The sequence below is a fragment of the Balaenoptera physalus genome (genome assembly GCF_965194825.1).
Source record: "Balaenoptera physalus genome assembly, contig: HAP1_SCAFFOLD_1864, whole genome shotgun sequence".
Lineage (NCBI taxonomy): Eukaryota > Metazoa > Chordata > Mammalia > Artiodactyla > Balaenopteridae > Balaenoptera > Balaenoptera physalus.
The window spans coordinates 1-115,000 of NW_028124939.1; the positions used below are offsets into that span (position 1 = coordinate 1).

The window sequence follows — 115,000 nt, forward strand, 5'->3', positions numbered from 1 at the left end:
GTTTTACATTTTTTTTTTTTTGGTACTATTCCTTGTAGTATTTTATACAAGCAGCAAATCTTAATTCATACCAGCTACACTTCAGGTGCTCAATATCCACATGTGACTAGTGACTATTGTATTGGGCAACACAGCCCTTGAGAGACACACTGTAGTAAGATTTGGGATGGATAAGAGAGCAGTCTTTTGTTTTTGTAAAGTAAGAACATGGTGAACATAAGCGAAGTGGTCAGAAAGGAAAATAGTCCTATCCATGCCCTCGTACAGCTGTGAAAGGTATCTTTCACCCCAGGGCCTATGCTGCACAGCTGTATGAAGTGGCCCTGGTGTACCTCAAGAGATAGAGGTACCCCACTTTGAAGATCATTATTTTAAGGTGAATTCTAGCTGCCAGGGTCTTTGGAAAATGATGCAATGATAATGAAATTATGCCGCCTTATCTTCTGGAGAAGACCTAGTCAACTATCCTCTAAAATTCTGGAGCAAGTAAAAAGAAAAAATTCATGAGACAATGATTAGCAAAAGATCTAGAAAGCCCTTGTTACTTTGTCAGCAATATCCTGGTATGACTTTTTTAAGTCATACCAAGTATGGTTGACAACCTACCTTATTGCAAGTGGAGAGTTTTTGGTAATAGTAGGGTGATGTTTTCTCCTCTGACTTTGATGGAGACAAGATGAGGTTATATGAAAATCATCAACCTAACATCAGATTACTCTAGGAGGTGAAGATTTCCTATGTTAGGGCACAGAAATGACTAAGAATCTCTTCCTTACCTCTATTTTCTTAGGAAACTTCTACAATTTGTCCCTCTAGCTCTTTCTAAATTCCAGTGTACAGTATGAATGTTGGGCTTCCTTTCCAAAGGAACCCAGATGCTTGTCCTAAAAGGTAAGTATAAAGAAGTACTCTATGATACTGTCTTAGTTGGCTTGGGCTGCCATGACAAAATACCATAGACTGGGTGGCTTAAACAACAGAAATTTATTTTCTCACAGTTCCGGAGATTGGGAAGTACAAGATCAAGGTGCTACCTGATTTGGTTTCTGCTGAGAGCTTTCTTCCTGGCTCTCAGATGGCTGCCTTCTGTGTCCTCCATGGTAGAGAGAGAAGTCTGGTGTCTCTTCCTTTTCTTATAAGGACACCAACCCTGTCAGATTAGGGCCCCACCTTTATGACCTCATTTAACCTTCATCACCTCCTCACAGGTCCTATCTCTAAATGTCTTAGTGAATTCAAGCTGCTGTAACAAACTACCATACACTGGATGGCTTAAACAACAGAAATTTATTTCTTACAGTTCTGGAGACTGGAAGTTCAAGAGCAGGGTGCCAGTACGGTTGAGTTCTGGTAAGGAAAGTTTTCTGATTTGTAGACTGCTGACTTCTCCTTATATCTGCACCTGGCAGAGAGCAGAGAGGAAGAGCAAACTTTCTTGTGACTCTTTTTTAAAAAATTAATAAATGTAATTTATTTTTGGTATTTATAATTTTTTACTGAAATATAATCAACTTACAATGTTTCAGGTGTACAGCAGTGATTCAGTTATATATATATATGTGTATATATATATATATTCTTTTTCAGATTATTTTCCATTATAGGTTACTACAAGATATTGAATATAGTTCCCTGTGCTATACAGTAGTCCTTGTTGTTTATGTATTCTATATATAGTAGTGTGTATCTTTTAATCCCAAATTCCTAATTTATCCATCCCCTCTCCTTTCCCCTTTGGTAAGTGTAAGTCTGTTCTCTGTGTCTGTGAATCCATTTCTGTTTTGTAAATAAGTTCAGTTGTATCATTTTTTAGATTCCATATATAAATGATATCATAGGATATTTGTCTTTCTCTCTCTGACTTACTTCACCTAGTATGATAATCTCTAGGTCCGTGTTGCTACAAACCATATTATTTCATTCTTTTTTATGGCTGAGTAGTATTCCATTGTATAAATATACTACCTCTTCTTCATCCATTCATCTGTCATTGGACATTTAGGTTGCTTCCATGTCTTGGCTATTGTAAATAGTGCTGCTATGAACATTGGGGTGAATGCATTTTTTTGATTTAGAGTTTTCATCTCTTCCAGATATATGCCCAGGAGTGGGATTGCTGGATCACATGGTAACTCTATTTTTAGTTTTTAAGGAACTTCCATACTGTTCTCCACAGTGGCTGCAGTAGTTTATTCCTACCAACAGTGCACAAGGGTTCCCTTTTGTCCACACCCTCTCCAGCATTTATTATTTGTAGACTTTTTGATGATGGCCATTCTGACTGGTGTGAGGTAATACCTCACTGCAGTTTTGATTTGCATTCCTCTAATTATTAGCGATGTTGAGCATCTTTTCATGTGCCTGCTGGCCATCTGTATGTCTTCTTTGGATAAATGTCTGTTTAGGTCTTCTGCCCATTTTTTAAAATAGATTTATTTATTTTTATTTATTTAGTTTTGGCTGTGTTGGGTCTTCGTTGCCGTGTGTGGGCTTTCTCTAGTTGAGGCGAGTGGGGGCTACTCTTCATTGCAGTGCATGTGCTCCTCATTGTGGTGGCTTCTCTTGTTGCAGAGCACGGCTCTAGGTGTGCAGGCTTCAGTATTTGTGGCACTCGGGTTCAGTAGTTGTGGCTCACAGGCTCTAGAGTACAGGTTCAGTAGTTGTGGTACATGGTCTTAGTTGCTCCGCGGCATGTGGGATCTTCCTGGACCAGGGCTTGAACCCATGTCCCCTGCACTGGCAGGCAGATTCTTAACCACTGCATCACTAGGGAAGTCCCTTCTGCCCATTTTTTGATTGGGTTGTTTGTTTTTTGATATTGAGCTGTATGAGCTGTTTGTATATTTTGGAGCTCAATCGCTTGTTGGTTGCATCATTTCCAAATATTTTCTCCCAGTCTGTAGGTTGTCTTTTCATTTTGTTTATGATTTCCTTTGCTGTGAAAAAGCTTTTAAGTTTAATTAGGTCCCATTTGTTTATTTTTGGTTTTGTTTCCATTACTCTAGGAGACAGACCCAAAAATATATTGCTGCGATTTATGTCAAAGAGTGTTATGCTTATATTTTCCTCTAGCAGTTCCTGTACTCCAAAAACTATACGATGAAGATGACACAAACAGATGGAAAGATATACCGTGTTCTTGGATTGGAAGAATCAATATTGTTGAAATGACCATACTACCCAAAGTAATCTAAAGGTTCAATGCAAACCCTATCAATTTACCAATGGCGTTCTTCACATAACTGGAACAAAAAAATTTTAACTGTGTGTGGAAACAGAAAAGAAACTAAAGAGCCAAAACAATCTTGAGAAAGAAGAACAGAGCTGGAGGAATCACGTGCCCTGACTTCAGACTATACTCTAAAGCTACAGTAATCAAAACAGTATGGTACAAAAAAACAGACACATAGATCAATGGAATAGGATAGAAAGCCCAGAAATAAACCCATGCACTTATGGTCAATTAATCTATGACAACGGAGGCAAGAATATACAATGGAGGAAAGACAGTCTCTTCAATAAATGGTGCTGGGAAAACTGGACAGCTACATGTAAAAGAATGAAATCAGAACATTCTCTAACACCATACACAAAAATAACTCAAAATGGATTAAAGACCTAAATGCAAGACCAGATACTCTTGTGACTCTTATAAGGTACTAATCTCATTCATGAGGACTCCACCCTCCTGACTCATTTGATCCTAATTACCTCCCAATGGCCCCACCTCCTAATACCACCGCATTTGAGTATAGGGTTTCAACACATGAATTTTGGGAGGACACAAATATTCAACTCATATCACCAAATATAGTTACATTGGGGGTTAGGGTCTCAACATATAAATTTGGAGGGGCCATGATTCAGTCCATAGCAGATATTAAGGCACTAAGGGTATGGAATTCCATTTTAGAAGCTCTTCAAATAATTTAAGATAATCAGCTGCCTGAATTATTTGTTTAGGATGAAATTCTGTTTAGCTGGAGGCAAAAGACTCATTTAATATTTTCCAGAATTCCAAGTCTTTTTATAACATCATCCTCTGTCGTCTCCTTATGTATGAAATGGTTTGAATTTCATGATAAAATTTCATGATGACACACTTCTCCCAAGAAAAACTCTTGTGGACAATTTTGGGGGTTTTTAGGTAAACTATTACTAGTGCAAGATATTTTTTAATGAACTATTTCTAATTTTTTCCCTGTAAAGTTATTTCTTCTAGTCTCAGAACTGCAAAGACATAGTAGCTCCCACCCCCAAAGTCCTATTTAAAAATAATGAGCATTCTACAATCAAGAGACATGCTGAAAAGGGGGGGGGGTGTCTTTCAAATAAATACACAGGTATTCCTAGAGTAGTTAATTTTTAAGTGAAACAAGTGATACTTCCTGCCAAGCATGAGTATAGTACATGAACCTGTGAAACTAGAATAAACTAAAAAGTACCTGTGACTACTTTCGAAACTGATGTACGGAATACACTTGTAGTCTATTTTTTATAGCTGTGACATTGGGAAATTCCATAGAGTAAAAATATAGGGTGTTTTAACTTTGCTGTAAAATACGAGTTTTTGGTATTGAAGAGGGAGATATGCATCCAACTTGTACTAAGTTCCTTATAGAGAATTTAAAAAATCAATCATTCCAACAAATAAAAACTGTAATGGCTCAGTAGTATTCTTCATGAACAGTTACTGTAAATAAGGGCTGAAGTATTCAAAGAAAAGGAGCTCAGAATCTTTCATGCATTAACTATTCTAGGCAAGACCATTGAAGAAGTAATATCAGTTTGAGATGGTTCAAAATATGTTACCAAGTCTAAGGACTTACACATTATTATATCACAATTTTACTTTTAGTTATCTAATTTAGGAATGTTTGATTCTAAGAAGAAGCTGGAAACTAACTGGAATTGTCTCTAGCAATGTTATTATATAGGCTTTTACTTAGGCTTATAGATTTTTCTGCTATTTTTTATTCATCTTGACATAACAATAGGCTAACTGTAATTATATCACAGTCCATGGGCTTATGTTTCACAACTCCCTCTTAGAAACTCTGATTTAGTTTGTGACTTATTTAGTTTACACACTTGTTCTCTAATAATTTAGTTCTGTAATGCTGGTTAAAAAATTTTTGGACATTCCCAATATGCACATATACATTAAAAATACACACACATACCTCTGTGTTTATGTACTATGTATACAATAAAACACATACACAATAGCAATTTTAAAGGATTAAAGATGAAATAATTAAATTTAAATCTTTCTATTGAAGTACAAAATAAGACCATAATTTGACATTCTTCCTTATTTTGGAAAGTCTTGGTTTATCATTTTGTGACATGGTGATTTGAGTTTGATTTCTTTCTAATATAATAGACTTTGGGGGGGAATAGTTTTAGATTTATAGAAAAATGGATATGATAGTACAGAGCTCCTATATACCCTGTACCCAATTTCTCCTATTACTAATATCTTACATTAGTATGGTATATTTATTACTTAATGAGCCAATTTTGATCCATTATTGTTAACTAAAGTCCATAGTTTATTCATACTTCTTTTGTTTAACCTAATGTCTTTTTCTGTTCCAGGACCCCATCCAGAATACCACATTACATTTAGCTGTCATGTCTCCTTAGGCTCCTCTTGAGTGATAGTTTCTCAGACTTTTCTTGTTTTTGGTGGCCTTGACAGTTTTGAAGAGAACTGGTGAAGTAATTTTTAGGATGCCCCTCTAATGGAGTTTGCAATTTGTCTGGTGTTCCTCTCATTAGACTGGGGTTATGGGTGTTTGGAAGATCACAGAGGTGCGGTGCCCTTTGCATCCGATCACATCAAGGTTACATACCATCAGTATGATTGATCACTGAGCTCAGGTCGCATTGTAACCTGGCCCATGGGTAAGTATTCATTTCTGCTAAGGTCCGTCAGCAAGCCAAAACTTGTTTCTCACAAGGAGAGTAGTTATCTTCACAGGATGGCAGGGCTTTGCTACAAAATCCTAAAGGTTTGCATTGTGATTCACTTATATGTACTTGCCAAAGACTCCAAATATCTCTATCTGCCACTTCAAGCATCACTGGGTCAACTGAATCATATGACCCAAGTGGAAAAGTAACTTGCACAGCAGCCTGGACCGTTGCAGAGACTTCTCTTCGCTCACTTGGTGTTATGCCTCTTTTTTTTTAACAGTAGGAGGGGCCAGATGTAACAACTTATCCTTCACTTAGAAGTGATATCTTGATATACTCAACTCCAAGGGACCCCTAGAAATTTCACTGAGGTAGAAGGCCTCTGAATTGGGGGGGGATTTACTTCCCATCCTCTGACATGCAAATATCTTACCAATATGTGTACAGTAATTGGTACTTCCTGTCTACCAGGACTAATCAGCATATCATCATCAACGTAATAGACCAGTGTGATGTTCTGTGGAAGGGGAAGGGGATTTAGTCTCTGCAGACTAAATCATGACATAGGGCTGGAGGGTTGATATAACCTGTGGTGGGACAGTGAAGGTGTGCTGCTGACCTTGCCAGTTGACTCCTTCCGGTGGTCTTTTTCAACACATATAAAGGAAAAAGCATTTGCCAGATCAATAGCTGCACACCAGGTACTGGGAAATGTGTTGATTTGCTCAAGCAATGAAACCACATCTGGTTTAGCAGTGCAACAGGGATCATTACATAACCGGATTTACAAAAATCCAGTCATGCTCCAAGATCCATCTGTCTTCTGCACATGCCAAATAGGTGAGTTGAAAAGGGATGTGATGCATATCACAACCTTTGCAACTTTCAAGTTCTTGATAGTGGTACTAATCTTTGCAATCCCTCCAAAAATGTGGTATTGTTTTGGTTTACATTTTTATAGGTAGCAACAGTTCTAGTGGCTTCTATTTGTCCTTTCCTACAGTAACAGCCTTCACTCTACAGGTCAGGGGACCATTGTGGGGATCCTGCCAGCTGCTGAGCATGTCCATTTTTTATGCATTCTGGAACTGGGGAAATAACCACAGGATGTGTTCAGAGACCCACTGGGCCTAACATAAGATGAACCTGAGCTAAAATTCCACTGATAATTTGACCTTCACAAGCCCCTACTCTGATAGGTAGATACAGTGATATTTTGGGTTTCCATGAATTAGGTCAAACCCACTGTCTACTAAGCCCCAAAAGTCTGGTTATTTCCTTTCCCCCAATGCACAGTCACTCTTGTTGATGGCTATAGGACCCTGTGGGGTAGGCTGGGGAAAAAATTAACACTATACATTTTTGGCACTGAAGTAGGGTCCTTCCTCAAGAAGACCTGGCCTCCCCTTCATTCAGAGTTCTGGGTATGTAAATTGGCTCAAGCCTGGGAACTGATTGAGGGGCTGTGACTTTCTGTTTTGGTGACACAAGTTAGGGTTTCTGTTCATAGACCTGGAACTCTTCTGCTTATATATTTTTTGGCTGCGCTGGGATTTTAGTTCCCTGACTAGGGATTAAACCAGGGCCCTCGGCAGTGAGAGCACTGAGTACCACCAGGGAGTTCCCAGAACTCTTCTGCTTATAAAGACCAAGTAAGAATTTAGTAATTATCCATCTATTTCTTTTCTAGGGACACCATGAGCAACTAGCCGATACCATAGGTCTTTGCGAGTCAGATAATTCTGATAACTGCTTTGGCTCAGCTGTCCGTTACAGCAACCACACTGGTCCCTACCTGCCACCCTGAGATCCCATCATCACCACTGCATTTAAGAATCTGTTTGATGATAACAGATTCCATTGTAAGATACATCTGAATACAGAGAGGAGCAATTGCAGATCTCTTCAAGGTGCTGGGACTCACTTCACAAATTACTTCTCATAGTCATGTTGAAGGGGAATGTCCTCTGGACCCTCCTGAGGTGGGTGAGAAAGTCTTACATGATAAATCAACTCTAAGATTCCCATCTTCCCAAGACTTTGGAGATCTTCCTCTACAGTATCCTAGGCAGTTCTGGCACTTCAACTTCATTTAGTGTAGACACTTTTGGGTGGAAGGAAGTCAGTGATCAATGGTGTTTTTGCCAGTTTCTTCTCACAGTGAGTCCACTGGGCTCTGAAAGCCATCTTGTGGTTATTTTCTTAGTTCCACAGGTACAACTGGAAGAGACATACTCAGCAAACAATCAAACAAACTTAATCTTTTTCTAACCCTTTGAGGTAAAATGTATCTGCTTTGTAGGCTCTTATCAATAAATTCAGCCTGATAGTATTTTACAAGCCTTCATCTTTATCCCTGTATTAGTTTCCTAGGGTGGTTACTGCAAAGTACTACAAACCGAGAGGCTTAAAACAACAGCAATTTATTCTCACAGTTCTTGAGAGGAGATATCTGAACTCAAGTTGTCAGCAGGGCCATGCTTCTCCTGAAGGCTCTTTGGAATAACCTTTGTCTTTTCCTAGCTACCAGCAGCTCCTGGCATTTCTTGGCTTCTAGCTACATCACCCCAATCTCTGCCTCCATCTTCACATATCCTAATTCCTTCTGTGTTTATATATGTCTGCATCCTCTCTTCTTAAATAAGGATACCAGACATTGGATTTAGGACCCACTCTAATCCAGCAGGACCTCATTTTACCTGATTACATCTTCAAAGATTATTTCCAAATAAGGTCACATTGCATTTCCAGTTGGAGAATGAATTTTAGGGGACACTAGTCATCCCACTATAATCCCACACCCTTAACATCCATACAAAATTCGACTGCATATTCTTTTGTATGCTCTGAATTTTTTTAGCATGTGTATTTTACTTTTTCAAATAAAATTAAAGTGGAAAACCCGCCACAGTTCTTTGCCATAAAATGCAAGTATTCTTTCCAGCCAGTTTCTCCCTTTGATGCCCATTACTACATAGTCTCCCTATATTGGTTTCCCTGTCCCTTTTCCAACCTTTTCTCTAACTGCAGACAAAATGACCTTTTAAAATAATCTCCTTCCGATCTTTCAAGGAGGATCAAACACAAGGTTTCCCGTTAGCTGAAGGAGGCTTTTCAAGATCTGGTCTCCAGTACCCTTCTTCCAGGTTCATCTTTCAATAAAACCCCATTATGAACCCATTTTACCCCAGAACCCCTTGTAGGTTTCCGAACTGCCCAAGCCATTCCCTTCCTCCATACTTTGGCCCTGTGCTCTTTGCCCCCTGCACCCATGACTGCTGCTCATCTTTAGCAGCTACTCTGCTATTCCCTCCCTGGACAGGAAACATTTTTGTCTTCTCATCTTTGAAGTCTGTTAATATTTTCCCTTTGCTCTTGCTCCTTCTCAATCAAATTTCCTATTTGGTTTTTTTTTAATAGATTTATTTAATTAATTAATTTATTTATTTTTGCTGCGTTGGGTCTTCGTCGCTGCAGACTTTCCCTAGCTGCGGTGAGCGGGGGCCACTCTTTGTTGTGGTGCATGGACTTCTCACTGCAGCAGCCTCTGTCGTTGCAGAGCATGGGCTCCGGACTTTGGTAGTTATGGCACGAGGGCTCAATAGTTGTGGCTCGCAGGCTCTAGGGCACAGCCTCAGCAGTTGTGGCACGCGGGCTCAGTAGTTGTGGCACACGGGCTCAGTAGTTGTGGCTTGCGGGCTCTAGAGCGCAGCCTCAGCAGTTGTGGCATGCGGGCTCAGTAGCTGTGGCTCGCGGGCTCTAGAGTGCAGGCTCAGCAGTTGTGGCACGTGGGCTCAGTAGTTGTGGCCTGCAGGCTCTAGAGTGCAGGCTCAGTAGTTGTGGCATGTGGGCTCAGTAGTTGTGGCTTGCAGGCTCTTGAGCACAGGCTCAGTAGTTGTGGCTCGCGGGCTCTAGAGCGCAGGCTCAGTAGTTGTGGCTCGTGGGCTCTAGAGTGCAGGCTCAGCAGTTGTGGCAGGTGGCTCAGTAGTTGTGGAGCACGGGCTTAGTTCCTCAGCAGCATGTGGGATCTTCCCAGACCAGGGCTCTAACCCATGTCCCCCGCATTGGCAGACAGATTCCTAACCACTGCGCCACCAGGGAAGCCCCCCAAATTTCCTATTTGAAAGAATGTAGTCCAACAACACACACACACAAGCAGCTACGCTGGCCCACCGGCTGGGTAGGACCGTGTCCCCCTTCTCACGGAGGGGATGGTTGTTAACTCAGCTCTGGAGCGACAAGCGCGGCACCACGCCGAAGGCCAGAGCCCGCCGGGCTCCAGGCTCAGGGCAGGTGGTGACGGCATCGCCCCTGGGAGGCCGGGGAAGCCGCACATCACCCACTCGGACCACATCCCTCGCTCTACAGCCGAGGAAACTCCTCCGGCGGAGGGCGAGGCTCCGAAGCCCAGAGCGACACTGTAAGGCGCCCAAACATGTTAGTGCCCTTCACGCCCCAGGCCGGCCCTCTTCCTCCTCACCGAGGCCGAGTCCCGCCACTTGTCCAGCGCTTTCTCTCTCTCACGCCCGGGTACGCGAGGACGAACAGCTACCGCGAGCCTGAGGTCAATGACCGCGCGCGGGGAACTCTGGGGCGGGCCGGCGGCGCGCGGGGGTGGAGCACTCGCCATAGCGCTTCGCGTGGGCGGTCCTCTCGGGCTGCTCGGCCCGCGCAGGCGCATGCGCGTGCGCATGCGCGTGCGCAGGCGCTGCGCAGGCGCTGCGCAGGCGCGTGCGCAGGCGCAGGCGCAGGCGCAGGCGCAGGCGCAGGCGCAGGCGCAGGCGCAGGCGCAGGCGCAGGCTCCGCGTCGCAGGACTCCCGGCCGTCGCGGGCCGCGCCCACTCGTCGCGGGTCAGAGGCCGCGGGGCGGGCGGTGGTGACGCGCGCGGAAGCGTCCTGTGCGCCGTCGGTAGCCGGCAGGCAGCAGCGCTGCAGTGGCGGCCACTGCCGGGTGCCCCGACGGGAGGGGCTCCGGATCGCTGGGAGGCGGCCGAACCCCTGCGGCCCCGCCGCCGGCGGAGGCCCCATGAGTCGGGGGACGATGCTTCAGCCCGGAGCGTGGCCGGGGGAGAGCTGTGCTGAGAAGCCGGCGGGGGAGGCGGGGGCCGCGGCGCTGGAGGGCGAGAAAGCGGTGGCCGGGGGGCAGCCGCGAGCCGTGGTGCGGTGCCCGGCTGAGCAGTGAGTGCGGGTCGCGGGGCGGGGACGGCGGGGCGGCGTGGGGCCCCAGGCTCGGCACCCACGGGCGGGCGTGGAGTGGGGTGGGGTGGGCGGAGCAGGAGCCGGCGGAGGGCCCTTCGCCCCCTTGCTTTTAAGTAAGGTCGTCGGTGAAGGCACTTTTGTATCCAATGTGTCCGATGACAAAAGTTTTTCCGGAAGGCGCGTTTTAAAATTCTGGTTATCCAGTACCCTCCCCCGCTTTTATGACATTTCCATAGCTCTAAAGCTAAAGAAATCTCCAGCAACTTGGGAAACAGACTCCAGAAGCATATTATCTTATAACTCACTCCATTAGCGCTTCCCCCCAACCTGTCGCGGGAAGGGACTAAGGTTGTCGCTGTCACAACCCCAGGAAAGCTGAGCCACGCGACCTGTTTGTTCTTGGAAGGCAAGTCTGCGCTTGATGAGCGTCCCACCTGTTGGACAGACTTTGGACGGAGTCTGCCCCAATTCTTTTGCCCGTTAGCTGCTTAACTCGATGTCCCCAACCGCCTTGATTTTCAAATGCGAAAGGCAGTGCTGCTTAGATCAATTCCTTATTGAACTGTAAAGGCGGCTGCGTACATCGGAAGAGTTTATAGTTTCTGCAAGGATTTGGGGGCAGGGGTGGAAGCAGAATATAAACTTGAAGGCTGAAACTTTTCTGCACTTTCAAGTTTTAGTCACATGTAAATGCCTTTGGAATTCCAAAATTGACGAAAGTACTCAGGTAACCAGTTTGACAGAGATCTTAATTGGCCGGAAAGTGTGCTTTTTCCCCCCCCCCATTTCCTAAAAAGGGGTCCTGGGGGAGCTGTTATTGCAGATAATGTATTATAATAATTCTCGCTTGCATGGCTCTTTATCGTGGGCTTTGACCTTCTCATTGAGCACCCAAGCCCCTTGGGATAGTGTTATCCACACTTAATGGGTTAAGATTTAGAGCAGGAGGTCTCAAACTCCTGCCCCCAGGAGCTAGGCAGGTGTCCCATGGGTTCCTGGAGAGCTGAGTCCTATGGGGACAGGGTCCACTAGGTTCCAGCCTATAGAAGATTCCAGATATCCTGACTTTTGTTTGAAATGTCCTGATTTTTATTTTATTTTCAAATTACATCCAGGTGTTTCACTTTTATTTTTTAAAATTTTTTGTCCGTGCCACACGGCTTGCGGGATCTTAGTTCCCCCGCCAGAGATCGTAACCACTGGACTTCCAGGGAATTCCCCTGATTTTTAAATAGTAACCTTTTATTTTATTTTTTAATTGAAACCACTGTGCACGCCCGTGTGTGTGCAGATGTGAGCCCATGTGAGCAGATGTGGCTGCAGTTTTGCTCCCTGGGTTTGAGCCCTACCTGAGACGCTGCAGCGGGTAAAGTTGGGGTGGGCATGGGGGTGGTCTTTGCCTCTGCCCCTTCCCAGCCCGTGCTGGTTCCTGCCTGCAGCTTCCAGGCTGACTGCTGCTACCTCACTTAGGCCCCGGTGGTCTGAGCTGTGCTCCCACCTAGCGGCCCTGGCCCTCAGATGCTGCTTCTCAGCCTCAGCTGTGTCGTGCCCTCCTGGGAGATGCAGAAACTTTGAAGTCCGAACCACGGTCCCCCAAATACACAGAGTTATTTGGCAAGCTTTTCTACTGGAGGTGGTTCCTGGAGTCTGAGCACCTGAGGAAATGGGTCATGGTGCAAAAGGAACACTCTTCCCTGGCGAAAAGGTTTTGTGGCACAGGTGCCTCTTCTCTCTACTGTCAGTAGAATTATGGGCGTGGAGCTGAAGGGAATGTAAACAACCCAGCCTAGGTTTGTCATTTTATCCATTAGGAAACTGAGTTGCAGATTTGATAGGTGCAGCTTGGCCAGGGAGGCACAGGGAGTAGGTTTCAGGGCCAGGTTCCCTGATGCCTGGGTGGGGACCTCCCCCCATGTCTTTCTGGCTTCCTCAGCAAAACTAGGTAGAGGAACATGACATATAATCATGCAGACTTCACTTTTTTTTTTTTCTGGAGTAGATATTCCAATTTGCTGTTTATTTACTAGCTTAATTTCTTTTTCTTCCTATTTTTGTTGTCTCTGATGAGCTCATTCTCTTTTAACTCTCATAAGAGAACAAGGGGGAGCCAGGGAAAGGAGGTGAAGATAACTTCAAATATCAGCTTCTGAACATCATATCGTACGTTCTGGGCTTTCCTGTTTATTATATGGGCAGTGGGGCTACTTCTCATTGCACTCTGATATTTTCTTAAGGGCTAGAGAAACTGTACTGCAGCATATAAACATTGCCATTATATAGTTTGCAGTATAATGTGTGCACATCAGTTCTTACATGATGATATATGCAGCCTAATAGTTGAGTGTAGATATAAATAAATAGTGTAATGCCTGAACTAGGTCCTAAAATAGTTTTTGAATCTTGTGCTGTTCTGTCATTGGAGCCAAATCCCTTCTTCCCACCCAGAGAGTTAGGTTTGACGTGCACAGGAATTGAGTAAAATATTTGCATCTGGAAATATGAAACACCATAAAATGCAGATGTTTTGAGATACCCCGCAGAGTCATTTTAATTCATTCAGTGGATAGAAATTACGAATACAAATCACAGCCCAACTTTTGTAGCCATTATATTGTACATTCGGGCTGTGACTCTGAGAGGTGCAGTGAAGGGTAGGGGAAGGGATGGCTCATTTCCTACAGGCTGTACTGTAGGACACCAATTCCTTGTGACTAAGCTCACTGTGTTTTGCAAGGGAGAGAAATAGTGGGGAAGAAAGATGTAAAAATCATATGGATAAGCTACTTCCTAAATCTCTTTCCTTCCTTTCCTTTCTTTCCTTTTTTTCTTAGTTCACTTGAGAGCTGTGGTTGGCTGACATCCCTTGGACAAGCCCTAAGGATGGCTCACAAGATGATTCAGGGTCCCTTTTGAGGAAGTATTAGGTCAGACCAGATTCAGTTGACTTTTTTGGAAATTTCCTCACTCCTCCTATCAGCAGGTCTCCTATACTCCATCCCCTGCTCACCTGACCCACACGGTTGAAACTTATGCTGTGTCACTTCTTCCTCTTAGCTAAGCTAATACTACAGTCCTTGAGGACCAGGATGGTTCTGGGACATGGTTGGTGCAGGCTAGACATGCTTAGGGAATTGAGAAGTGAGACTACTCCATGGTCCTTCTCTGTCTGCCTGACGGTGGGACAGGGTTTGAACCTGGGGTCCACAGGCTGGCTGCGTGTAGAGGGGAGCATGGTGTGTCTGTGTACCCCTCTGAAGTGGAAGGCAAAATTATGCGTGTATGTTTTTCTGGACTTAGGTTCTGAGGAGAGCTGTGGATTCTCAGAAGGGCTGTGAACAACAAGCTGTGAAGCCATTGTCCTCGGGTGTTGCTAAATGTGCTATTGTGCGAATGTGTTTTCCCACCCACCTTAGCAGCCCCAGGGAGCGGGGGGGGCTGTCTTTGATGGGGTAACAGCGACTCCCTCCTGCCCCTTCCCCCTCCTGGGTGTAGAACCTGCTTCAGAGCTGGGATGCCTGAGAAACCTCCTTGTTGAGGGTGTCTGGGTTGTCCCCAGACACCTCTGGGAGTCACGTGGAGTAGCCCGAGCCAGTCATGGAAAGTCCACTTGCAGATCGGAGGTGGAATTTCAGCCTGGGTGCCGGTACTTTCCTGCATTTGATGTGTTGTTCTGTCATCTCTACAACCGCTCAGAGGTGGAGAAAGGCTGGGTTGAGTGGTCTTTGCTTTTCCTGTGCCTGTGTGTTATGGCGCGTGGTGTCACAGTGGTTGACACTTTCAGCAACGCTGCCTGGGCCATTCGTCTTCTAGGACAGGCCAGGTTAAGCATGAACTGCCGCGTTCAAGTCCAGAGAGCTGAGCAGAGTCATACTCAGTTTAGCTTTTTTAGATAACTAAGGGAGGCTTGCTGCAAATGATCCGTACGGGGAGTGGTTAAAGTGCTGTCTGTTAGCTTTGCATCTATGTTAGAGTTCACTTTTTCGTATCATGTGTTTACTTGTATCAGAAATTGAAAAATTGGCTTCACAGAAATGTCTTCTGCTTCACTGAGCCCTGTGTTTTTAGCTTATAGCTTTTGTTTTGGGGAGTAGTGTAATTTTGTCTACATGTAGTAAGCATTTTAAAATTAAGTTTTCAAACATTTATTGTTATCCAGGTCTTTGAAAAGAGCAAGAGGAAGGTTATAATTTAGTAGACAATGTCATGTAACCTACTCAATGGTATATATTGCCTTAATATTGAGAGTAAAATAATTCATCTCTGAGAGAAAATGGGAGCTTGAAAATACTTTAAAGTAACATTATGCTACTAAACTAATAATTTTCTAAGTAGGAATTATTAGCATTTTGGTTTTAAAATTTAACCTCCATATTGTTCTCCATAGTGGCTGTATCAATTTACATTCCCACCAACAGTGCAAGAGGGTTCCCTTTTCTCCACACCCTCTCCAGCATTTGTTGTTTGTAGATTTTCTGATGATGCCCATTCTAACAGGAGTGAGGTGATACCTCATTGTAGTTTTGATTTGCATTTCTCTAATAATTAGTGACGTTGAGCATCTTTTCATGTGCTTCGTGGCCGTCTGTATGTCTTCTTTGGAGAAATGTCTATTTAGGTCTTCTGCCCATTTTTGGATTGGGGTGTTTGTTTCTTTGATATTGAGCTGAATGAGCTGTTTATATATTTTGGAGATTAATCCTTTGTCCGTTGATGCATTTGCAAATATTTTCTCCCATTCTGAGGGTTGTCTTTTCGTCTTGTTTATGGTTTCCTTTGCTGTGCAAAAGCTTTGAAGTTTCATTAGGTCCCACTTGTTTATTTTTGTTTTTATTTCCATTACTCTAGGAGGCGGATCAAAAAAGATCTTGCTGTGATTTATGTCAAAGAGTGTTCTTCCTATGTTTTCCTCTAAGAGTTTTATAGTGTCCAGTCTTACATTTAGGTCTCGAATCCATTTTGAGTTTATTTTTGTGTATGGTGTTAGGGAGTATTCTAATTTCATTCTTTTACATGTGGCTGTCCAGTTTTCCCAGCACCGCTTATTGAAGAGACTGTCTTTTCTCCATTGTATATCTTTGCCTCCTTTGTCATAGATTAGTTGACCATAGGTGCGTGGGTTAATCTCTGGGCTTTCTATCTTGTTCCATTGATCTATGTTTCTGTTTTTGTGGCAGTACCATATTGTCTTGATTACTGTAGCTTTGTAGTATAGTCTGAAGTCAGGGAGTCTGATTCCTCCAGCTCCATTTTTTTGCCTCAAGACTGCTTTGGCTATTCGGGGTCTTTTGTGTCTCCATACAAATTTTAAGATGATTTGTTCTAGCTCCGTAAAAAATGCCATTGGTAATTTGATAGGGATTGCATTGAATCTGTAGATTGCTTTGGGTAGTATACTCATTTTCACAATGTTGATTCTTCCAATCCAAGAACATGGTATATCTCTCCATCTGTTGGTATCATCTTTAATTTCTTTCATCAGTGTCTTATAGTTTTCTGCATACAGGTCTTTTGTCTCCCTAGGTAGGTTTATTCCTAGGTATTTTATTCTTTTTGTTGCAATGGTAAATGGGAGTGTTTCCATAATTTCTCTTTCAGATTTGTCATCATTAGTGTATAGGAATGCAAGAGATTTCTGTGCATTAATTTTGTATCCTGCAACTTTACCATATTCATTAATTAGCTCTAGCAGTTTTCTGGTGGCAGTTTTAGGATTCTCTATGTATAGTATCATGTCATCCGCAAACAGTGACAGTTTTACTTCTTCTTTTCCAATTTGTATTCCTTTTATTTCTTTTTCTTCTCTGATTGCCGTGGCTAGGACTTCCAGAACTATGTTGAATAATAGTGGTGAGAGTGGACATCCTTGTCTCGTTCCTGATCTTAGAGGAAATGCTTTCAGTTTTTCACCATTGAGAATGATGTTTGCTGTGGGTTTGTCATATATGGCCTTTATTATGTTGAGGTAGGTTCCCTCTATGCCCACTTTCTGGAGAGTTTTTATCAGAAATGGGTGTTGAATTTTGTCAAAAGCTTTTTCTGCATCTATTGAGATGATCATATGGTTTTTATTCTTCAATTTGTTAATATGGTGTATCACATTGATTGATTTGCGTATATTGAAGAATCCTTGCATCCCTGGGATAAATCCCACTTGATCGTGGTGTATGATCCTTTTAATGTGTTGTTGGATTCTGGTTGCTAGTATTTTGTTGAGGATTTTTGCATCTATATTCATCAGTGATACTGGTCTGTAATTTTCTTTTTTTGTAGTGTCTTTGTCTGGTTTTGGTATCAGGGTGATGGTGGCCTCATAGAATGAGTTTGGGAGTGTTCCTTCCTCTGCAATTTTTTGGAAGAGTTTGAGAAGGATGGGTGTTAGCTCTTCTCTAAATGTTTGATAGAATTCACCTGTGAAGCCATCTGGTCCTGGACTTTTGTTTGTTGGAAGATTTTTAATCACAGTTTCAATTTCATTACTTGTGATTGGTCTGTTCATATTTTCTGTTTCTTCCTGATTCAGTCTTGGAAGGTTATACCTTTCTAAGAATTTGTCCATTTCTTCCAGGTTGTCCACTTTATTGGCATAAAGTTGCTTGTAGTAGTCTCTTAGGATGCTTTGTATTTCTGCAGTGTCTGTTGTAACTTCTCCTTTTTCATTTCTGATTTGATTGATTTGAGTCCTCTCCCTCTTTTTCTTGATGAGTCTGGCTAATGGCTTATCAATTTTGTTTATCTTCTCAAAGAACCAACTTTTAGTTTTATTGATCTTTGCTATTGTTTTCTTTGTTTCTATTTCATTTATTTCTGCTCTGATCTTTATGATTTCTTTCCTTCTGCTAACTTTGGGTTTTGTTTGTTCTTCTTTCTCTAGTTTCTTTAGGTGTAAGGTTAGATTGTTTACTTGAGATTTTTCTTGTTTCTTTAGGTAGGCTTGTATAGCTATAAACTTCCCTCTTAGAACCGCTTTTGCTGCATCCCATAGGTTTTGGGTGGTCGTGTTTTTTTTTGTTTGTTTGTTTTTTTTTTTTTTTTTAGCCAGAGAAATTTAGCCCCTTTTTATTTCTTAAAAACAAAAAAGAATGAAGAAAAAAGAGGAGGAGGAGAAATAAGAGGAGACAAGACTAGGAGACAAAGCAATAATGAGGCAGGTCCAAAGAATTTGAAAAAGCTTGGGCCTCTGAGGGGAATTTATTTCCAGTTCAGTAAACTCAGAAGCAGAACTTTTGCATTTTTAATGCCCTTAATAATAATAAAAATGATCTTGTTAGGTTAGTGCAGAGCCAAAATTAGGAGGTCAAGTACCAACTTGTTTATGTTGGTGTTTCTGTGGAGCCAGGTCTGTCTAGTTTCCTTGCCCTTAATAGCAATTGACTCAGATTCAGCAGCGATAGATCAGGAGCAGGCAGAGCCTGGGTGGTCGTGTTTTCATTGTCATTTGTCTCTAGGTATTTTTTTGATTTCCTCTTTGATTTCTTCAGTGATCTCTTGGTTATTTAGTAACGTATTGTTTAGCCTCCATGTGTTTGTCTTTTTTACGTTTTTTTCCCTGTAATTCATTTCTAATCTCATAGCGTTGTGGTCAGAAAAGATGCTTGGTATGATTTCAATTTTCTTAAATTTACTGAGGCTTGATTTGTGACCCAAGATGTGATCTATCCTGGAGAATGTTCCGTGCGCACTTGAGAAGAACGTGTAATCTGCTGATTTTGGATGGAATGTCCTATATATATATCAATTAAATCTATCTGGTCTATTGTGTCATTTAAAGCTTCTGTTTCCTTATTTATTTTCATTTTGGATGATCTGTCCATTGGTGTAAGTGAAGTGTTAAAGTCCCCCACTATTATTGTGTTACTGTCGATTTCCTCTTTTATAGCTGTTAGCAGTTGCCTTATGTATTGAGGTGCTCCTATGTTGGGTGCATATATGTTTATAATTGTTATATCTTCTTCTTGGATTGATCCCTGGATCATTATGTAGTGTCCTTCCTTGTCTCTTGTAACATTCTTTATTTTAAAGTCTATTTTATCTGATATGAGTATAGCTACTCCAGCTTTCTTTTGATTTCCATTTGCATGGAATATCTTTTTCCATCCCCTCACTTTCAGTCTGTATGTGTCCCTAGGTCTAAAGTGGGTCTCTTGTAGACAGCATATATATGGGTCTTGTTTTTGTATCCATTCAGCCAGTCTATGTCTTTTGGTTGGGGTGTTTAATCCATTCACGTTTAAGGTAATTATCGATATGTATGTTCCTATGACCATTTTCTTAATTGTTTTGGGTTTGTTTTTGTAGGTCCTTTTCTTCTCTTGTGTTTCCCACTCAGAGAAGTTCCTTTAGCATTTGTTGTAGAGCTGGTTTGGTGGTGCTGAATTCTCTTAGCTTTTGCTTGTCTGTAAAGCTTTTGATTTCTCCATCAAATCTAAATGAGATCCTTGCCGGATAGAGTAATCTTGGTTGTAGGTTCTTCCCTTTCATCACTTTAAGTATATCATGCCACTCCCTTCTGGCTTGCAGAGTTTCTGCTGAGAAATCAGCTGTTAACCTTATGGGAGTTCCCTTGTATGTTATTTGTCGTTTTTCCCTTGCTGCTTTCAATAATTTTTCTTTGTCTTTAATTTTTGCCACTTTGATTACTATGTGTCTCGGCGTGTTTCTCCTTGGGTTTATTCTGTATGGGACTCTCTGCGCTTCTTGGACTTGGGTGGCTATCTCCTTTCCCATGTTAGGGAAGTTTTCGACTATAATCTCTTCAAATATTTTCTCTGGTCCTTTCTCTCTCTCTTCTCCTTCTGGGACCCCTATAATGCGAATGTTGTTGTGTTTAATGTTGTCCCAGAGGTCTCTTAGGCTGTCTTCATTTCTTTTCATTCTTTTTTCTTTAGTCTGTTCCGCAGCAGTGAATTCCACCATTCTGTCTTCCAGGTCACTTATCCGTTCTTCTGCCTCAGTTATTCTGCTATGGATTCCTTCTAGTGTAGTTTTCATTTCAGTTATTGTATTGGTCATCTCTGTTTGTTTGTTCTTTAATTCTTCTAGGTCTTTGTTAATCATTTCTTGCATCTTCTCAATCTTTGCCTCCATTCTTATTCCGAGGTCCTGGATCATCTTCACTATCATTATTCTGAATTCTTTCTCTGGAAGGTTGCCTATCTCTACTTCATTTAGTTGTTTTTCTGGGGTTTTTTCTTGTTCCTTCATCTGGTACATAGCCCTCTGCCTTTTCATCTTCTCTCTCTTTCTGTAACTGTGGTTTTTGGTCCACAGGCTGCAGGATTGTAGTTTTTCTTGCTTCTGTTGCCTGCCCTCTGGTGGTTGAGGCTATCTAAGAGGCTTGATGGGAGGCTCTGGTGGTGGGATAAGTCTTAAGACTTATTGATATTCACTCTATCTCTGATTCCCAAACAACAATAGGAGGATTTCAAGATTTCATTTTGCAGCATGATTTTTGTATTTAGTTTCTGTAAACTCCAAAAATCTTATGCTTGAAGAAAAAATATTTTTTCTCCAGGGTCTGGTGGAGACTTGTGCAACTGGATAATGTCATGACAAATGACTGTTAAGTGGACTAGTTTCTGCAACCCTTTTTCATCTTCAAAGCACTCAGCAAAATCTGCTTTATTTTAGTGTTATTAAAGGACTTCAGAAAACATTTCAGAAGAGCTGAAAATAACACCTGTCAAGCTGAATTGGGGGATGGGGATATCTGGATAGATTCTCTAGACAGATGATCCTGAAGAAGTTGTCTGTGCTGGAGCCCTGGAATCCTCAGAGTTCACAGAGGTGACTCACCAGTCCTTCCTAGTGAAAGCTAACAGTTTATGCCTGACAGAGAACACTGTAGTAGCCTCTCTCACAAGGGCAACAGGTGACCACCTTTCCTCGAGAGATTCATTTCTTCTCCCGTGGGTCACAGGCTGGGAATTAACATTAAATTGCAACCTAATCCAACTGGAATGTGTTGATAAGAAAGAGCATACACACTTATAGAGGAGATATAAGAATTAGCTTATATTAGCAGGAGTTGAAGGAATGACCCAGGGATTGCACTTTGGGGGTACTTGCTGAGTAGGCCAGAATATAAGACTGCATAAGCAAGAATTCTCAGGACATGAGGATTTAACACTCAGGCAAGGGCCCCAGAAAATAGAGCTATCTCAACACTCTAGAAGAATGAAGAAAGAAATGTCCCATGTTGAGCAACAGACATAGCTGAGTTGCCATGACAGAATAAAGAGGCTACAGGAAGAGAGAAAGCTGGATAGAATAAATTACGTGAGTCCAGAAAACCTACCAGAGGAGAGGTTTTCAGGAGGAGCCAGAATACATACCATTCGCCAGGGCCATCCAAACTGCATTGATGAGCGGCATCGGCAACACAACAGGTTAAGTGGTAGCGCTCTTGCGTAAGGCTGAGTTGATGACAAGGGAGGCAGTAACAAACTTGGAATTGTTAATCTATGGATCTCAAAATAACAGGAGTGACCTCCAATGTCAGAAAAGCAGCTAAGGTTCATGTGACCTAAAGGTGGTGGTAAAGATAGTGAGCATAGTGTTCCAAAGGGCAAAAGAGACAGGCAGCCAGCTTGGGTGCTGTTAACGTCTTACAGCAAGAAAATGGCACGCATGGCGGAGCAGAAAGAGAACAGTAGTCACTCCAGTAAAAAGTCATAATTCTCTACTCAGTTTCTGGAACTGTGTCTATTTGAAGATCCATAGCTCATTTATTGGTGAAGAGCCAGATAGCTAGAACAAAGGGTTTTTTGCAACAATGCAGTCAGTACATATGACAAGGATTTCTTCAGTTCTTCCGCAGAGAGACATATGGCCTTTTCCTTAGGTGACAGTAAATTAAGGAGAGAGCTACAGTTTGATTCTGAAGGCTGTCTGCTGGCAGAATTCCCTTAAGAGGCTAATTAGCTATGGCCCACCCATATTATAGAGGGTAATCCGTTTTACTCAAAGTTTACCGATTTAAAGGTTAATCTCATCTAAAAAATACCCTCACAGAAACATCTAGAATAATATTTGACCAAATATCTGGTTGCCGTGGCCTAACTAAATTGATACAGAAAAGTAACTATTCCTTTATGTAATATTTTTTCTGTCTTCATTTTCTCCTTCCTCTTCTCTCTGTTCTCTTCTTTCTCCTTCTCCTTCTTCTTAATATCCTTATGCCTTTGTTTGTGTAGAAAGGAGATTAAGAGGTAATAACCAAGAAAGATACATGCAAACACTAATCAACTGCATTCTTATGGTAACCTATAAAGATCAAACTGTGAGAAATCATGATTATTATAAAATAGTGTTATTAATCATGACACAGAGGTTTTGTGTGAAATGAATATTTTGATTTTATATTTTTCACATGCTGATTCTTAATTTACTTCCCAATTAACTTACAAAGTTTTTCAGTTTTTGACGGCAACGATGATTTTTTTTTAAAAAAGTGTTACTCATAGTTTTCCTGACAGCAATATGCAAGAAAAATGCTATGTTTGATAAGTCTGAAACTTACTTAAAAGATTGCGATCTTTACTTCTGTGTTCTCTGTTAAATGTCAGCTATGTTTGGCCATTTACTTAGAGCTAAAATGAGTAGTCAGTTAACCTGATAAGATATAATTCACAGTGCATTTTTCAAGATGATCTGAGGGAGAGTCAGGTGAGGTCCCCAAAGCAAGTTGTGCATTCCATCCTGTTGTTTCATATACTGAGAACTGTTGTTTCGTGAAGAAAAATTCAATCTACGCTTTTTATTATTTAGTTTTCTTGTTATGTAAAGACATGCAATAATATTTAGAAAGGGCTAATTTCTACTTCATGCACTTCTTTGGAAAAGAAGAAGTATGGAATGACAAAACCCTAAACTTTTAGCTAGTTGGCATAACTTACTGATGGGAAAATCTTGATACATTCATTTAACTAAGAAGTATTTTTTGTGTATACTAACTATATCAGGTCAGGCACTGTGCTATACAATGAAATTATTATGGTAAATATAAGGTACATTGTGTGCTTCCTCTTAAAGCTTGTAGACTATGGAAAAGAGATAGAAATAAAAATGTCAAAACCATTATTATAGAATGGGAAGTACGGGGTGTTATTCCCTGGGCCCCTAATTAAGAGTCAGGGAGCTTGATTTATTCAAGTATAGTGGAATATTTAGAAGACAGGAAGAAGTATTCCTGTATCAATTGGTAGAGCAGTCACTAGTATTTTTGTGTCTAGGAGAAAATGCAAACTATCTTTTGGATTACCATTCTTTTTCAGACTTTTCCATGGCCTGGCCCCTTCTCAGTGATGCTGACTGAAAGGGATTAGGGATCTTTTTGCCCCAGAAAAAGTTACAACAGTGGTGGCAATAGCCAGAACAGATAGTGTTGCATCCTGTTGCAGATACTCCTTGAGAGGAGGGGATGATGTTATCACAGATTATGAACCTGGTATCTTCTCTTTGGACGAAAAACATGATTAGAACCTCTTTCTAGATTGTCCAGAATGAAGTCCACTCACATTAAAGGCTCCAAAGACCTCAGAGGGGAACTCACGAGGAAGCAAGAGGGCATCTTTATTTGAGATCCAGAAATATCTCCAGGACCTGTTGGTTTGTCTAGATTATTCCTCTGTGGCTATGTTTTGAGTCTTTGCAGCACCAGCCACCCAGGCACAGTGGCAGACCCCCAAAACAGAGACTGGATGTGACTGTGCATAAGAGTTCTAGCCTTGGACAATAAGCGTGAGCCTTTGTGGGACCCTAGAGAATCTTTCCAGGAATATGACTCACTGGATGAATCATCAAAATAGAGACCAAGATTCACTAGAGTGTGCTAGACATTTTTTTTCCAGTTAAGGTTTATTGGAACTCTGTGGTCTAATTTACAATGCTCCAATCTTCCAGCAGTCAAGGAAAATTTTTGCAACTGATATTTTTGTAATTTGGAGCTTCCGGCAAAGGGAGGCAGCTTCCATCCAGACGTGCCCCTTGGGGTTTTGGACTCCCTGGGGTTTTAATGACCCTGACATAACTAGTAGGTACGTTGCTTTTATTTTTTGTTTTGTCCCTGTTGTTTTGGTTGTTGTTTTGTTTTGAAGACAAGGTGTTAGAAACCACAAACACTTTTTTGTTTAATTTTTGTTGAAAGAGGGTAAGATTTAACTGGGTTGGAGATATACACTATCCATTGGGGTGGGAAAAATTACTTTAAAGTTTTTTAATATAATATATATAGATATATATATGTATAGATATATAGACACATACATACTACTGTATTTGAGGGAGATCTGATTATTGTTATAGTAACCTCTAAATACCTGATCAAGTATTTCAAAATGATTTGCTCAGTGGTCTGTTTAAAATTGTAATTTGAGTTTTTCTTTATAATGAAAATTCCCTGTAAATATTTCCCCTATGTCTGTATTTAGAAAGTGTTATTTTTGAAAATTAATTATACACGAGTAGACCTGTATGTTTATGTTACCTGAAAGATTGATTATAGTAGGTCTATCTATACATTAGACTAAGCATTGAGGGGATGAATATCCTTGTCTGAAGTTTCCAAATCACATCAAAGAAATAGAGCAAAAAATATATATGTAATTAACAATGATACAAAAATATTGGTCACTTTTTACATTTCATAAAGAATCATGGCTACAGATGATTTTAAAGTATTATTACTATTTTTAATTTCAGGCAGTTTTTTTTTTATTGGAGTATAGTTAATTTACAATGTTGTGTGAGTTACAAGTGTAGCAAAGTAACATTTTTTTTGTAATACAGTTTATTACAAAATATTGAGTATCGTTCTTTGTACTATACATAGGTCCTTGTTGTTTATCTATCTTATATATAGTAGTATGTATATGTTACTCCCAACTTCATAATTTATTCCTCCCCCCCACATTTCCCCTTTGGTAACCATAAGTTTGTTTTCCCCTTTGGTAACCATAAGTTTGTTTTCTTTATCTGTGAGTTGGTTTCTGTTTGGTAAATAAGTTCATGTGTATCATTTTTTCTTTTTTAGTTCCACACTCTAGTAATATCATATGGTATTTGTCTTTCTCTGTCTGACTTAACTTCACTTAGTATGATTAACTCTAGTTCCATCCATGTTGCTGAAAATGGCATTATTTCATCTTTTTTATGTCTGAGTAGTGTTCCGTTTTATATATATATATATATATACATATATACATATATATATATATATATATATATATATAAATATATATATACACATATATATATATACCACATCTTCTTTGTCCATTCATCTGTCGATAGATATTCAGGCTGCTTCCATGTCCTGGCTATTGTAAATAGTGCTGCAGTGAACACTGGGGTGCATGCATCTTTTTGAATTATGGTTTTCTCTAGATATGTGTTCAGAAGTGGGATTGCTGGATCATATGGTAGTTCTATTTTTAGTTGTTTAAGGAACCTCCATACTGTTCTGCATAGTGGCTGTACCATTTTACATTCCCACCAACCGTGTAAGAGGGTTCCCTTTTCTCCACGCCCTCTCCAGCATTTATTGTTTGTAGACCTTTTGATTATGGCCATTCTCACTGGTGCGAGGTGGTTCCTCATTGTAGTTTTGATTTACCTTTCTCTAATAATGAGCGATTTGAGCATCCTTTCATGTGCCTGTTGGCCATCTCTATGTCTTCTTGGGAGAAATGTCTATTTAGATCTCCTGCAATTTTTTTCATTGAGTTTTTCTTTTTATATTGAGCTGTGTGAGCTGTTTGTATATTTTAGAGTTTAATCCCTCATGGGTTACATCGTTTGCAAATATTTTCTCCCATTCTGTAGGCTCTTTTCGTTTTGTTTATGGTTTCCTTTGCTGCGCAAAAGATTTTCAGTTTAACTAAGTCCCATTTGTTAATTTTTGTTTCCATTTTCATTGCTCTAGGAGGTGGTTCCAAAAAGATTTTGCTACAATTTATGTCAAAGTGTCTTCTGCCTATGTTTTCCTCTAGGAGTTTTATAGTATCCACTCTTACATTTAGGTCTTTAACTCATTTTAAGATTATTTTTGCGTATGATGTTAAAGAATGTTCAATTTCATTCTTTTACATGTAGCTGTCCAGTTTTCCCAGCACCAGTTATTGAAGAGGCTGTCTTTTCTCTACTGCGTATTCTTGCCTTTGTTGTCATAGATTAATTGACCATAGGTGGTTGGGTCTACTTCGGGGCTCTCTTTCCTGTTCCATTGATCTATATTTCTGTTTTGTGCCAGTACCATGTTGTTTTCATGACTGTAACTTTGTAGTATGGTCTGAAGTCAGGAAGTCTGTTACCTCCAGCTCCGTTTTTCTTTCTTAAAGTTGGTGTGGCTAATAGGGGTCTTTGTGTTTTCATACAAATTAAAAAATTTTTTGTTCTAGTTGTGTGAAAAATGCCATTGGTCATTTGATAGGGATTGCGTCGAATCTGTGGATTGTCTTGGGTTATATGATCATTTTAACAATATTGATTCTTCCAGTCCAAGAACATGGTATATCATCCAACTGTTTGTGTCATGTTTAATTTCTTTAATCAGCATCTTATGGTGTTCAGAGTACAGTTCTTTTGTCTCCTTAGGTAAGTTTGTTCTTAGGTATTTTATTTCTTTTGATGTGATGGTAAATAGGATTGTTTCCTTAATTTTTCTTTCTGATCTTTTGTTGGCTTTAAGTGGGCTTTAAGGCTTCAGTTCCCCCCTATACTCCTGGTCCAACCACACACCTGGGGGGGCCTTCAGGCAGATTTTTTTAAAGCTATTTGAATGTATATTCAAGGGCAGCAACAAATCTCTCATCCTTGGATTTAATACATCTTTTTATTGCATTATAGATGAATTTACTTTACAAGATAGTTACTTACCTTTGCTCTGATAGATTCACCAGTTCTTTTATAATAAGTTTGGTTCAGCTCAGCATCTAAATTCTACAAAATTAGTCTTGCTCATTTCCATTTAGATGAGCGCCTGATTAAAGTACAATGGCACTCTGACTTCTTAATATAAACCTTTACATTTTTTTATAGGAAAGTTTTACACAGTTTAACACAATAAAATTTGATGCCATTCAAGCACTATATATTTGTCTTAGTTCATGTTTTCATTATGATGTGCTTGAGTTCTAAGGTTTGTGTAAGTGTATAAAGATTTCTAGTAACATTTTCCCCAGAATAGTATTTTAATTTTTATAAGGAACTTGAAAATTAATAGTTAGTATATGAGGAGAAACGTGTGAAGAATAAAGAGGTGAATAAAGATGAAAAATTAAAAATTGAGGATAATAATGAGGATGTGAACTAAAACACTGGCTGCATTGTCTTCTATGAATAATTTTCCAGACTTTACTGAGTATATCCATGTTTTCTCATTCTTCTCAAACATTGGAAGGGCTTTCTTTCTTTTAAATCTCTCAGTAATTATTCTTGTTATCCTCTACTAGTGACTTATGAAAGAAATTTCTCCTGCCGTTACTTGATTTTCTCTGTTTCCTTAATCTCTTCCTGTGTATTGGATCATCACATCAACATTCAAATATGCTCTAGAATCTCTTACCTCAAATAGAAAAAAAAAAAAAAAAGACAGTAAAAATATTAGTTAGATCTCTGAAATAAATGTCTGGTCCAGAAAATAACTTAATGATATGAATTCTGGCACAGACATCACCTTCTTAAGTCCAGAGAAATGTCTTTCTTTTATTTTTTCCTCCTCTAACACATTACTGTGCATTGTCTTATTGGAACAAGCTACTAAATCTCTCCAACCCTTCAACGTGTCATTGAATTCATATTCTGCAACTTCCTGTCCCAATAATGTTAATCTCACCATTTCTTTTATCCCTTGTTTGATTATCTAGAAAGTAAAGATAATATCTGTAGCAGACATAAGTGGTTGCCTACCTCACTTTCAATCTCCCTACTTGGTTATTTTGTTCATGTTTTTAATTCTCTCCCATAGGACTCACTGTTAAATCCTGCGTACTCTAAGCTGATCATTAAAATCTTATTCTCTTTGCCAGTGATAGATCTAGGGATGATTACGAAACTTTGATCCTACCCTAAAGATAAAAAATATATTTTAATCATGGTTAAATTTGTATTCATCTTCATTTACATTTGGAGAAGTCTGCTGGAAAGAGTCTGGGGAAAGTTTCCCCTTTAAAAAAGAAAACTCACACAAGAAGAGTTACCCACATTTTCTACTACACGTTCTCATGCTTACACACAGAGTCATAACCATTTTACTCTCATGAAGGGAGGAAGGCTGAGAACAAAGGTGCTGAGGAGGGCAGGTCAGAAAATAACGAAAAGAGCTGGTTTCTTGATGACATCATTCAGCCACTGAATTAAACAACCCTGGGGGTGCCTGACCTTTAGAGTCTTTGCTATATGAGGTAATAAATTTTTCTTACTGAATTGGGATTTTCTATTTTTTTCAGGCAAAAGAATCTTATATAGTGTAGTACTTACCCACAAGTCTGGTGAGATGATTTAATAAGTTAATTCACATATACCACATAGCAGAGAGCTTGGGACATAAAATACTTAAAAATGGAAATTATTACAATTGAATTTTCCCCTCTTCCTCTCCTTCTTCTCCTTCTTCTTCTCATAGTATTAGTATTAGTAATAATTAGTACTGTTTTATTTTACGATTTCATGCGGTCTAAGTAAATTTAATTTCCCCAATAGCAGTACCATGCATCTTTATGAAAGAAAACAAGAAACACTATCAAGCAATTAGATAAACACATAACATTTTCTGTAGTTTAAGAATCATCTTTTGGCTTACAAGATTTTCAAATGTAGGGGATTTTAAATGCCTCCTCCGTTCTTCATTACCTGCTGAGTTATCCATGACCTAAATATATGCCTCATCCTTATATTTTTACCATTAGACTCATATGCCTCCTTCAGGGGTGATGCATTCTACTCAATAATGACAGATAATGATATAAAATTTAAGCAAATAGTAATGTTATAAATGGACCTTAATCATTTCAAATCTTATGTTTCTCACTCAGAAAGGACCAAGCTTTCCAAAATAGTAGTGGACCAGATGGAAGAAATGTAATATTCAAAGGCAAATCTATATACGTTACTTCAGATATATCAAGTAAAGGTAAAAATGGATATTTGTTTCTGAAGAGAGATGAAACACCTTGCTAATTTTCATTAAGTACTTAGTCTTAATGAATTTCACTTAAATCATACGTAATTTTTAAATAGATCTTTATTGGAGTATAGTTGCTTCACAATGCTGTGTTAGTTTCTGCTGTACAACAAAGTGAATCAGCCATATGCATACACATGTCCCCATATCCCTCTTGAGCCTCCCTCCCATCCTCCCTATCCCACCCCTCTAGGTCATCGCAAAGCACCGAGCTGATCTCCCTGTGCTGTGCTGCTTCTTCCCACTAGCAAACTGTTTTACATTTGGTAGTGTATGTATGTCAATGCTACTCTCAGTTCGCCCCAGCTTTCCCTTCCACCCCAATATCCTCAAGTCCATTCTCTATGTCTACATCTTTATTCCTGCCCTGCCACTAGGTTCATCAGTACCATTTTTTTTTTTTTTAGATTGCATATATGGAATCTATTCCATATATGCGTTAGCATACGTATTTGTTTTTCTTTTTCTGACTTACTTCACTCTGTATGACAGACTCTAGGTCCATCCACCTCACTACAAATAACTCAGTTTCGTTTCTTTTTATGACTGAGTAATACTCCATTGTCTATAGGTGCCACATCTTCTTTATCCATCTAGGTTAGTTCTATGTCCTGGTTATTGTAAATAGTGCTGCAGTGAACACTGTGGTACATGTCTCTTTTTTGAATTATGCTTTTCTCAGGGTATATGCCCAGTAGTGGGATTGCTGGGTCATATGGTAGTTCTATTTTTAGTTTTTTAAGGAACCTCCACACTGTTCTCCATAGTTGTATCAACTTACATTCCCACCAACAGTGCAGGAGGGTTCCCTTTTCACCACACCCTTTCCAGCATTTATTGTTTCTCGATTTTTTGATAATGGCCATTCTGACCGGTGTGAGGTATCACCTCACTGTAGTTTTGACTTGCATTTCTCTAATAATTAGTGATGTTGAGCATCTTTTCGTGTGCCTCTTGGCCATCTGTATGTCTTCTGGGACCTAATTAAACTTAAAAGCTTTTGCACAGCAAAGGAAACCATAAATAAGATGAAAAGACAACCCTCAGAATGGGAGAAAATATTTGCCAATGAAACAATAGATAAAGGATCAATCTCCTAAATATACAAACAGCTCGTGCAGCTCAATATCAAAAAAAACAAACAATCCAATTAAAAAATGGGCGGAAGACGTAAATAGACATTTCACCAAAGACATAAGTAATTTTTTGATCGACTTGAATGCCAGCTTTATATTCAGAGTGGTCAAGTTCAAATAATTTTTGGGAGAACTGAGCACACATGCAACAAAATGTGAGGACATTAATCGAAATTTAAGGACTATAAACTTTCCAAATAACTCTAACATAAAATCAGTGAAAAAATTTAAGCAATATATAATACTGACATAACTGTTGCTTCAGTCTTCTTGTAAATTAAATAGAAATAACACCGATAAGTAAATTTTCTTATATGGGTTTAATAAAAAATGGTTCTTGAAAACTAAAAAAGAGAAAAATTAAGTACATAATTACATTGGAGTCAAAGTACATTTTATTGTTGTTGTTGTGATAACAGTTGCTAATTTTCAACAATACAGGAATTGTTGCCTAACTATAGTTTTCTTTGTTCCAAATAGATTTTTCAAAGTAAAAATATGACATAAATTTTGCCCATAAGATGATTAGACAAAACTGGCATTGGGATGGAAAGTCATGTGTTTCAAGACCCTTCACACCAAGAGATATTTAGGCATTATTACTTAGATTAATTGAGCTTTTATTAAAGCTAATTTTCTAGTATTCACACTTCAAAATACAGATGGAAATAAAATATATAGTTCTCAGTTTGGCAGGAGTGTACTATACAATTTATAATAAAGTTGATTTATATTAATTGCTAGAAAATTTATGGGCAACAGATTTATTTTAATGGAGTCATTTATGGTCCTAATTTGTTTTATTGATATTAGGATCCGGACATCTTGCTGTTTTAAAAAGATACTCAAGCACAGGGAGATCAGCTCCGTGCTTTGTGACCACCTAGAGGGGTGGGATAGGGACGGGGGAAGGGAGAGGCAAGAGGGAGGGCATCTGGGGCTATATGTATATGTATAGCTGATTCACGTTGATATACAGCAGAAACTAACACAACACTGTAAAGGAATTATACTCCAATAAAGATGTTAAAAAAAAAAAGTTAACAAACAGCAAATTAAAAATGGATGATTTTTTTAATCCATTTACAATTAATTAAATAGTACATTTTGTTTTCTTTTCTTTTTTCTCCTTATGATTGTTGTTTTTCATTGTCGCCCCTATGTCCTTATGCTAATAAATAAAGTTGGTTTCTGCTAAATACAGTATTGAAAATCAAGAAGGAAATACACTATTCTCTTATTCTCCTTTAATTTGAAAATATGTGTATTGGCACCACTATACTGCTTTCAGTTAACGTTAATTTGTGTGTACTTTACATTTTTTTATCAGTCTTGCTAAGGGTTTCTCTTAGTTTCCTGTTGCTGCTGTACCAAATTAACACAATCTTAGTGACTTAAAACACCACAAATTGATTATTTTACAGTTCTGGAGATCACAGTTCAAAATAGGTCTAGCTAAGCTACAGTTAAAATGTTTACAGGACCCCATTCCTTCTGCACATTCTGGGAATCCAGTTTCTTGCCTTTCTCAGCTTCTAGAGGCTCTCCCCAATCCTCAGCTACTGGCCCCCTTCCATACTTACAGCCTGAAATGAAATCATTCTCACTTTGCTTCCACTGTCACATCTCCTTTTCTGACTCCGACACTTCTGCTTCCCTCGTCTACTCTTTTTCAAAATAAGGACCTTTGTGATTACACTGGCTCACCAGGGTAATTCAGGAAACGCTATGGAGATCCTGACTTAACTGCATCTGCAATGTCTCTTTGCCATGTAAGGGAACATATTCCCAGGTTCTGGGAAATAACACTTATACAACTTGGGAGGGGGTATTATTCTACTACTACAGAGTTTATCAATTTTATTAAACTTTCAAAGATTAACGCTTATGGCTTTGTTATTTTTCTCTATTTTATATCTTTGATCTTTGTTCTCATCATTCTACTTTTTATCCTTCTTCTTCCTCTGGGTTTTAAATTTCCCCTTTTCCTTTTTAGAATCTTGAGATGGAGGCTTAGCTGATTGATTTTGTAAACTTTCATATTTAAATGATAAAGTATAGCCAAAGACTGTTTTGCCTCAATCATATAAGTTTTGATAAGGTACATTTCTATTTCCATACTGTCAATAATATATTTTAAATTCCCATTGCATTTTTTTAAACAAGTGTTCATTTAGACACGTACTGCTAATTCTCAAACACATAAGATTATCTCATTATTCTTCGCGAAAGCATTTATTCATTTATGTATGTTCACAGAACATATGATCCTTTGTGACTTATTGAGACTTGTTTTATAGCCCCAAAGACTATGTATTTTAGCTGCCAGATGTAGTATTCTATAAATTTCTGTTAGGTAAGTTAGATAATAATATAGTTTAAAACTTTTATATCTAGAAGAGATACAGCAGAGGAGAAGGGGTTGAGAGGTGGGCAAAATGGGTAAAAGGGATCGACTCTGTGGTGATGGATGATAACTACACTTTTGATGATGATCCCGTTGTGTATTGAATTACAGTGTTGCACACCGGAAACTTTTATAATGGTATACATCAATTTTACTTCAATAAAAAATAAAGCTTTTATAGCATTACTGATTGTTTTGTTTTTAATTATGCGAAAATCCTATTTGAAATAGCTGTGGTTCATTGTATATTTTTCTGTAACTCCTGTTAATTCTGTCAGTGTTTTAAATGTATGTTGCTTTGTGTTATTACTGGTTATTTTCTAAATTCAGCTTTTTAATCTTTACCTTTTCAAAGTGACTTAAATTATGCCAATTAGCCATTATTGTAAGTAAAATACCATGTATTGTTGTTTTGTCCTTTGTACTTTAGTTGTCACTCATTCTCCTTCTATTATGTGTTATGTATGCACAGTGTAGTTTTTTCTTTAAAGAGTTAGTAACTATTTAATATATTTTATAAATATTATTTTATAGTTAAATTCACAATTTCCCTTTCCGGTGCTCTTCGTTTCTTCCTGCAGATACGTACATCAGTAAATTTGTGCTCATTTTTGTTTGTTTGTTTTGGTTTGGTTTGGTTTTCTTTGTCTTATCTGAAGAGCTATCAACAGTATTCCTTGCAGTCTGGTTCAGCTAGCAACAAATTCTGCCTGTTCTTGTTTATTTGAAAATTTCATTATTTAACCTTAATTTTGGGACAAAATTATTAGTAGAGATAAAGTTTGGGGGTTACACATTTTTCCTATAATTTCATTAAATATATGATTTTATTATCTCTGGCTTCACTTGTTTCTGATGATGTTAGCTCTCATTCTTCTTATTGTTGTGCCAGAATATAATGTATCTTTTTATTTTCTGGTTAAATATTATTTTCATTTATGATGTTTGACTATGATGTGACTTTCTTTGAATGTATTCTATTTGTGTCTTGCAGAATTTTTTAAAAATAAGTTTTTGTTTTTAGAAAACATTTTAGATTTATAGAAAAATTGAAAGGGTAATACAGACAGTTCCCATATACCCAGCCCCGAGTTACATTCTGCACCCATCCTGGATTCCCCTGACCTCTTAAATGATTTTTTAAAATTTGTTTATATTAATATTTACTATTTGAGCTGTAAAGCTCTATGGAATTTTACAAATGCTTAGTGTCATGTATCTGCAATGAAAGTATACAGCATTGTTTTGAAACTCTGAACATATTCCCTGTGTTTCATCATCATTTCTAGCCCTTCTTTAATCTACTGGCCATTACTGATTTACCATGCCTATAGGTTCTGTCATTTCCAGATGTCATATAAGTGGAATAATTCAGTATGTAGACTTTTGCTACTGGCTTCTTTCATTTTACCCTATACATTTAATATTCATCCATATCCTTTCATGGCATTTTAGTTCATTTATTTTTCTTCATTGAAGAATATTGCACTGTTTGAATGTACCACACTTTGTTTATCCATTCATCTATTTCTCTCTTGATTGTCTTTGTCCCTTGTGAAATACCAGTTGACTGCATTTCTGTGCCTCTCCTTCTGGGCTGTTTCTATGGTTTAATTGATCTATGTGTCTACTCTTGAGCCAATATCATGCTCTCTTGATTACTGTAGCTTTATAGTAATTCTTGAAATCAGGAATTGTTAGCACTACAGCTATGCTGTTAATCTTCTATTATTGTTTTGGCTGTTTTAGGTCTTTCTCCTTTCCACATTAACTTGATATTAGTGTGTCAATATCAAGAAAAGAGCTCACTGGAATTTTGATTGGAATTGCATGGAATATATAGATACAGTTAAGAAGAATAAACATCTTAATAATATTGATTTTTCCAGTCAGTATACACAGAATAACTCTTGATTTATTTAATCTTTGGTTTCTTTTATCAGCATTTTATAGTTTTGCACATATAGTTCCTATACATATTTTGTTAGATTTATATTTAAGTACTTCATTTTTATGGTACAATATACATGGTATGTTTTTTTTTTGTTTTTAATATTAACTAGAAATTTATTTTATTTATTTTTGGCTGTGGTGGGTTTTTGTTTCTGTGCGAGGGCTTTCTCTAGTTGCGGCAAGCGGGGGCCACTCTTCATCGCGGTGCGCGGGCCTCTCACTGTCGCGGCCTCTCTTGTTGCAGGGCACAGGCTCCAGACGCGCAGGCTCAGTAGTTGTGGCTCACGGGCCCAGTTGCTCCGCGGCACGCGGGATCTTCCCAGACCAGGGCTCGAACCCGTGTCCCCTGCATTGGCAGGCAGATTCTCAACCACTGCACCACCAGGGAAGCCCAACATGGTATGTTTTAATTTCAAATTTCATTGACGTATTAAATGTATGTGTGTTTATATTTATATGTACGGTATATATACAAAATACATATATATGTATGTATAGCATATACACAAAAATATATACTAAACCATGAATCCTGTGACCTTGTTATGGTCCTTTATTATTTCCATAATTTTCCAAAATTATATTTTTCTGCAGAGACAGTCATGTCATCTGCAAGTATAGACAGCTTTATGTAATCCTTTCCAAGCCAAATACTTTCTCTTTTTTTTTTTTTTTTCTTGTTTTAAAGTACTAGCTAAAAATCTCAGTAAAACGGAGAGTAGGAAGAGTAAAAGAGAATATCTTTCCTTTTTTCTGGATTTTAGTGAGAAAGTTTTCAACTTCTTAACATGATATATAAATATTTTTATGTCACGTAATGCTTGTGTCTGGTTTTGGTATTATGGTAATGCTGACCTCATAGAATGAGTTTCCTCAGCTTCTGTTTTCTGGAAGAGATTGTGGTAATTGGCACCCTTTCTTTTGATTTGGTAAAATTCACCGGTGACTATCTGAACTGAAGGTTTCTTTTTTGGAAGGTTTTTGATTATTGATACAATTTTTTTTTTAATAGATATGGGCCTGATCAGATTACCTGTCTCTCCTTGTGTAAGTTTTAAGCATTTGTGTCTGTGAAGAAATCATTCTGTTTCATCTAAATTATAGAGTTCTGCTTGTTGTTCTTTACTGCCTTTTTAACATTCATGAAACAGGTCAGGATGACGTCTCTTTAATTTCTGATACTGGTAATTATTTTTTCTTTTCTTTTCTTTTTCTGTTAACCTGGCTAGAGGTTTATCAGTTTTGCTGGTCTTTTCAAAGAAGTTTTTGGTTTCATTGATTTTCTCTACTAAAGTTTTCAGTTTCAATAACTTATGCTCACATATGTATTATTTCTTTTTACTTTCTGTTTACACTAATATTAAATTGTTCTTCATTCTCTAGTTTCCTGAGGTGGAGCTCAGATTACTGATTATAGATCTTTCTTCTTTCTGAATATATGCACTTAATTTTCCTCTCAGCACTGCTTTCTCTGTATCTACAATTTTTTTAAAATTTTTAATTCTATATAATTGCTTTTTAAAATTCCTCTTGAGACTTTTCTCTGTGATCCACATGAGCTTGAGAAAAATGTATCTTTTATTGTTGTTGAGTGGAGTAGTCTATAAATGCCAATTATATTAGTTTGATTGCTATTACTGTCCAGGTCAAGTCTATCCTTACTGATTCTGTACCTACTTGATCTATCAGTTTTTGCTTCACATATATTGAAAGCTTGATGTCAGATTCCACAACTTTAGGAGTTTTATGTCTTTTTGGAGAATTGATACTTTTATTAATATGTAATGTCCCACCTTTTCCTTGGTATTTTTAATTAAAAAAAAAAATTTTTTTAACATCTTTATTGGAGTATAATTGCTCTACAATGTTGTGTTAGTTTCTGCTGTATAACAAAGTGAATCAGCTATATGTATACATATATCCCCGTATCTCCTCCCTCTTGCATCTCCCTCCCACCCTCCCTATCCCACCCCTCTAGGTGGTCACAAAGCACCGAGCTGATCTCCCTGTGCTATGCGGCTGCTTCCCACCAGCTATCTATTTTACATTTGGTAGTGTATGTATGTCCATGACACTCTCTCACTTCGTCTCAGCTTAACCCCACTGGAATGGTTTTGACCCAGAAAGAATGTCACCAATAAACAGTCTCACTATGAAACAAGATAGAGAACAACCCCTCAGGGAGCTGACTGTAAGGCTGGAGGCAAGGCCCCTCCTACACTTTTCTTCACTCCCACATGGAGCAAAAGACTCAGTTATGTGTTTATTCCAAATCTTGTAAAGCAGCACTGGCTGTAGGGGCTAACCCTGCCCTTTGTTTCCAGGTGTCCCAAGCTGATTCTTAAATCAGCTTTGTTGAAATTAATATGCCTACTCCAAAGTTTTTAGTTTAGTATTAACTTCATATGCCTTTCTTATTCCCTTTACATTTTTTGAATTATTGGAATTTATTTTTAGAATAGTTTTGAGCTTGCAGAAAAATTGAGCAGAATGTTCAGAGTTCCCATATACTCCCCCTCCCACTCCTTCCCTTGCCCTCATTATTAACATCTTGCCTTGGTGTGGTAAGCATGTTAAAATTGAACCTACATTGATACATTGTTATAAAATAAAGTCAGTTATTTTAAGGGCTCACATTCTTTGTGATCTACAGTTCTGTGGGTTTTGTCAAAGGCATGATGTTATGTACCCACCATTACCACCACATCATGTGGAATAGTTTTACTGCCCTAAAAATCCTGTCTGCTCTAGCTGTTCATCCTTCCCTCCTCCCCTCCCCAATCCCTGGCAGATTGTTCTTTTTTTCACTGTGAATGTGATAAATTCCAGATTTTCTCCAAATATATTATGGCAGATTATACTCCAACACGTGGAAGGGAAGTATTATCACAGTAGTTTTTTTTCAAATATAATCAGACTGGGTTTATGCCTCTCCTACAAAGATTGATCATAATAAAGTATATTGTCTCTAACACTTGTTCACCTGAGTTTGGATTGTATAAGAACTACTGAAATAGGCCACCAATCTTCCAACTCTTGTGCTAGAAAGAGCCTCTTTTTTTTTTTTTTTTTTTTTGTCGAAACCATACTAGCCTCTAATGAATTCAGCCAATTAAAGGAACTAAAGGTTTCTTTTCTCATTGTTCCTATGATCTATATACTCTGTGTGCCTACAAGATGCCAGTATTAAGAGTTCATTCCTTGCATATTCTCTGTCCATCACCACTGCCCTATGCTATGAGGAAGTGCTTCTTCTCCACCCCTCACTTGGGTTACAGAAGGATTAGTCTGTATAACCACTTACTCTAGGCTAAGTGAGGTCTTTGAGTGCCTCATAAGGCCTCTTTAGCCATAGTTCTTGATGCTCTGGACTTATTGGCATGTTCATAGGAGTTTTTGTGGAAATGTAGTTACCTGGAAGTGCTGAGGTGTCTGTTCGCTTGTTTGAAACTTGAGTAACGTAAACACCTTGTTCTTCTGCTTAATCCCCAAGGATTGACATGGGGATGGTTCAATTTCTCCCTTTAGTATATTCAGTAGACTAACGCAGCAATGTGCTGTGTTCTCCTTCAATAGTCCTTGTTGCTCCCATTTACTACCCACATGGTAAGAAAGCTGTCCTACATGTTTATCTCAAACTTACATGGAGAAATTTGAGAAGAGTCAATTAGTAGAACCATCCATAATGCCAACTACTAGTAAGGGTCTATAGAGGCAAACATAGATACATATATCCATATCTGTCTGTCTGTCTATCTATCTATCTATCTATATCTCCTCTGGAAATTTTTTTCCGTGATACATTAGTTGGTGGGAACGAATTTTTCATAGAATATGTAAAGGCCATTCTGTGTGTACATGTTTGTATATATTTCATAATTTTCCATGTATATGTAGATAGAAATCTACACACCAAAGTTCTACTTCATTTATGTAATTATTAAGGTTATTTTTATAATGAAATGTTAAGATTTCAAAGAATTTTTATCTCCTAATTTTCTCCCAAATATTAATTTAATTACATAGGGGAACATGTCATCTAAATTCCTAAATAGTTATATCAATATTGATGCTAAGTTTCAACGCTTTTTTCATCAAGTGTATATATTAATAAGATGTGTGAAATTTTTTAATTCTAGTGATAGCTTTAGGTATAGATTTTTTTTTGATTTCTATGTGTGTGGTGTGTTTTATTATATATTAGTCTCTTAAATCAAATAGAAAACAAAAAGTGGAGCTACAAACCAAAGTTACAACAGTATTAGCTTTTCTCATCGCCCATCTGTCTACTTTTGCCAGAGGTCTTTATTTCTTCATAAGGCTTTGAGCTACTGTGCAGGGTCCTTGACTCCAACCTGAAGAACTCCCTGTGGCAGGCGGGTCTGGTGGTTAAGAACTCTCTCAACTCTTGATTAACTGGGAATGTCTTGATTTCTCCCTCATTTTCGAAGGAAAGTTTTGCTAGATATAGGATTCTTGGTTGACGGTTTCTTTCCTTCAACACTTGAAGTACATTGAGCCATGCCATCTGGCCTCCGAGGCTCCTGATGAGAAATCTGCTCATGACCTTCCTGGCAAATCTTCTCTCAGCTTCATAGAACTTTCATAATGTACCTTATCGTGTCTTATGCAGCAGAACATTTTGTATAGTATCGTGAAGTCAGTTAAGTTGCAACATTATTTTGAGACCAGAATTTAAGGAAAAGGAATTGAATATTTCAAGTGTAGAGATTATGAGGTCTTTAAAATTATTACAGATTTTCAAACGAGAAATAAAAAGGCCACTGAAGTATCCTACAGATTTTAATTTATAACAAAGTGAATACCAATGTCTAATAACACACGTAAAGAAAAATTTCTTTGGGATCCTTTTTCCTAAGTGTAAAGGGGCCTTGAACTCAAGAAGTGAGAAAACCCCTGTGGTTTACCCCCAGCTGTGATGCGTCCATTTCTTGCTCTGACCTCAGAGTGCACCACTGTGATGTACTTCACAGAGCCCTGTAAAAGGGGCAGCTGGGCCCAGGTTTTTGGTCCTTAGAGCCCAGGAAGCTGCTTTTGGTGACCTGACGGCCTTGGACCTACAGTTAGCTTGTTTTTTCCTTGTTGCTGCCATTTTGTTGATTTGTTTTTCTCTTTTCTCTACTCTTTTTTATTTTTCTCATTTTTCTTTCTTCTTTGCCTTCTTCTCATTTTTCTCTCTTTATCATTTCTTTTAGTTTTAAATTTTTTCTTCTCCATTTTTTGGTGTTTCTTTTCCATTTCTTCTGCTTTCTTTTCTTCCTTTGTTCTTTTTCTCATTTGTATCTTAATTTTAGTTAGTATTGCTAGATTAGTACAGTTAGCATAGTCAGTACTGTTGGTATAGTTAGCATAGCTGGTGTAGTTAATACTTGATTAGCATAGTTAGTGTAGTTAGTGCTAGTTAGCGCCGTTGGTACAGTTAGCGTAGTTAGCGTTGTTAGTAGAGACAGCACACTTAGCACTGTTAGTACACTTAGCATTGTTAGTTAGCGTAGTTAGCGTTGCTAGGTAGTGCTGTCAGTCAGTGTAGTTAGCAGGTCACCACGATGCAGGGCCTCACAGCCAACTCTGCTGACAAGGAGGCTCATATTGATGGCTTTGAGATCCTCCGCACCATTGGTGAAGGCACCTTCGGTAAAGTGAAGTTGGCGCGACACATTCTGACCGGGACACAGGTGGCTCTCAAGGTGGTTAAGAAAAGGCGTCAGAGCGTCGCAAGTGTCCAGGCACTTTTCCGGGAAGTGTGCGGTATGAAGCTCCTGAATCACCCCAATATTGTAAAACTGCTGGGGGCGATTAACACAGAGGAGGCATTTATTCTGGTGATGGAGTACCTCAGTGGGGGGGACATGTACCACTATTTGAAGATCCATGGCCGTATGACAGAGGCGGAGGCCCGAGGCCCGTTCCGGCAGCTGCTCTCCGCCCTGCAGCACTGCCACCAGAGGGGCATCGTGCATCGGGACCTGAAGCCACTGAACCTCCTCTTTGATTCGAACATGAATATCAAACTTGCAGACTTTGGCCTCAGCAACAAGTGTGATGACTCTGGACAAATGGACACAATCTGCGGCACACCCCCTTACTGTGCCCCGGAAATCTTCCTGGGGCAGAGCTACAGCGGCCCTGCGGTGGACGTGTGGAGCCTGGGAGTAGTGCTCTACGCCATGGTAACTGGGTCCCGGCCCTTTGTGGGAAAAGACTTCCAGGAGCTGCGGAAGCAAGTCCTACAAGGGAAATACCACATCCCACCTTATCTGTCTTTGGAGATAAGGGATCTATTACAAAAAATGATTGCCCTCAACCCCAGTGACAGAGGCACCTTACCTGACCTCATGAGGCATGCTTGGTTAAACATGGGCCAGAAGGAGCCACTCCAGCCACCCTGTGAAGAGGACCTGAAGGTGACAACGGTGACGACTCCGGGCTTGACTTGCGACCAGATCCAGGATGCTGGAACAGGCAGTGTGAGCGCCGAGAAACCCCAGGTAGGGGCCTCCATCGTAACTGTGAGGCCCTTCTGTCGCGGGGACCTCAGCGGCAGTGAACTCGAGCCTTCTCCAAGCCCTGTGGTGTCCCCCCTGAAAAGCAGGTGGCTCTACCAGGGAGAAAACGTGCAGCTGCAGGAAGACCAGCAGGCGGGGCAGAAGACCGGTGAGTCTGCCTGTCCCCCACCCAGCCTGCAGTCGAGGACTGCCACCCCCAGCCCAGCCCCCCAGTGTGGCACTGGGACATCCCCCTCCACCAGCAGCAGGATTGGAGCCCCAGAGGGAACCAGCTGCCCCCCGGGTGTGTCCAACACTGGAGGGTCCTCCCACACTGGGCAGCCTGAGAGTGTGTCCTCATCCACTCCCTCTGGCCACAGCCAGAAAAAGCAAGGGGTGGCTAGGAGAATCTGGAACTTTGTTTTGAAACATCTTTGTTGCAAGCTGCCCAGCATGAGGCGTCATAATAAAGTGAGCCCATGTGAACCCCATGCATGACCGAGGCAGGAAGGTCAGGCCGCCGCGCTCCCTGGGGCCCGGTGCAGGGGAAGATGAGGGTGTTCTCTGCGCGGCCTTCAGAAGCATCGTATCCAAGACCCTGGCCAGCTCAGAGGATGGTCCGGAGCAGCCCGGGCGACCGAAAGTGAGGCCACCGTGGCTGCAGGTCTGCCCCTCAACCCCCACCTGGGTGAAACTTCAGAGACTGGACTGTCATTCCTGGGTCACGTCTCCCCTCCCCCACTCTTCTGTCTTCCGTGTTGGTGGGGGAGGGGGATAGTTCTTGTTCCAAGGACTCCTTGGTTCTTCCAATTCTAGTTAATAAACTTGATGCTCGGGCTTCCCTGGTGGCGCAGTGGTTGAGAATCTGCCCGCCAATGCAGGGGACACGGGTTCGAGCCCTGGTCTGGGAAGATCCCATGTGCCGCGGAGCAGCTGGGCCCGTGAGCCACAATTACTGAGCCTGTGCATCTGGAGCCTGTGCTCCGCAACAAGAGAGGCCGCGACAGTGAGAGGCCCGCGCACCGCGATGAAGAGTGGCCCCCGCTTGCCACAACTAGAGAAAGCCCTAGCACAGAAACTAAGACCCAACACAGCCATAAATAAAGAAATAAATAAATACTTTAAAACAAAAAAAACTTGATGCTCCAGAAAGACGTATCACACCCTGCTTTGCATCTGCTGTGATGTATAGTGCTCAAGGAGACACCTAGAAAGACAGAAGCTGAGAGATTGGGGTGTGGATGCAAAAATAGAGTTACTAGGAATGGGAGAAGTACAATTTAAACTCAATTACTGGGGCGCACACTTCCACTCCAGCACAACGCAGTGCTTTACATGTTTACATGGCCCCAAGGTATTATAGGACACATTCCCATTAGCTCTGTTGCTTCTGGGCCGTGCTCAGGAACTAGGTCAATACAGATGCTCCTGGGTGGGGATCCAGCGTCCACGTTGCTCAGTTCCATCCTTTTCCATAAGCCCGAGCTCACCCCCAGCCTCCTCCCCACAAACAGGTGGAGGTCGGCTCACGACTCTCACAATCCTCAGGTTCTTCCAACCTGCTTTCATCCTTGGGGAAAACCAGCCCGTCGTTGGCTTGTCTTTCCCAAAGTTATCATCCTCTTTATTTCTAATGTGGAACACCTACCTCTTTATTCAATTTCAGATTTTATAAAATACTGGAAAAGTCTTTGGCTTTAAGCTGCTTTTTTCTGCTTTCCTACAACAAATGTCCATTGAGAAAGAAAACAGAAAATCATTACCTAATTGAAATTGTAGGAGCAAATATATGTAGAAAAAATATATATACCTTAATACTGTCCCATTTGTATAGGTATTTCTGATCAGTGCCATTTGTATAGCTTCACTATTAATTGTCAATTCCTTTGGGGTAACCTGGAGTCCCTACTGAAATGCAAACATTCTCTGAGAAAACAGCACTGCTATTACCACTTAACTATGCTTTAAGGTAAATTAATTTGTCAGCTTTGTTGGTCTGGCCACTGACAGTCACTAGACTGCAGCTCGTTAAGATTGGTTATAAAATGTGTTTTGCTGGAGGGCGGGGGAGAGGAAGTTTCTGAGCCCAGTTGATATTCTCAGACGAATTCACAGTGTGGTCTTGGGGGCTGTTCCTGTCTCTGGAATAGAAGCGGCCAGAGAGTGAAGAATTACAAGAACATTTACTTCCTTCATTTCCTCTTTAGTTCTAAATACATCTCAATTTCCAAAAATAAAAGGCTATGTAATATATTTCCAGTTTTTCTTTATTAATAGGATCAGTAAATAATTAATAAAAGCAAATTAAAAGTGAACTTGTCACAAAGGGAACAATCCTTTGTCTGACATTAGTGAACAGCCTGGTTTTTAATATAAAATATTTTATAAAGGCAAATTATGCTGAGTTGCACTCAGGGTAATTAACTTTTCAGATGCAGTAGCTTTAAACTATTTATGTTGCTTGAAAATAATCACTTGTAAGCAATTTGTTTCAATTTTATAAACTAGGGCCAGTTATTATAGGTATTACAGAAGCAGTAATTGCTATTCAGCAGGGTGACGCTTTGCTCTGTCCTCTCAGCGACTCCTGGTTGGAGATACGGGGGCCCAGGACGACGGTAGGGAATTTGTAGCTGCTTTGCTTTTAACATCATTGTGTGAAGGCTGCAAGAGACTAGCTTATAAACTATGAGAGTCAGGCAAAGAGTTTGAACCTACACTATAAAATCCTGTAGTTCTACCCTCTTTACAATATCTGGCAAATCATTCATTTCACTAGGTTTATAGAGAGCCATTTAGTAAAATGAAATGGGTATCCTATGGGTAAAGATTTAATGTCTAGTGCAATCTAGGGCATTATAGTGCTACCTTCCAGCTCTTCTCTCCCAGTGTCTTATACTGGAGGTAGTGATGTGCACATATCTATTCATAGTTCCTCATTCCAATGAACTGTAAGGTCTTGAAATTGAAGGCATGACTTAGCAAAACTTTTTTCAAGGAGCAGGCACACAGCATATGAGTGCTGATTACATTTCATAATTAAATTCGTTTTTTTTCCTAATATAAACATTGAATTTCTCCTTAGCTGTCATACTAAGAAGACCTTGCAACTCACAAGATTTGACAAATAACTCACCTCTTTGATTACATGTTTATTTGCATATTACTTTTTACCTGATATGAGAAAGAACACAGCTAAATACAGTTGTACTGGGAGTTTTGTACACATGTGGAGGGATGAAAGAGAAAGGGTGTCGCTAACAATGGATTCTGACAGCAAGAGGGAGGCAGGAGGTCCTTAAGGACAATCCCTATTATTAGTTAGTGGTGGAGCTGAGGGGGGTCTGTATTCCAGTGATGTTTGTTTTTGTTCTGTTTTTATCCTCATAATTGTGTATCTGAGCAGCAACCCCCTGATTGGTTTTGTATTGGTTATTAATTATTTACTAATTACTAATTATTAATACAACCTCTGTATATATTTTGTAAAATTTATCTATATTTTATAAAACATATTTTATGTTATTTATTAGATAAAACTTTTTGTAATCTTGTAAAAAACATTAGCAAGGGTTAAAATGATCATCCAATTTTTTTTCTCTATAGTAAATATAACAGGGACTTTTGGAAGAAAGAACCATTTTAATGTGTGTAATCTTCCTAAACTGTATATGTGGGAATCCATATGAAAATGCCAGGCTGGCCAAACTTACTAGATACATAAATACATACTCGTTAAAATGTTGAATGATGGTTCAAAATCATGGCTCAGTTTGGAACCATGACTAGAAAGAGCTAGGAGAATGGCAGTTAGATAAATACTTAGTATTTCTAAAGGGATGTGGGACACAGTACCTCTTAAACATGGCATGCCCAAGAGTCACATGAAAAGGAATTGTAGTAAAGGGGTTTTGACTTTTCAGTTCTCATTCAAGATTATAAACCAACTCTGGAATCATATGTGAACCATACCTAATCCTTGCTTGTTGCTCAACCTATTGTGTCTCACTCTGAGAAGCAGATTTCAGAGGGACAAAGGGAAAGAAGTTTGCAACACTAGGCCTATGAATTAAGCCCTGCTTAGTTCTCCTCTTTGATTTTACTGTGTACTGATATAGTATACGTCAAAGCATTTTATATAATCTGCACACCAAATAATTCACACTGAAATGTAGTTATGGCACTAAAAATATCTTGCCAAAAGCCATTCTCCACAGAAGAGGAGTGAATGTGTGTTCCCAAACTTAACTTAAAGTGATAACCTTATAAAATCCTTTGAATATCGGATGTGACTGGTGTGTAAACTAGATAGTGTCCTATTCAAAGATGCTTCAGGGTGTTTCCTGAAATAGATGTACTTATTTGGATTGGCTGTATTTTCTGTCACTCCCTGTCTGAATTACAGGAAGCGCTTGATCGTTAGGTGACCTGATTTGACCCCAGTTCCTCTCCCACAACTTCTCTATATGGTAGCCAGAATTGTCATTAACAAACAGAAGTTCAGTCTTTCTAAATTAGCTCCCATTTCACTCTGAATATAAACCAAACTCTTCAAAATGACTTAAAAGCCCCACATGATTACCCCTCCCTTAGTTCTCAGACATCTCACATCACTGAGATGCAGCGGGAGCTCCGGTTCACCTTCTGCTTCTCCGGTGACACTAGCTTCATAGCTTTCTCCAAACATACCAGACAAGTTCCGCATTTAGGATTTTGCTCTGACTCTGAATGGGTCAATTTTCCCCAGATATCTTCATGGGTGAAGTCCCTCACTTCTTCAAATTTTTGGCTCAACTATCACCAAAAGGAGGTCTACCCATACCAGCCTAAGTAAAAGTATAATCCACCCCCAGGCCCCGCCTACAATTGAAAACCCTTTCCTTGTTCTTTCATTCCATAAGGCTCATTGCCTTTTAATGTAAAATATCATTTATGTGTCCATGTTTATCATTATCTGCTGCCCCATCGCTTCTAGAATATAAGCTCCACAAAGGCAGGCATCTTTGTTTGATTCACTAAAGTATCTTTGGAAAGTGAAATAAAACCTGGCTCATTGTGGGCCATCAATACATTTTTTTTTTTAAGTTGAATTAAGTGAAAAGGAGACAGGAACAAATCATGTTTTGGCCTACATGTAAATGATAGCATTAAATTGTCAATTGTCCTTGGAAACAATTGGAGAAAAGTTAGAAAATCTTTTTTTTCCCCCCTTTAAAAATCAGCAAATTGTATAGAATTGAGAATTTACCTTGGAGCAATTTAGAATCCATGTGTTGTTTGAATTTTGACTAAGCAATGTCTTTAAGTTCACCAAATTAATCAAGCAAACAAACCTGAGTCTAAATGCAGACTTCCTTACGAAGTAGATATTAAATGATCTTACAAGTATAGGAGGGAACTGCTCCCAGGAGTGGGGTTGACCGGTGTCAGAAGCTAATAAAGGTTTGAATATTAAAATAAATAGAATTAAATTAAATTCAGCATTAATGATCATGAACAATGAAGTAAGTTTCCAATGCTATATATCAGAAAGACCTTCATGAGAAAAAATGTCATTTGATTAGTTTCAATAAGCTTTATTATGCTCAACAAATCAAGGGATGATCTACTTAATTTTTCATATTAAAAGTTTGTAATTTTCATCTAGTTTAATGTTCACAGGCTTTCAGAATTTTTGTTCACTTGATATTTTTTAATTAAATCCTTAGGTTGTGAAGTTTTTCCCTTAAAGTAAAATCTTCCTTGCATTTTACAAATAAAAGTTACCTGTTGCAATATTCAAATAACATATATTATGCCTCTGCTCCATCAGCATATTGACAGATTTGCTGCTGAGACATAATGTGTTGTTCTCTTGGTTAAGTCTTAAACTATACTGAGTATTACATATGAAAAACTGCAAGTAGTGATTTGATAGAATGTCCTCACCTTCTTTTTCCTGTCCTTTATGTTTCATTATGAGGAATTGAAATATAACCCTAAGCAAGACCCCGTTGCAAAATCATTCCTTTCCCTTTTGAGTAATGATTTTCTGGTAGTGAAAATGTGAAATAATGAAAAGGTTAGAATATGCTTTAATTCATTCTTGCAAAGGTTATGATTACATCATTATTTGGGTCAAAATCAAATCATTGCTTCCATTCTTCATATGTTAGACAGATTAGTGTCAGATAAGTACAGCATAGTATTTGTGTCAACACTTAAGGATAATATGTTATTGTAAACCTTTATTAATCTTAATGACTTTCAAATGTACCTCGTGCTTGAATATTTATTTCTTTAAATGTCAACTCACCTTTTAAGCTATTGCTCATGTAAAACAAAAAGCAATCTACCTAGACTCAGGAAATGTTTCTCATGTGGCTGTTTAAACATAGCAACCAGGATGTAAAGAGTTTGAAAATCAATTACATGCTTTCAGAATCTAATCAGCAACACTTGATTGGAAGTATCAACCCACAAGTACGGAAAAAGGAAATCGCTTCAATAAACGTCACTGATATTTCCTAGCATTTTGTACTTCGGTACCAACAGGAAACTAAGAAATGTTGCTAGGATGTTAGCGTCAAATGTTTCAGCCTTCATGACCATTCATTTTAAATATATTTAATTCATTCAAACAAGTAAGGATTAGCGTCATAGTAAACTGTCACCAGTCTATGAATAAGCAAGTACACCTATGTCTCTTACCCCCCTGGGACAATTACACCCTCTACATGGGTCTGTATTATTATCTCTGAAACTTTCCAGTTGCATTACTGTCACCCATGTGCTTGAAAATCCAGGTTTACTGTCAAACCATAATAATACAAAGAGATTTAATCTTTTGAACTGTAAAATATATTAAATCTAATAATAGGCATGAAGAAAAAAATCCACACCACATGTCAATTAAAACTTCCTAATTTGAACATATGTATGGTACATTTCTATTAAATTTTTGTTTGTTTTCTCAAAGGATTATTATGTTCTGTATACTTAAATCTAAAATGTTGCTATCTCACAGTCTTAATAAATAATACTCTATGGCTCCTTATTAACTTTAAATGATTTTTAAATTTTAAAACTGATTAAATGTTTAATTTTATTTTTATTACTATTTTTTATCCTGGAGGGACACTTGAGAAACTGGTCAAGTCTCAGAAAATCTCTATGTTAAAAAAAAAAATCTCTATAGAACACTATACATAAGAATGATTAGTAATTGTAGATATCATAGCCTGCAAATAATTTTCAGTGATCTTTTAATTAGACAACATTTTCCTCTAGGTCTGTTTATTTTGGCCAATGCATAAATTCTAGTTTTATATTTAGTTTTCTCTTCTCTTCCCACAAAGAACACCGACTCTAATGAAAATTATTAATGTAGGAATAGGAAATTGCAGCTTCTTCCTCCCTTTTTTCGTTAAAAAAGCTCTGCTCGATACTGTTTCTTTATCTAACTAGGCCTAGATATAACAAATTACTACTATACGATATTCTAGTGAGGTATGTTTTCTGGCATATAACATGTAAAATAGTAGGGCTTTTTGGCTTGATGTAGTTCAGTGATTTAAGTTGAATAAAGAAAAGGTGGATATATTTTCTGGAAAAATAAATATATAAAAAGCAGATACTAGAGGGGAGTTAACACTTAGAAACAGAGAAAACCACAGGGTAAAAGGTGAGTTTCTCATTTGTTTTGCTTTTAGCCTGAGACTACTCCAGAGTTACATCTGACAGGGAGGCTAAAGCTTCAATAGAAATCAGCCTCATTCTTGTGGAGAACTAGAAGACAGAGTTCAGGGCAGTCATAGCTTCTGGAATCTGAAGGTGAAAATGGCAGAAAGTACAGAGTTAGGGAGGAGAAGCCCCAAACTCTGTGTATAAATTTTACCCAAATATCTGACTGACCCCTGAACCAGACAAGCATGGGACTGACTTCAAAAAAGCCAGCTACAGCTCAAAGAAGAGAACGTAAATTTAGCTGCCTCCCATTTCAAAGCAACCATTCAAAGCAAATGGATTTCAAAGCAACCATTTTAACTACTCATCACAATATTCTTCTTCTTCTCTCCAAGTCACATTTTGAGGCTGAGAAGATTCAGAGAAAGGAACCCTTCTTAATCATATACTTGTATTTAAAGGAAGGGGGAAAAAACTGCACAATTTTGTTGGTCAGATCTTCCAGTTGGCTTACAAGTCGTCTTTTTTTTTTTTTTTTTTCACACACACACAGTATATTTTATTTTTACAAGAGATAAATAGACTGACACCAAGCATTGTACATGGATGACCACAACAAAAGCAACAATGATTGCAATTACCCTACATGAAACACACTCATACTATGTCATAATATTGACGTTCAGTCCAGTAATCCTCCACTGTAACAGCTCCTTTACTTTGCAGTGAAAATGGATTTGTATATTCTTTGCCTCTGAGTCCTTGTGGGATTTTTTTTTTTTTTTAAATTCAGACAGAAAGTCACAAAAATTATACTCATCCTCATCAGTTCACTCAGTCCCATGTAATTAATTGTTTTTTTTCATCTTGATCTTTTGTTAGCACTTTTATGTGTTCATCAGTTTTTCATCAGAGTTCTGAAAATGCTTATTCATTCAGTTCAGCAGTACAGTCAGTGACCAGAAACCTGTACTTGTCAGAGTCTTTTCCATGAATTTCTTGAAGATGAAACCCTTTTATAGGAACATATTTGCAAAATCATCAGAGTACACCCAGAACTGTCTGTAAATGACAAAAGACTTAAAAATGACCACAGTAAAAGATTTGATGAAAGTTCATAATAATGCAGTTGACAAGAAAATTAGTTATTTCTGAGATATACATTTTAAAGTAATAACTAGGATTATGACTTATAACATTATACCAGAACATATAAGATTTTTAGAAGTTTCATGTAATGTCTGGAACATTTATATTAACATATTTCCATACATATTTCCATACAAATACAAATATAAGATTTTTAGAAATTTCATGTAATGTCTGGAACATTTATATTAACATATTTCCATACATATTTCCACACAAATACAAATATAAGATTTTTAGAAATTTCATGTAATGTCTGAAACATTTATATTAACATATTTCCATACAAATAACCCAATGAAAGTTTAGTATTAGTTGTATTGTTTGTTTTTTTATACTGCAGGTTCTTATTAGGCATCAATTTTATACACATCAGTGTATACATGTCAATCCCAATCGCCCAATTCAGCACACCACCATCCCCACCTCACCGCAGTTTTCCCCCCTTGGCGTCCATATGTCCATTCTCTACATCTGTGTCTCAACTTCTGCCCTGCAAACTGGCTCATCTGTACCACTTTTCTAGGTTCCACATACATGCATTAATATATGATATTTGTTTTTCTCTTTTTGACTTACTTCACTCTGTATGACAGTCTCTAGATCCATCCACGTCTCAACAAATGACTCAATTTTGTTCCTTTTTATGGCTGAGTAATATTCCATTGTATATATGTACCACAACTTCTTTATCCATTCGTCTGTTGATGGGCATTTAGGTTGCTTCCATGACCTGGCTATTGTAAATAGTGCTGCAATGAACATTCGGGTGCATGTGTCCTTTTGAATTACGGTTTTCTCTGGGTATATGCCCAGTAGTGGGATTGCTGGGTCATATGGTAATTCTATGTTTAGCTTTTTAAGGAACCTCCATATTGTTCTCCATAGGGCCTGTATCAATTTACATTCCCACCAACAGTGCAAGAGGGTTCCCTTTTCTCCACACCCTCTCCAGCATTTGTTGTTTGTAGATTTTCTGATGATGCCCATTCTAACAGGAGTGAGGTGATACCTCATTGTAGTTTTGATTTGCATTTCTCTAATAATTAGTGACGTTGAGCATCTTTTCATGTGCTTCGTGGCCGTCTGTATGTCTTCTTTGGAGAAATGTCTATTTAGGTCTTCTGCCCATTTTTGGATTGGGGTGTTTGTTTCTTTGATATTGAGCTGAATGAGCTGTTTATATATTTTGGAGATTAATCCTTTGTCCGTTGATGCATTTGCAAATATTTTCTCCCATTCTGAGGGTTGTCTTTTCGTCTTGTTTATGGTTTCCTTTGCTGTGCAAAAGCTTTGAAGTTTCATTAGGTCCCACTTGTTTATTTTTGTTTTTGTTTCCATTACTCTAGGAGGCGGATCAAAAAAGATCTTGCTGTGATTTATGTCAAAGAGTGTTCTTCCTATGTTTTCCTCTAAGAGTTTTATAGTGTCCAGTCTTACATTTAGGTCTCGAATCCATTTTGAGTTTATTTTTGTGTATGGTGTTAGGGAGTATTCTAATTTCATTCTTTTACATGTGGCTGTCCAGTTTTCCCAGCACCGCTTATTGAAGAGACTGTCTTTTCTCCATTGTATATCTTTGCCTCCTTTGTCATAGATTAGTTGACCATAGGTGCGTGGGTTAATCTCTGGGCTTTCTATCTTGTTCCATTGATCTATGTTTCTGTTTTTGTGGCAGTACCATATTGTCTTGATTACTGTAGCTTTGTAGTATAGTCTGAAGTCAGGGAGTCTGATTCCTCCAGCTCCATTTTTTTGCCTCAAGACTGCTTTGGCTATTCGGGGTCTTTTGTGTCTCCATACAAATTTTAAGATGATTTGTTCTAGCTCCGTAAAAAATGCCATTGGTAATTTGATAGGGATTGCATTGAATCTGTAGATTGCTTTGGGTAGTATACTCATTTTCACAATGTTGATTCTTCCAATCCAAGAACATGGTATATCTCTCCATCTGTTGGTATCATCTTTAATTTCTTTCATCAGTGTCTTATAGTTTTCTGCATACAGGTCTTTTGTCTCCCTAGGTAGGTTTATTCCTAGGTATTTTATTCTTTTTGTTGCAATGGTAAATGGGAGTGCTTCCATAATTTCTCTTTCAGATTTTTCATCATTAGTGTATAGGAATGCAAGAGATTTCTGTGCATTAATTTTGTATCCTGCAACTTTACCATATTCATTAATTAGCTCTAGCAGTTTTCTGGTGGCAGTTTTAGGATTCTCTATGTATAGTATCATGTCATCCGCAAACAGTGACAGTTTTACTTCCTCTTTTCCAATTCGTATTCCTTTTATTTCTTTTTCTTCTCTGATTGCCGTGGCTAGGACTTCCAGAACTATGTTGAATAATAGTGGTGAGAGTGGACATCCTTGTCTCGTTCCTGATCTTAGAGGAAATGCTTTCAGTTTTTCACCATTGAGAATGATGTTTGCTGTGGGTTTGTCATATATGGCCTTTATTATGTTGAGGTAGGTTCCCTCTATGCCCACTTTCTGGAGAGTTTTTATCAGAAATGGGTGTTGAATTTTGTCAAAAGCTTTTTCTGCATCTATTGAGATGATCATATGGTTTTTATTCTTCAGTTTGTTAATATGGTGTATCACAATGATTGATTTGCGTATATTGAAGAATCCTTGCATCCCTGGGATAAATCCCACTTGATCGTGGTGTATGATCCTTTTAATGTGTTGTTGGATTCTGTGTGCTAGTATTTTGTTGAGGATTTTTGCATCTATATTCATCAGTGATATTGGTCTGTAATTTTCTTTTTTTGTAGTGTCTTTGTCTGGTTTTGGTATCAGGGTGATGGTGGCCTCATAGAATGAGTTTGGGAGTGTTCCTTCCTCTGCAATTTTTTGGAAGAGTTTGAGAAGGATGGGTGTTAGCTCTTCTCTAAATGTTTGATAGAATTCACCTGTGAAGCCATCTGGTCCTGGACTTTTGTTTGTTGGAAGATTTTTAATCACAGTTTCAATTTCATTACTTGTGATTGGTCTGTTCATATTTTCTGTTTCTTCCTGATTCAGTCTTGGAAGGTTATACCTTTCTAAGAATTTGTCCATTTCTTCCAGGTTGTCCATTTTATTGGCATAAAGTTGCTTATAGTAGTCTCTTAGGATGTTTTGTATTTCTGCAGTGTCTGTTGTAACTTCTCCTTTTTCATTTCTGATTTGATTGATTTGAGTCCTCTCCCTCTTTTTCTTGATGAGTCTGGCTAATGGCTTATCAATTTTGTTTATCTTCTCAAAGAACCAACTTTTAGTTTTATTGATCTTTGCTATTGTTTTCTTTGTTTCTATCTCATTTATTTCTGCTCTGATCTTTATGATTTCTTTCCTTCTGCTAACTTTGGGTTTTGTTTGTTCTTCTTTCTCTAGTTTCTTTAGGTGTAAGGTTAGATTGTTTACTTGAGATTTTTCTTGTTTCTTTAGGTAGGCTTGTATAGCTATAAACTTCCCTCTTAGAACCGCTTTTGCTGCATCCCATAGGTTTTGGGTCGTCGTGTTTTCATTGTCATTTGTCTCTAGGTATTTTCTTATTTCCTCTTTGATTTCTTCAGTGATCTTTTGGTTATTTAGTAACGTATTGTTTAGCCTCCATGTGTTTGTCTTTTTTACGTTTTTTTCCCTGTAATTCATTTCTAATCTCATAGCGTTGTGGTCAGAAAAGATGCTTGGTATGATTTCAATTTTCTTAAATTTACTGAGGCTTGATTTGTGACCCAAGATGTGATCTATCCTGGAGAATGTTCCGTGCGCACTTGAGAAGAATGTGTAATCTGCTGTTTTTGGATGGAATGTCCTATATATATCAATTAAATCTATCTGGTCTATTGTGTCATTTAAAGCTTCTGTTTCCTTATTTATTTTCATTTTGGATGATCTGTCCATTGGTGTAAGTGAAGTGTTAAAGTCCCCCACTATTATTGTGTTACTGTCGATTTCCTCTTTTATAGCTGTTAGCAGTTGCCTTATGTATTGAGGTGCTCCTATGTTGGGTGCATATATATTTATAATTGTTATATCTTCTTCTTGGATTGATCCCTGGATCATTATGTAGTGTCCTTCCTTGCCTCTTGTAACATTCTTTATTTTAAAGTCTATTTTATCTGATATGAGTATAGCTACTCCAGCTTTCTTTTGATTTCCATTTGCATGGAATATCTTTTTCCATCCCCTAACTCTCAGTCTGTATGTGTCCCTAGGTCTAAAGTGGGTCTCTTGTAGACAGCATATATATGGGTCCTGTTTTTGTATCCATTCAGCCAGTCTATGTCTTTTGGTTGGGGCGTTTAATCCATTCACGTTTAAGGTAATTATCGATATGTATGTTCCTATGACCATTTTCTTAATTGTTTTGGGTTTGTTTTTGTAGGTCCTTTTCTTCTCTTGTGTTTCCCACTTAGAGAAGTTCCTTTAGCATTTGTTGTAGAGCTGGTTTGGTGGTGCTGAATTCTCTTAGCTTTTGTTTGTCTGTAAAGCTTTTGATTTCTCCATCAAATCTAAATGAGATCCTTGCCGGATAGAGTAATCTTGGTTGTAGGTTCTTCCCTTTCATCACTTTAAGTATATCATGCCACTCCCTTCTGGCTTGCAGAGTTTCTGCTGAGAAATCAGCTGTTAACCTTATGGGAGTTCCCTTGTATGTTATTTGTCGTTTTTCCCTTGCTGCTTTCAATAATTTTTCTTTGTCTTTAATTTTTGCCACTTTGATTACTATGTGTCTCGGCGTGTTTCTCCTTGGGTTTATTCTGTATGGGACTCTCTGCGCTTCCTGGACTTGGGTGGCTATCTCCTTTCCCATGTTAGGGAAGTTTTCGACTATAATCTCTTCAAATATTTTCTCTGGTCCTTTCTCTCTCTCTTCTCCTTCTGGGACCCCTATAATGCGAATGTTGTTGCGTTTAATGTTGTCCCAGAGGTCTCTTAGGCTGTCTTCATTTCTTTTCATTCTTTTTTCTTTAGTCTGTTCCGCAGCAGTGAATTCCACCATTCTGTCTTCCAGGTCACTTATCCGTTCTTCTGCCTCAGTTATTCTGCTATGGATTCCTTCTAGTGTAGTTTTCATTTCAGTTATTGTATTGGTCATCTCTGTTTGTTTGTTCTTTAATTCTTCTAGGTCTTTGTTAATCATTTCTTGCATCTTCTCAATCTTTGCCTCCATTCTTATTCCGAGGTCCTGGATCATCTTCACTATCATTATTCTGAATTCTTTCTCTGGAAGGTTGCCTATCTCCACTTCATTTAGTTGTTTTTCTGGGGTTTTTTCTTGTTCCTTCATCTGGTATATAGCCCTCTGCCTTTTCATCTTCTCTATCTTTCTGTAACTGTGGTTTTTGGTCCGCAGGCTGCAGGATTGTAGTTTTTCTTGCTTCTGCTCTCTGCCCTCTGGTGGTTGAGGCTATCTAAGAGGCTTGATGGGAGGCTCTGGTGGTGGGTAGAGCTGACTGTTGCTGTCCTCATTGTAGTTTTGATTTACCTTTCTCTAATAATTAGCGATTTGAGCATCCTTTCATGTGCCTGTTGGCCATCTCTATGTCTTCTTGGGAGAAATGTCTATTTAGATCTCCTGCAATTTTTTTCATTGAGTTTTTCTTTTTCTATTGAGCTGTGTGAGCTGTTTGTATATTTTAGAGTTTAATCCCTCATGGGTTACATCGTTTGCAAATATTTTCTCCCATTCTGTAGGCTCTTTTCGTTTTGTTTATGGTTTCCTTTGCTGCGCAAAAGATTTTCAGTTTAACTAAGTCCCATTTGTTAATTTTTGTTTCCATTTTCATTGCTCTAGGAGGTGGTTCCAAAAAGATTTTGCTACAATTTATGTCAAAGTGTCTTCTGCCTATGTTTTCCTCTAGGAGTTTTATAGTATCCACTCTTACATTTAGGTCTTTAACTCATTTTAAGATTATTTTTGCGTATGATGTTAAAGAATGTTCAATTTCATTCTTTTACATGTAGCTGTCCAGTTTTCCCAGCACCAGTTATTGAAGAGGCTGTCTTTTCTCTACTGCGTATTCTTGCCTTTGTTGTCATAGATTAATTGACCATAGGTGGTTGGGTCTACTTCGGGGCTCTCTTTCCTGTTCCATTGATCTATATTTCTGTTTTGTGCCAGTACCATGTTGTTTTCATGACTGTAACTTTGTAGTATGGTCTGAAGTCAGGAAGTCTGTTACCTCCAGCTCCGTTTTTCTTTCTTAAAGTTGGTGTGGCTAATAGGGGTCTTTGTGTTTTCATACAAATTAAAAAATTTTTTGTTCTAGTTCTGTGAAAAATGCCATTGGTCATTTGATAGGGATTGCGTCGAATCTGTGGATTGTCTTGGGTTATATGATCATTTTAACAATATTGATTCTTCCAGTCCAAGAACATGGTATATCATCCAACTGTTTGTGTCATGTTTAATTTCTTTAATCAGCATCTTATGGTGTTCAGAGTACAGTTCTTTTGTCTCCTTAGGTAAGTTTGTTCTTAGGTATTTTATTTCTTTTGATGTGATGGTAAATAGGATTGTTTCCTTAATTTTTCTTTCTGATCTTTTGTTGGCTTTAAGTGGGCTTTAAGGCTTCAGTTCCCCCCTATACTCCTGGTCCAACCACACACCTGGGGGGGCCTTCAGGCAGATTTTTTTAAAGCTATTTGAATGTATATTCAAGGGCAGCAACAAATCTCTCATCCTTGGATTTAATACATCTTTTTATTGCATTATAGATGAATTTACTTTACAAGATAGTTACTTACCTTTGCTCTGATAGATTCACCAGTTCTTTTATAATAAGTTTGGTTCAGCTCAGCATCTAAATTCTACAAAATTAGTCTTGCTCATTTCCATTTAGATGAGCGCCTGATTAAAGTACAATGGCACTCTGACTTCTTAATATAAACCTTTACATTTTTTTATAGGAAAGTTTTACACAGTTTAACACAATAAAATTTGATGCCATTCAAGCACTATATATTTGTCTTAGTTCATGTTTTCATTATGATGTGCTTGAGTTCTAAGGTTTGTGTAAGTGTATAAAGATTTCTAGTAACATTTTCCCCAGAATAGTATTTTAATTTTTATAAGGAACTTGAAAATTAATAGTTAGTATATGAGGAGAAACATGTGAAGAATAAAGAGGTGAATAAAGATGAAAAATTAAAAATTGAGGATAATAATGAGGATGTGAACTAAAACACTGGCTGCATTGTCTTCTATGAATAATTTTCCAGACTTTACTGAGTATATCCATGTTTTCTCATTCTTCTCAAACATTGGAAGGGCTTTCTTTCTTTTAAATCTCTCAGTAATTATTCTTGTTATCCTCTACTAGTGACTTATGAAAGAAATTTCTCCTGCCGTTACTTGATTTTCTCTGTTTCCTTAATCTCTTCCTGTGTATTGGATCATCACATCAACATTCAAATATGCTCTAGAATCTCTTACCTCAAATAGAAAAAAAAAAAAAAAGACAGTAAAAATATTAGTTAGATCTCTGAAATAAATGTCTGGTCCAGAAAATAACTTAATGATATGAATTCTGGCACAGACATCACCTTCTTAAGTCCAGAGAAATGTCTTTCTTTTATTTTTTCCTCCTCTAACACATTACTGTGCATTGTCTTATTGGAACAAGCTACTAAATCTCTCCAACCCTTCAACGTGTCATTGAATTCATATTCTGCAACTTCCTGTCCCAATAATGTTAATCTCACCATTTCTTTTATCCCTTGTTTGATTATCTAGAAAGTAAAGATAATATCTGTAGCAGACATAAGTGGTTGCCTACCTCACTTTCAATCTCCCTACTTGGTTATTTTGTTCATGTTTTTAATTCTCTCCCATAGGACTCACTGTTAAATCCTGCGTACTCTAAGCTGATCATTAAAATCTTATTCTCTTTGCCAGTGATAGATCTAGGGATGATTACGAAACTTTGATCCTACCCTAAAGATAAAAAATATATTTTAATCATGGTTAAATTTGTATTCATCTTCATTTACATTTGGAGAAGTCTGCTGGAAAGAGTCTGGGGAAAGTTGCCCCTTTAAAAAAGAAAACTCACGCAAGAAGAGTTACCCACATTTTCTACTACACGTTCTCATGCTTACACACAGAGTCATAACCATTTTACTCTCATGAAGGGAGGAAGGCTGAGAACAAAGGTGCTGAGGAGGGCGGGTCAGAAAATAACGAAAAGAGCTGGGTTCTTGATGACATCATTCAGCCACTGAATTAAACAACCCTGGGGGTGCCTGACCTTTAGAGTCTTTGCTATATGAGGTAATAAATTTTTCTTACTGAATTGGGATTTTCTATTTTTTTCAGGCAAAAGAATCTTATATAGTGTAGTACTTACCCACAAGTCTGGTGAGATGATTTAATAAGTTAATTCACATATACCACATAGCAGAGAGCTTGGGACATAAAATACTTAAAAATGGATATTATTACAATTGAATTTTCCCCTCTTCCTCTCCTTCTTCTCCTTCTTCTTCTCATAGTATTAGTATTAGTAATAATTAGTACTGTTTTACTTTACGATTTCATGCGGTCTAAGTAAATTTAATTTCCCCAATAGCAGTACCATGCATCTTTATGAAAGAAAACAAGAAACACTATCAAGCAATTAGATAAACACATAACATTTTCTGTAGTTTAAGAATCATCTTTTGGCTTACAAGATTTTCAAATGTAGGGGATTTTAAATGCCTCCTCCGTTCTTCATTACCTGCTGAGTTATCCATGACCTAAATATATGCCTCATCCTTATATTTTTACCATTAGACTCATATGCCTCCTTCAGGGGTGATGCATTCTACTCAATAATGACAGATAATGATATAAAATTTAAGCAAATAGTAATGTTATAAATGGACCTTAATCATTTCAAATCTTATGTTTCTCACTCAGAAAGGACCAAGCTTTCCAAAATAGTAGTGGACCAGATGGAAGAAATGTAATATTCAAAGGCAAATCTATATACGTTACTTCAGATATATCAAGTAAAGGTAAAAATGGATATTTGTTTCTGAAGAGAGATGAAACACCTTGCTAATTTTCATTAAGTACTTAGTCTTAATGAATTTCACTTAAATCATACGTAATTTTTAAATAGATCTTTATTGGAGTATAGTTGCTTCACAATGCTGTGTTAGTTTCTGCTGTACAACAAAGTGAATCAGCCATATGCATACACGTGTCCCCATATCCCTCTTGAGCCTCCCTCCCATCCTCCCTATCCCACCCCTCTAGGTCATCGCAAAGCACCGAGCTGATCTCCCTGTGCTGTGCTGCTTCTTCCCACTAGCAAACTGTTTTACATTTGGTAGTGTATGTATGTCATACTCTCAGTTCGCCCCAGCTTTCCCTTCCACCCCAATATCCTCAAGTCCATTCTCTATGTCTACATCTTTATTCCTGCCCTGCCACTAGGTTCATCAGTACCATTTTTTTTTTTTTTTAGATTGCATATATGGAATCTATTCCATATATGCGTTAGCATACGTATTTGTTTTTCTTTTTCTGACTTACTTCACTCTGTATGACAGACTCTAGGTCCATCCACCTCACTACAAATAACTCAGTTTCGTTTCTTTTTATGACTGAGTAATACTCCATTGTCTATAGGTGCCACATCTTCTTTATCCATCTAGGTTAGTTCTATGTCCTGGTTATTGTAAATAGTGCTGCAGTGAACACTGTGGTACATGTCTCTTTTTTGAATTATGCTTTTCTCAGGGTATATGCCCAGTAGTGGGATTGCTGGGTCATATGGTAGTTCTATTTTTAGTTTTTTAAGGAACCTCCACACTGTTCTCCATAGTTGTATCAACTTACATTCCCACCAACAGTGCAGGAGGGTTCCCTTTTCACCACACCCTTTCCAGCATTTATTGTTTCTAGATTTTTTGATAATGGCCATTCTGACCGGTGTGAGGTATCACCTCACTGTAGTTTTGACTTGCATTTCTCTAATAATTAGTGATGTTGAGCATCTTTTCGTGTGCCTCTTGGCCATCTGTATGTCTTCTGGGACCTAATTAAACTTAAAAGCTTTTGCACAGCAAAGGAAACCATAAATAAGATGAAAAGACAACCCTCAGAATGGGAGAAAATATTTGCCAATGAAACAATTGATAAAGGATCAATCTCCTAAATATACAAACAGCTCGTGCAGCTCAATATCAAAAAAAACAAACAATCCAATTAAAAAATGGGCGGAAGACGTAAATAGACATTTCACCAAAGACATAAGTAATTTTTTGATCGACTTGAATGCCAGCTTTATATTCAGAGTGGTCAAGTTCAAATAATTTTTGGGAGAACTGAGCACACATGCAACAAAATGTGAGGACATTAATCGAAATTTAAGGACTATAAACTTTCCAAATAACTCTAACATAAAATCAGTGAAAAAATTTAAGCAATATATAATACTGACATAACTGTTGCTTCAGTCTTCTTGTAAATTAAATAGAAATAACACCGATAAGTAAATTTTCTTATATGGGTTTAATAAAAAATGGTTCTTGAAAACTAAAAAAGAGAAAAATTAAGTACATAATTACATTGGAGTCAAAGTACATTTTATTGTTGTTGTTGTGATAACAGTTGCTAATTTTCAACAATACAGGAATTGTTGCCTAACTATAGTTTTCTTTGTTCCAAATAGATTTTTCAAAGTAAAAATATGACATAAATTTTGCCCATAAGATGATTAGACAAAACTGGCATTGGGATGGAAAGTCATGTGTTTCAAGACCCTTCACACCAAGAGATATTTAGGCATTATTACTTAGATTAATTGAGCTTTTATTAAAGCTAATTTTCTAGTATTCACACTTCAAAATACAGATGGAAATAAAATATATAGTTCTCAGTTTGGCAGGAGTGTACTATACAATTTATAATAAAGTTGATTTATATTAATTGCTAGAAAATTTATGGGCAACAGATTTATTTTAATGGAGTCATTTATGGTCCTAATTTGTTTTATTGATATTAGGATCCGGACATCTTGCTGTTTTAAAAAGATACTCAAGCACAGGGAGATCAGCTCCGTGCTTTGTGACCACCTAGAGGGGTGGGATAGGGACGGGGGAAGGGAGAGGCAAGAGGGAGGGCATCTGGGGCTATATGTATATGTATAGCTGATTCACTTTGATATACAGCAGAAACTAACACAACACTGTAAAGGAATTATACTCCAATAAAGATGTTAAAAAAAAAAAAGTTAACAAACAGCAAATTAAAAATGGATGATTTTTTTAATCCATTTACAATTAATTAAATAGTACATTTTGTTTTCTTTTCTTTTTTCTCCTTATGATTGTTGTTTTTCATTGTCGCCCCTATGTCCTTATGCTAATAAATAAAGTTGGTTTCTGCTAAATACAGTATTGAAAATCAAGAAGGAAATACACTATTCTCTTATTCTCCTTTAATTTGAAAATATGTGTATTGGCACCACTATACTGCTTTCAGTTAACGTTAATTTGTGTGTACTTTACATTTTTTTATCAGTCTTGCTAAGGGTTTCTCTTAGTTTCCTGTTGCTGCTGTACCAAATTAACACAATCTTAGTGACTTAAAACACCACAAATTGATTATTTTACAGTTCTGGAGATCACAGTTCAAAATAGGTCTAACTAAGCTACAGTTAAAATGTTTACAGGACCCCATTCCTTCTGCACATTCTGGGAATCCAGTTTCTTGCCTTTCTCAGCTTCTAGAGGCTCTCCCCAATCCTCAGCTACTGGCCCCCTTCCATACTTACAGCCTGAAATGAAATCATTCTCACTTTGCTTCCACTGTCACATCTCCTTTTCTGACTCCGACACTTCTGCTTCCCTCGTCTACTCTTTTTCAAAATAAGGACCTTTGTGATTACACTGGCTCACCAGGGTAATTCAGGAAACGCTATGGAGATCCTGACTTAACTGCATCTGCAATGTCTCTTTGCCACGTAAGGGAACATATTCCCAGGTTCTGGGAAATAACACTTATACAACTTGGGAGGGGGTATTATTCTACTACTACAGAGTTTATCAATTTTATTAAACTTTCAAAGATTAACGCTTATGGCTTTGTTATTTTTCTCTATTTTATATCTTTGATCTTTGTTCTCATCATTCTACTTTTTATCCTTCTTCTTCCTCTGGGTTTTAAATTTCCCCTTTTCCTTTTTAGAATCTTGAGATGGAGGCTTAGCTGATTGATTTTTTAAACTTTCATATTTAAATGATAAAGTATAGCCAAAGACTGTTTTGCCTCAATCATATAAGTTTTGATAAGGTACATTTCTATTTCCATACTGTCAATAATATATTTTAAATTCCCATTGCATTTTTTTAAACAAGTGTTCATTTAGACACGTACTGCTAATTCTCAAACACATAAGATTATCTCATTATTCTTCGCGAAAGCATTTATTCATTTATGTATGTTCACAGAACATATGATCCTTTGTGACTTATTGAGACTTGTTTTATAGCCCCAAAGACTATGTATTTTAGCTGCCAGATGTAGTATTCTATAAATTTCTGTTAGGTAAGTTAGATAATAATATAGTTTAAAACTTTTATATCTAGAAGAGATACAGCAGAGGAGAAGGGGTTGAGAGGTGGGCAAAATGGGTAAAAGGGATCGACTCTGTGGTGATGGATGATAACTACACTTTTGATGATGATCCCGTTGTGTATTGAATTACAGTGTTGCACACCGGAAACTTTTATAATGGTATACATCAATTTTACTTCAATAAAAAATAAAGCTTTTATAGCATTACTGATTGTTTTGTTTTTAATTATGAGAAAATCCTATTTGAAATAGCTGTGGTTCATTGTATATTTTTCTGTAACTCCTGTTAATTCTGTCAGTGTTTTAAATGTATGTTGCTTTGTGTTATTACTGGTTATTTTCTAAATTCAGCTTTTTAATCTTTACCTTTTCAAAGTGACTTAAATTATGCCAGTTAGCCATTATTGTAAGTAAAATACCATGTATTGTTGTTTTGTCCTTTGTACTTTAGTTGTCACTCATTCTCCTTCTATTATGTGTTATGTATGCACAGTGTAGTTTTTTCTTTAAAGAGTTAGTAACTATTTAATATATTTTATAAATATTATTTTATGGTTAAATTCACAATTTCCCTTTCCGGTGCTCTTCGTTTCTTCCTGCAGATACGTACATCAGTAAATTTGTGCTCATTTTTGTTTGTTTGTTTTGGTTTGGTTTGGTTTTCTTTGTCTTATCTGAAGAGCTATCAACAGTATTCCTTGCAGTCTGGTTCAGCTAGCAACAAATTCTGCCTGTTCTTGTTTATTTGAAAATTTCATTATTTAACCTTAATTTTGGGACAAAATTATTAGTAGAGATAAAGTTTGGGGGTTACACATTTTTCCTATAATTTCATTAAATATATGATTTTATTATCTCTGGCTTCACTTGTTTCTGATGATGTTAGCTCTCATTCTTCTTATTGTTGTGCCAGAATATAATGTATCTTTTTATTTTCTGGTTAAATATTATTTTCATTTATGATGTTTGACTATGATGTGACTTTCTTTGAATGTATTCTATTTGTGTCTTGCAGAATTTTTTAAAAATAAGTTTTTGTTTTTAGAAAACATTTTAGATTTATAGAAAAATTGAAAGGGTAATACAGACAGTTCCCATATACCCAGCCCCGAGTTACATTCTGCACCCATCCTGGATTCCCCTGACCTCTTAAATGATTTTTTAAAATTTGTTTATATTAATATTTACTATTTGAGCTGTAAAGCTCTATGGAATTTTACAAATGCTTAGTGTCATGTATCTGCAATGAAAGTATACAGCATTGTTTTGAAACTCTGAACATATTCCCTGTGTTTCATCATCATTTCTAGCCCTTCTTTAATCTACTGGCCATTACTGATTTACCATGCCTATAGGTTCTGTCATTTCCAGATGTCATATAAGTGGAATAATTCAGTATGTAGACTTTTGCTACTGGCTTCTTTCATTTTACCCTATACATTTAATATTCATCCATATCCTTTCATGGCATTTTAGTTCATTTATTTTTCTTCATTGAAGAATATTGCACTGTTTGAATGTACCACACTTTGTTTATCCATTCATCTATTTCTCTCTTGATTGTCTTTGTCCCTTGTGAAATACCAGTTGACTGCATTTCTGTGCCTCTCCTTCTGGGCTGTTTCTATGGTTTAATTGATCTATGTGTCTACTCTTGAGCCAATATCATGCTCTCTTGATTACTGTAGCTTTATAGTAATTCTTGAAATCAGGAATTGTTAGCACTACAGCTATGCTGTTAATCTTCTATTATTGTTTTGGCTGTTTTAGGTCTTTCTCCTTTCCACATTAACTTGATATTAGTGTGTCAATATCAAGAAAAGAGCTCACTGGAATTTTGATTGGAATTGCATGGAATATATAGATACAGTTAAGAAGAATAAACATCTTAATAATATTGATTTTTCCAGTCAGTATACACAGAATAACTCTTGATTTATTTAATCTTTGGTTTCTTTTATCAGCATTTTATAGTTTTGCACATATAGTTCCTATACATATTTTGTTAGATTTATATTTAAGTACTTCATTTTTATGGTACAATATACATGGTATGTTTTTTTTTTGTTTTTAATATTAACTAGAAATTTATTTTATTTATTTTTGGCTGTGGTGGGTTTTTGTTTCTGTGCGAGGGCTTTCTCTAGTTGCGGCAAGCGGGGGCCACTCTTCATCGCGGTGCGCGGGCCTCTCACTGTCGCGGCCTCTCTTGTTGCAGGGCACAGGCTCCAGACGCGCAGGCTCAGTAGTTGTGGCTCACGGGCCCAGTTGCTCCGCGGCACGCGGGATCTTCCCAGACCAGGGCTCGAACCCGTGTCCCCTGCATTGGCAGGCAGATTCTCAACCACTGCACCACCAGGGAAGCCCAACATGGTATGTTTTAATTTCAAATTTCATTGACGTATTAAATGTATGTGTGTTTATATTTATATGTACGGTATATATACAAAATACATATATATGTATGTATAGCATATACACAAAAATATATACTAAACCATGAATCCTGTGACCTTGTTATGGTCCTTTATTATTTCCATAATTTTCCAAAATTATATTTTTCTGCAGAGACAGTCATGTCATCTGCAAGTATAGACAGCTTTATGTAATCCTTTCCAAGCCAAATACTTTCTCTTTTTTTTTTTTTTTTCTTGTTTTAAAGTACTAGCTAAAAATCTCAGTAAAACGGAGAGTAGGAAGAGTAAAAGAGAATATCTTTCCTTTTTTCTGGATTTTAGTGAGAAAGTTTTCAACTTCTTAACATGATATATAAATATTTTTATGTCACGTAATGCTTGTGTCTGGTTTTGGTATTATGGTAATGCTGACCTCATAGAATGAGTTTCCTCAGCTTCTGTTTTCTGGAAGAGATTGTGGTAATTGGCACCCTTTCTTTTGATTTGGTAAAATTCACCGGTGACTATCTGAACTGAAGGTTTCTTTTTTGGAAGGTTTTTGATTATTGATACAATTTTTTTTTTAATAGATATGGGCCTGATCAGATTACCTGTCTCTCCTTGTGTAAGTTTTAAGCATTTGTGTCTGTGAAGAAATCATTCTGTTTCATCTAAATTATAGAGTTCTGCTTGTTGTTCTTTACTGCCTTTTTAACATTCATGAAACAGGTCAGGATGACGTCTCTTTAATTTCTGATACTGGTAATTATTTTTTCTTTTCTTTTCTTTTTCTGTTAACCTGGCTAGAGGTTTATCAGTTTTGCTGGTCTTTTCAAAGAAGTTTTTGGTTTCATTGATTTTCTCTACTAAAGTTTTCAGTTTCAATAACTTATGCTCACATATGTATTATTTCTTTTTACTTTCTGTTTACACTAATATTAAATTGTTCTTCATTCTCTAGTTTCCTGAGGTGGAGCTCAGATTACTGATTATAGATCTTTCTTCTTTCTGAATATATGCACTTAATTTTCCTCTCAGCACTGCTTTCTCTGTATCTACAATTTTTTTAAAATTTTTAATTCTATATAATTGCTTTTTAAAATTCCTCTTGAGACTTTTCTCTGTGATCCACATGAGCTTGAGAAAAATGTATCTTTTATTGTTGTTGAGTGGAGTAGTCTATAAATGCCAATTATATTAGTTTGATTGCTATTACTGTCCTGGTCAAGTCTATCCTTACTGATTCTGTACCTACTTGATCTATCAGTTTTTGCTTCACATATATTGAAAGCTTGATGTCAGATTCCACAACTTTAGGAGTTTTATGTCTTTTTGGAGAATTGATACTTTTATTAATATGTAATGTCCCACCTTTTCCTTGGTATTTTTAATTAAAAAAAATTTTTTTTAACATCTTTATTGGAGTATAATTGCTCTACAATGTTGTGTTAGTTTCTGCTGTATAACAAAGTGAATCAGCTATATGTATACATATATCCCCGTATCTCCTCCCTCTTGCATCTCCCTCCCACCCTCCCTATCCCACCCCTCTAGGTGGTCACAAAGCACCGAGCTGATCTCCCTGTGCTATGCGGCTGCTTCCCACCAGCTATCTGTTTTACATTTGGTAGTGTATGTATGTCCATGACACTCTCTCACTTCGTCTCAGCTTACCCCCACTGGAATGGTTTTGACCCAGAAAGAATGTCACCAATAAACAGTCTCACTATGAAACAAGATAGAGAACAACCCCTCAGGGAGCTGACTGTAAGGCTGGAGGCAAGGCCCCTCCTACACTTTTCTTCACTCCCACATGGAGCAAAAGACTCAGTTATGTGTTTATTCCAAATCTTGTAAAGCAGCACTGGCTGTAGGGGCTAACCCTGCCCTTTGTTTCCAGGTGTCCCAAGCTGATTCTTAAATCAGCTTTGTTGAAATTAATATGCCTACTCCAAAGTTTTTAGTTTAGTATTAACTTCATATACCTTTCTTATTCCCTTTACATTTTTTGAATTATTGGAATTTATTTTTAGAATAGTTTTGAGCTTGCAGAAAAATTGAGCAGAATGTTCAGAGTTCCCATATACTCCCCCTCCCACTCCTTCCCTTGCCCTCATTATTAACATCTTGCCTTGGTGTGGTAAGCATGTTAAAATTGAACCTACATTGATACATTGTTATAAAATAAAGTCAGTTATTTTAAGGGCTCACATTCTTTGTGATCTACAGTTCTGTGGGTTTTGTCAAAGGCATGATGTTATGTACCCACCATTACCACCACATCATGTGGAATAGTTTTACTGCCCTAAAAATCCTGTCTGCTCTAGCTGTTCATCCTTCCCTCCTCCCCTCCCCAATCCCTGGCAGATTGTTCTTTTTTTCACTGTGAATGTGATAAATTCCAGATTTTCTCCAAATATATTATGGCAGATTATACTCCAACACGTGGAAGGGAAGTATTATCACAGTAGTTTTTTTTCAAATATAATCAGACTGGGTTTATGCCTCTCCTACAAAGATTGATCATAATAAAGTATATTGTCTCTAACACTTGTTCACCTGAGTTTGGATTATATAAGAACTACTGAAATAGGCCACCAATCTTCCAACTCTTGTGCTAGAAAGAGCCTCTTTTTTTTTTTTTTTTTTTTTTTTGTCGAAACCATACTAGCCTCTAATGAATTCAGCCAATTAAAGGAACTAAAGGTTTCTTTTCTCATTGTTCCTATGATCTATATACTCTGTGTGCCTACAAGATGCCAGTATTAAGAGTTCATTCCTTGCATATTCTCTGTCCATCACCACTGCCCTATGCTATGAGGAAGTGCTTCTTCTCCACCCCTCACTTGGGTTACAGAAGGATTAGTCTGTATAACCACTTACTCTAGGCTAAGTGAGGTCTTTGAGTGCCTCATAAGGCCTCTTTAGCCATAGTTCTTGATGCTCTGGACTTATTGGCATGTTCATAGGAGTTTTTGTGGAAATGTAGTTACCTGGAAGTGCTGAGGTGTCTGTTCGCTTGTTTGAAACTTGAGTAACGTAAACACCTTGTTCTTCTGCTTAATCCCCAAGGATTGACATGGGGATGGTTCAATTTCTCCCTTTAGTATATTCAGTAGACTAACGCAGCAATGTGCTGTGTTCTCCTTCAATAGCCCTTGTTGCTCCCATTTACTACCCACATGGTAAGAAAGCTGTCCTACATGTTTATCTCAAACTTACATGGAGAAATTTGAGAAGAGTCAATTAGTGGAACCATCCATAATGCCAACTACTAGTAAGGGTCTATAGAGGCAAACATAGATACATATATCCATATCTGTCCGTCTGTCTATCTATCTATCTATCTATCTATCTATATCTCCTCTGGAAATTTTTTTCCGTGATACATTAGTTGGTGGGAACGAATTTTTCATAGAATATGTAAAGGCCATTCTGTGTGTACATGTTTGTATATATTTCATAATTTTCCATGTATATGTAGATAGAAATCTACACACCAAAGTTCTACTTCATTTATGTAATTATTAAGGTTATTTTTATAATGAAATGTTAAGATTTCAAAGAATTTTTATCTCCTAATTTTCTCCCAAATATTAATTTAATTACATAGGGGAACATGTCATCTAAATTCCTAAATAGTTATATCAATATTGATGCTAATTTTCAACGCTTTTTTCATCAAGTGTATATATTAATAAGATGTGTGAAATTTTTTAATTCTAGTGATAGCTTTAGGTATAGATTTTTTTTTGATTTCTATGTGTGTGGTGTGTTTTATTATATATTAGTCTCTTAAATCAAATAGAAAACAAAAAGTGGAGCTACAAACCAAAGTTACAACAGTATTAGCTTTTCTCATCGCCCGTCTATCTACTTTTGCCAGAGGTCTTTATTTCTTCATAAGGCTTTGAGCTACTGTGCAGGGTCCTTGACTCCAACCTGAAGAACTCCCTGTGGCAGGCGGGTCTGGTGGTTAAGAACTCTCTCAACTCTTGATTAACTGGGAATGTCTTGATTTCTCCCTCATTTTCGAAGGGAAGTTTTGCTAGATATAGGATTCTTGGTTGACGGTTTCTTTCCTTCAACACTTGAAGTACATTGAGCCATGCCATCTGGCCTCCGAGGCTCCTGATGAGAAATCTGCTCATGACCTTCCTGGCAAATCTTCTCTCAGCTTCATAGAACTTTCATAATGTACCTTATCGTGTCTTATGCAGCAGAACATTTTGTATAGTATCGTGAAGTCAGTTAAGTTGCAACATTATTTTGAGACCAGAATTTAAGGAAAAGGAATTGAATATTTCAAGTGTAGAGATTATGAGGTCTTTAAAATTATTACAGATTTTCAAACGAGAAATAAAAAGGCCACTGAAGTATCCTACAGATTTTAATTTATAACAAAGTGAATACCAATGTCTAATAACACACGTAAAGAAAAATTTCTTTGGGATCCTTTTTCCTAAGTGTAAAGGGGCCTTGAACTCAAGAAGTGAGAAAACCCCTGTGGTTTACCCCCAGCTGTGATGCGTCCATTTCTTGCTCTGACCTCAGAGTGCACCACTGTGATGTACTTCACAGAGCCCTGTAAAAGGGGCAGCTGGGCCCAGGTTTTTGGTCCTTAGAGCCCAGGAAGCTGCTTTTGGTGACCTGACGGCCTTGGACCTACAGTTAGCTTGTTTTTTCCTTGTTGCTGCCATTTTGTTGATTTGTTTTTCTCTTTTCTCTACTCTTTTTTATTTTTCTCATTTTTCTTTCTTCTTTGCCTTCTTCTCATTTTTCTCTCTTTATCATTTCTTTTAGTTTTAAATTTTTTCTTCTCCATTTTTTGGTGTTTCTTTTCCATTTCTTCTGCTTTCTTTTCTTCCTTTGTTCTTTTTCTCATTTGTATCTTAATTTTAGTTAGTATTGCTAGATTAGTACAGTTAGCATAGTCAGTACTGTTGGTATAGTTAGCATAGCTGGTGTAGTTAATACTTGATTAGCATAGTTAGTGTAGTTAGTGCTAGTTAGCGCCGTTGGTACAGTTAGCGTAGTTAGCGTTGTTAGTAGAGACAGCACACTTAGCACTGTTAGTACAGTTAGCATTGTTAGTTAGCGTAGTTAGCGTTGCTAGGTAGTGCTGTCAGTCAGTGTAGTTAGCAGGTCACCACGATGCAGGGCCTCACAGCCAACTCTGCTGACAAGGAGGCTCATATTGATGGCTTTGAGATCCTCCGCACCATTGGTGAAGGCACCTTCGGTAAAGTGAAGTTGGCGCGGCACATTCTGACCGGGACACAGGTGGCTCTCAAGGTGGTTAAGAAAAGGCGTCAGAGCGTCGCAAGTGTCCAGGCACTTTTCCGGGAAGTGTGCGGTATGAAGCTCCTGAATCACCCCAATATTGTAAAACTGCTGGGGGCGATTAACACAGAGGAGGCATTTATTCTGGTGATGGAGTACCTCAGTGGGGGGGACATGTACCACTATTTGAAGATCCATGGCCGTATGACAGAGGCGGAGGCCCGAGGCCCGTTCCGGCAGCTGCTCTCCGCCCTGCAGCACTGCCACCAGAGGGGCATCGTGCATCGGGACCTGAAGCCACTGAACCTCCTCTTTGATTCGAACATGAATATCAAACTTGCAGACTTTGGCCTCAGCAACAAGTGTGATGACTCTGGACAAATGGACACAATCTGCGGCACACCCCCTTACTGTGCCCCGGAAATCTTCCTGGGGCAGAGCTACAGCGGCCCTGCGGTGGACGTGTGGAGCCTGGGAGTAGTGCTCTACGCCATGGTAACTGGGTCCCGGCCCTTTGTGGGAAAAGACTTCCAGGAGCTGCGGAAGCAAGTCCTACAAGGGAAATACCACATCCCACCTTATCTGTCTTTGGAGATAAGGGATCTATTACAAAAAATGATTGCCCTCAACCCCAGTGACAGAGGCACCTTACCTGACCTCATGAGGCATGCTTGGTTAAACATGGGCCAGAAGGAGCCACTCCAGCCACCCTGTGAAGAGGACCTGAAGGTGACAACGGTGACGACTCCGGGCTTGACTTGCGACCAGATCCAGGATGCTGGAACAGGCAGTGTGAGCGCCGAGAAACCCCAGGTAGGGGCCTCCATCGTAACTGTGAGGCCCTTCTGTCGCGGGGACCTCAGCGGCAGTGAACTCGAGCCTTCTCCAAGCCCTGTGGTGTCCCCCCTGAAAAGCAGGTGGCTCTACCAGGGAGAAAACGTGCAGCTGCAGGAAGACCAGCAGGCGGGGCAGAAGACCGGTGAGTCTGCCTGTCCCCCACCCAGCCTGCAGTCGAGGACTGCCACCCCCAGCCCAGCCCCCCAGTGTGGCACTGGGACATCCCCCTCCACCAGCAGCAGGATTGGAGCCCCAGAGGGAACCAGCTGCCCCCCGGGTGTGTCCAACACTGGAGGGTCCTCCCACACTGGGCAGCCTGAGAGTGTGTCCTCATCCACTCCCTCTGGCCACAGCCAGAAAAAGCAAGGGGTGGCTAGGAGAATCTGGAACTTTGTTTTGAAACATCTTTGTTGCAAGCTGCCCAGCATGAGGCGTCATAATAAAGTGAGCCCATGTGAACCCCATGCATGACCGAGGCAGGAAGGTCAGGCCGCCGCGCTCCCTGGGGCCCGGTGCAGGGGAAGATGAGGGTGTTCTCTGCGCGGCCTTCAGAAGCATCGTATCCAAGACCCTGGCCAGCTCAGAGGATGGTCCGGAGCAGCCCGGGCGACCGAAAGTGAGGCCACCGTGGCTGCAGGTCTGCCCCTCAACCCCCACCTGGGTGAAACTTCAGAGACTGGACTGTCATTCCTGGGTCACGTCTCCCCTCCCCCACTCTTCTGTCTTCCGTGTTGGTGGGGGAGGGGGATAGTTCTTGTTCCAAGGACTCCTTGGTTCTTCCAATTCTAGTTAATAAACTTGATGCTCGGGCTTCCCTGGTGGCGCAGTGGTTGAGAATCTGCCCGCCAATGCAGGGGACACGGGTTCGAGCCCTGGTCTGGGAAGATCCCATGTGCCGCGGAGCAGCTGGGCCCGTGAGCCACAATTACTGAGCCTGTGCATCTGGAGCCTGTGCTCCGCAACAAGAGAGGCCGCGACAGTGAGAGGCCCGCGCACCGCGATGAAGAGTGGCCCCCGCTTGCCACAACTAGAGAAAGCCCTAGCACAGAAACTAAGACCCAACACAGCCATAAATAAAGAAATAAATAAATACTTTAAAACAAAAAAAACTTGATGCTCCAGAAAGACGTATCACACCCTGCTTTGCATCTGCTGTGATGTATAGTGCTCAAGGAGACACCTAGAAAGACAGAAGCTGAGAGATTGGGGTGTGGATGCAAAAATAGAGTTACTAGGAATGGGAGAAGTACAATTTAAACTCAATTACTGGGGCGCACACTTCCACTCCAGCACAACGCAGTGCTTTACATGTTTACATGGCCCCAAGGTATTATAGGACACATTCCCATTAGCTCTGTTGCTTCTGGGCCGTGCTCAGGAACTAGGTCAATACAGATGCTCCTGGGTGGGGATCCAGCGTCCACGTTGCTCAGTTCCATCCTTTTCCATAAGCCCGAGCTCACCCCCAGCCTCCTCCCCACAAACAGGTGGAGGTCGGCTCACGACTCTCACAATCCTCAGGTTCTTCCAACCTGCTTTCATCCTTGGGGAAAACCAGCCCGTCGTTGGCTTGTCTTTCCCAAAGTTATCATCCTCTTTATTTCTAATGTGGAACACCTACCTCTTTATTCAATTTCAGATTTTATAAAATACTGGAAAAGTCTTTGGCTTTAAGCTGCTTTTTTCTGCTTTCCTACAACAAATGTCCATTGAGAAAGAAAACAGAAAATCATTACCTAATTGAAATTGTAGGAGCAAATATATGTAGAAAAAATATATATACCTTAATACTGTCCCATTTGTATAGGTATTTCTGATCAGTGCCATTTGTATAGCTTCACTATTAATTGTCAATTCCTTTGGGGTAACCTGGAGTCCCTACTGAAATGCAAACATTCTCTGAGAAAACAGCACTGCTATTACCACTTAACTATGCTTTAAGGTAAATTAATTTGTCAGCTTTGTTGGTCTGGCCACTGACAGTCACTAGACTGCAGCTCGTTAAGATTGGTTATAAAATGTGTTTTGCTGGAGGGCGGGGGAGAGGAAGTTTCTGAGCCCAGTTGATATTCTCAGACGAATTCACAGTGTGGTCTTGGGGGCTGTTCCTGTCTCTGGAATAGAAGCGGCCAGAGAGTGAAGAATTACAAGAACATTTACTTCCTTCATTTCCTCTTTAGTTCTAAATACATCTCAATTTCCAAAAATAAAAGGCTATGTAATATATTTCCAGTTTTTCTTTATTAATAGGATCAGTAAATAATTAATAAAAGCAAATTAAAAGTGAACTTGTCACAAAGGGAACAATCCTTTGTCTGACATTAGTGAACAGCCTGGTTTTTAATATAAAATATTTTATAAAGGCAAATTATGCTGAGTTGCACTCAGGGTAATTAACTTTTCAGATGCAGTAGCTTTAAACTATTTATGTTGCTTGAAAATAATCACTTGTAAGCAATTTGTTTCAATTTTATAAACTAGGGCCAGTTATTATAGGTATTACAGAAGCAGTAATTGCTATTCAGCAGGGTGACGCTTTGCTCTGTCCTCTCAGCGACTCCTGGTTGGAGATACGGGGGCCCAGGACGACGGTAGGGAATTTGTAGCTGCTTTGCTTTTAACATCATTGTGTGAAGGCTGCAAGAGACTAGCTTATAAACTATGAGAGTCAGGCAAAGAGTTTGAACCTACACTATAAAATCCTGTAGTTCTACCCTCTTTACAATATCTGGCAAATCATTCATTTCACTAGGTTTATAGAGAGCCATTTAGTAAAATGAAATGGGTATCCTATGGGTAAAGATTTAATGTCTAGTGCAATCTAGGGCATTATAGTGCTACCTTCCAGCTCTTCTCTCCCAGTGTCTTATACTGGAGGTAGTGATGTGCACATATCTATTCATAGTTCCTCATTCCAATGAACTGTAAGGTCTTGAAATTGAAGGCATGACTTAGCAAAACTTTTTTCAAGGAGCAGGCACACAGCATATGAGTGCTGATTACATTTCATAATTAAATTCGTTTTTTTTCCTAATATAAACATTGAATTTCTCCTTAGCTGTCATACTAAGAAGACCTTGCAACTCACAAGATTTGACAAATAACTCACCTCTTTGATTACATGTTTATTTGCATATTACTTTTTACCTGATATGAGAAAGAACACAGCTAAATACAGTTGTACTGGGAGTTTTGTACACATGTGGAGGGATGAAAGAGAAAGGGTGTCGCTAACAATGGATTCTGACAGCAAGAGGGAGGCAGGAGGTCCTTAAGGACAATCCCTATTATTAGTTAGTGGTGGAGCTGAGGGGGGTCTGTATTCCAGTGATGTTTGTTTTTGTTCTGTTTTTATCCTCATAATTGTGTATCTGAGCAGCAACCCCCTGATTGGTTTTGTATTGGTTATTAATTATTTACTAATTACTAATTATTAATACAACCTCTGTATATATTTTGTAAAATTTATCTATATTTTATAAAACATATTTTATGTTATTTATTAGATAAAACTTTTTGTAATCTTGTAAAAAACATTAGCAAGGGTTAAAATGATCATCCAATTTTTTTTCTCTATAGTAAATATAACAGGGACTTTTGGAAGAAAGAACCATTTTAATGTGTGTAATCTTCCTAAACTGTATATGTGGGAATCCATATGAAAATGCCAGGCTGGCCAAACTTACTAGATACATAAATACATACTCGTTAAAATGTTGAATGATGGTTCAAAATCATGGCTCAGTTTGGAACCATGACTAGAAAGAGCTAGGAGAATGGCAGTTAGATAAATACTTAGTATTTCTAAAGGGATGTGGGACACAGTACCTCTTAAACATGGCATGCCCAAGAGTCACATGAAAAGGAATTGTAGTAAAGGGGTTTTGACTTTTCAGTTCTCATTCAAGATTATAAACCAACTCTGGAATCATATGTGAACCATACCTAATCCTTGCTTGTTGCTCAACCTATTGTGTCTCACTCTGAGAAGCAGATTTCAGAGGGACAAAGGGAAAGAAGTTTGCAACACTAGGCCTATGAATTAAGCCCTGCTTAGTTCTCCTCTTTGATTTTACTGTGTACTGATATAGTATACGTCAAAGCATTTTATATAATCTGCACACCAAATAATTCACACTGAAATGTAGTTATGGCACTAAAAATATCTTGCCAAAAGCCATTCTCCACAGAAGAGGAGTGAATGTGTGTTCCCAAACTTAACTTAAAGTGATAACCTTATAAAATCCTTTGAATATCGGATGTGACTGGTGTGTAAACTAGATAGTGTCCTATTCAAAGATGCTTCAGGGTGTTTCCTGAAATAGATGTACTTATTTGGATTGGCTGTATTTTCTGTCACTCCCTGTCTGAATTACAGGAAGCGCTTGATCGTTAGGTGACCTGATTTGACCCCAGTTCCTCTCCCACAACTTCTCTATATGGTAGCCAGAATTGTCATTAACAAACAGAAGTTCAGTCTTTCTAAATTAGCTCCCATTTCACTCTGAATATAAACCAAACTCTTCAAAATGACTTAAAAGCCCCACATGATTACCCCTCCCTTAGTTCTCAGACATCTCACATCACTGAGATGCAGCGGGAGCTCCGGTTCACCTTCTGCTTCTCCGGTGACACTAGCTTCATAGCTTTCTCCAAACATACCAGACAAGTTCCGCATTTAGGATTTTGCTCTGACTCTGAATGGGTCAATTTTCCCCAGATATCTTCATGGGTGAAGTCCCTCACTTCTTCAAATTTTTGGCTCAACTATCACCAAAAGGAGGTCTACCCATACCAGCCTAAGTAAAAGTATAATCCACCCCCAGGCCCCGCCTACAATTGAAAACCCTTTCCTTGTTCTTTCATTCCATAAGGCTCATTGCCTTTTAATGTAAAATATCATTTATGTGTCCATGTTTATCATTATCTGCTGCCCCATCGCTTCTAGAATATAAGCTCCACAAAGGCAGGCATCTTTGTTTGATTCACTAAAGTATCTTTGGAAAGTGAAATAAAACCTGGCTCATTGTGGGCCATCAATACATTTTTTTTTTTAAGTTGAATTAAGTGAAAAGGAGACAGGAACAAATCATGTTTTGGCCTACATGTAAATGATAGCATTAAATTGTCAATTGTCCTTGGAAACAATTGGAGAAAAGTTAGAAAATCTTTTTTTTCCCCCCTTTAAAAATCAGCAAATTGTATAGAATTGAGAATTTACCTTGGAGCAATTTAGAATCCATGTGTTGTTTGAATTTTGACTAAGCAATGTCTTTAAGTTCACCAAATTAATCAAGCAAACAAACCTGAGTCTAAATGCAGACTTCCTTACGAAGTAGATATTAAATGATCTTACAAGTATAGGAGGGAACTGCTCCCAGGAGTGGGGTTGACCGGTGTCAGAAGCTAATAAAGGTTTGAATATTAAAATAAATAGAATTAAATTAAATTCAGCATTAATGATCATGAACAATGAAGTAAGTTTCCAATGCTATATATCAGAAAGACCTTCATGAGAAAAAATGTCATTTGATTAGTTTCAATAAGCTTTATTATGCTCAACAAATCAAGGGATGATCTACTTAATTTTTCATATTAAAAGTTTGTAATTTTCATCTAGTTTAATGTTCACAGGCTTTCAGAATTTTTGTTCACTTGATATTTTTTAATTAAATCCTTAGGTTGTGAAGTTTTTCCCTTAAAGTAAAATCTTCCTTGCATTTTACAAATAAAAGTTACCTGTTGCAATATTCAAATAACATATATTATGCCTCTGCTCCATCAGCATATTGACAGATTTGCTGCTGAGACATAATGTGTTGTTCTCTTGGTTAAGTCTTAAACTATACTGAGTATTACATATGAAAAACTGCAAGTAGTGATTTGATAGAATGTCCTCACCTTCTTTTTCCTGTCCTTTATGTTTCATTATGAGGAATTGAAATATAACCCTAAGCAAGACCCCGTTGCAAAATCATTCCTTTCCCTTTTGAGTAATGATTTTCTGGTAGTGAAAATGTGAAATAATGAAAAGGTTAGAATATGCTTTAATTCATTCTTGCAAAGGTTATGATTACATCATTATTTGGGTCAAAATCAAATCATTGCTTCCATTCTTCATATGTTAGACAGATTAGTGTCAGATAAGTACAGCATAGTATTTGTGTCAACACTTAAGGATAATATGTTATTGTAAACCTTTATTAATCTTAATGACTTTCAAATGTACCTCGTGCTTGAATATTTATTTCTTTAAATGTCAACTCACCTTTTAAGCTATTGCTCATGTAAAACAAAAAGCAATCTACCTAGACTCAGGAAATGTTTCTCATGTGGCTGTTTAAACATAGCAACCAGGATGTAAAGAGTTTGAAAATCAATTACATGCTTTCAGAATCTAATCAGCAACACTTGATTGGAAGTATCAACCCACAAGTACGGAAAAAGGAAATCGCTTCAATAAACGTCACTGATATTTCCTAGCATTTTGTACTTCGGTACCAACAGGAAACTAAGAAATGTTGCTAGGATGTTAGCGTCAAATGTTTCAGCCTTCATGACCATTCATTTTAAATATATTTAATTCATTCAAACAAGTAAGGATTAGCGTCATAGTAAACTGTCACCAGTCTATGAATAAGCAAGTACACCTATGTCTCTTACCCCCCTGGGACAATTACACCCTCTACATGGGTCTGTATTATTATCTCTGAAACTTTCCAGTTGCATTACTGTCACCCATGTGCTTGAAAATCCAGGTTTACTGTCAAACCATAATAATACAAAGAGATTTAATCTTTTGAACTGTAAAATATATTAAATCTAATAATAGGCATGAAGAAAAAAATCCACACCACATGTCAATTAAAACTTCCTAATTTGAACATATGTATGGTACATTTCTATTAAATTTTTGTTTGTTTTCTCAAAGGATTATTATGTTCTGTATACTTAAATCTAAAATGTTGCTATCTCACAGTCTTAATAAATAATACTCTATGGCTCCTTATTAACTTTAAATGATTTTTAAATTTTAAAACTGATTAAATGTTTAATTTTATTTTTATTACTATTTTTTATCCTGGAGGGACACTTGAGAAACTGGTCAAGTCTCAGAAAATCTCTATGTTAAAAAAAAAAATCTCTATAGAACACTATACATAAGAATGATTAGTAATTGTAGATATCATAGCCTGCAAATAATTTTCAGTGATCTTTTAATTAGACAACATTTTCCTCTAGGTCTGTTTATTTTGGCCAATGCATAAATTCTAGTTTTATATTTAGTTTTCTCTTCTCTTCCCACAAAGAACACCGACTCTAATGAAAATTATTAATGTAGGAATAGGAAATTGCAGCTTCTTCCTCCGTTTTTTCGTTAAAAAAGCTCTGCTCGATACTGTTTCTTTATCTAACTAGGCCTAGATATAACAAATTACTACTATACGATATTCTAGTGAGGTATGTTTTCTGGCATATAACATGTAAAATAGTAGGGCTTTTTGGCTTGATGTAGTTCAGTGATTTAAGTTGAATAAAGAAAAGGTGGATATATTTTCTGGAAAAATAAATATATAAAAAGCAGATACTAGAGGGGAGTTAACACTTAGAAACAGAGAAAACCACAGGGTAAAAGGTGAGTTTCTCATTTGTTTTGCTTTTAGCCTGAGACTACTCCAGAGTTACATCTGACAGGGAGGCTAAAGCTTCAATAGAAATCAGCCTCATTCTTGTGGAGAACTAGAAGACAGAGTTCAGGGCAGTCATAGCTTCTGGAATCTGAAGGTGAAAATGGCAGAAAGTACAGAGTTAGGGAGGAGAAGCCCCAAACTCTGTGTATAAATTTTACCCAAATATCTGACTGACCCCTGAACCAGACAAGCATGGGACTGACTTCAAAAAAGCCAGCTACAGCTCAAAGAAGAGAACGTAAATTTAGCTGCCTCCCATTTCAAAGCAACCATTCAAAGCAAATGGATTTCAAAGCAACCATTTTAACTACTCATCACAATATTCTTCTTCTTCTCTCCAAGTCACATTTTGAGGCTGAGAAGATTCAGAGAAAGGAACCCTTCTTAATCATATACTTGTATTTAAAGGAAGGGGGAAAAAACTGCACAATTTTGTTGGTCAGATCTTCCAGTTGGCTTACAAGTCGTCTTTTTTTTTTTTTTTTTTCACACACACACAGTATATTTTATTTTTACAAGAGATAAATAGACTGACACCAAGCATTGTACATGGATGACCGCAACAAAAGCAACAATGATTGCAATTACCCTACATGAAACACACTCATACTATGTCATAATATTGATGTTCAGTCCAGTAATCCTCCACTGTAACAGCTCCTTTACTTTGCAGTGAAAATGGATTTGTATATTCTTTGCCTCTGAGTCCTTGTGGGATTTTTTTTTTTTTTTAAATTCAGACAGAAAGTCACAAAAATTATACTCATCCTCATCAGTTCACTCAGTCCCATGTAATTAATTGTTTTTTTTCATCTTGATCTTTTGTTAGCACTTTTATGTGTTCATCAGTTTTTCATCAGAGTTCTGAAAATGCTTATTCATTCAGTTCAGCAGTACAGTCAGTGACCAGAAACCTGTACTTGTCAGAGTCTTTTCCATGAATTTCTTGAAGATGAAACCCTTTTATAGGAACATATTTGCAAAATCATCAGAGTACACCCAGAACTGTCTGTAAATGACAAAAGACTTAAAAATGACCACAGTAAAAGATTTGATGAAAGTTCATAATAATGCAGTTGACAAGAAAATTAGTTATTTCTGAGATATACATTTTAAAGTAATAACTAGGATTATGACTTATAACATTATACCAGAACATATAAGATTTTTAGAAGTTTCATGTAATGTCTGGAACATTTATATTAACATATTTCCATACATATTTCCATACAAATACAAATATAAGATTTTTAGAAATTTCATGTAATGTCTGGAACATTTATATTAACATATTTCCATACATATTTCCACACAAATACAAATATAAGATTTTTAGAAATTTCATGTAATGTCTGAAACATTTATATTAACATATTTCCATACAAATAACCCAATGAAAGTTTAGTATTAGTTGTATTGTTTGTTTTTTTATACTGCAGGTTCTTATTAGGCATCAATTTTATACACATCAGTGTATACATGTCAATCCCAATCGCCCAATTCAGCACACCACCATCCCCACCTCACCGCAGTTTTCCCCCCTTGGCGTCCATATGTCCATTCTCTACATCTGTGTCTCAACTTCTGCCCTGCAAACTGGCTCATCTGTACCACTTTTCTAGGTTCCACATACATGCATTAATATATGATATTTGTTTTTCTCTTTTTGACTTACTTCACTCTGTATGACAGTCTCTAGATCCATCCACGTCTCAACAAATGACTCAATTTTGTTCCTTTTTATGGCTGAGTAATATTCCATTGTATATATGTACCACAACTTCTTTATCCATTCGTCTGTTGATGGGCATTTAGGTTGCTTCCATGACCTGGCTATTGTAAATAGTGCTGCAATGAACATTCGGGTGCATGTGTCCTTTTGAATTACGGTTTTCTCTGGGTATATGCCCAGTAGTGGGATTGCTGGGTCATATGGTAATTCTATGTTTAGCTTTTTAAGGAACCTCCATATTGTTCTCCATAGGGCCTGTATCAATTTACATTCCCACCAACAGTGCAAGAGGGTTCCCTTTTCTCCACACCCTCTCCAGCATTTGTTGTTTGTAGATTTTCTGATGATGCCCATTCTAACAGGAGTGAGGTGATACCTCATTGTAGTTTTGATTTGCATTTCTCTAATAATTAGTGACGTTGAGCATCTTTTCATGTGCTTCGTGGCCGTCTGTATGTCTTCTTTGGAGAAATGTCTATTTAGGTCTTCTGCCCATTTTTGGATTGGGGTGTTTGTTTCTTTGATATTGAGCTGAATGAGCTGTTTATATATTTTGGAGATTAATCCTTTGTCCGTTGATGCATTTGCAAATATTTTCTCCCATTCTGAGGGTTGTCTTTTCGTCTTGTTTATGGTTTCCTTTGCTGTGCAAAAGCTTTGAAGTTTCATTAGGTCCCACTTGTTTATTTTTGTTTTTGTTTCCATTACTCTAGGAGGCGGATCAAAAAAGATCTTGCTGTGATTTATGTCAAAGAGTGTTCTTCCTATGTTTTCCTCTAAGAGTTTTATAGTGTCCAGTCTTACATTTAGGTCTCGAATCCATTTTGAGTTTATTTTTGTGTATGGTGTTAGGGAGTATTCTAATTTCATTCTTTTACATGTGGCTGTCCAGTTTTCCCAGCACCGCTTATTGAAGAGACTGTCTTTTCTCCATTGTATATCTTTGCCTCCTTTGTCATAGATTAGTTGACCATAGGTGCGTGGGTTAATCTCTGGGCTTTCTATCTTGTTCCATTGATCTATGTTTCTGTTTTTGTGGCAGTACCATATTGTCTTGATTACTGTAGCTTTGTAGTATAGTCTGAAGTCAGGGAGTCTGATTCCTCCAGCTCCATTTTTTTGCCTCAAGACTGCTTTGGCTATTCGGGGTCTTTTGTGTCTCCATACAAATTTTAAGATGATTTGTTCTAGCTCCGTAAAAAATGCCATTGGTAATTTGATAGGGATTGCATTGAATCTGTAGATTGCTTTGGGTAGTATACTCATTTTCACAATGTTGATTCTTCCAATCCAAGAACATGGTATATCTCTCCATCTGTTGGTATCATCTTTAATTTCTTTCATCAGTGTCTTATAGTTTTCTGCATACAGGTCTTTTGTCTCCCTAGGTAGGTTTATTCCTAGGTATTTTATTCTTTTTGTTGCAATGGTAAATGGGAGTGCTTCCATAATTTCTCTTTCAGATTTTTCATCATTAGTGTATAGGAATGCAAGAGATTTCTGTGCATTAATTTTGTATCCTGCAACTTTACCATATTCATTAATTAGCTCTAGCAGTTTTCTGGTGGCAGTTTTAGGATTCTCTATGTATAGTATCATGTCATCCGCAAACAGTGACAGTTTTACTTCCTCTTTTCCAATTCGTATTCCTTTTATTTCTTTTTCTTCTCTGATTGCCGTGGCTAGGACTTCCAGAACTATGTTGAATAATAGTGGTGAGAGTGGACATCCTTGTCTCGTTCCTGATCTTAGAGGAAATGCTTTCAGTTTTTCACCATTGAGAATGATGTTTGCTGTGGGTTTGTCATATATGGCCTTTATTATGTTGAGGTAGGTTCCCTCTATGCCCACTTTCTGGAGAGTTTTTATCAGAAATGGGTGTTGAATTTTGTCAAAAGCTTTTTCTGCATCTATTGAGATGATCATATGGTTTTTATTCTTCAGTTTGTTAATATGGTGTATCACAATGATTGATTTGCGTATATTGAAGAATCCTTGCATCCCTGGGATAAATCCCACTTGATCGTGGTGTATGATCCTTTTAATGTGTTGTTGGATTCTGTGTGCTAGTATTTTGTTGAGGATTTTTGCATCTATATTCATCAGTGATATTGGTCTGTAATTTTCTTTTTTTGTAGTGTCTTTGTCTGGTTTTGGTATCAGGGTGATGGTGGCCTCATAGAATGAGTTTGGGAGTGTTCCTTCCTCTGCAATTTTTTGGAAGAGTTTGAGAAGGATGGGTGTTAGCTCTTCTCTAAATGTTTGATAGAATTCACCTGTGAAGCCATCTGGTCCTGGACTTTTGTTTGTTGGAAGATTTTTAATCACAGTTTCAATTTCATTACTTGTGATTGGTCTGTTCATATTTTCTGTTTCTTCCTGATTCAGTCTTGGAAGGTTATACCTTTCTAAGAATTTGTCCATTTCTTCCAGGTTGTCCATTTTATTGGCATAAAGTTGCTTATAGTAGTCTCTTAGGATGTTTTGTATTTCTGCAGTGTCTGTTGTAACTTCTCCTTTTTCATTTCTGATTTGATTGATTTGAGTCCTCTCCCTCTTTTTCTTGATGAGTCTGGCTAATGGCTTATCAATTTTGTTTATCTTCTCAAAGAACCAACTTTTAGTTTTATTGATCTTTGCTATTGTTTTCTTTGTTTCTATCTCATTTATTTCTGCTCTGATCTTTATGATTTCTTTCCTTCTGCTAACTTTGGGTTTTGTTTGTTCTTCTTTCTCTAGTTTCTTTAGGTGTAAGGTTAGATTGTTTACTTGAGATTTTTCTTGTTTCTTTAGGTAGGCTTGTATAGCTATAAACTTCCCTCTTAGAACCGCTTTTGCTGCATCCCATAGGTTTTGGGTCGTCGTGTTTTCATTGTCATTTGTCTCTAGGTATTTTCTTATTTCCTCTTTGATTTCTTCAGTGATCTTTTGGTTATTTAGTAACGTATTGTTTAGCCTCCATGTGTTTGTCTTTTTTACGTTTTTTTCCCTGTAATTCATTTCTAATCTCATAGCGTTGTGGTCAGAAAAGATGCTTGGTATGATTTCAATTTTCTTAAATTTACTGAGGCTTGATTTGTGACCCAAGATGTGATCTATCCTGGAGAATGTTCCGTGCGCACTTGAGAAGAATGTGTAATCTGCTGTTTTTGGATGGAATGTCCTATATATATCAATTAAATCTATCTGGTCTATTGTGTCATTTAAAGCTTCTGTTTCCTTATTTATTTTCATTTTGGATGATCTGTCCATTGGTGTAAGTGAAGTGTTAAAGTCCCCCACTATTATTGTGTTACTGTCGATTTCCTCTTTTATAGCTGTTAGCAGTTGCCTTATGTATTGAGGTGCTCCTATGTTGGGTGCATATATATTTATAATTGTTATATCTTCTTCTTGGATTGATCCCTGGATCATTATGTAGTGTCCTTCCTTGCCTCTTGTAACATTCTTTATTTTAAAGTCTATTTTATCTGATATGAGTATAGCTACTCCAGCTTTCTTTTGATTTCCATTTGCATGGAATATCTTTTTCCATCCCCTAACTCTCAGTCTGTATGTGTCCCTAGGTCTAAAGTGGGTCTCTTGTAGACAGCATATATATGGGTCCTGTTTTTGTATCCATTCAGCCAGTCTATGTCTTTTGGTTGGGGCGTTTAATCCATTCACGTTTAAGGTAATTATCGATATGTATGTTCCTATGACCATTTTCTTAATTGTTTTGGGTTTGTTTTTGTAGGTCCTTTTCTTCTCTTGTGTTTCCCACTTAGAGAAGTTCCTTTAGCATTTGTTGTAGAGCTGGTTTGGTGGTGCTGAATTCTCTTAGCTTTTGTTTGTCTGTAAAGCTTTTGATTTCTCCATCAAATCTAAATGAGATCCTTGCCGGATAGAGTAATCTTGGTTGTAGGTTCTTCCCTTTCATCACTTTAAGTATATCATGCCACTCCCTTCTGGCTTGCAGAGTTTCTGCTGAGAAATCAGCTGTTAACCTTATGGGAGTTCCCTTGTATGTTATTTGTCGTTTTTCCCTTGCTGCTTTCAATAATTTTTCTTTGTCTTTAATTTTTGCCACTTTGATTACTATGTGTCTCGGCGTGTTTCTCCTTGGGTTTATTCTGTATGGGACTCTCTGCGCTTCCTGGACTTGGGTGGCTATCTCCTTTCCCATGTTAGGGAAGTTTTCGACTATAATCTCTTCAAATATTTTCTCTGGTCCTTTCTCTCTCTCTTCTCCTTCTGGGACCCCTATAATGCGAATGTTGTTGCGTTTAATGTTGTCCCAGAGGTCTCTTAGGCTGTCTTCATTTCTTTTCATTCTTTTTTCTTTAGTCTGTTCCGCAGCAGTGAATTCCACCATTCTGTCTTCCAGGTCACTTATCCGTTCTTCTGCCTCAGTTATTCTGCTATGGATTCCTTCTAGTGTAGTTTTCATTTCAGTTATTGTATTGGTCATCTCTGTTTGTTTGTTCTTTAATTCTTCTAGGTCTTTGTTAATCATTTCTTGCATCTTCTCAATCTTTGCCTCCATTCTTATTCCGAGGTCCTGGATCATCTTCACTATCATTATTCTGAATTCTTTCTCTGGAAGGTTGCCTATCTCCACTTCATTTAGTTGTTTTTCTGGGGTTTTTTCTTGTTCCTTCATCTGGTATATAGCCCTCTGCCTTTTCATCTTCTCTATCTTTCTGTAACTGTGGTTTTTGGTCCGCAGGCTGCAGGATTGTAGTTTTTCTTGCTTCTGCTCTCTGCCCTCTGGTGGTTGAGGCTATCTAAGAGGCTTGATGGGAGGCTCTGGTGGTGGGTAGAGCTGACTGTTGCTGTCCTCATTGTAGTTTTGATTTACCTTTCTCTAATAATTAGCGATTTGAGCATCCTTTCATGTGCCTGTTGGCCATCTCTATGTCTTCTTGGGAGAAATGTCTATTTAGATCTCCTGCAATTTTTTTCATTGAGTTTTTCTTTTTCTATTGAGCTGTGTGAGCTGTTTGTATATTTTAGAGTTTAATCCCTCATGGGTTACATCGTTTGCAAATATTTTCTCCCATTCTGTAGGCTCTTTTCGTTTTGTTTATGGTTTCCTTTGCTGCGCAAAAGATTTTCAGTTTAACTAAGTCCCATTTGTTAATTTTTGTTTCCATTTTCATTGCTCTAGGAGGTGGTTCCAAAAAGATTTTGCTACAATTTATGTCAAAGTGTCTTCTGCCTATGTTTTCCTCTAGGAGTTTTATAGTATCCACTCTTACATTTAGGTCTTTAACTCATTTTAAGATTATTTTTGCGTATGATGTTAAAGAATGTTCAATTTCATTCTTTTACATGTAGCTGTCCAGTTTTCCCAGCACCAGTTATTGAAGAGGCTGTCTTTTCTCTACTGCGTATTCTTGCCTTTGTTGTCATAGATTAATTGACCATAGGTGGTTGGGTCTACTTCGGGGCTCTCTTTCCTGTTCCATTGATCTATATTTCTGTTTTGTGCCAGTACCATGTTGTTTTCATGACTGTAACTTTGTAGTATGGTCTGAAGTCAGGAAGTCTGTTACCTCCAGCTCCGTTTTTCTTTCTTAAAGTTGGTGTGGCTAATAGGGGTCTTTGTGTTTTCATACAAATTAAAAAATTTTTTGTTCTAGTTCTGTGAAAAATGCCATTGGTCATTTGATAGGGATTGCGTCGAATCTGTGGATTGTCTTGGGTTATATGATCATTTTAACAATATTGATTCTTCCAGTCCAAGAACATGGTATATCATCCAACTGTTTGTGTCATGTTTAATTTCTTTAATCAGCATCTTATGGTGTTCAGAGTACAGTTCTTTTGTCTCCTTAGGTAAGTTTGTTCTTAGGTATTTTATTTCTTTTGATGTGATGGTAAATAGGATTGTTTCCTTAATTTTTCTTTCTGATCTTTTGTTGGCTTTAAGTGGGCTTTAAGGCTTCAGTTCCCCCCTATACTCCTGGTCCAACCACACACCTGGGGGGGCCTTCAGGCAGATTTTTTTAAAGCTATTTGAATGTATATTCAAGGGCAGCAACAAATCTCTCATCCTTGGATTTAATACATCTTTTTATTGCATTATAGATGAATTTACTTTACAAGATAGTTACTTACCTTTGCTCTGATAGATTCACCAGTTCTTTTATAATAAGTTTGGTTCAGCTCAGCATCTAAATTCTACAAAATTAGTCTTGCTCATTTCCATTTAGATGAGCGCCTGATTAAAGTACAATGGCACTCTGACTTCTTAATATAAACCTTTACATTTTTTTATAGGAAAGTTTTACACAGTTTAACACAATAAAATTTGATGCCATTCAAGCACTATATATTTGTCTTAGTTCATGTTTTCATTATGATGTGCTTGAGTTCTAAGGTTTGTGTAAGTGTATAAAGATTTCTAGTAACATTTTCCCCAGAATAGTATTTTAATTTTTATAAGGAACTTGAAAATTAATAGTTAGTATATGAGGAGAAACATGTGAAGAATAAAGAGGTGAATAAAGATGAAAAATTAAAAATTGAGGATAATAATGAGGATGTGAACTAAAACACTGGCTGCATTGTCTTCTATGAATAATTTTCCAGACTTTACTGAGTATATCCATGTTTTCTCATTCTTCTCAAACATTGGAAGGGCTTTCTTTCTTTTAAATCTCTCAGTAATTATTCTTGTTATCCTCTACTAGTGACTTATGAAAGAAATTTCTCCTGCCGTTACTTGATTTTCTCTGTTTCCTTAATCTCTTCCTGTGTATTGGATCATCACATCAACATTCAAATATGCTCTAGAATCTCTTACCTCAAATAGAAAAAAAAAAAAAAAGACAGTAAAAATATTAGTTAGATCTCTGAAATAAATGTCTGGTCCAGAAAATAACTTAATGATATGAATTCTGGCACAGACATCACCTTCTTAAGTCCAGAGAAATGTCTTTCTTTTATTTTTTCCTCCTCTAACACATTACTGTGCATTGTCTTATTGGAACAAGCTACTAAATCTCTCCAACCCTTCAACGTGTCATTGAATTCATATTCTGCAACTTCCTGTCCCAATAATGTTAATCTCACCATTTCTTTTATCCCTTGTTTGATTATCTAGAAAGTAAAGATAATATCTGTAGCAGACATAAGTGGTTGCCTACCTCACTTTCAATCTCCCTACTTGGTTATTTTGTTCATGTTTTTAATTCTCTCCCATAGGACTCACTGTTAAATCCTGCGTACTCTAAGCTGATCATTAAAATCTTATTCTCTTTGCCAGTGATAGATGTAGGGATGATTACGAAACTTTGATCCTACCCTAAAGATAAAAAATATATTTTAATCATGGTTAAATTTGTATTCATCTTCATTTACATTTGGAGAAGTCTGCTGGAAAGAGTCTGGGGAAAGTTGCCCCTTTAAAAAAGAAAACTCACGCAAGAAGAGTTACCCACATTTTCTACTACACGTTCTCATGCTTACACACAGAGTCATAACCATTTTACTCTCATGAAGGGAGGAAGGCTGAGAACAAAGGTGCTGAGGAGGGCGGGTCAGAAAATAACGAAAAGAGCTGGGTTCTTGATGACATCATTCAGCCACTGAATTAAACAACCCTGGGGGTGCCTGACCTTTAGAGTCTTTGCTATATGAGGTAATAAATTTTTCTTACTGAATTGGGATTTTCTATTTTTTTCAGGCAAAAGAATCTTATATAGTGTAGTACTTACCCACAAGTCTGGTGAGATGATTTAATAAGTTAATTCACATATACCACATAGCAGAGAGCTTGGGACATAAAATACTTAAAAATGGATATTATTACAATTGAATTTTCCCCTCTTCCTCTCCTTCTTCTCCTTCTTCTTCTCATAGTATTAGTATTAGTAATAATTAGTACTGTTTTACTTTACGATTTCATGCGGTCTAAGTAAATTTAATTTCCCCAATAGCAGTACCATGCATCTTTATGAAAGAAAACAAGAAACACTATCAAGCAATTAGATAAACACATAACATTTTCTGTAGTTTAAGAATCATCTTTTGGCTTACAAGATTTTCAAATGTAGGGGATTTTAAATGCCTCCTCCGTTCTTCATTACCTGCTGAGTTATCCATGACCTAAATATATGCCTCATCCTTATATTTTTACCATTAGACTCATATGCCTCCTTCAGGGGTGATGCATTCTACTCAATAATGACAGATAATGATATAAAATTTAAGCAAATAGTAATGTTATAAATGGACCTTAATCATTTCAAATCTTATGTTTCTCACTCAGAAAGGACCAAGCTTTCCAAAATAGTAGTGGACCAGATGGAAGAAATGTAATATTCAAAGGCAAATCTATATACGTTACTTCAGATATATCAAGTAAAGGTAAAAATGGATATTTGTTTCTGAAGAGAGATGAAACACCTTGCTAATTTTCATTAAGTACTTAGTCTTAATGAATTTCACTTAAATCATACGTAATTTTTAAATAGATCTTTATTGGAGTATAGTTGCTTCACAATGCTGTGTTAGTTTCTGCTGTACAACAAAGTGAATCAGCCATATGCATACACGTGTCCCCATATCCCTCTTGAGCCTCCCTCCCATCCTCCCTATCCCACCCCTCTAGGTCATCGCAAAGCACCGAGCTGATCTCCCTGTGCTGTGCTGCTTCTTCCCACTAGCAAACTGTTTTACATTTGGTAGTGTATGTATGTCATACTCTCAGTTCGCCCCAGCTTTCCCTTCCACCCCAATATCCTCAAGTCCATTCTCTATGTCTACATCTTTATTCCTGCCCTGCCACTAGGTTCATCAGTACCATTTTTTTTTTTTTTTAGATTGCATATATGGAATCTATTCCATATATGCGTTAGCATACGTATTTGTTTTTCTTTTTCTGACTTACTTCACTCTGTATGACAGACTCTAGGTCCATCCACCTCACTACAAATAACTCAGTTTCGTTTCTTTTTATGACTGAGTAATACTCCATTGTCTATAGGTGCCACATCTTCTTTATCCATCTAGGTTAGTTCTATGTCCTGGTTATTGTAAATAGTGCTGCAGTGAACACTGTGGTACATGTCTCTTTTTTGAATTATGCTTTTCTCAGGGTATATGCCCAGTAGTGGGATTGCTGGGTCATATGGTAGTTCTATTTTTAGTTTTTTAAGGAACCTCCACACTGTTCTCCATAGTTGTATCAACTTACATTCCCACCAACAGTGCAGGAGGGTTCCCTTTTCACCACACCCTTTCCAGCATTTATTGTTTCTAGATTTTTTGATAATGGCCATTCTGACCGGTGTGAGGTATCACCTCACTGTAGTTTTGACTTGCATTTCTCTAATAATTAGTGATGTTGAGCATCTTTTCGTGTGCCTCTTGGCCATCTGTATGTCTTCTGGGACCTAATTAAACTTAAAAGCTTTTGCACAGCAAAGGAAACCATAAATAAGATGAAAAGACAACCCTCAGAATGGGAGAAAATATTTGCCAATGAAACAATTGATAAAGGATCAATCTCCTAAATATACAAACAGCTCGTGCAGCTCAATATCAAAAAAAACAAACAATCCAATTAAAAAATGGGCGGAAGACGTAAATAGACATTTCACCAAAGACATAAGTAATTTTTTGATCGACTTGAATGCCAGCTTTATATTCAGAGTGGTCAAGTTCAAATAATTTTTGGGAGAACTGAGCACACATGCAACAAAATGTGAGGACATTAATCGAAATTTAAGGACTATAAACTTTCCAAATAACTCTAACATAAAATCAGTGAAAAAATTTAAGCAATATATAATACTGACATAACTGTTGCTTCAGTCTTCTTGTAAATTAAATAGAAATAACACCGATAAGTAAATTTTCTTATATGGGTTTAATAAAAAATGGTTCTTGAAAACTAAAAAAGAGAAAAATTAAGTACATAATTACATTGGAGTCAAAGTACATTTTATTGTTGTTGTTGTGATAACAGTTGCTAATTTTCAACAATACAGGAATTGTTGCCTAACTATAGTTTTCTTTGTTCCAAATAGATTTTTCAAAGTAAAAATATGACATAAATTTTGCCCATAAGATGATTAGACAAAACTGGCATTGGGATGGAAAGTCATGTGTTTCAAGACCCTTCACACCAAGAGATATTTAGGCATTATTACTTAGATTAATTGAGCTTTTATTAAAGCTAATTTTCTAGTATTCACACTTCAAAATACAGATGGAAATAAAATATATAGTTCTCAGTTTGGCAGGAGTGTACTATACAATTTATAATAAAGTTGATTTATATTAATTGCTAGAAAATTTATGGGCAACAGATTTATTTTAATGGAGTCATTTATGGTCCTAATTTGTTTTATTGATATTAGGATCCGGACATCTTGCTGTTTTAAAAAGATACTCAAGCACAGGGAGATCAGCTCCGTGCTTTGTGACCACCTAGAGGGGTGGGATAGGGACGGGGGAAGGGAGAGGCAAGAGGGAGGGCATCTGGGGCTATATGTATATGTATAGCTGATTCACTTTGATATACAGCAGAAACTAACACAACACTGTAAAGGAATTATACTCCAATAAAGATGTTAAAAAAAAAAAAGTTAACAAACAGCAAATTAAAAATGGATGATTTTTTTAATCCATTTACAATTAATTAAATAGTACATTTTGTTTTCTTTTCTTTTTTCTCCTTATGATTGTTGTTTTTCATTGTCGCCCCTATGTCCTTATGCTAATAAATAAAGTTGGTTTCTGCTAAATACAGTATTGAAAATCAAGAAGGAAATACACTATTCTCTTATTCTCCTTTAATTTGAAAATATGTGTATTGGCACCACTATACTGCTTTCAGTTAACGTTAATTTGTGTGTACTTTACATTTTTTTATCAGTCTTGCTAAGGGTTTCTCTTAGTTTCCTGTTGCTGCTGTACCAAATTAACACAATCTTAGTGACTTAAAACACCACAAATTGATTATTTTACAGTTCTGGAGATCACAGTTCAAAATAGGTCTAACTAAGCTACAGTTAAAATGTTTACAGGACCCCATTCCTTCTGCACATTCTGGGAATCCAGTTTCTTGCCTTTCTCAGCTTCTAGAGGCTCTCCCCAATCCTCAGCTACTGGCCCCCTTCCATACTTACAGCCTGAAATGAAATCATTCTCACTTTGCTTCCACTGTCACATCTCCTTTTCTGACTCCGACACTTCTGCTTCCCTCGTCTACTCTTTTTCAAAATAAGGACCTTTGTGATTACACTGGCTCACCAGGGTAATTCAGGAAACGCTATGGAGATCCTGACTTAACTGCATCTGCAATGTCTCTTTGCCACGTAAGGGAACATATTCCCAGGTTCTGGGAAATAACACTTATACAACTTGGGAGGGGGTATTATTCTACTACTACAGAGTTTATCAATTTTATTAAACTTTCAAAGATTAACGCTTATGGCTTTGTTATTTTTCTCTATTTTATATCTTTGATCTTTGTTCTCATCATTCTACTTTTTATCCTTCTTCTTCCTCTGGGTTTTAAATTTCCCCTTTTCCTTTTTAGAATCTTGAGATGGAGGCTTAGCTGATTGATTTTTTAAACTTTCATATTTAAATGATAAAGTATAGCCAAAGACTGTTTTGCCTCAATCATATAAGTTTTGATAAGGTACATTTCTATTTCCATACTGTCAATAATATATTTTAAATTCCCATTGCATTTTTTTAAACAAGTGTTCATTTAGACACGTACTGCTAATTCTCAAACACATAAGATTATCTCATTATTCTTCGCGAAAGCATTTATTCATTTATGTATGTTCACAGAACATATGATCCTTTGTGACTTATTGAGACTTGTTTTATAGCCCCAAAGACTATGTATTTTAGCTGCCAGATGTAGTATTCTATAAATTTCTGTTAGGTAAGTTAGATAATAATATAGTTTAAAACTTTTATATCTAGAAGAGATACAGCAGAGGAGAAGGGGTTGAGAGGTGGGCAAAATGGGTAAAAGGGATCGACTCTGTGGTGATGGATGATAACTACACTTTTGATGATGATCCCGTTGTGTATTGAATTACAGTGTTGCACACCGGAAACTTTTATAATGGTATACATCAATTTTACTTCAATAAAAAATAAAGCTTTTATAGCATTACTGATTGTTTTGTTTTTAATTATGCGAAAATCCTGTTTGAAATAGCTGTGGTTCATTGTATATTTTTCTGTAACTCCTGTTAATTCTGTCAGTGTTTTAAATGTATGTTGCTTTGTGTTATTACTGGTTATTTTCTAAATTCAGCTTTTTAATCTTTACCTTTTCAAAGTGACTTAAATTATGCCAGTTAGCCATTATTGTAAGTAAAATACCATGTATTGTTGTTTTGTCCTTTGTACTTTAGTTGTCACTCATTCTCCTTCTATTATGTGTTATGTATGCACAGTGTAGTTTTTTCTTTAAAGAGTTAGTAACTATTTAATATATTTTATAAATATTATTTTATGGTTAAATTCACAATTTCCCTTTCCGGTGCTCTTCGTTTCTTCCTGCAGATACGTACATCAGTAAATTTGTGCTCATTTTTGTTTGTTTGTTTTGGTTTGGTTTGGTTTTCTTTGTCTTATCTGAAGAGCTATCAACAGTATTCCTTGCAGTCTGGTTCAGCTAGCAACAAATTCTGCCTGTTCTTGTTTATTTGAAAATTTCATTATTTAACCTTAATTTTGGGACAAAATTATTAGTAGAGATAAAGTTTGGGGGTTACACATTTTTCCTATAATTTCATTAAATATATGATTTTATTATCTCTGGCTTCACTTGTTTCTGATGATGTTAGCTCTCATTCTTCTTATTGTTGTGCCAGAATATAATGTATCTTTTTATTTTCTGGTTAAATATTATTTTCATTTATGATGTTTGACTATGATGTGACTTTCTTTGAATGTATTCTATTTGTGTCTTGCAGAATTTTTTAAAAATAAGTTTTTGTTTTTAGAAAACATTTTAGATTTATAGAAAAATTGAAAGGGTAATACAGACAGTTCCCATATACCCAGCCCCGAGTTACATTCTGCACCCATCCTGGATTCCCCTGACCTCTTAAATGATTTTTTAAAATTTGTTTATATTAATATTTACTATTTGAGCTGTAAAGCTCTATGGAATTTTACAAATGCTTAGTGTCATGTATCTGCAATGAAAGTATACAGCATTGTTTTGAAACTCTGAACATATTCCCTGTGTTTCATCATCATTTCTAGCCCTTCTTTAATCTACTGGCCATTACTGATTTACCATGCCTATAGGTTCTGTCATTTCCAGATGTCATATAAGTGGAATAATTCAGTATGTAGACTTTTGCTACTGGCTTCTTTCATTTTACCCTATACATTTAATATTCATCCATATCCTTTCATGGCATTTTAGTTCATTTATTTTTCTTCATTGAAGAATATTGCACTGTTTGAATGTACCACACTTTGTTTATCCATTCATCTATTTCTCTCTTGATTGTCTTTGTCCCTTGTGAAATACCAGTTGACTGCATTTCTGTGCCTCTCCTTCTGGGCTGTTTCTATGGTTTAATTGATCTATGTGTCTACTCTTGAGCCAATATCATGCTCTCTTGATTACTGTAGCTTTATAGTAATTCTTGAAATCAGGAATTGTTAGCACTACAGCTATGCTGTTAATCTTCTATTATTGTTTTGGCTGTTTTAGGTCTTTCTCCTTTCCACATTAACTTGATATTAGTGTGTCAATATCAAGAAAAGAGCTCACTGGAATTTTGATTGGAATTGCATGGAATATATAGATACAGTTAAGAAGAATAAACATCTTAATAATATTGATTTTTCCAGTCAGTATACACAGAATAACTCTTGATTTATTTAATCTTTGGTTTCTTTTATCAGCATTTTATAGTTTTGCACATATAGTTCCTATACATATTTTGTTAGATTTATATTTAAGTACTTCATTTTTATGGTACAATATACATGGTATGTTTTTTTTTTGTTTTTAATATTAACTAGAAATTTATTTTATTTATTTTTGGCTGTGGTGGGTTTTTGTTTCTGTGCGAGGGCTTTCTCTAGTTGCGGCAAGCGGGGGCCACTCTTCATCGCGGTGCGCGGGCCTCTCACTGTCGCGGCCTCTCTTGTTGCAGGGCACAGGCTCCAGACGCGCAGGCTCAGTAGTTGTGGCTCACGGGCCCAGTTGCTCCGCGGCACGCGGGATCTTCCCAGACCAGGGCTCGAACCCGTGTCCCCTGCATTGGCAGGCAGATTCTCAACCACTGCACCACCAGGGAAGCCCAACATGGTATGTTTTAATTTCAAATTTCATTGACGTATTAAATGTATGTGTGTTTATATTTATATGTACGGTATATATACAAAATACATATATATGTATGTATAGCATATACACAAAAATATATACTAAACCATGAATCCTGTGACCTTGTTATGGTCCTTTATTATTTCCATAATTTTCCAAAATTATATTTTTCTGCAGAGACAGTCATGTCATCTGCAAGTATAGACAGCTTTATGTAATCCTTTCCAAGCCAAATACTTTCTCTTTTTTTTTTTTTTTTCTTGTTTTAAAGTACTAGCTAAAAATCTCAGTAAAACGGAGAGTAGGAAGAGTAAAAGAGAATATCTTTCCTTTTTTCTGGATTTTAGTGAGAAAGTTTTCAACTTCTTAACATGATATATAAATATTTTTATGTCACGTAATGCTTGTGTCTGGTTTTGGTATTATGGTAATGCTGACCTCATAGAATGAGTTTCCTCAGCTTCTGTTTTCTGGAAGAGATTGTGGTAATTGGCACCCTTTCTTTTGATTTGGTAAAATTCACCGGTGACTATCTGAACTGAAGGTTTCTTTTTTGGAAGGTTTTTGATTATTGATACAATTTTTTTTTTAATAGATATGGGCCTGATCAGATTACCTGTCTCTCCTTGTGTAAGTTTTAAGCATTTGTGTCTGTGAAGAAATCATTCTGTTTCATCTAAATTATAGAGTTCTGCTTGTTGTTCTTTACTGCCTTTTTAACATTCATGAAACAGGTCAGGATGACGTCTCTTTAATTTCTGATACTGGTAATTATTTTTTCTTTTCTTTTCTTTTTCTGTTAACCTGGCTAGAGGTTTATCAGTTTTGCTGGTCTTTTCAAAGAAGTTTTTGGTTTCATTGATTTTCTCTACTAAAGTTTTCAGTTTCAATAACTTATGCTCACATATGTATTATTTCTTTTTACTTTCTGTTTACACTAATATTAAATTGTTCTTCATTCTCTAGTTTCCTGAGGTGGAGCTCAGATTACTGATTATAGATCTTTCTTCTTTCTGAATATATGCACTTAATTTTCCTCTCAGCACTGCTTTCTCTGTATCTACAATTTTTTTAAAATTTTTAATTCTATATAATTGCTTTTTAAAATTCCTCTTGAGACTTTTCTCTGTGATCCACATGAGCTTGAGAAAAATGTATCTTTTATTGTTGTTGAGTGGAGTAGTCTATAAATGCCAATTATATTAGTTTGATTGCTATTACTGTCCTGGTCAAGTCTATCCTTACTGATTCTGTACCTACTTGATCTATCAGTTTTTGCTTCACATATATTGAAAGCTTGATGTCAGATTCCACAACTTTAGGAGTTTTATGTCTTTTTGGAGAATTGATACTTTTATTAATATGTAATGTCCCACCTTTTCCTTGGTATTTTTAATTAAAAAAAATTTTTTTTAACATCTTTATTGGAGTATAATTGCTCTACAATGTTGTGTTAGTTTCTGCTGTATAACAAAGTGAATCAGCTATATGTATACATATATCCCCGTATCTCCTCCCTCTTGCATCTCCCTCCCACCCTCCCTATCCCACCCCTCTAGGTGGTCACAAAGCACCGAGCTGATCTCCCTGTGCTATGCGGCTGCTTCCCACCAGCTATCTGTTTTACATTTGGTAGTGTATGTATGTCCATGACACTCTCTCACTTCGTCTCAGCTTACCCCCACTGGAATGGTTTTGACCCAGAAAGAATGTCACCAATAAACAGTCTCACTATGAAACAAGATAGAGAACAACCCCTCAGGGAGCTGACTGTAAGGCTGGAGGCAAGGCCCCTCCTACACTTTTCTTCACTCCCACATGGAGCAAAAGACTCAGTTATGTGTTTATTCCAAATCTTGTAAAGCAGCACTGGCTGTAGGGGCTAACCCTGCCCTTTGTTTCCAGGTGTCCCAAGCTGATTCTTAAATCAGCTTTGTTGAAATTAATATGCCTACTCCAAAGTTTTTAGTTTAGTATTAACTTCATATACCTTTCTTATTCCCTTTACATTTTTTGAATTATTGGAATTTATTTTTAGAATAGTTTTGAGCTTGCAGAAAAATTGAGCAGAATGTTCAGAGTTCCCATATACTCCCCCTCCCACTCCTTCCCTTGCCCTCATTATTAACATCTTGCCTTGGTGTGGTAAGCATGTTAAAATTGAACCTACATTGATACATTGTTATAAAATAAAGTCAGTTATTTTAAGGGCTCACATTCTTTGTGATCTACAGTTCTGTGGGTTTTGTCAAAGGCATGATGTTATGTACCCACCATTACCACCACATCATGTGGAATAGTTTTACTGCCCTAAAAATCCTGTCTGCTCTAGCTGTTCATCCTTCCCTCCTCCCCTCCCCAATCCCTGGCAGATTGTTCTTTTTTTCACTGTGAATGTGATAAATTCCAGATTTTCTCCAAATATATTATGGCAGATTATACTCCAACACGTGGAAGGGAAGTATTATCACAGTAGTTTTTTTTCAAATATAATCAGACTGGGTTTATGCCTCTCCTACAAAGATTGATCATAATAAAGTATATTGTCTCTAACACTTGTTCACCTGAGTTTGGATTATATAAGAACTACTGAAATAGGCCACCAATCTTCCAACTCTTGTGCTAGAAAGAGCCTCTTTTTTTTTTTTTTTTTTTTTTTTGTCGAAACCATACTAGCCTCTAATGAATTCAGCCAATTAAAGGAACTAAAGGTTTCTTTTCTCATTGTTCCTATGATCTATATACTCTGTGTGCCTACAAGATGCCAGTATTAAGAGTTCATTCCTTGCATATTCTCTGTCCATCACCACTGCCCTATGCTATGAGGAAGTGCTTCTTCTCCACCCCTCACTTGGGTTACAGAAGGATTAGTCTGTATAACCACTTACTCTAGGCTAAGTGAGGTCTTTGAGTGCCTCATAAGGCCTCTTTAGCCATAGTTCTTGATGCTCTGGACTTATTGGCATGTTCATAGGAGTTTTTGTGGAAATGTAGTTACCTGGAAGTGCTGAGGTGTCTGTTCGCTTGTTTGAAACTTGAGTAACGTAAACACCTTGTTCTTCTGCTTAATCCCCAAGGATTGACATGGGGATGGTTCAATTTCTCCCTTTAGTATATTCAGTAGACTAACGCAGCAATGTGCTGTGTTCTCCTTCAATAGCCCTTGTTGCTCCCATTTACTACCCACATGGTAAGAAAGCTGTCCTACATGTTTATCTCAAACTTACATGGAGAAATTTGAGAAGAGTCAATTAGTGGAACCATCCATAATGCCAACTACTAGTAAGGGTCTATAGAGGCAAACATAGATACATATATCCATATCTGTCCGTCTGTCTATCTATCTATCTATCTATCTATCTATATCTCCTCTGGAAATTTTTTTCCGTGATACATTAGTTGGTGGGAACGAATTTTTCATAGAATATGTAAAGGCCATTCTGTGTGTACATGTTTGTATATATTTCATAATTTTCCATGTATATGTAGATAGAAATCTACACACCAAAGTTCTACTTCATTTATGTAATTATTAAGGTTATTTTTATAATGAAATGTTAAGATTTCAAAGAATTTTTATCTCCTAATTTTCTCCCAAATATTAATTTAATTACATAGGGGAACATGTCATCTAAATTCCTAAATAGTTATATCAATATTGATGCTAATTTTCAACGCTTTTTTCATCAAGTGTATATATTAATAAGATGTGTGAAATTTTTTAATTCTAGTGATAGCTTTAGGTATAGATTTTTTTTTGATTTCTATGTGTGTGGTGTGTTTTATTATATATTAGTCTCTTAAATCAAATAGAAAACAAAAAGTGGAGCTACAAACCAAAGTTACAACAGTATTAGCTTTTCTCATCGCCCGTCTATCTACTTTTGCCAGAGGTCTTTATTTCTTCATAAGGCTTTGAGCTACTGTGCAGGGTCCTTGACTCCAACCTGAAGAACTCCCTGTGGCAGGCGGGTCTGGTGGTTAAGAACTCTCTCAACTCTTGATTAACTGGGAATGTCTTGATTTCTCCCTCATTTTCGAAGGAAAGTTTTGCTAGATATAGGATTCTTGGTTGACGGTTTCTTTCCTTCAACACTTGAAGTACATTGAGCCATGCCATCTGGCCTCCGAGGCTCCTGATGAGAAATCTGCTCATGACCTTCCTGGCAAATCTTCTCTCAGCTTCATAGAACTTTCATAATGTACCTTATCGTGTCTTATGCAGCAGAACATTTTGTATAGTATCGTGAAGTCAGTTAAGTTGCAACATTATTTTGAGACCAGAATTTAAGGAAAAGGAATTGAATATTTCAAGTGTAGAGATTATGAGGTCTTTAAAATTATTACAGATTTTCAAACGAGAAATAAAAAGGCCACTGAAGTATCCTACAGATTTTAATTTATAACAAAGTGAATACCAATGTCTAATAACACACGTAAAGAAAAATTTCTTTGGGATCCTTTTTCCTAAGTGTAAAGGGGCCTTGAACTCAAGAAGTGAGAAAACCCCTGTGGTTTACCCCCAGCTGTGATGCGTCCATTTCTTGCTCTGACCTCAGAGTGCACCACTGTGATGTACTTCACAGAGCCCTGTAAAAGGGGCAGCTGGGCCCAGGTTTTTGGTCCTTAGAGCCCAGGAAGCTGCTTTTGGTGACCTGACGGCCTTGGACCTACAGTTAGCTTGTTTTTTCCTTGTTGCTGCCATTTTGTTGATTTGTTTTTCTCTTTTCTCTACTCTTTTTTATTTTTCTCATTTTTCTTTCTTCTTTGCCTTCTTCTCATTTTTCTCTCTTTATCATTTCTTTTAGTTTTAAATTTTTTCTTCTCCATTTTTTGGTGTTTCTTTTCCATTTCTTCTGCTTTCTTTTCTTCCTTTGTTCTTTTTCTCATTTGTATCTTAATTTTAGTTAGTATTGCTAGATTAGTACAGTTAGCATAGTCAGTACTGTTGGTATAGTTAGCATAGCTGGTGTAGTTAATACTTGATTAGCATAGTTAGTGTAGTTAGTGCTAGTTAGCGCCGTTGGTACAGTTAGCGTAGTTAGCGTTGTTAGTAGAGACAGCACACTTAGCACTGTTAGTACAGTTAGCATTGTTAGTTAGCGTAGTTAGCGTTGCTAGGTAGTGCTGTCAGTCAGTGTAGTTAGCAGGTCACCACGATGCAGGGCCTCACAGCCAACTCTGCTGACAAGGAGGCTCATATTGATGGCTTTGAGATCCTCCGCACCATTGGTGAAGGCACCTTCGGTAAAGTGAAGTTGGCGCGGCACATTCTGACCGGGACACAGGTGGCTCTCAAGGTGGTTAAGAAAAGGCGTCAGAGCGTCGCAAGTGTCCAGGCACTTTTCCGGGAAGTGTGCGGTATGAAGCTCCTGAATCACCCCAATATTGTAAAACTGCTGGGGGCGATTAACACAGAGGAGGCATTTATTCTGGTGATGGAGTACCTCAGTGGGGGGGACATGTACCACTATTTGAAGATCCATGGCCGTATGACAGAGGCGGAGGCCCGAGGCCCGTTCCGGCAGCTGCTCTCCGCCCTGCAGCACTGCCACCAGAGGGGCATCGTGCATCGGGACCTGAAGCCACTGAACCTCCTCTTTGATTCGAACATGAATATCAAACTTGCAGACTTTGGCCTCAGCAACAAGTGTGATGACTCTGGACAAATGGACACAATCTGCGGCACACCCCTTTACTGTGCCCCGGAAATCTTCCTGGGGCAGAGCTACAGCGGCCCTGCGGTGGACGTGTGGAGCCTGGGAGTAGTGCTCTACGCCATGGTAACTGGGTCCCGGCCCTTTGTGGGAAAAGACTTCCAGGAGCTGCGGAAGCAAGTCCTACAAGGGAAATACCACATCCCACCTTATCTGTCTTTGGAGATAAGGGATCTATTACAAAAAATGATTGCCCTCAACCCCAGTGACAGAGGCACCTTACCTGACCTCATGAGGCATGCTTGGTTAAACATGGGCCAGAAGGAGCCACTCCAGCCACCCTGTGAAGAGGACCTGAAGGTGACAACGGTGACGACTCCGGGCTTGACTTGCGACCAGATCCAGGATGCTGGAACAGGCAGTGTGAGCGCCGAGAAACCCCAGGTAGGGGCCTCCATCGTAACTGTGAGGCCCTTCTGTCGCGGGGACCTCAGCGGCAGTGAACTCGAGCCTTCTCCAAGCCCTGTGGTGTCCCCCCTGAAAAGCAGGTGGCTCTACCAGGGAGAAAACGTGCAGCTGCAGGAAGACCAGCAGGCGGGGCAGAAGACCGGTGAGTCTGCCTGTCCCCCACCCAGCCTGCAGTCGAGGACTGCCACCCCCAGCCCAGCCCCCCAGTGTGGCACTGGGACATCCCCCTCCACCAGCAGCAGGATTGGAGCCCCAGAGGGAACCAGCTGCCCCCCGGGTGTGTCCAACACTGGAGGGTCCTCCCACACTGGGCAGCCTGAGAGTGTGTCCTCATCCACTCCCTCTGGCCACAGCCAGAAAAAGCAAGGGGTGGCTAGGAGAATCTGGAACTTTGTTTTGAAACATCTTTGTTGCAAGCTGCCCAGCATGAGGCGTCATAATAAAGTGAGCCCATGTGAACCCCATGCATGACCGAGGCAGGAAGGTCAGGCCGCCGCGCTCCCTGGGGCCCGGTGCAGGGGAAGATGAGGGTGTTCTCTGCGCGGCCTTCAGAAGCATCGTATCCAAGACCCTGGCCAGCTCAGAGGATGGTCCGGAGCAGCCCGGGCGACCGAAAGTGAGGCCACCGTGGCTGCAGGTCTGCCCCTCAACCCCCACCTGGGTGAAACTTCAGAGACTGGACTGTCATTCCTGGGTCACGTCTCCCCTCCCCCACTCTTCTGTCTTCCGTGTTGGTGGGGGAGGGGGATAGTTCTTGTTCCAAGGACTCCTTGGTTCTTCCAATTCTAGTTAATAAACTTGATGCTCGGGCTTCCCTGGTGGCGCAGTGGTTGAGAATCTGCCCGCCAATGCAGGGGACACGGGTTCGAGCCCTGGTCTGGGAAGATCCCATGTGCCGCGGAGCAGCTGGGCCCGTGAGCCACAATTACTGAGCCTGTGCATCTGGAGCCTGTGCTCCGCAACAAGAGAGGCCGCGACAGTGAGAGGCCCGCGCACCGCGATGAAGAGTGGCCCCCGCTTGCCACAACTAGAGAAAGCCCTAGCACAGAAACTAAGACCCAACACAGCCATAAATAAAGAAATAAATAAATACTTTAAAACAAAAAAAACTTGATGCTCCAGAAAGACGTATCACACCCTGCTTTGCATCTGCTGTGATGTATAGTGCTCAAGGAGACACCTAGAAAGACAGAAGCTGAGAGATTGGGGTGTGGATGCAAAAATAGAGTTACTAGGAATGGGAGAAGTACAATTTAAACTCAATTACTGGGGCGCACACTTCCACTCCAGCACAACGCAGTGCTTTACATGTTTACATGGCCCCAAGGTATTATAGGACACATTCCCATTAGCTCTGTTGCTTCTGGGCCGTGCTCAGGAACTAGGTCAATACAGATGCTCCTGGGTGGGGATCCAGCGTCCACGTTGCTCAGTTCCATCCTTTTCCATAAGCCCGAGCTCACCCCCAGCCTCCTCCCCACAAACAGGTGGAGGTCGGCTCACGACTCTCACAATCCTCAGGTTCTTCCAACCTGCTTTCATCCTTGGGGAAAACCAGCCCGTCGTTGGCTTGTCTTTCCCAAAGTTATCATCCTCTTTATTTCTAATGTGGAACACCTACCTCTTTATTCAATTTCAGATTTTATAAAATACTGGAAAAGTCTTTGGCTTTAAGCTGCTTTTTTCTGCTTTCCTACAACAAATGTCCATTGAGAAAGAAAACAGAAAATCATTACCTAATTGAAATTGTAGGAGCAAATATATGTAGAAAAAATATATATACCTTAATACTGTCCCATTTGTATAGGTATTTCTGATCAGTGCCATTTGTATAGCTTCACTATTAATTGTCAATTCCTTTGGGGTAACCTGGAGTCCCTACTGAAATGCAAACATTCTCTGAGAAAACAGCACTGCTATTACCACTTAACTATGCTTTAAGGTAAATTAATTTGTCAGCTTTGTTGGTCTGGCCACTGACAGTCACTAGACTGCAGCTCGTTAAGATTGGTTATAAAATGTGTTTTGCTGGAGGGCGGGGGAGAGGAAGTTTCTGAGCCCAGTTGATATTCTCAGACGAATTCACAGTGTGGTCTTGGGGGCTGTTCCTGTCTCTGGAATAGAAGCGGCCAGAGAGTGAAGAATTACAAGAACATTTACTTCCTTCATTTCCTCTTTAGTTCTAAATACATCTCAATTTCCAAAAATAAAAGGCTATGTAATATATTTCCAGTTTTTCTTTATTAATAGGATCAGTAAATAATTAATAAAAGCAAATTAAAAGTGAACTTGTCACAAAGGGAACAATCCTTTGTCTGACATTAGTGAACAGCCTGGTTTTTAATATAAAATATTTTATAAAGGCAAATTATGCTGAGTTGCACTCAGGGTAATTAACTTTTCAGATGCAGTAGCTTTAAACTATTTATGTTGCTTGAAAATAATCACTTGTAAGCAATTTGTTTCAATTTTATAAACTAGGGCCAGTTATTATAGGTATTACAGAAGCAGTAATTGCTATTCAGCAGGGTGACGCTTTGCTCTGTCCTCTCAGCGACTCCTGGTTGGAGATACGGGGGCCCAGGACGACGGTAGGGAATTTGTAGCTGCTTTGCTTTTAACATCATTGTGTGAAGGCTGCAAGAGACTAGCTTATAAACTATGAGAGTCAGGCAAAGAGTTTGAACCTACACTATAAAATCCTGTAGTTCTACCCTCTTTACAATATCTGGCAAATCATTCATTTCACTAGGTTTATAGAGAGCCATTTAGTAAAATGAAATGGGTATCCTATGGGTAAAGATTTAATGTCTAGTGCAATCTAGGGCATTATAGTGCTACCTTCCAGCTCTTCTCTCCCAGTGTCTTATACTGGAGGTAGTGATGTGCACATATCTATTCATAGTTCCTCATTCCAATGAACTGTAAGGTCTTGAAATTGAAGGCATGACTTAGCAAAACTTTTTTCAAGGAGCAGGCACACAGCATATGAGTGCTGATTACATTTCATAATTAAATTCGTTTTTTTTCCTAATATAAACATTGAATTTCTCCTTAGCTGTCATACTAAGAAGACCTTGCAACTCACAAGATTTGACAAATAACTCACCTCTTTGATTACATGTTTATTTGCATATTACTTTTTACCTGATATGAGAAAGAACACAGCTAAATACAGTTGTACTGGGAGTTTTGTACACATGTGGAGGGATGAAAGAGAAAGGGTGTCGCTAACAATGGATTCTGACAGCAAGAGGGAGGCAGGAGGTCCTTAAGGACAATCCCTATTATTAGTTAGTGGTGGAGCTGAGGGGGGTCTGTATTCCAGTGATGTTTGTTTTTGTTCTGTTTTTATCCTCATAATTGTGTATCTGAGCAGCAACCCCCTGATTGGTTTTGTATTGGTTATTAATTATTTACTAATTACTAATTATTAATACAACCTCTGTATATATTTTGTAAAATTTATCTATATTTTATAAAACATATTTTATGTTATTTATTAGATAAAACTTTTTGTAATCTTGTAAAAAACATTAGCAAGGGTTAAAATGATCATCCAATTTTTTTTCTCTATAGTAAATATAACAGGGACTTTTGGAAGAAAGAACCATTTTAATGTGTGTAATCTTCCTAAACTGTATATGTGGGAATCCATATGAAAATGCCAGGCTGGCCAAACTTACTAGATACATAAATACATACTCGTTAAAATGTTGAATGATGGTTCAAAATCATGGCTCAGTTTGGAACCATGACTAGAAAGAGCTAGGAGAATGGCAGTTAGATAAATACTTAGTATTTCTAAAGGGATGTGGGACACAGTACCTCTTAAACATGGCATGCCCAAGAGTCACATGAAAAGGAATTGTAGTAAAGGGGTTTTGACTTTTCAGTTCTCATTCAAGATTATAAACCAACTCTGGAATCATATGTGAACCATACCTAATCCTTGCTTGTTGCTCAACCTATTGTGTCTCACTCTGAGAAGCAGATTTCAGAGGGACAAAGGGAAAGAAGTTTGCAACACTAGGCCTATGAATTAAGCCCTGCTTAGTTCTCCTCTTTGATTTTACTGTGTACTGATATAGTATACGTCAAAGCATTTTATATAATCTGCACACCAAATAATTCACACTGAAATGTAGTTATGGCACTAAAAATATCTTGCCAAAAGCCATTCTCCACAGAAGAGGAGTGAATGTGTGTTCCCAAACTTAACTTAAAGTGATAACCTTATAAAATCCTTTGAATATCGGATGTGACTGGTGTGTAAACTAGATAGTGTCCTATTCAAAGATGCTTCAGGGTGTTTCCTGAAATAGATGTACTTATTTGGATTGGCTGTATTTTCTGTCACTCCCTGTCTGAATTACAGGAAGCGCTTGATCGTTAGGTGACCTGATTTGACCCCAGTTCCTCTCCCACAACTTCTCTATATGGTAGCCAGAATTGTCATTAACAAACAGAAGTTCAGTCTTTCTAAATTAGCTCCCATTTCACTCTGAATATAAACCAAACTCTTCAAAATGACTTAAAAGCCCCACATGATTACCCCTCCCTTAGTTCTCAGACATCTCACATCACTGAGATGCAGCGGGAGCTCCGGTTCACCTTCTGCTTCTCCGGTGACACTAGCTTCATAGCTTTCTCCAAACATACCAGACAAGTTCCGCATTTAGGATTTTGCTCTGACTCTGAATGGGTCAATTTTCCCCAGATATCTTCATGGGTGAAGTCCCTCACTTCTTCAAATTTTTGGCTCAACTATCACCAAAAGGAGGTCTACCCATACCAGCCTAAGTAAAAGTATAATCCACCCCCAGGCCCCGCCTACAATTGAAAACCCTTTCCTTGTTCTTTCATTCCATAAGGCTCATTGCCTTTTAATGTAAAATATCATTTATGTGTCCATGTTTATCATTATCTGCTGCCCCATCGCTTCTAGAATATAAGCTCCACAAAGGCAGGCATCTTTGTTTGATTCACTAAAGTATCTTTGGAAAGTGAAATAAAACCTGGCTCATTGTGGGCCATCAATACATTTTTTTTTTTAAGTTGAATTAAGTGAAAAGGAGACAGGAACAAATCATGTTTTGGCCTACATGTAAATGATAGCATTAAATTGTCAATTGTCCTTGGAAACAATTGGAGAAAAGTTAGAAAATCTTTTTTTTCCCCCCTTTAAAAATCAGCAAATTGTATAGAATTGAGAATTTACCTTGGAGCAATTTAGAATCCATGTGTTGTTTGAATTTTGACTAAGCAATGTCTTTAAGTTCACCAAATTAATCAAGCAAACAAACCTGAGTCTAAATGCAGACTTCCTTACGAAGTAGATATTAAATGATCTTACAAGTATAGGAGGGAACTGCTCCCAGGAGTGGGGTTGACCGGTGTCAGAAGCTAATAAAGGTTTGAATATTAAAATAAATAGAATTAAATTAAATTCAGCATTAATGATCATGAACAATGAAGTAAGTTTCCAATGCTATATATCAGAAAGACCTTCATGAGAAAAAATGTCATTTGATTAGTTTCAATAAGCTTTATTATGCTCAACAAATCAAGGGATGATCTACTTAATTTTTCATATTAAAAGTTTGTAATTTTCATCTAGTTTAATGTTCACAGGCTTTCAGAATTTTTGTTCACTTGATATTTTTTAATTAAATCCTTAGGTTGTGAAGTTTTTCCCTTAAAGTAAAATCTTCCTTGCATTTTACAAATAAAAGTTACCTGTTGCAATATTCAAATAACATATATTATGCCTCTGCTCCATCAGCATATTGACAGATTTGCTGCTGAGACATAATGTGTTGTTCTCTTGGTTAAGTCTTAAACTATACTGAGTATTACATATGAAAAACTGCAAGTAGTGATTTGATAGAATGTCCTCACCTTCTTTTTCCTGTCCTTTATGTTTCATTATGAGGAATTGAAATATAACCCTAAGCAAGACCCCGTTGCAAAATCATTCCTTTCCCTTTTGAGTAATGATTTTCTGGTAGTGAAAATGTGAAATAATGAAAAGGTTAGAATATGCTTTAATTCATTCTTGCAAAGGTTATGATTACATCATTATTTGGGTCAAAATCAAATCATTGCTTCCATTCTTCATATGTTAGACAGATTAGTGTCAGATAAGTACAGCATAGTATTTGTGTCAACACTTAAGGATAATATGTTATTGTAAACCTTTATTAATCTTAATGACTTTCAAATGTACCTCGTGCTTGAATATTTATTTCTTTAAATGTCAACTCACCTTTTAAGCTATTGCTCATGTAAAACAAAAAGCAATCTACCTAGACTCAGGAAATGTTTCTCATGTGGCTGTTTAAACATAGCAACCAGGATGTAAAGAGTTTGAAAATCAATTACATGCTTTCAGAATCTAATCAGCAACACTTGATTGGAAGTATCAACCCACAAGTACGGAAAAAGGAAATCGCTTCAATAAACGTCACTGATATTTCCTAGCATTTTGTACTTCGGTACCAACAGGAAACTAAGAAATGTTGCTAGGATGTTAGCGTCAAATGTTTCAGCCTTCATGACCATTCATTTTAAATATATTTAATTCATTCAAACAAGTAAGGATTAGCGTCATAGTAAACTGTCACCAGTCTATGAATAAGCAAGTACACCTATGTCTCTTACCCCCCTGGGACAATTACACCCTCTACATGGGTCTGTATTATTATCTCTGAAACTTTCCAGTTGCATTACTGTCACCCATGTGCTTGAAAATCCAGGTTTACTGTCAAACCATAATAATACAAAGAGATTTAATCTTTTGAACTGTAAAATATATTAAATCTAATAATAGGCATGAAGAAAAAAATCCACACCACATGTCAATTAAAACTTCCTAATTTGAACATATGTATGGTACATTTCTATTAAATTTTTGTTTGTTTTCTCAAAGGATTATTATGTTCTGTATACTTAAATCTAAAATGTTGCTATCTCACAGTCTTAATAAATAATACTCTATGGCTCCTTATTAACTTTAAATGATTTTTAAATTTTAAAACTGATTAAATGTTTAATTTTATTTTTATTACTATTTTTTATCCTGGAGGGACACTTGAGAAACTGGTCAAGTCTCAGAAAATCTCTATGTTAAAAAAAAAAATCTCTATAGAACACTATACATAAGAATGATTAGTAATTGTAGATATCATAGCCTGCAAATAATTTTCAGTGATCTTTTAATTAGACAACATTTTCCTCTAGGTCTGTTTATTTTGGCCAATGCATAAATTCTAGTTTTATATTTAGTTTTCTCTTCTCTTCCCACAAAGAACACCGACTCTAATGAAAATTATTAATGTAGGAATAGGAAATTGCAGCTTCTTCCTCCCTTTTTTCGTTAAAAAAGCTCTGCTCGATACTGTTTCTTTATCTAACTAGGCCTAGATATAACAAATTACTACTATACGATATTCTAGTGAGGTATGTTTTCTGGCATATAACATGTAAAATAGTAGGGCTTTTTGGCTTGATGTAGTTCAGTGATTTAAGTTGAATAAAGAAAAGGTGGATATATTTTCTGGAAAAATAAATATATAAAAAGCAGATACTAGAGGGGAGTTAACACTTAGAAACAGAGAAAACCACAGGGTAAAAGGTGAGTTTCTCATTTGTTTTGCTTTTAGCCTGAGACTACTCCAGAGTTACATCTGACAGGGAGGCTAAAGCTTCAATAGAAATCAGCCTCATTCTTGTGGAGAACTAGAAGACAGAGTTCAGGGCAGTCATAGCTTCTGGAATCTGAAGGTGAAAATGGCAGAAAGTACAGAGTTAGGGAGGAGAAGCCCCAAACTCTGTGTATAAATTTTACCCAAATATCTGACTGACCCCTGAACCAGACAAGCATGGGACTGACTTCAAAAAAGCCAGCTACAGCTCAAAGAAGAGAACGTAAATTTAGCTGCCTCCCATTTCAAAGCAACCATTCAAAGCAAATGGATTTCAAAGCAACCATTTTAACTACTCATCACAATATTCTTCTTCTTCTCTCCAAGTCACATTTTGAGGCTGAGAAGATTCAGAGAAAGGAACCCTTCTTAATCATATACTTGTATTTAAAGGAAGGGGGAAAAAACTGCACAATTTTGTTGGTCAGATCTTCCAGTTGGCTTACAAGTCGTCTTTTTTTTTTTTTTTTTTCACACACACACAGTATATTTTATTTTTACAAGAGATAAATAGACTGACACCAAGCATTGTACATGGATGACCACAACAAAAGCAACAATGATTGCAATTACCCTACATGAAACACACTCATACTATGTCATAATATTGACGTTCAGTCCAGTAATCCTCCACTGTAACAGCTCCTTTACTTTGCAGTGAAAATGGATTTGTATATTCTTTGCCTCTGAGTCCTTGTGGGATTTTTTTTTTTTTTTAAATTCAGACAGAAAGTCACAAAAATTATACTCATCCTCATCAGTTCACTCAGTCCCATGTAATTAATTGTTTTTTTTCATCTTGATCTTTTGTTAGCACTTTTATGTGTTCATCAGTTTTTCATCAGAGTTCTGAAAATGCTTATTCATTCAGTTCAGCAGTACAGTCAGTGACCAGAAACCTGTACTTGTCAGAGTCTTTTCCATGAATTTCTTGAAGATGAAACCCTTTTATAGGAACATATTTGCAAAATCATCAGAGTACACCCAGAACTGTCTGTAAATGACAAAAGACTTAAAAATGACCACAGTAAAAGATTTGATGAAAGTTCATAATAATGCAGTTGACAAGAAAATTAGTTATTTCTGAGATATACATTTTAAAGTAATAACTAGGATTATGACTTATAACATTATACCAGAACATATAAGATTTTTAGAAGTTTCATGTAATGTCTGGAACATTTATATTAACATATTTCCATACATATTTCCATACAAATACAAATATAAGATTTTTAGAAATTTCATGTAATGTCTGGAACATTTATATTAACATATTTCCATACATATTTCCACACAAATACAAATATAAGATTTTTAGAAATTTCATGTAATGTCTGAAACATTTATATTAACATATTTCCATACAAATAACCCAATGAAAGTTTAGTATTAGTTGTATTGTTTGTTTTTTTATACTGCAGGTTCTTATTAGGCATCAATTTTATACACATCAGTGTATACATGTCAATCCCAATCGCCCAATTCAGCACACCACCATCCCCACCTCACCGCAGTTTTCCCCCCTTGGCGTCCATATGTCCATTCTCTACATCTGTGTCTCAACTTCTGCCCTGCAAACTGGCTCATCTGTACCACTTTTCTAGGTTCCACATACATGCATTAATATATGATATTTGTTTTTCTCTTTTTGACTTACTTCACTCTGTATGACAGTCTCTAGATCCATCCACGTCTCAACAAATGACTCAATTTTGTTCCTTTTTATGGCTGAGTAATATTCCATTGTATATATGTACCACAACTTCTTTATCCATTCGTCTGTTGATGGGCATTTAGGTTGCTTCCATGACCTGGCTATTGTAAATAGTGCTGCAATGAACATTCGGGTGCATGTGTCCTTTTGAATTACGGTTTTCTCTGGGTATATGCCCAGTAGTGGGATTGCTGGGTCATATGGTAATTCTATGTTTAGCTTTTTAAGGAACCTCCATATTGTTCTCCATAGGGCCTGTATCAATTTACATTCCCACCAACAGTGCAAGAGGGTTCCCTTTTCTCCACACCCTCTCCAGCATTTGTTGTTTGTAGATTTTCTGATGATGCCCATTCTAACAGGAGTGAGGTGATACCTCATTGTAGTTTTGATTTGCATTTCTCTAATAATTAGTGACGTTGAGCATCTTTTCATGTGCTTCGTGGCCGTCTGTATGTCTTCTTTGGAGAAATGTCTATTTAGGTCTTCTGCCCATTTTTGGATTGGGGTGTTTGTTTCTTTGATATTGAGCTGAATGAGCTGTTTATATATTTTGGAGATTAATCCTTTGTCCGTTGATGCATTTGCAAATATTTTCTCCCATTCTGAGGGTTGTCTTTTCGTCTTGTTTATGGTTTCCTTTGCTGTGCAAAAGCTTTGAAGTTTCATTAGGTCCCACTTGTTTATTTTTGTTTTTGTTTCCATTACTCTAGGAGGCGGATCAAAAAAGATCTTGCTGTGATTTATGTCAAAGAGTGTTCTTCCTATGTTTTCCTCTAAGAGTTTTATAGTGTCCAGTCTTACATTTAGGTCTCGAATCCATTTTGAGTTTATTTTTGTGTATGGTGTTAGGGAGTATTCTAATTTCATTCTTTTACATGTGGCTGTCCAGTTTTCCCAGCACCGCTTATTGAAGAGACTGTCTTTTCTCCATTGTATATCTTTGCCTCCTTTGTCATAGATTAGTTGACCATAGGTGCGTGGGTTAATCTCTGGGCTTTCTATCTTGTTCCATTGATCTATGTTTCTGTTTTTGTGGCAGTACCATATTGTCTTGATTACTGTAGCTTTGTAGTATAGTCTGAAGTCAGGGAGTCTGATTCCTCCAGCTCCATTTTTTTGCCTCAAGACTGCTTTGGCTATTCGGGGTCTTTTGTGTCTCCATACAAATTTTAAGATGATTTGTTCTAGCTCCGTAAAAAATGCCATTGGTAATTTGATAGGGATTGCATTGAATCTGTAGATTGCTTTGGGTAGTATACTCATTTTCACAATGTTGATTCTTCCAATCCAAGAACATGGTATATCTCTCCATCTGTTGGTATCATCTTTAATTTCTTTCATCAGTGTCTTATAGTTTTCTGCATACAGGTCTTTTGTCTCCCTAGGTAGGTTTATTCCTAGGTATTTTATTCTTTTTGTTGCAATGGTAAATGGGAGTGTTTCCATAATTTCTCTTTCAGATTTGTCATCATTAGTGTATAGGAATGCAAGAGATTTCTGTGCATTAATTTTGTATCCTGCAACTTTACCATATTCATTAATTAGCTCTAGCAGTTTTCTGGTGGCAGTTTTAGGATTCTCTATGTATAGTATCATGTCATCCGCAAACAGTGACAGTTTTACTTCTTCTTTTCCAATTTGTATTCCTTTTATTTCTTTTTCTTCTCTGATTGCCGTGGCTAGGACTTCCAGAACTATGTTGAATAATAGTGGTGAGAGTGGACATCCTTGTCTCGTTCCTGATCTTAGAGGAAATGCTTTCAGTTTTTCACCATTGAGAATGATGTTTGCTGTGGGTTTGTCATATATGGCCTTTATTATGTTGAGGTAGGTTCCCTCTATGCCCACTTTCTGGAGAGTTTTTATCAGAAATGGGTGTTGAATTTTGTCAAAAGCTTTTTCTGCATCTATTGAGATGATCATATGGTTTTTATTCTTCAATTTGTTAATATGGTGTATCACATTGATTGATTTGCGTATATTGAAGAATCCTTGCATCCCTGGGATAAATCCCACTTGATCGTGGTGTATGATCCTTTTAATGTGTTGTTGGATTCTGTTTGCTAGTATTTTGTTGAGGATTTTTGCATCTATATTCATCAGTGATATTGGTCTGTAATTTTCTTTTTTTGTAGTGTCTTTGTCTGGTTTTGGTATCAGGGTGATGGTGGCCTCATAGAATGAGTTTGGGAGTGTTCCTTCCTCTGCAATTTTTTGGAAGAGTTTGAGAAGGATGGGTGTTAGCTCTTCTCTAAATGTTTGATAGAATTCACCTGTGAAGCCATCTGGTCCTGGACTTTTGTTTGTTGGAAGATTTTTAATCACAGTTTCAATTTCATTACTTGTGATTGGTCTGTTCATATTTTCTGTTTCTTCCTGATTCAGTCTTGGAAGGTTATACCTTTCTAAGAATTTGTCCATTTCTTCCAGGTTGTCCACTTTATTGGCATAAAGTTGCTTGTAGTAGTCTCTTAGGATGCTTTGTATTTCTGCAGTGTCTGTTGTAACTTCTCCTTTTTCATTTCGGATTTGATTGATTTGAGTCCTCTCCCTCTTTTTCTTGATGAGTCTGGCTAATGGCTTATCAATTTTGTTTATCTTCTCAAAGAACCAACTTTTAGTTTTATTGATCTTTGCTATTGTTTTCTTTGTTTCTATTTCATTTATTTCTGCTCTGATCTTTATGATTTCTTTCCTTCTGCTAACTTTGGGTTTTGTTTGTTCTTCTTTCTCTAGTTTCTTTAGGTGTAAGGTTAGATTGTTTACTTGAGATTTTTCTTGTTTCTTTAGGTAGGCTTGTATAGCTATAAACTTCCCTCTTAGAACCGCTTTTGCTGCATCCCATAGGTTTTGGGTGGTCGTGTTTTCATTGTCATTTGTCTCTAGGTATTTTTTGATTTCCTCTTTGATTTCTTCAGTGATCTTTTGGTTATTTAGTAACGTATTGTTTAGCCTCCATGTGTTTGTCTTTTTTACGTTTTTTTCCCTGTAATTCATTTCTAATCTCATAGCGTTGTGGTCAGAAAAGATGCTTGGTATGATTTCAATTTTCTTAAATTTACTGAGGCTTGATTTGTGACCCAAGATGTGATCTATCCTGGAGAATGTTCCGTGCGCACTTGAGAAGAACGTGTAATCTGCTGATTTTGGATGGAATGTCCTATATATATATCAATTAAATCTATCTGGTCTATTGTGTCATTTAAAGCTTCTGTTTCCTTATTTATTTTCATTTTGGATGCTCTGTCCATTGGTGTAAGTGAAGTGTTAAAGTCCCCCACTATTATTGTGTTACTGTCGATTTCCTCTTTTATAGCTGTTAGCAGTTGCCTTATGTATTGAGGTGCTCCTATGTTGGGTGCATATATGTTTATAATTGTTATATCTTCTTCTTGGATTGATCCCTGGATCATTATGTAGTGTCCTTCCTTGTCTCTTGTAACATTCTTTATTTTAAAGTCTATTTTATCTGATATGAGTATAGCTACTCCAGCTTTCTTTTGATTTCCATTTGCATGGAATATCTTTTTCCATCCCCTCACTTTCAGTCTGTATGTGTCCCTAGGTCTAAAGTGGGTCTCTTGTAGACAGCATATATATGGGTCTTGTTTTTGTATCCATTCAGCCAGTCTATGTCTTTTGGTTGGGGTGTTTAATCCATTCACGTTTAAGGTAATTATCGATATGTATGTTCCTATGACCATTTTCTTAATTGTTTTGGGTTTGTTTTTGTAGGTCCTTTTCTTCTCTTGTGTTTCCCACTCAGAGAAGTTCCTTTAGCATTTGTTGTAGAGCTGGTTTGGTGGTGCTGAATTCTCTCAGCTTTTGTTTGTCTGTAAAGCTTTTGATTTCTCCATCAAATCTAAATGAGATCCTTGCCGGGTAGAGTAATCTTGGTTGTAGGTTCTTCCCTTTCATCACTTTAAGTATATCATGCCACTCCCTTCTGGCTTGCAGAGTTTCTGCTGAGAAATCAGCTGTTAACCTTTTGGGAGTTCCCTTGTATGTTATTTGTCGTTTTTCCCTTGCTGCTTTCAATAATTTTTCTTTGTCTTTAATTTTTGCCACTTTGATTCCTATGTGTCTCGGCGTGTTTCTCCTTGGGTTTATTCTGTATGGGACTCTCTGCGCTTCCTGGACTTGGGTGGCTATTTCCTTTCCCATGTTAGGGAAGTTTTCGACTATAATCTCTTCAAATATTTTCTCTGGTCCTTTCTCTCTCTCTTCTCCTTCTGGGACCCCTATAATGCGAATGTTGTTGCGTTTAATGTTGTCCCAGAGATCTCTTAGGCTGTCTTCATTTCTTTTCATTCTTTTTTCTTTAGTCTGTTCCGCAGCAGTGAATTCCACCATTCTGTCTTCCAGGTCACTTATCCGTTCTTCTGCCTCAGTTATTCTGCTATGGATTCCTTCTAGTGTAGTTTTCATTTCAGTTATTGTATTGGTCATCTCTGTTTGTTTGTTCTTTAATTCTTCTAGGTCTTTGTTAATCATTTCTTGCATCTTCTCAATCTTT

The 115,000-nt window shown here is 37.7% G+C and overlaps 2 long non-coding RNA genes across 4 annotated transcripts; one reads left to right on the forward strand and one right to left on the reverse strand.

Annotated features, from left to right (window-relative positions):
- Window positions 1-1,268: 1,268 nt before the first annotated feature.
- On the reverse strand, window positions 1,269-10,594 carry LOC309654069. The gene is made up of 2 exons (XR_014259796.1): window positions 10,403-10,594; window positions 1,269-1,402 (listed from the first exon to the last, which is right to left on the reverse strand). It is a non-coding gene; the product is annotated as an uncharacterized lncRNA (long non-coding RNA).
- Window positions 10,595-34,914: 24,320 nt separating this feature from the next.
- On the forward strand, window positions 34,915-95,068 carry LOC309654070. 3 transcript variants are annotated; one of them, XR_014259797.1, is made up of 3 exons: window positions 34,915-35,194; window positions 64,896-65,050; window positions 94,761-95,068. It is a non-coding gene; the product is annotated as an uncharacterized lncRNA (long non-coding RNA). The 3 variants fall into 3 exon arrangements; XR_014259798.1 differs by lacking the exon at window positions 94,761-95,068 and adding an exon at window positions 65,664-66,287; XR_014259799.1 differs by lacking the exon at window positions 94,761-95,068 and adding an exon at window positions 35,808-35,842 and having other exon boundaries at window positions 64,896-65,203.
- Window positions 95,069-115,000: the final 19,932 nt, after the last annotated feature.